The sequence below is a fragment of the Vanessa cardui genome, chromosome 19 (assembly GCF_905220365.1).
Source record: "Vanessa cardui chromosome 19, ilVanCard2.1, whole genome shotgun sequence".
Taxonomy (NCBI): domain Eukaryota; kingdom Metazoa; phylum Arthropoda; class Insecta; order Lepidoptera; family Nymphalidae; genus Vanessa; species Vanessa cardui.
In genome coordinates, this window is record NC_061141.1 from 2830313 (window position 1) to 2942853 (window position 112541).

A 112541-nucleotide genomic window follows, 5' to 3' on the forward strand; every position below is an offset into this window, starting at 1 on the left:
TGCTAGGTTCAAATTTGCAAAGCTATTTTAATCTTTAAAAATTTTCATAATGTGTTTGCAAATTTCAACCTTACGGTGTAAACTATAAAGTCGATTATTAATATTAATGTTATCAGTCCGCTCTAAAAGATTATAAGTCTTCGTACAAGTCTAAAGCATACATTGAAATATCGGAACATATTTATTTCGATCTCTATTACATACGACATACGATCTAATTTTGCATGTACAGAAAGCGAGATGCGATTTTCAATCTTATGCTTATAAATATAACATTTAAAGTTGCATAACATAACTTACATCTAACATTTAGATTCGCTGAGATGTAGTTATACCAAATTCACTATCCCTACCAGACAATTACATTTACAAAAAGACAGCCCCATACATTCCTACAAATGACTCGAAAATCTTAATTACATACCAAAAATAATAACATTTTTCCTCAGTTTCTAAAACAAATTCTCGGAGAGATTGGAACATTATAGAGAATAAACAAAAGCGAATACATATATAGCCAGTAGTGTATAGTAATTAACCAAGTGACAAAACGTCAATTATTCATAATCAAAGTGAAAGCACTTTGGACGTTTTAATAATAACGTGGTTTCACAATATCATGTATTCGCTTTTGATATCATATTTGCTTTTGTTGCTTCACTATAATGTTACGCGCGCTCCATCCTTGTTATTATTTTTATATTTCACAATAATATCCAATTAGATACACTAAGTAACGTCTCATAATAATAATTCATGTCTTTATTTTTTTTAAGCGAATCGTATTTTTTAATGAGCAATTATAATTGAAAAAAAAAAATACAATATATTATGATGTACACAATCATTAAGCTTTGATTATTTGACAGGACTAGATGTATTGTCTTTGGTGCTATTACATAAAGGCCATAGACAATAGTCCTAAATTACATACAGAGCTATGACGATTTTGTTTAATAAGATAGGTATAGGTATGATTACCGCCCATAGAAACATACATACTATAGAAACTCTCACTCACTCACACACACATACCCAATACAAATATATATATATTTCGTGAAATAATATGGCGGATGCCGGGTGGTGGGGGGCACTTAACGTTCAACCAATCAGCGTGCGAGATGTATCCGTTCCCATTGATAGATTACAATATAGCAAAATATAGTGCGTCATTCGTTAGATAACAATCTATCTCGTTAGATTGTAATCTAACGAATTTTGTACTCTTACCGTGACATAAATATATACAAAAAAAAAATTAGAATTATATAATATGTGTTCATTCCTATCAGATAAGCCGAACGATTGTGTACATCAGAATCGAAAATAAATTCATTTCATATGAAAAAGCGTTTGTGCTTAATTTAGTTTCACTTTTGCGATATCGCTAGGATTTTGCTTATGGTGCAATTTTTTTGGCAAATAATAATAACTTAATTGTTTGATATAATCACCTCTAGCTACTTAGATAGCGTCGTGCGTGCCAATCGAAAATAACTCCTATTTCTATTGAAAGAGGTTCTAATAGAAGAATAGGAGTCGCTCCTGAGCGGTTCCAGAGAGCAGTCTCCAGCCGCGCTTGATGTTCAGGTACTGGATGACAGCGCGCACGCAGATTAGGATACCTGTAAATATGATTGTATTTTTAGAAAAGGGTTGCCAGAATTAAATTAAAAAAAATGATACTAAGGATAGTTTTACATTTCATTTAAGTGCTGTTATAGACTTCAATGACTTTGTGACTTTACTCAATACTGTTAATTTCAAACTGTTGGGCTAAGGCCTCTTTTCCGTTTTGAGGAGAAGGTTTGGAGTACATTCCAGCATGCTGCTCCATAGCAGGTTGATGGATACATATTAGTCACATGCAGGTTTCTTCACGATGTTTTCCTTCACAGCCGAGCACGAGATGAATTTAAACTCAAATTAAGCATATGGACGATTAGTGGTGCTTGTCTGAGTTTGAACTAGTAATCATCAATTAAAATGCACATGTTCCAACCACTGTGTAATTAAATCTGTCTGAATTTCCTAGACAAGTAATCACAGAATCTCACCGAAAGCCATAATGAGCCACCAGAGCCAGGAGTTCTCGTGCGAGGCGAGCTCGGTGGAGTGCTTGACGATGAGCGTCCACTTGGCGAGCGACAGGCCGAAGCCGGCCAGCGCGCCGTAGCGACTCGCCACCGTGTGGCAGAAGCACATCAGCAGCAGGAAACCGATCCAGTTGAATAGGAACGCCACTGGTGACCATAACATAAAATAATGACTTTCGCTTCTCAATTTATTTTGATAATGTTTTTTTTTTATTTTGATAATGTTGTTTTTTTTTATGGTATAGGTTGGCGTACGAGCATATGGGCCACCTGATGGTAAGTGGTCACCATCGCCCATAGACATTAACGCTGTAAGAATTATTAACTATTCCTTACATCGTCAATGTGCCACCAACCTTGGGAACTAAGATGTTATGTCCCTTGTGCCTGTAGTTACACTGGCTCACTCACCCTTCAGACCGGAACACAACAATACTGAGTACTGTTGTTTGGCGGTAGAATAACTGATGAGTGGGTGGTACCTACCCAGACGGGCTTGCACAAAGCCCTACCACCAAGTACCACCATGTTATGTATGTACGCAAAAACATAAATGATTTTTCCAAAAATTGTGACGTACATTCCATTAATACTAGGAACAAGAATAAACTTGTTATGCCTAGTACCCGATTACACAGGGTTAGTAACTCTTTTTTGGGGCAATGTATACGTTTTTACAACAGGATCCCAGAAAACGTTCAACAATTATCAATTATAAAATTCAAAAGAATCGTTAAAGAGCGTTTGTGTGCTAAAGGATTTTACAGCACTAATGACTTTCTAGTTGACTTCACACCTTGGGAATGAGATGATCGCCTCCAGGTTATTTCAAGTAACAAGAATACGTTTATTACTGTAAATTGACATTATAAAAAAAAAAAACCCGCTGAGTTTCATTCGCCGGTTCTTCTCAGGTCTGAGGTATTATATTCCGAACCGGTGGTAGATTTTCGACAATCAATAAGAAAGTGTAAACACTTCTATTTTGAATAAAGGTTTTTGACTTTGACGTTGACTTTGACCACTAAAAGTCAAAGCTATTGACTAAGGACTTTTTATAACATAGTCATCCACTATGAAAGAATTTTCCAAATTTCTTTTATTAAGAGGGGAAATTAGATCGTCTAAAAATTAAAGCTTTTCATTTTGATTACTTCAAATAACTTTGGCTGAGATTTAAATATTAAAAACAATACACTACAGGCGATAAATAATTCCATCATTAAGTAAATAAAACTAATCTTAGCTTGTTGGTTAAGCTTTGTGCAAGCCCGTCTGATTAGGTACCAACCACTAATCATATATTCTACCACTGAGCACAGACACTTTGTATTTATATGTTCCGCTTTCAAGCTTGAGTAAGCCAGTATGACTACAAATACAAGAGCCATAGTAACTGGAATTCCCAAAAACTTTGAGGAGAAATGACTAAAATTTCTTCCGACGCCAATAGTGGTGACTTATTCCCATTAGATAACCTATCTACCAGTCCGCCTAGCTATTACATAAGCATCCGATTGTTAGGTCAAGGACTCCTTTTTTTGAGGAGAATATTCCAAAATTTTCATCCAAACTATTCTGTTTTCAAGACATTTTCCTTCGAGCACGGGCCGAATGAGAATCACAAATTAAGCGTATGAAATAAACTCAATTGTTTCCCCGGGGTTTGAATCCGCAGTCATCGTTTAAATACTACGTGTCCTAACTAATGACCCATATCTGGTCCCAAGTATTAAATTGCTCATTAAACATGTCATTACAAATCAACTAGTGGAACTTTCGATCGTTAATTATTAATGGACGAATGCGTTATGAGGGTCGAGGTGAGACATATGAGCATGTTCCAAATGCCATCTATATATAATATTTTAGTTTAGAAAATAGGCATACTTGCAAACAGACCATATGATGGTATAAAGCCAATGCCAATTTGAGGAGAAAAGACAAAATTTGGTATTGAAATAATGCTATATTTTGAATATCGACGGAGTTGTTATCGCTTGTTGGGAAGTAAAATTAAAGTAAAATTAAAGCATATCAGTTGTTAAATGGAATAGTGATGTAATATAAAATCGATATGTATTTATCGAGAACTGTTCGTGATAATATAGCAGAACTATTAGCAAATCACATGGAATAAGTAAATTTACGGTTAAATTATAATGTTTCATTGTATGTCCTTAGACGTGTTGTTGGGTTTCTGTTGTTAATGTGTTATGTAGCTGTATATGCATTATATACAGATAACATAACAATCATTATTTTAGAATTGCAATTAACGAGAAACACTTTTAGGACATATGTTCATAGCATTAAAATTTGTGTTGAACTAAGATTACTTATTGAAATAAAACTAGTTTTAACGGATTTAAATCGCGTAGGTATATTCAGTCTACCCGTGACCACGTACGCTGTAAAGTGCTCGAAACGTCGGGATGATAAAAATAATTAATATACGCGATTTAAATCCGTTAAAACTAGTTTTATTTCAATGTGTAATAATGGCGAAAATCTAAGACAACATTATAAGATTACTTATTTATCAACTAGGAATGTATTTCATCAGCTGAATTCCTGTTTGCCAATAACAGAGTCCTCTCTTTTACGAAGACCCATCTTGGTGCTCTATACACCACCTCGAATCGATTATAAATTATTGAGGATTGACTATATCATAATATGACGATATTAAATTGAGCCTGTAATCTTAGGCCAAACCGATTGATCTCCATCGTGTCTTCTACAGCACTTGTGACATTGGCGAAATAATCTATGCTTTCTCGACACAAATAAAAATCACAAATAATCAAAAAAGGCAGTTTAAAATGTTACTCTTTGATGATAAAACATCACGATACAAAGATCAGTAGCTATTTAATAATACAAAACTAATATTCGTTTTTCTAGAGACTAGAGTGTCTAGAAAGTTTTGTTCATAATATATAACGTATGTGTATCTGTCATGTCTGCATCTTTGCAACTTTTTGGCGCGATGCCATATAACTAGTTAAGCGTAGCACATTAAATATGATTGTGACATTTTTATTCGTTCTGTACATAAATAAAGCAAGGCAAAGCCAAGTGGGCTTTTACAAGCACTTTTGAATCGTCATTTAACAATTAAGTGAAGCTACCACCGGTTCGGAAAGTAGATTCTACCGAGAAGAACCGGCAAGAAACTCAGTACTTACTCTATTTCAACATTTAAAAAATATCATGTTAGTTACTAAAATTATTTTAATTAATATATATATATACAGCTTATTTTTTCGTTGAAAAATAACAAGTAAAAATTTTTTTTTTTCAATAGAATAGCTAAAATTGTTTTGAATTACGAAGCAAATTAGAAAATCAGTTATAATAGAGGGTAATAACTATGACATAAATAAAAATCCGGCTGTAATCTCGTTAAATAATACAAATTAAAACAATTGAACACTCGAATTTTGACTTAAATGTGTGTCGATTACAATTTTCAGTCAATTTAAATAATGTAAAATCCCAGACACAGTTGCTGTTTGATAGTAGAACTGCCCCATACACATTACACACCAGGCGCGGTCTACTAACAGTTTAGTCACAGAAAGATTGTGTCGCGACTCTTGAAATTTTTTTTTTAAAAATCAATATACGATAATCCAGCTATTGATTTATGGTGTTATTTCGTAATTATGTATATTTTCGTCATTTATATACATGCCGAACATCAAAAGTTTAATAAGGTTTTTTATACATGCTGGCAACGTCAATGTGACGTGAAAAATCACGTGAAAACCGTAAAACGACATAATAGGCCATTTGACTGGTTTTTAAAATCTATTTTATATTATTAAGTAGAAGTTAAGGAACCCAGTAAAGGTTGATTTTTTTATTTCTAGTACATATTTGCCGAAAGCCCTACTTGGACAATATGGCGCTGTAATGGGGTCGGTGACGTCACTTTCCTGTATTTTAATCTGTGGTACATATAGCAGGTTTACAAGAAAGTGACTTTATCATAAGCCCGGCCAATCAGGAGCGTTTTGTGTCACGTGACAAACGTTTGAAAAAATGCATTATTTATGGGTTTTTGAATAAATTAATTATTATTTTCAACTTTCGGTAGTAAATAACCACTTTTAAACTACCATAAAAATATACACTGATTACAATAATTCACAATTTATTTTTCGCATTGTCAAATAGCCTATTGATGGGAATATCGAAAAAATATATTACTAAAGTGAACGACAAGATTTTCGGATATCCCCACGTCCTCCACGTTACTCGTTATGTATATGTCACCGTAAAACTGTAAATACTGTTAGATAATAATCTATCTCGCGAGATTGTGTACTGTCGAAAGACTTTGAACCGTCACATACTGTTTACAATATAAAGCATTACTTTTAGGTAGATTATAATCAGTCGAAGTAAATTTCAGTTAAATTATAAAATCTCTAACCTAACCGAATTATTAAGAACTATCGAAATTGCATGTCTTTTATTTTAAGTTGTATAAACGTTCACAACCTGCAGATAGTTTTCAATCTCACGAAATAGATTGTAATCTAACGATGTTTGTAATCTTATAGTGTCATATATATAGGTAAGTAGAGATATAATTAGTTATGTGCATATGGAATGGGATACGTACCGAAAAACGACGTGAGGAACATAATGTCGGTACCGAGCAGGCTGTTCTCGGGGTCGAGCGCGTCGGCCGCGCCCTCGGGCGGCTCCACCGTCACGAACGCGGCGATCGTCGGGTGGCTCGCCGCCGGGATCTGCCCCCGCACACACCAATAACATTCACTCACCTTGCCTTTACTTGCACTTTGCTTTGCGGGTCGATTCCACAACAAATTGGTATAAAGTTATAGCTGTAGTGGAAGTTACAATCAAATTCAGCCAAGTCATCTGACAGTTGTAGCTGTGCAAGTAAGTGGCCGGGATCTGGCCGCGCACACACCGTTAACATTCATTCACCTTGCCTTTACTTGCACTTTGCTTTGCGGTCGATTCCACAACAAATTGGTATAAAGTTATAGCTGTGTGGAATGTAGTGGAATCGCCCTTCAGTTACAGCCAAGTTAAGTTAAGCCAAGTTTTAGCAATGCTCCAGTAGGTGTAAATGTAGAGTATCATATTGTATGTGGCGCTTGGTATATGTTTCAATGGGGGTAGATTGGTATATTTTTCATACTTGCTTTCTCACGATGTTTTCTTCACCAGCAAAACGTAATGCAATGAAAATTAAGCTAATGAAAATTCATAGAGCATCTATGAGCTCCGAATGCAATCAGATTAACGAAGTCTAATCAGTAAATAATTTCAGTTCTCACTAAGTATGCTAGAAATCATATACTAAATATAATAATAATCATCTGATAGTTATATAATATATGAACCAATTACCGCTTAGTTCATTTATGTAGGAAAGAAAAATGGATATACCTGGTGTAATCCCTCTCCTTCCATTTGCTTCTCACGCTGCACCTCTTCATACGTAGGCAGCTTGGAGTTAGCCGCCACGTCGTATGGTGGGGGAGCAGAGAAGTCTGCCTGCGGTGGTGGTATATCATGCATATTATCTGTAACAATATTAATATCATATTTAACTATATGAATATTATAAATGCGAAAAAAAAACTTTGTGTCTGTCTGTCGCTCATTTACGAACAAACCCCTGAACCGACTTCGGTGAAATTTTGGTATGATGTCGAGTCGAGGTGGCCCAGTGGTTAGAACGCGTGCGTCTTAACCGATGATTGCGGGTTCAAACCCAGGCAAGCACTGCTGTTTCATGTGCTTAATTAGTCTTTATAATTCATCTCGTGCTCAGCGGTGAAGGCAAACATCGTGAGGAAACCTGCATGTGACAAATTTCATAGAAATTCTGCCACATGTGGATTCCAGGTTTGGAATATGTTCCAAACCTTCTCCTCAAATGGAGAGGAGGCCTTTAGCGCAACAGTGGGAATTTACAGGCTGTTGTTATTGTTGGTATGATGTAAACTCGAACTCGAAGAATGAACATATATTGCCTAATACATGACAACTAATACACTAAAACGCGAACGAAACCGCGGGTGACTACTGGTTATCTATACATTAATGCGTAAAACAATAACTTTTGACGCATTCCTTTACCAAAATGACGCGGACGGATATGACATTCGACACAACTTTACGTAGGAGAAGTTCAAAGAAAATACTTTTTAAAAATATTCATAATAAATACATTTGAATGATAAAGAGAAAAATTACACACACTACAATATAATTAACAAATACATGATTATCTACATAATATTTAATATAAACCATTTATGGTTTATGTTTATACTGTCAATGAGATAATACAAATTATGTCAAACATGGAAATCATACGCAAATTCCTTTTTTATTTGTAGTAATGACAAGGTATCATCCCGTTAAGCCTCATTTTTCCCACATACATTTTGAATCAACGCATATTACATTTTATTAATTATTACTTATGGTCTAATTTCCAATTTGCCCATGGGCCACCACTAGTTATAAGAAATATTTATCCTAAAAGTTTTATAAACAAATTTACGATATTAAATAAGTTTATATTAAACCAAGCATTACTGATGACAAATACAGTATTTAAATACTCTTTTCCTCTAACATAACTATGTATTTAACATACTTAACTATATAAAAGTAATACATATATGTATGTATTAGTTACAAATGTAATATAAACAACACAGTTTAAAATGTTACTATATGATGTTATAATCCTACTAGTGACTACAATTTACCTATGGATTTTTGTAATCATATTAATTTTATTTCATTTGTGATTTATCAAATCTAATATGGCAGTATATGCTGCTGAAAGCAGGATCTTACAGAAACATGTTATGTCCCTTGTGGCTGTGGTTACACTGGCTCACTCACCCTTCAAACCGGAACACAACAATACTGCGTACTGTTCTTTAGCGGTAGAATATCTGATGAGTGGGTACCCTACCCAGGAGGGCTTGCACAGAGCCCTACCATCAAGTAATATAAAAAAATAAAGTCAATGATAACTCATATATAATGAGAATATAGAAGCAGATAGATGTGAAAAAAATTATAGCACTACCATTGAAACGATCATTGGTATTCCTGAAACAATTAGTTATTTAAAAATGCCTAAAAAAAGTAAAAACGATATCACCACTCCGCCATCACAGATAATAAAAAAAGTTGACGTCAATGGTTTCTTAACAAATTAATAACATTGTCATTGTTAAGAGAGACAATACAGCTGAATTTATTTTCAATTAAATTATTTTCGTTTACATCCAATCAAGCGTTAGAACAATAGCTGTGTACGCTATGACTAATCTTGCAAAATAAACGAGTTATCAATGATATGAGGATAAAAAAATATAAAACATACACATGAATCATAATTTTCTCTTTTTTTAAATTGTATTTTTTTTTCATGCCAGTATGTATAATATTTTTATTTAATGTAATTATTCTTTACTGGAAGTCATGTGTCTATGAAATAATTGTCTTATTAGAATCAGTTTACTATTTATGGATTTATTCAAGGCTTTTAATACCTTTTTAAGTAATATTAATAGGGAAAATGTAGGGTCAAGTTATAATATATACTTGTCAATAATTAACGTATGTTAGTACTATATTGAGCGTACATACAATATTGTGCGTATATTGAGCGTACATATACTTTTTTTTAATTGCATTGTGACTTACTGATATCAATAAACGGTGGAGGCATGTTATTGTCCATTGATGACGGCAATATGACCCGTAGGTGCGCCGTAGGACATAAATTATCAACTCGAGCCTGGCTCTGCAATGAAAATATAACTTTCACACATCGAGATATACGAAAGCAATTATATAAATAAACAATTAGACTCTGTCACATACCATTTTTTTAGTGTACACAAATATTTTCCCAAATGTTTGTCTTAAAATTATTTTTAAGGCTTTGGATGATCTTGGATACTAGTCACTGTACATTAGGTTAACGCACATTATTCAAGGTCTTTCTAATATGTTATCAGAGCAATCACACGAGAAATTGCAACGTACAATCCCACCTCTAACTTCGACCAACAAATAAATCATAGAAATTAGAATAGTCAATAGACAGACCGTGAACGTCAGACGATAGACAAAATTAGATTCACAGATAATAATTATGCATACGTTACTACTATATTTTTATATTTATTTAATTAAATGCATGTAAATAACAAATATGCTTTTGATATAATTGAAACTATATAATTTGTAAAAGTATTGCTAATAAATATCCATTCTCAATCAAAGATAACTATTAAAAAAAAAATATTTTTATATTTTCTATTATTAATCGCTACATATATTTTTATTTTGTAATTTATTTATAATATTTCATATAGTTAATTATAAAAAGTGAGTTGGTTTATATTTTACATGTAGCAACCCATCTATTTATATCATTGGCAATTGGCCTATGTCAAATTGTCAATTTCAGAACTCGGAAGTCGGAACACTGAAGAGAACTCGGTAGAAGAAAAATGAAATCGTTCTGTTTATTTTAGTCGAGTAAAGAGTTTATTTTTATATAAGAATAGAATATTTATATTTATTTAATACCTAACATTTCTAGCCAACATGAAAAGTGCATTAATGGTGGCTGAAAAGCCATCGTTAGCCCAAAATCTTGCCAATATTCTTAGTAATGGCAAATGCAATACCAATAAAGGTTTGTTTTCATAAATTAGTTCTGCTTGTTTTTATTTTATAAAATGAGGCTATGAATTATATCTAATTATTAATATTCTTAGGTTCAAATTCAGCCTGTGCGATACACGAATGGAATGGCACATTTAAGAATGAACCGGTCCGATTTAAAATGACGTCTGTATGTGGGCATGTAATGACTTTGGACTTCACCGGTAAATATAACAACTGGGATAAAGTTGACCCCATTGAACTGTTCAGCTGTCCAACAGAGAAGAAAGAAGCAATGCCCCGTCTCAGGATACCCGCGTTTTTAGCCCAGGAGGCAAGAGGCTGTGACTTTCTTATTTTGTGGTTAGATTGTGATAAAGAGGGTGAAAATATCTGTTTTGAAGTAAGTATATGACAAACAAAGCATGCTGAATTGTAGAATATAATTTTTGTTTCTAATATGGGTAGACAAGTAAATTTACTTGTTATTTACTATAATTATACCTATTACCTGTGCTAAGCAGTCACCGAGGCCTATAGACATTATTGTTGAACAGTTTTAGCTATTTCTTCCTTCACTAATGCAACGCTAACTTTGGTAACACACTTTTATGACCCTTGTGTCCATACTAATACAATACAAATTCCCGTGACACCTAATGCTTAGAAGTTCTTGTACTTTGCTTTCAGGTCATGTCCTGTGTCCAGCCATACATGAAGGGAGATGTCTTTTCCCCTCAAGTGACATATCGAGCGCGTTTCTCTGCTATCACAGATAAAGATATAAAGGCAGCCATGTTGAATCTCGTTAGGCCTAATGAAAATGAGTCTCGCAGTGTGGATGCACGGCAAGAACTTGATTTACGTATCGGTTGTGCATTTACACGATTTCAGACAAAGTATTTTCAAGGTAAGTAATGCAGGTGTGCTAAATATATAGGACTCCCAGACTATGTGTGTGCAATATAACTTTCAACTTAAGACTTCTTTATATATACATATTATTAAAGTTATTAATTTTGGGATAGTTACTGCGTTTTTTGTTAGTTGGAACTCAATCTGCCAGATTGAGCTTAAAAAACGTGGTAAATATCTTAAAATTAATAACTGTAATAATAAAAATAACTATGTTAATTTAAAATTCTTTCTATCTCTTTATTTATTACTGTAGTCGATAAAATTTCTGCTAAATATTGATTAAGGTTCATTGTAACTACTATATATCTAACTACTATACTATAACCCAGTGGTAGAGCAATCAATGACAGTTCAATGCTATTTAAAATCAAACTAATTGAAACCGATACCCATAGATAGTTCGATGGGTGAACAGCAAACAAGTGTCTGCATTATCCCTTACAAATAAATACTTTTTATATCTACTATCTTTTAAAAGATTTATATTGTAATCACATTCTGATACCTTTATTTATTTCTATACTTGTGATATCTCTATTAAACGTAGATTTAGGTTAATTGTGACTGCTCCTCTACTCCAATGCTAGGGCAAACTAAGACGGTTTCATGTTATTTAAAATCAAAGAGTACCCTAAATGAAACTGACTATATAGATTATTGCATCTGAACAAACAAATATCTGCTCAATATACTAGTAGAGAAATTAATTTTATTTAAGCATATTATTGTTTCTATAATAAAATTCCGCAGACATTTAAAAAAGGCATATTATTCTATACAACATTTTGTAGATGATAAAAAAGGTTGGAATTAATACCTGTTGACTTCCAGGCAGGATACATTACATATAGTACGACACAACTTAGATGTCGTATCGGCAAAATTCGTAAAAACGATCACATCCGAATTAAGTACGCTATCCCAAATTATCAATATTTATTTCTCACGCGAATATGATCTTTGCACAAACGTAATAGCTTGTAATATCATATGACATAATATATTCGTCAATTTGACGCGTCGATTTACATGCACTTGCTTTCTCGGGTTGAAATGATGTGAGAATATATAGCAATGAATAGCGTCGAATGGCGCGATACGGAGCTATTTCTATTGGTTGTGTAAATCGGCAGTAATCGGTTTTATTTTCATTCCATTGCATTTTCCGATGCTACATCTAATTTGTGTCTTACTATACATATATACTATTTAAATAATAATATAAAAATAATTGAACCAGTGGTAGCTTCACTTAATTGTTAAATGATGATTCAAAAGTGCTTGTAAAAGCTCACTTGAATAAAGTTTATTTTGATTTAGATTTATAAATGTTTTCTTGCAGGCAGATATGGTGACCTCGATGCATCCCTTATATCCTATGGTCCATGCCAAACACCGACTCTGGGGTTCTGTGTCCAACGTCATGACGAGATTCAGACCTTCAAACCGGAAACCTATTGGGTTTTACGAGTGACAGCTTCGACGAGTGAGGGCCGTGAACTACCATTGGAATGGAAACGAGTCAGGAGTTTCGAGAAAGACATTGCCAATATGTTCCTCGCTGGTATTAAGGAAATAAAAGAGGCTACGTAAGTGTGGTAAACTGTAATACTTCTATTTTTATTTATTGGTAAAATGGGTGTCTGTATATATATTTGACGAACTCCATGGTCGAGTGGTGTGTACACCGGTTTTCATGGGTACGCCACTCTGAGGTCCCGGGTTCGATTCCCGGCCAAGTTTTATATTACCATTAGTTTTCTATGTTGCCTTGGGTCTGGGTGTTTGTGGTACCGTCGTTACTTCTGATTTCCATAACACAAGTGCTTTAGCTACTTACATTGGGATCAGAGTAATGTATGTAACTACAGGCACAAGGGACATAACATCTTAGTTCCCAAGGTTGGTGGCGCATTGACGATGTAAGGAATAGTTAATATTTCTAACAGCTTCATTGTCTATGAGTTATGGTGACCACTTACCATCAGGTGGCCTATATGCTCGTCCACCAAGCTATACCATATAAAAAAAAATGTGATGTTGTCTCATATTTATTTATATTTATTAACCGACTTCAAAAAAAGGAGGAGGTTCTCAATTCGTCGGGGCCTTTTTTTTTTTAAATTATATATCTCATTGCTCTCACCAGCCCGTGAAATTTTGTTACTTAAAAAAATATAGACCTCATCAAGAATAAAAGAAACAAATTAAAGTAAAAGTTAGTGAAGATTATAATTTTAGTATATATTTTTTTAAAATAGTGTAATAAACGTGCAAGCCAAAGAGAAGGTAAAGCCTCGACCCACAGCACTCAACACCGTGGAGTTGATGAGAGTGGCCAGTGCTGGTTTGGGCATGGGGCCACACCATGCTATGCAGGTATATATAACAATACAACTATATCCCAAACGATAAGGCTTGACCAGTGGCGGATTTACCAATAGGCTAAGTAGGCTGTGGCATATGGCGGAAAATTTAGCCCATGTTTTTATCCTAGAGAAACAATAGGCTATTTGATAATTCGAAAAATGAATTGTGAATTATTGTAATCACTGTATATTATGAGTTTAAAAATGATTATTTACTAACGAAAGCTGAAAATAATATGTACTTAATTTATTCAGAAATCAATAAATAAAAATGCATTTGTTCAAACGTTTGTCACGTGACACAAAACGCTCCTGATTGGCCGGGCTTATGATGAAGTCACTTTCTTGTAAACCTTGCTTTTCTACTATATGTACCACAGATTAAAATACAGCAAAGTGACGTCACCTTTGCAGCGCCATTATTGTCGAAGTAGCGTTTTCTTGCGTTATTTAAATATGAATTTTTTTATATGATATTTTTCGGCAAATATGTACTAGAAATAAAAAATTCAACTTTTACTGGGTTCCTTAACCTCTACTAAATAATATAAAATGGATTTTAAAAACCAGTCAAATAGCCTATTATATGTAATACACATTACGTCTATAATTCGTATACTCGTCACTACATAGCGGGTTGCAAACGTTATCTAGTAAATATAATAACAGGAAAAAGCCGATGTAATGAGGTCGATAGAACACAGATCATAAAGTTGTAATTTCAGAATATATGTAATTAATGTGAGTGGGAACTAAACTAACTAATTGAATTTCAAAAATCGCAAAAAAAAGCGGCAAATTTATAATTCTGCCACTGGGCTTGACTTTAAATGTCTTGCATTGAATGAAAGGTATAATTAGCCGAATTATTGCGTCTGTGTGCGTGTGTGACGTCATCTATCCAATGATAAATCTTTGCTTAAAATACGTCTTAAATCAACTCTTGCAACCTATGTGGGAAGAGTCAGTTTGACTCCATTCTAATTAGGACAACATTGGTCACAAAAATCATACCTGCTTACTTCAAGAAACTATAATTGTTTACGAGACGTATTTCAGCATAATTTCTCCTCGTAAATTGAAAAAAAAAAAATGAAATGAAAAAAACATTTTTTATTTTTTTTGCAACATCCACAGGCTCGCAGACGCCCGTGCCTTTTTTTACATTTTATTTATACTAGACATCAGCAGATCTTCGCTGGATTTCATTATTGTCCTTGTAAAATAATATATACATAATCTATAATAAATAATATATAATAAAAAAATATGTAGCAGTATATGCGTAATTCTAATTACTACAATCCAGCGGGTCCGCGCTTGATCAGAGACAGTACCTCGGCGACTGATATCGCGTTTATGTATAGATGTCTTGTTGTGCTCGAAAAAACCATTTAATTTAGCGTTTTTCAACATAGTTGCTGAGCTCTGATGTATAACTGTAATTTAATATTGTTTGGAAATCACAAAAGAAACAGCAGAATAAATAAAATCTATGTTTACATAAACTTTTTTCCAGATAGCAGAGCGACTCTACACTCAAGGCTATATTTCATATCCCAGAACTGAAACGACGAGCTATCCAGAAAACTACGACTTAATGTAAGTTCATCAAGATAATATTTTACGAGACGAGCGGTTTCTATTCGTAAAATTGGGCTGTGCTGACCAAAATCAAAATCAAAATATACTTTATTCAAGTAGGCTTTATTAAGAAACGCTTGGCCCTTGGAGTAGTGGTGCAAAAAGCTTCATCAGAAGTATAACACCTCGCCTCATTGCCTCCACTGGTGACAGGAGGGCTGGTTCGTTTTTTGCTCAGATGATCGGAATTGCGATTCAACGGGGAAATGCTGCTAGCATTCTTGCCACCATTACACGCTGTCAAGATTTATACAGTAACTAGTTTTAGTTCATATTTGTATATGTTTAAGCATTTAATGTTGTTAATTCTTATGTTAATAAAGTACATCAAACTTTGTACTTAAATTATTAGTAGGCTTTTGAATAGTCAATTAACAACTATATTAAGTGAAGCTACCACCGGTTCGGAAAGTAGATTCTACCGAGAAGAACCGACAAGAAACTCAGTAGTTACTCTTTTTCAACATTAAAATATACAGTCATGTTAGTTAAATACAATTATATGCAAGTAATATATCCTGGCTGAAAGTCTGTATAGTCTTGTATTGAATAATATTAACCATTAGTAACTTTATCATTAGTTTTCTATGTTGTCTTGGGTCTGTGTGTTTGTGGTACCATCGTTACTTCAGATTTTCCATAACACAAGTGCTTCAGCTACTTACATTGGGTTCAGAGTAATGTATGTGATGTTGTCTCATATATTTATTTATTGTTTAACAAAGTGTCTTTTACAAATGATTTAAATTTATGACCCGTTCCTATTCTCTATAAAATATTGGTGTTTACAGGGGTACGCTACGTCAGCAACAGAACTCGTCCAAGTGGGGCGCTGAGGTTCGCGCCATCATCGCTAATGGTATCAGCAAACCCAAGAAAGGCCACGACGCAGGGGACCATCCTCCCATCACACCCATGAAACCAGCTAGTAAGCTTATATGTTTTAGTTTTGGAAGGCAGATGAGGAAATGATAATGTCTAATCCCCTCTTAATCAATCAAATCAAATAAAAATAAACTTCAAGTTTTTTACAAGCATTTTTGAATCGTCATTTTCAATTACAGTAGCGGCACGCTATGATGGCCGTTTTGACGTTTACCCGCTCATGAAGTTTCGTATTTAATAAATAATTACATCAAACGAGCAAATTGTTGTTCTTTATTGTCAATAGTGACGTGCATCAATCTACAAATATTAGGGTACCGCGAAGATAACTTTTTTTTTTTTTTTTGTAAACCTGTACGTCACACACTCACACTCGACCTCGTAGTGGGTGTTATATCTGTGTTGACAGTAATTTTTCTGTTTTATAAATTATTTATTTTATTTTATTTATATATGTTACATGAACTTATAATTAATGTGAGTGACTATAGCAGTGAGAATGAAGCAGCAGTATGGACGACTCCGATTAAATATAGCCACTAGTGTTTTTGGTTTCATTTTTGTATCAATTTATTTCTTGTATGTAATGTGTTTATAAAGTTATTCATTCTAATTCCAATTTTTGATTTAAATTAATTTCGTTCGAATATATTACTTAAACTTATTTTATATTTTTTTTATTAATTATTTTTAATCAGATACTACTTGCAAAAAAAACAAAGATATGAATATATTATATCGATAATAAATTTACATTTCACATCACTTTTTTCATGTGTCAAAACGGCTATCGTATCTTGCCGCTAGTATAAGTGAAGCTACCACCGGTTCGGAAAGTAGATTCTACTGAGAAGAACCGGCAAGAAACTCAGTAGTTACTTTAACATTTAAAAAATACAAAGTCATGTTAATTAAATACAATAATTTAAATTAATATATCCTGCTTGGAAGTCAACAGTTATTAACTGCACGCTTTTATATTATATATATTTGATTGGATTCTATTCTCAAATCAAACCAAATCGCTTAAGTACAGGTTTATAATTTGCGTGAAATTATAAACCTGTACTTAACCAATTTCTATTATTGTGACTCACTCAGACTACCTCAGGATTTGTATGTAATCCCATGTATTATTTCGTTTTTTTTGATAACCAAGTCTGATCTTATCAGTTGGAAAATTAGTATCCCAACAGTATGGTGTTGTAGAACTATTCTTAATATTAAGAAATCATATTTGTATAGTACGTCACAACTTAGATGTAGCATCGGCAAAACTCGAAATTCGAAAAGGTTTTTTTGAGTTTGTCGATGCTACATACAATTAATGAGTTTATGATCGATAGCACACCTTGGGAATGAAACGATCGCCTCCTGGCTATTTCATCTCATATTAAATTGTTTATATAATATATGAGTCAAACAAAAAATAAAATAAAACCGCTGAGTTTCTTTCGCCGGTTCTTCTCAGGTCAGGGTATTTTCTTTTCCGAACCGGTGGTAGTGTTTCAATTGACCATCAATAAGAAAGTGTAATGCTTCTTTATTGAATAAAGTTATTTGAGTTTGAGTTTGAAAACATCTAAGTTGTGTGGTGCTATACCTTGTTCAGAGTCAAGATGGCCCAGTGGTTAGAACGCGTGCATCTTAACCGATGATTGCGGGTTCAAACCCGGGCAAGCACCGCTGATTCATGTGCTTAATTTGTCTTTATAATTCATCTCGTGCTCAGCGGTGAAGGAAAACATCGTGAGGAAACCTGCGTGTGACAAATTTCATAGAAATTCTGCTACATGTGTATTCCACCAATCCGCATTGGAACAGCGTGGTGGAATATGTTCCAAACACTCTCAAAGGGAGAGGAGGCCTTTAGCCCAGCAGTGGGAATTTACAGGCTGTTGTTGTATACCCTGTTCGGTCAGGCATTTTGACAGTGTTGCTTTCTCTCTCTCTCCAGCGGAGTCTGAGCTAGAGGGCGATATGTGGCGTATCTACGACTACGTGACGCGTCACTTCATAGCGACTCTCTCGAGGGACTGCAAGTACCTCTCAACGGTGATAACATTCCAAGTGGGATCGGAAACCTTCACGTACACTGGGAACACGCTCGTGGACGCTGGTTACACGGAGATAATGCATTGGCAGGTTAGTACAATACGACAAACTCAATGAGAATGAATGAAAATGTGGATTAAAATATAACTGTAAAGCATATAGTTTAGTTGAATAAAGTAATTTGGAATTTCTACTAAGAATTTGCAAGTAGGAGTTTGGAGGCTTCCATGAACCTGTATAGTACGACACAACTCAGATGTAGCATCGGCATATTCATACAACGAATAGACATACCTCCTTATAAAGCCATTCGATGTGGTATAATACGACACAACTCAGATGTAGCATCGCCAAATTCATACAACCAATAGAAATAGCTCCTTATAAAGTCATTCGATGCTATTCGTCGCTATAGATTCTCGCGTCAGTTCAATCCGAGAAAGCGAGTGAATGTAAATCGACGTCAAATTGACGAATATATTAGGTCATATGATTTTACAAGTTATTACGTTTGTGTAAAGATCATTTTCAGTTAAAAAATAAATATTGATAATTTGGGATAGCGTACTTTATTCGGATTTGATCGGTTTTACGATTTTGCCGATGCGACATCTGAGTGGTGTCGTACTATACAGGTTCATAGAAGCCTCCAAACTCCTATGGTACTTGCAAATTATTGGTAGAAATGGTCAAAAACTAAATTTAACTGTAAGATTAAAATATTACAACTTTTAGTGACGTATATGTAACTAGTGACCCGCCCCGGCTTCGCACGGGTGCATTACTAATACTAAATATACTACAAAATTTGTTTACGACATCACATTACAAACTTCTAAAATTATCAGTGTTTCTTTACTATATTGTCCATGTATTATATACCAAAATCTTCCTCTCGAATCAGTCTATTTATTAAACCGTATCAAAATCCGTTAAGTAATTAAAATTTACGCATACATAGACGGTAAGCGACTTTGTTTTATACTATTTATTTATTTATTTATTATTAAGATACACCATCGACTTATCATAATAACTAACACAATATTATAATGCACTAAATATACAATTCAGTATGATTTGCCTTTACAGGTGTATTGTTGGCATTTGTTTGTGTACGATTACATGATGCTATTAAAGTATCATCTAAATAGTATAAAACTAAAACAAAACAAAATAAAATAAAAGCTCGGTGCAAATAAAGTTAAAAATTAAGAATTAAACTAATAACAATATTAATCCACTTAATCTAGGTGAGGTAGAGAAGTAAAGTGCAACAAATAATTATTAACTATTACTATAATCATTCTTCGTCATAAATAACATCTAAACACTTTCTAACAAATTTGGCACAATCTTATTTGGCACTATGTTTCCAGGCCTTCGGTAAAGACGAGTTCGTGCCAATCCTCGCCGTGGATGACGTCCTCCGCGCTCATGACCACCGCCTTGTGGAGTGCCAGACCTCCCCGCCGGACTACCTTACCGAGTCAGAGGTACCGTCGATACCATATTTAATGCTTAATAGTTTGATGTCATATGTTATGATCGATAGCACACCTTGGGAACGAAACGATCGCCTCCTGGCTATTTCATCTCATATTAAATTATTTATATAATATATGAGTCAAACAAAAAATAAAATAAAACCGCTGAGTTTCTTTCGCCGGTTCTTCTCAGGTCAGGGTATTTTCTTTTCCGAACCGGTGGTAGTGTTTCAATTGACTATCAATAAGAAAGTGTAATGCTTCTATATTGAATAAAGGAATTTGAGTTTGAGTTTATTGAGAAAATGAAACGATTCTAGGTGATCACTTTAATGGAGAAGCACGGTATCGGCACGGACGCGTCAATCCCGGTGCACATAAACAACATCTGTCAGCGGAATTACGTCAACGTCGGCAGCGGCCGGAGACTCGTCCCCACCAGCCTGGGAGTGGTACTGGTGCACGGATACCAGAAGGTATATATATATACTAGCTTTTGCCCGCGACTTCGTTCGCGTGGACTTCAGGTTTCGTCCCGTCTAGTCTAGTAATCGCTTAAAATCGCTTCGTAAATAGGTCATTATTTCTCGTACAAAGTAAAGGATAAAAAATGGTTATTCTGGGTTATTCCTAAGAGTTACTTTTTTGTAGACCTTTTTAAGTTGTACAATACTGTAGTACATTGTTTTGATCTATCTTGTGGGATTCAGTCAGCGTTTGCAATGTAAGCGCAAAAAATGTTTTTTTTTTTTACGACCTCACATTAAAACCTCAAAAATTGTAGCCTATGTGTTATTCTGATGTATAAGCTATATTGTGGTAAAGTTTCATTCAAATCCATTCAGTAGTTTTTACGTGAAAGAGTAACAAACATCCATACATACAAACTTTCGCCTTTATAATAGTAGTAGGATGTCGGAGACGGTCATGAATTCCTTATCGTAACGAAGCGCGGCACGAATCCCGCGAGGCGGCAGCATTGTCGTGACGTCACGACGCGACAGCACTGCCGTGACGTCACGACGCGACAGCACTGCCGTGACGTCACGACGCGACAGCACTGCCGTGACGTCACGACGCGACAGCACTGCCGTGACGTCACGACGCGACAGCACTGCCGTGACGTCACGACGCGACAGCACTGCCGTGACGTCACGACGCGACTAACTCCGCGCTACGACGGAGCCTGCCCGGTGGAGGCGCTCAGAGACGACTCACTTACGATTCCGCTCTCGTGAAGACCAGTACCTCCATCCTAGGAACTGTCATTCGCTTCGTTGCCAAGTGTGATACAGTGTGATACTGAATAAGTGTATTAAGTACTTTAACGTAGTTATTTGTGGAGATTTTAACATTGACATTTTAGTGCAATCTTCCATAAGTACTAGGTTCATAAATTTATTTCAATCTTATAATCTAAATAACATATTTTGTGAACCTACAAGAATATCAGCGACTTCCGCAACCTGCATAGATAACGTGTTTTGTAGTTGTGAGGCCGTTAATAAGAAAATCTTATCAAACCTTACATCAGATCACTTTGGCCAAATGGTGTCAATAGGTATAAAAAAAAATCAAAAGAAACGAAAAATAACTTGTAGGCCAATTACTGTAAAAGGTTTAATCAACTTCAATAATGCTTTACACTGTAGCCTTCCAAAATTGAATCTTAGCTCAAATGATCCCAACTCTTTATATAATTCTCTTTTACAAGTAATTAATAACGAATTCAATAAAATATTTCAGTTAAAAACCTTTTATCAAAACAATGAAATGCAGTTCTCAGACTGGGCCACTACCGGTATCTATATAAGTCGAAATAAATTGTATGAGCCATATGAACTTAAGAAATATAATCGTGATTGTAAATTTATCAATTTTGTTAAAAAATATTCCAAGTTATTTAAACAAGTTTGTCAAACAGCTCGTTCGTTGCATATTAAAAATAAAATCTCAAAATCTAATAATAAAATGAAAACTACTTGGGATATTATAAGTTCGGAAACAGGTAGGTTGAAGTTTGATGCAGGGCAGTTATCCCTTAGTATAAAAGGCAAAATTGTAGGCAAAGATCTAGATGTGGCCAATGAATTCGAAGAATATTTCTCTAATATTCCTCTGAATATTACTAAAGGACTTAATGCGTCTCCTAATGACGCTTTAGACCTACTCAAATGTTATATTCCCCAGAATGAGTTAGAATTTTCTTTTGAGAATATAACTCCGTACGAAATATTAAAAATATTTAAAACATTAAATCTGAAAAAAACCAGTGATCTATGGGATTTATCAGTCACAATTATTAACAATGTAATTGTTGACTTGGCTCCTTATTTAGCTATCATCTTTAATAAATGTGTACAATCTGGTATTTTTCCTGATATGTTGAAATTAAGTAAAGTAATCCCATTATTTAAGTCCGGTGATAAAAATGATCCAAACAATTAAAGACCGATCTCTATTTTGCCAGTATTAAGTAAATTTTTTGAGAAAGTCATGCTTAATCAATTGCTATTATACTTTAACTCGAATAAGCTATTGCATTCTCAACAGTTTGGTTTTACTAAGGGTCGCTGGACTGCTGATGCGGGTGTAGCATTTGTTAAGCACATTTATCATGCGTGGGAAAAGTCACAAAACGGTATTGGAGTTTTTTGTGATTTATCAAAAGCTTTCGATTGCGTTAGGCATGATATTCTCCTAGAAAAGCTTAAATATTATGGTATCAGGGGCCCTGCATTGAAATTAATTTCCTCCTACCTTAGTGAAAGAGTTTTGAAGGTTGTGGTTAATGGTGCAAAATCAAATGGCGCTGTGGCGCAAATGGGTGTACCACAGGGTTCAATTTTGGGACCTCTCTTGTTCTTAATATATATAAATGATTTACCTTATTTCGTAAAAAATACTTGCGATATTGTACTGTTTGCAGATGACACATCGCTCATTTTTAAACTTGATAGAAAAATAAACAACTATGACGTTGTAAGCAGTGCTCTGTCGCGGGTTCTTGGTTGGTTTGACATAAATAATTTAGTACTAAATGCTAAAGACTAAATGTGTTTTGTTTTCCTTGCCAAATGTCAAATCAAATCCTTCTGCAATAACTTTGAAAAATGAAAGGCTTGAGTTTGTTGATTCGACGATCTTTTTAGGGATAACCCTTGACTCCAAACTGCAGTGGGGCACCCATTTGTATGCCCTGGCAAGAAAACTAAGTAGTGCCATTTATGCAATAAAAATAATTAGAAAACTTACGGACATAAGTACTGCTAGACTAGTTTATTTTAGTAATTTTCACAGTATTATGTCATATGGAATGTTGTTATGGGGTAATGCAGCAGAGATTGAAGTTGTTTTTATTCTACAGAAAAGAGCTATCCGATCTCTTTACAATATTAGCTCCAGGACATCATTACGCGAAAAATTTAAAGAAATAGGTGTATTAACGGCTGTTTCACAATATATTTATGATAATAATAGGTTGGGGAAAAAGTTTCTTCGTATTTTATATGAAAATTCTAAAGTTTTTTTTATAGTTTATTTACATTTGACTAAAGTATGTAGGTGCCATTTTGTTCCATAACTTTTTGCCATCTTGTTGGTAGTGACATGATCCCATTGCTGTAAAAATTTTGGGGCTTCTGATCGAAAAACTGCGACAAGTGGTTTTGGCAGTCCTCTCGTGATTTTAACCTGACACTGCCTAAGGAATTCTACAGAGACCGAAACAGATGAAAATCTGAAGGTGCAAGGTCAGGACTATACGACGGATGCATTAATACCTCCCAGCCAAATTCTCGTAATTTTTTTTGAGTGGCTTAAGATGTGTGAGGTCTAGCGTTGTCATGGTGAAAAACCACACCCCTTCTGTTGATCAATTCTGGCCGCTTTCTCTCAATTTCTTGCTTCAATCTCATCAATTGTTCGCAATACAGTTCTGAATCGATGGTCCTGCCGGGCGGTAACAGCTCATAATGAATGATGCCCTTCCAATCCCACCATACACACAGCATTACCTTGTTGCGAGTTAATCCGGGTTTTGCCACAGTCTGTGAAGCTTGACCGGCCTTTGACCACGATCTTTTTCGCACGTTCTTGTCGTATGTGATCCACTTTTCATCGCCAGTTATCAGCTTCTTCAAAATTGGTTCGGTTTCATTACGTCGTAATAAAGAATCACAAATGAGTACACGGTTCATTAGGTTTCTTTCAGTGAGTTCATGAGGCACCCATATATCGAGCTTTTTTGTGTACCCAGCTTTATTCAAATGAGTCAAAACCGTTTTGTGGTCAATTGCCAGTTCTTCAGCTATATCGTAACTACTAATATGCTGATCTTGCTTCACTTTTTCAAAAATGGCATCAATTTTGTCCGTAACAGGGCGACCAGAGCGAGATGCATCTTTGATATCAAAATTTCCGGCTTGAAAACGCTTAAACCAAACTTGCGCTACTCTCACAGATACTGCATTAGGTCCATAAACATCACAATTTTTTTTCGCGGCTTGAGTTGCATTTTTACCTTTTTTATAGTAAAATTTTAAAATGTATCGAATTTCTTCTTTAGATTCACTCATTTTAACAACAACAAAAGCAAATGAAAATCACACAAATTCCGAATTTGAATTTGGAAGTGCCTTCTTTAAAATTAAAACTTTTTAATGATACCAAAACCAGCCAGATACAAATGGTATAGCCAAAGAGATTTTATTACAAGTTCATACATACTATATGCGAAAAGACTTTTTCCCCAACCTAATATAATCTTTATACAAAAGAATATTAAAAATTATTCTATCAATGCTGATGTACATACTATTAATACAAGAAATAAGAATAAACTTGTAACCCCCAGTTTCCGTTTGCATACGGTAAATAGAACGTTTTTGGGCAATGGTATACGCATATATAATAAGATACCGGAAAATATAATCAATTTACCATTTTCAAAATTTAAAAATATTATTAAGACTAAATTAATAAATAAATCATACTATTCATTAAAAGAGTACTTTTTAGAAAGAAACGCCTGGAGTTAGGCTCGGGTTCCATCATAGGACGCTAATTACTGTCAATAACAGCATTGTAAATGTGTTTATTTGAAAAGAGCAACTATGCGAGTTTCTTGCCGTTTCTTCTCGCTAGAAGCTGCTTTCCGAAACGGTGGTAGTATTTGATTATTGACGATTCAAAAACGCTTCATTGTGAAGTTTACTTGAATAAAATTGATTTGATTTGATTTGAGTAAACGTGTTCCTGTATTCGCGGTTTCCTCTCTGCTCGATCACCCTAGTAATACGCTCCTATGATGCCTCTGATGATGATCCGACATATATATAGATTAATCTTGACAAGGATTATTTTATTCAATCGACGCTAATAATTAAATATTAAATATTATAATTGGTCATAGTAACGCATAATTTTATACCCCATAATAATGAATCGTACGTCGGCCAGATCGACCCGGAGCTGGTGCTTCCGACCATGCGCTCGGCCGTGGAGGAACAGCTCAACCTGATAGCCGTGGGCCGCGCCGACTTCCACGCTGTGCTCGCGCACACGGCTGAGATATTCCGTCGCAAGTTCCATTACTTCGTGCGGTCCATCGAGGCAATGGACCAGTTATTCGAGGTCAGCTTCTCGTCGCTGAAGTCGAGCGGCAAGGCGCTTTCGCGCTGCGGCAAGTGCCGGCGTTACATGCGCCACGTGGCCGCTAAGCCGGCGCGCCTGCACTGCTCGCACTGCGACGACACGTACGCGCTGCCGCAGCACGGCTCGGTTCGCATCTACCGCGAGCTCAAGTGCCCGCTCGACGACTTCGAGCTGCTGAGCTGGTCGGCAGGCGCGCGCGGCCGCAGCTTCCCGCTCTGCCCCTACTGCTACAACCACCCGCCCTTCAGGTGCGCCCGATACCCCCCCCCCACACACACACACTCCCTCCCACACACACTCGCCCCCACATACACTCCCCCCCACATACACTCCCCCAACGCACACCCCCGCCCACACACTCCCCCCCCACACACTCCCCCCACACACTCTCCCCCCCACACACTCTCCCCCCCACACACTCTCCCCCCCTACACACTCTGCCCCACAAAAACTCCCTCACACATATTCCCCCACAAATACTCCCACCCCTCGCTCATACTTCCCACCACACACACCGTGTGTGGGGACACATTCCCCCCACACACACTCGCCCCCACACACTCCCCCCCACAAACACTGCCCCACACATATTCCCCCACCAATACTCGCCCCCCGCGCACATACTTCCCTCCACACACACTCACCCCCACACACACTCCCCCCACACACACTCCCCCACACACACTCTGCCCCGTACACACACTCTGCCCCGTACACACACTCTGCCCCGTACACACACTCTGCCCCGTACACACACTCCCCAGCACACACACCCCCCACAAACACTGCCTCTCACACACATTCTCCCCGACACACTCTCCCCCCACACACACTCACAGACACACTCCCCCCACAAACACACTCCCCGCCACACACGCTCCCCCCACACACACTCCCCATACACTTCCCACCCACACACTTCTCCCCTACACACACTCGACCCACACACACCCCTACACACGTCCCACCCACAGACTCTCCCCCCCCAGACACACTCCCCCTACACACACACTCCCCCCACAAACACACTCCCCGCCACACACACACTCCCCCACACACCACACACACTCCCCCCACACGCACTCCCCCCTCACACACACTCCCTCTCACACACATACCCGCCCACAAACACTCTCCCCACACACACTCCCCCTCACACACGCGCGCTGACGTCGCCCTCTCTGCCCGCAGGGACATGAAGAAGGGCTTCGGCTGCAACTCGTGCACGCACCCGACGTGCCCGTACGGCGTCAACTCCACCGGCGTGTCCGGTTGCGTCGAGTGCGACGGAGTTCTGGTCCTTGATCCGTCCGCCCCAAAATGGAAGCTCGCCTGTAATCGGTAAGTATTTCTGTTGATGGAACGGGACCTTAAGTTTTGATTACCTCTAAATTAAACTCTGAGTTTCTCGGCTTCAGTCCGCTACTGATTTTTTTCGACAAACTTCGCCAAGATCAGTGTGTTGACGAGTCCAAAGTGTTGAATTTTCATGAATGTTTTTTTTTTTCTGGGACTTGGATAATAAATTTAATTACTACGAAATAAATAACGGGAGGCACGGTGTCCACAGCTGCGACGTGATCATCAACATATTCGAGGATGCGTCGCGCGTGTCGGTGTGCGACAGCGCGTGCGCGTCGTGCGGCGCGCAGCTCGTGAGCGTGGAGTACCGCGCCGAGCGCACGCGCCTGCCCGCCGCGCTCACCGACATGACCGCCTGCCTCTACTGCGAGCCCAGCTTCAGCGCGCTCGTGAGTCGCACGCACACGCCCCACACACACGCACACGCCCCACACACACACACACGCGCCTGCCCGCCGCGCTCACCGACATGACCGCCTGCCTCTACTGCGAGCCCAGCTTCAGCGCGCTCGTGAGTCGCACGCACACGCCCCACACACACGCACACGCCCCACACACACGCACACGCCCCACACACACGCGCACGCGCCTGCCCGCCGCGCTCACCGACATGACCGCCTGCCTCTACTGCGAGCCCAGCTTCAGCGCGCTCGTGAGTCGCACGCACACGCCCCACACACACGCACACGCCCCACACACACGCACACGCCCCACACACACGCGCACACGCCCCACACACACGCACACGCCCCACACACACGCACACGCCCCACACACACGCACACACCCTACATACATCCACACGCTCCGCACACACGCACACCTGACACACGCCCGCACGCGCGTTCGTTAGTTCCACGCACACGGACGCACTAGCGCTATATACATGTGTGTAACCGTGTATACACATGTGTACTATATTCCGACGATGCGGTCGCAGGTGGAAAAGCACCGCGCGGTTTCGTCGCGCGGCGGCGGCGCGCGCGGACGCGGCGGGCGTGCGCGCGGCAAGCACCGCAACAAGCAACCCAAGGACAAGATGGCGCAGCTCGCCGCCTACTTCGTGTGAGCGCCCGCCCCGCCTCACCCGCCCCCGCACTTGCCTTTAGCTGCGAGGCGTTTTCGCAGATCGGCGGAAAAACTCTAATTTGTAATAAATTAAACGAACTGAAAACTTATCTCGATGTTTCATTGTATAGTACGACACAACTTAGATGTCGCATCGGCAAAATTCGTAAAACCGATCACATCCGAATTGAGTACAGTATCAGTATTTATTTCTCATGCGAATATGATCTTTGCACAAACGTAATTACCTTGTAATATCATATGACCCAATATATTCGTCAATTTGACGCGTCGATTTACATGCACTTGCTTTCTCTGACGCGTGAATCTATAGCGACGAATAGCGTCGAATGGCGCGATAGAGAGCTATTTCTATTGGTTGTGTAAATCGACAGTAATCGGTTTTTTTTTCATTCCATTGCATTTTCCGATGCTACATCTAATTTGTGTCGTACTATACATTTCGATGTACGTACATTTATTTATATTTTGTGCTATGGTTTTAACTGCGATATTTTCCTTTGCTCCACCGTTTAACACAGTTGAGTTACAAACGTCGTGGTCATTTGCTGACCGTACAGATTGTAAAGTACTCGATCGAGTCTAAATCTCTTACAAAATGCAATACGTGCTATAATATTCAGACTCCAACTATTAATATAATTGTGTTCATACGAAACTCCAATTTTGCAAAACATACAATGTGAGAACTATCACATATAAGGTTTTTTTATAAGGTTGGGTTTGTGCGACGCGTTTTACAGTTGCGGGAAGCGTTTCATCTTACGATCGTAATCGGAAGAAGCTAATACTGGAAACTCGCCCAGACATAAGACAAGTCCATGTGTGTAACAGTTTATTTTCTCCGTAACATTTTAGTTGATGAGCCGAACTGACGACACTGTTTATCTTTCTGAGCGACCAAGCTCTCTATTCGGTATTCGGTCGGTCTGAACGACGCTCGAATTGTCGACGCCAACTGTTCTGATACTCAAAAAATCCTAGAAAAAACCGGATGCTCTAAATTGCTATGTCTGCATTCATTCTGTCGCCTGGCAACATTAATTGCAGTATTGTTTATAAGAACACGTATCTCACTCGTCAAATATAGTCAACCGACTTATGTTGATACGGTCTACATGCGCTGGACGCTTTAAATATTGTCGAGTTATGAGTCATACTTCCTGTCATTTCACGGTAGTATTTTTGGGTTTCTTTTCATATAACAGCTTAATATTTAAGCTCGCATATACAGAGAAATATAACAATGCAATAAACACCTTAGCTGAAATAAAGCAAATGGTTCATTACTAAAATTGTCTTTGGTTACTAAAAATTTTCATGAAAAGCAAGTGTCAAATAGTACGTCGTGAAGTCATACAGCATTTTGTTTCAGCCTTAAGTGTATTATATTTAACATCGTATTATCATTTAATAATACTTTTTGAAAGTAATATTGTATATTACTCAGTATGACAGTATGATATTGTGTTAATATTTTCTAGTACTGTACTTTGTGAAATAAAAAATACTAATTATTATGATGTTTTATTATGGAAAAACCTAGTTAAAAATAAATGTAAAATTTATTATCTGTAGATGTCAAGGCTGGGCCAAACCACCTCAATCTCTATTTTTATTAATTAAAAAAGTAAAGTAAAGTAACAGCCTGTAAATTTCCCACTGCTGGGCTAATGGCCTCCTCTCCCATTAAGGAGAGGGGTTGAAACAAATTCCATCACGCTCTTCTGCTGGAATGCACATGTAGCAAAATTTCAATGAAATTAAACACATTCAGGTTTCCTCACGATATTTTCCTTCACCGCCGAGCACGAGATGAATTATAAACACAAATTAAGCACATATATATAGTGGTGCTTGCCTGGGTTTGAGCCTGAAATCATCGGTTAAGATACGTGTTCTTACCACTGGGCCATCTCGTCTCTTTTTTATTAATAAATAGGATAAAAATTTGTAGGATATCTTTGCTCAGATATGCATATGTTATATTACGTTTTATATTCTATGTTCACTTACAATAAATAGATTATTTTCCATTTTTTGCATACAGGTTACCAAATATCACTTAGTGTGTTTAACTAACTAATCTAAATGTCAGGAGTAATAAAGATAAATAAACAAAGTTGACCTTGAATTGACGCGATCTTATTGGTTGTGTTCTATAATAGTCTATGATATTTATTATGGATCTGTGAAAGACTCACTTCGAATGTCGTTAAATTTGATAGACGATATATAAGTCAAGATCTGTTTATTGTACGATACTGAAGAGATTACATACAATGTTGTATAAATTGTAAATCTTTAGTTTAGTTATTCCTTCTGTCGTTGATACAGGATATAGATATATTTCGTCAAATCAAATGAAATTAATTTGTTCTTTATTCAAGTAAGCTTAGTAGGACTTCAGATTAGTCAGTGAATATGTTTTAAACATGTAGCTATCGTTTCGGAAAGTAGAACCTATCCTACTTGACCTAGGCAAAGTCGATGCATTTAATTTTTAAAAAATCTTGTATTGAGTAATATGCACTGTCAAAGTTTTTTGACATCTATACATATAATAAGATTGGAGTGTCTGTTTGCAATATTAATATAACCCTTTTTTACTCAATACATATGTATTTATACACGGTACATATACAAAATAACATTTTTTTGTCGGTCTGTCTGTCTATCTGTTTGTTCCGGTTAATCTCTGGAACGACTGGACCAATTTTGACGGGATTTTCACTGACAGATAACTGATATAATAGGGAGTAACTTAGGCTACAATAATATATATTTTTTTGTTAAATTAAAACGCCTACAAGGTGGCGGGCACAGCTAGTACGTTATAAACTTTTAATAGGGCGAGTTGTGAGACTTAAAATAACATGTGAAATGGGTTTAATTAAACAAAATTATAATTTAAGTCTTCATTTTATTGTGAAGGTTGTCACCTAATATAATGTATAGGTACAATACGTTATAAGCTTACAATTTATTACTGTATAGGTATCGTTACATATTTCGTTTTTAAGTAATTCAAACAGTTTCTATGTAAAAACCTAACCGGTAACATTGGTTGGAAAAAGACATAAATTTACAATAATAATATAACATTATTTATTATCTGTGCGACGAAAGAAGCGCTTAAATTAAAAAAAAATGTCCTGCCACGTAAACTGATGTTCGATTTTTAATTCTTAATTTAAATTATAAATTAATTGTATTATTAAAAGTAAAAAAGTCTTTAATAAAAACAAATATATTCGGAATGTTGAATCAGTTTCGATATTATTTTAACCATATATCACAGACAAGCCAGTATGAAATGCTTTAGCAAACGTTTATTTAATTACATAGTCAAATATGTACAAAATATAGAAACACTTGTTGTGTGATTACTTTTAGGCAGCATATTATTTTAATTCAAATTATAGAAAAACTTCGGGCGGAAAAAATATTAACTACAATTTCGTATTGTATAATAAATACGTTATTGTATAATGGTTTTAGTTTATGTTAAAACAATATTCAAGCAATGTAGAACATTATTTCATCCAAGGAGTTTTATTTTACTAATTTATACAGTAAATTAATATAGAAGGTGTTTAAATTAAGCAATTAATCGTATTTTATCGGTTTTTGTTTATCAATTTGGTCACTTGGGAGATTATTAGGTATGATAAAAGTAGACATTATATTTAACTACGTGCATTTTTATCTTTTTTTTATTAATATATTTTTTTAATTATCTGTGAAAACTAATATCACTGACTGAAAAAATAGAATCATTTAAAAAAATACATTTTGCAAAATTAAATCGATACACTGGAACGTTATGATATGCGTCACTTTTAATAAAAATACTTTAAGCGATCAGGCGCAAGAATCATACAAAATTATTTTTTACATAATTTGCTTTGTAAGTAATGGACTTATATTATATTTGACAAGTTCAACGAGTGATATAATTTCATACGAAAAAAATGGACCTGTTTTCATTTCACGAATTGAGCTCCCAAAGGAATTTATCCGTATAGCTGATTGGTCGATGCACGTGATTCTCATTGGTCTAATAATATCTGAGAAACGTTTTTCATATCTCTAATCGCGGCATCAAACATGAATATTTTGACCCTTAGGAGTTCAATTCCTGGACTATTAGCTCTTCATCATATTGTCTTTTGACAGCTCCTGACAGTTGTGTTATGTTCAAAAATGGAAGGTTATATTTCGTTTAAAATTATATCAGCTCAAAATCGCTATCTTATATTATCCATAATAGTTCAAACATATAACGAACATATGTCATTTTATAAAGAATACAATAATGATTGTGCAATTTATATAATTTTTAGTATAATCTATGTTATCGGTATTAATCACTAGTTGCAAGTAACCCTAATGCGTTCTACTCCATACATTTAATATATCACTGCAGATTTATTGAGATTCATTTGTAAATACTTACGTCAGATCAATATTAAATGTACAGTTATATTTTATTGTACTATACTAACGTTAATTGTAATCTCACTGTTTTTGATAACATAATTAATCTCTAATAGCTTTATATACTTACATAGCGATTATTTACATTACCAAGAATTCTTAAGATCATTGTATGTGAATAATTACGACTAAAATTCGGATATTTGTAAGTTTCGGTAATATTACAGTCGAGCAAAATAGACATAGTATCCCGGCTGTATCTATTATTACCGATTAAACATTTTACGAATTTTAGTCGTAATTAGGTATATAATTTATCACGTGACCCTTATTGTTCTTCGTAAACGAGTCTAGAGATAAACCGTTAGCTGATTTGTAATAATCTTAACTATTAATTTAGCTATCTAAAAATTTATTGAAAATGAAACTATGTAATTCGTTTTTGTTACTATATCGTTCACGTTGAAAAGAATTTAAGTAAATGAATGCAAGATTTCTGTTTAGGAATTAAATAATTAAATCCAATATTAATAAAAATGTTATTAAGAAGATACGTAAATTTTTTGAGTATTTGTACTCTCAAGTATTATATAATTAGGCTGAAAATTATCTAATGCGCTAAGTTGACTAAATTCTAATCTCAATAAATGGTCCGATTTTTGGATGAAATAAACAGGTGGAGGTGTTGGATCGAAACAATATGAACCCGTACCTACATTTATAAATTGAATTACATCAACGAGGCCAGCTCTTTCGATATTTTAATACTGAAAATAATTATAAACAATACAATTGGAATGTACGATTTATACCACGTCTCAATCCAAAAAGCGAATTAAAAAGCAATTTAAAGAGATATGTCATTTAAAAATCTAAAATAATTAAAACACGTTATTGTCATAGAATAATTTACAACGTTGAATTAATCAGTGACTAGATAGATTAAAAATAACCTTGGTCTCGGACGATGGTATAAATCGTAACGATACATAACAAAGGTACAGTAAAATTACAATAAATCTGTAAGTATACGTGAATGGTAGATTATATTTAATAAGCTATGAATAGCTTATATTATATTGAGCCACTGAAGTATATATTATATTTACTATTTAAAGCTCTTAGTTTTCATTTTTATGCGAAATATATTATCGCATCGAATACCAAAGGCCCTCAAAGAGAATCATGCCGTAGTTTTGGACAATCATCTCGAGCGGGCGACGAATACAATGAATATAATAGAAATAATGTCTATCAATGTATCAAGTACCTAGAATATATTAAAATCAAAAGCTTTGCTTTTGGCATTTTACATAGAGTTACTTTATCTGATCCGTTATGAACGTGGAGTGTCCTTAACACTCTAGTAGAGTTTGAAAGGAAGGTCACTTAGATGTTATCACTGCACTTTTGTGTTCGATAAATAATGTCCTTAGCTTCTTCTACAAGACTGTAATATATGAATTGTAAATCAAACGTTACTCTTCTTATGTTTTAGGAGACTAGAAATAGCAGCGAACTCAAACGTAACTTGAAACGAGCATCGAGACAAAATGTTTTTAACCTACTAAATAGTCCACACTTGTACTTTCTCCGCGATAACACACCAACTCGCTTGATCGTAGTATGACGACACAACGTGGAGACTCTCCACATACTTTTCGATTAACTGGTCCAGTTCTCCCTTCTTGAAAACGTGGTAATACCTGTGGTATGTAACTGCTCCTCCTTCAGACGGCAAGCTGTCTGAGCCGTCGCTCAGAGAGGGCAAGAGAGGGGCGTGAGGTATGGGCCGAGATGTTGCTGCAGGAGCTGTGGCGGTATCCTCTGATGAAGATCGCGTTTCTAACAACTTCCTGTCCTTGGAACATTCACTACACGATGGCAATGAAGCTAAACTTGCGCATCCAAGTGACGCGGTGCTTCCAGTTTTATCGCGGCGACTCCAATCACTACCTGCAGATGTATCAGTTGATTCGATAGAAAATCCTGATTTCAAAGGCGCCGTGCTAGCGCTCGACCTTGATGTAATAGATTCAGGACTTATTTCCATTTTATCTAAATCACTGGAGTCTGTAGATTGTCCGACCTTTAACGAAGATCGCTTGTCGGTGCTCGTGCAGAGAGAGTCAACGCTTATCTCAGATTCTAACGAGTATCCAGTTTCTAGGGACTGACTTGTATCGTATGCACCAGACTCGATTGTTATTTCAGGGTTGCCATTACTTGACGAAATAGCACTGTCGTCGTCTGGATTTTTAGTGTCAATGTCTGGAATTTTTTCATCCGTGGTTGGGTAGATAATCGGTTTAATATTGTATTGAATATTGGTACAATTGTTTAAGTATACATCTTCGTCACTCGTTACCTTCATGGTTTTTTTGAGTTCCCGATATTTATTAATAATCGGATCGACATCTTTCGATCTCTTTTTGCTTTTTGTCTTGGTACTACATTTTGGAAATAGTTTGTTTATATCAGTTTCTTGAGTATCATGTATAGATGTTATGTATTTGACCTTTTCATCAACTATTTTACCCGGACCTTGGGATTCCGAGTTCAATTTATTATATGGTTCTTCGAGGTGTTGTAAACTATCAGAAAGTTCATCAAGTATTTTCTGTGTATTTCTGTCTTCTTCTTCGCGTTTTAACCTTAGGGATATACTTTTTTCGCTACTGCTACTACTTGGAAGATCAAAATCTTCTTCGTTGATACGTTTTGAATATTGGTCAATTTCTTGTAATAGCTTTTCGCTCAACTTTTCAGCGAATCCTGGTAAGTTATGACTTTTATCCTGTTGATCTGTTACCCAGTCTTCTTCTTTCATTAACATGTCTGATTTACAAGTTATTAATGGCTCGTTCTGTATTCTGTTAAAGCTTTCTGATTTTGAAATTGATTTTTCTGAATCTGTACTAGATATCGATAACGAATCATATGGTAATCTTGTGGGACTTCTATGGGTTTTGCTTAAATTTTCGTCTAATGAACGACCCTCGGGCCGATTAGGAGAAAGTCTGTTTAAGCTCCATGTGGAGTTGCTGGTGCTGCCTTGCTTTGGTGAACGATCTTTAGATCTTCGGCCTGGAGACAATCGCTCCAAACTAGACGAACTACCACTTGAACTTGTATGCGATTGTGATCTTGACTTATCCTCTAGTAATCTCAAATCTCCTGGAGATAGTTTATTAAGACTCCAATTACTGCTGCTACTGCTACTAGAAGTTCCTTGAACAATAGCTATGGCTTCTGCACATTCAATTGATTCTAAATTTCTTCGTTTAGATCTTGGACTTGATTTAATTACCGTTTCGCATGTCTCGTCTAGTGAATGAGCGACCTCTGCTACAGCTTCTATTAGGCTCTGGGGCGCACTTGATACAGTTGGAGATTTATCCGAAGAATTATTATCCTCACTTTTTATTACTTCCAATGTTGGTGGATCAGGAAAATCTAAAAAAAAATAACAAAATAAATTTAGTAGAGTACCCAGTCATAAAATAAATAGCAATGCTTAGTATTGTGTATCAGTTTGAAGGATGAATGAGCTTGTCAACAACATTAGCGATGTAAGTAAATGTTAAAATTTCTTATATAGTGATAATATCTGTATAAAATGAATGGCGATGAGCACACAACTGCAACTATCAGGTGGTCCATTTGTCCATCCGTTTACCTATATTATAATTAAAAAACCAAAAATTTTTATCAAATACATACCTTGAAATAAAACTAATTTTAACGGATTCGGTCACGGGTAGATCACGAACGCTGTAAAGTGCTCGAAGCGTCGGGATGATAAAAATAATTAATATACGCGATTTAAATCCGTTAAAATTAGTTTTATTTCAATGTGTAATAATCGCGAATATCTAAGACAACATTAAATACACACCTTTTTCCAAAGCTGTCTTTCGAAGTTCTTCCGGAACAACGCTGATAACGCTGTCAACGGAATCAGGTGAAGAAACACCACTTGAGTCACTGTCCATATCATCTGTGGCCGGATTAAACAACTCAAGTGACATAAGCTTGGGGTGGCTCTTAGCAATTGGTTCAGCTTTATTCGTACCACGTACTATTGGGAACGGCTGTCGTCTGCTAATGTTTACAGCTGGAATACCCTTATTTAACATTTCCTTTATTTGTCGAATTCGTTCCTTTCGTTTCCTTTCGGCAGCTTTTGAGTCAAAAGTATCATTAATAGGAGATTTTTCCGGGGTTTTGCTTTTGAATTGGGGTATTTCTGGTAGCTCTGCAACAGTTTGTAGGGTAATTTTTGGATACGGTTTGACATCTTGTAGAAGAACTCGAGGTTTTAAGTCATTTGTTTCTGCTGTTAGTTTATGAATTTCTTCAATGTCTTTATTAATTTCAGCAATTAATTCTTTTGTCACCTCAGTTGGTGTTTCTTCTTCTTCTTTTATGGGAGGAATATAATCAACCTCTTTGAATATTTCAATGGGAGCAATTGTATTTACGACATTTTGTACTTCTGGTTTGATAATATTTTCCTCTGGTTCCGGTTTTGGAGGCGAATTGGGTTGACTTTTTGATTGTGGTTTTAGGGGAACTATAGGTGCATTATTAGGAGTAGAGTAATTTTTCAAACTGTACTGAGCTACCAAAATTTTATTGTGTACTGCACCAGGCGTTTGTACTGCACTCGGTGACGCTGGTGGTCTTATTAGAGGGAAAGCTTGTTTGATTCTCGGAGACGGTAATCCTGGTGAGTTTTTCAGTCTTGGTGATGTTGGAACTGAGGACACCTTGAGCCGTGGAGACGTAGGGCCTGGTGATAATGGTGTTGGCGACAATGGGTCACCTGAGCTATCTGCTTTAGGTACATATATCACTGAAGCGAAACTGTCCTCCGAATCAACACTTGTGTCACTTTGTAGACTGCTGTCCTTGGAAGAGTCTGAGCCATCTTCTCGAGAATGTCGTCTTTCGGGATAGTTCTTCTCATTACTCGTATTATTGTCACTTGGCGTAGGAACTTCGGGCACCGGTCCATGACTCTTCCAACCTTGGAGCATTCTTACGAACACAGTTACTTTATCTATATTCGTTGTAGAGGTTTTGAACTTATTAGTAAGGCCGTTTTTTAGCGATTGAAACTTTTTCGCAGTTGTCGCTGATGTCGAAAATATCGAGTCCCGAATTGAATCGAGCGCACCAGGCCTCCGGAACAAATATTCCTCGTTTAAAGACGCTTGTTTTTGTATATTTTTTCTGAGACGCTCCTTTTCTCGTAATCTTTCAACGGACATGAGTTCTTCATTAAGTGAAGTCTGCTTGAAAACGCCAGGTTTCTTAGAATGTAGTTTTTGCGTGTGAACTTTGAAATTTGGCATTTCCTCAACCATAATTTTCATGTCTGTTGGTTTATCGAGGTCTTCTTCTGCGTCGTCTTCGTTTATCGATTTCTTTTGTTTAACGAGTCGCGGTTTTTTACGTTGTTCCGCAATTGGCTGAACTGGTTGCTCTGACGCAACTGATTCGTTTTCGTCACCACCTAAGCTTGGAAGGCTAGACCTTGATCTCACTAGTGCACGACGTTCTATATCAGCGATGTCAGTAAGGCTTCGAGACTTCATTGTCGATGATTCTGATGGTTGTGATATAAGTCTAGGTGGAAGAACTTCGTCTAACCTTCTCAATTCTATTGGTAAGTCTGCAGCTGGAGGTTCAGGGCGAGTGCATTGTCTTTGTGTCGCTCTAGGACTTATGTTCCAGGAAGGTAGAAAAGATCGACGACCTGCCAAACGCTGGAGAGCCCGTCTGACAAATGAATAGCACGTTTCATTTGGAGAAGAAAGCGATGACGATCCTGGGGAACCATCCCGACTCTTCCACGGCTCAGAGCAGCTGTAAAAATGGTCATAGTGTAAAATATATAGTAGTTTATAATGAGATACCATAGTGGATGTAACTTTTACTTACTGTTCATATTCAACTGAAAGAAATCGAGGGGCAGGAGGTGGAGGACACAGAGTCGCTGGTCGATGCCATGGTATTAAGACATCCTGTAATTAATAAAACCCATAAAGTTATACATTTTTGTTCTATAAATGATTTCCACATATTCGAAAATCTATATAAAAAGATAGATAGATAGTTGTTATGAAAACAACAACAAAAGCCTGTAAATTTCCAACTTTTGGGCTAAGACCTCCTCTCCCTTTAAGGAGAAGGTTCGGAACATATTCCACCACGCTGTTCCAATGCGGGTTGGTGGGACACATGTGGCAGAATTTCTATGAAATCTGACACATGCAGGTTTCCTCACCTATGTTTTCCTTCACCACCGAGCACGAGATGAATTATGAATACAAATTAAGCACATGAATAATCAGTGTTGCGTGCCTGGATTTGAACCAGCAATCATCGGTTAACATGCACGCGTTCTAACCTCTGGGAAATCACGGCTCTTCATGAAAGGATAAATAGATATTAAAGATTTACCTGCGAATGAAAATTTCTGCCTTCGTGCTCCATAGCCCAAACTGTCAGCAGCAATCTACCGCCTATTCTCGTTATCCGGGCTAGTTCGCGTAGCGCCATCGCACGACGTTCGACCGTCGCGAAGTGGTGAACGACTGCGATCGACAGAACTGCATCGAAGGACTCGTCGCGGAATGGTAAGCACATGTTATCACATACCACCACCTTAAACAACAATAAGGCATTATTATTATAAATAAAATTATAAAGTTTCAACTTTATAAATGTTCTTGAGATATAACAGTACTATAGATTTGTTGGATCTTGTATGTATGCATGTGTATAAATGTCCCGTAAATATCCCAATTCCCAATTCTTAGAGAAAGAGGAGCATGCATCATCAATCAAGATATTTTCCTTTATGAATTGTAAATAAAAATTTATATAGACTAAATACAAGCACGCTCACATGTATAGATATATGTTAAAATGTCTTCCTGAAGATATAACAGTACTATAGACTTGTTGGATCTTCTTGTCTAAGTGTGAAATATCCTGTAAATATCCCAATTCTCCGCTGAGACCTACTTTTTAGAGAGAGAATCATGCATCATTCAAGATGTTTTCCTTCAGGAATTGTAAATAATAATGCATATAGACTAAACACACACGCACACATGTATATATATACATATATACCTCATTGTTGTTGTGGTGAGCTTGCGTAGCTAATCGGGTGCAGCGGTCTCCCCCCACCGCGAATACGGACGGATTCACGCTGAGGTACTTCCCGTTTCCGCATCCTGTGTAATAAACAAAAAACAATTGTTATTCCAATTTTTTTTATTATTTTTTTATGCTATTTTTTAAGTTTATTATTATTTAAGTTACTAATTATACCTGATCTATCTAACTTTCTAAGTTAAACGAATAATCCTGTAAGAATTAGTACATTTGACCATTTCAAAATTTATTTTAAAGTAATATTAAAAAATATATTACTTTTAATTTTCTTAAAATTAATTTAATTTGGGTCTTTATTAATACACATATTTGTTTTCCCTTAAAAATAAATAGATGTTAACTTCACTAGTGTTACGAGAGTAACCTTAGCTTTCAATACGGTGTTATGACATTTGATTCTATATCATAATTTATATCACATTATTATTGCATATTATTAATATAGCAGGACCTATTGAATTTACTTTATTATATACAATTATTATTGTTATTAATTGCTCAATAATTTGTTACACTGTAATTAATATTATTTTATATGGCATAGCATTTAATACTGGCATGTAACACTATTTCTTATTTTAAATATGATTGAGCTGTCAATAGAAAACAATTGGACGATAGCGTGGCATTCTAACAAAAGATAGAGAGATTGGAGCATCATTGTAAAACGATAATATTATTTTGGCCGTCCCGAACTACTGAAATTACACTAGTTAATAAAAGATCTGTTGTATTATTGATCTGTGGATGATTTGGAATTTTTTAAGAGTTTAACAATGGGATCCTGACCTAGAACGACCGTAGTATCTTAGTCGGCAAATCTAAGAAGCTGAAACTAAATATACTTAATTGTGTAGGAGTAAATGCCACGTTTTATAGTTGAACAAACTTGGGATATATTTTTTAATAGAATAACATTTAATCTACTTAAAATATATAACAAAAGGTTAAGATAATATTCATTAAAAATTTGCTGTTGTTTTGTGGGCGTGGTGTATTCAATTATAAGGAACGGTGGGTGTTAATGGTATCATAAGCTCGTTGCGTTGGCGTTTTAAACTACATCAACGGGAATAAATGTTATAAGATGTAGAACATTGTGTTTAAACTAATCTTGTTATGTGTTTGTGCATATTGGGTACCCACATCTTACTGTATTTTACTGTACTGTATCACGAAAAGTTAAAAGATCAATATTATATTTAAAATTGTTTTATAAGTAAGAAATAGTTTTTTTTTTCAATTGTTGATGATTGCAAACCATTTGTTCGACTGTCATTCTTGTTAATTATGGAAACTTAAAAATTATGAAAAACTCTGAAGCTAACATTTTTCTATGACAATGCGTGGCAGTTTTAATAAGTATATTATTTTTATAAGTTAACTAAAACGCAAAGTACATGCTCTATAAATTCAATAACATAAAGTGTCTATAATAAATAAAATAGGTTTAATGAATTTAAAATAAAAAAATTAACATGAACATGTAAAAGCTATTATAAATAAATAATTAAATTTTAACTTAATTCATTTTTATTAAATTATAATCCGTATAATAAAAAAAATGTTGCACAGATTAAATATAATGTTTCATTAACGTCAAGGTCTAAAATTAAACAGCCTAGATTTTTTCACAGGATAAATAAAATTACGAAGTCGAGTGATCATAGACAAAGTGGATCATAGAGAGGCCCACGCTCCGGCATTTTCCTTAAAATATTCACCATTGAATTGCTAATTATCTGTCGATGTAACATATTTTAAAGACCTGCGTGGGTGTACTACGAGAGCCCTACGCCCCCGACGCGGTAACGAGAGCGGCCGGGTAATTTATTTCAATTTACTAACTTACTGTCGTGAGTTGCGATGTTGAACGTGATAATTTGTCTAAATCATTATCATTATCATTACATAGTATAAAACAAATTCCCATACCGCTGTTTGTCTCTATGTATGCTTAGATCTTTATAGCTAAACAAAGGATGCAGTTTTAATAGATAGACTAATTTGAGTGTAAGGTTTTTGTATGTAATACATGGACAATATATTATAGAAACACTGATAATTTAGGAAGTTTCTTAAGTGATTTCGTAAATCAACAAATTCTTTAGTATATTTAGTATCAGTATTGCACCCGTGCGAAGCCACGCGGGTCGCTGGTAATTTATATGACGAAAGACGGTGTCGTTGGGCTGGGCCGGTTAATAAGCCTACGAGGTATTCAAACCTCGGTTCGATTCAATAAAAGTTTTTGAGTTCCTAAAGAAATGGTTATCAACTTGATGCTTGGAAGTTGGCAGACAATTCCGGTGCCTAGATAATCACTTGAAACATGTTCTGTATTTAGACTTGAGGTCACTTGTTTTAAGTCAAAGTCAAATAAAAAAACCTTTATTCAATACAGAAGTTGCACTAGATTATTGATCGTCAAAAATGTACCACCGGTTCGGAATTCACACCTGATGAACCGGCGAAAAATGCGGGATATAGCGGTCAGGAGTATAAAAACCACGACCAGTATATATTAATGTAATGGCAAAAGATCGTATGTGAATATCAACTTCCCAATTTAAACTATAAAATAAAAAATCGTGTTACTGTATATTTATCTGGTGGTATGAATTCATGGTCACAGCCGTTAATCTAGTTCGTTACTTTTACTGTTTCTACAAAACTGCCGGCATTTGTAGAACCGCCTTTCTATTTCGTTACTTTTACTGCTACTACGCAACTGGTGGAACGTGTAGAGCCGGCTTGAATCTCACCGATGTCGCATACGAGGCTGCCGGGCTCGAGGTCACTGAGGAAGGATCGCACGGCGGGCGCGGGCGCGCAGGGCGCGTCGTCCTCGCCGGCCTGCTCGTAGACGTCGTGCACGTAGGCGCGCTCGAGCGCCGCCCCGCGCGCCGCGCACTCGCCCGCGCCCGCCTCCGCGCCCGCCTCCGCGCAGCCATCCGCCATCACCGCACCGCCATTGCACCACGCTAAAACATCAACGTCATCATATATTAGCTATACTTATATAGAACCTATTCATGTGTATTTAAAAAAGTAGTAAGTGTTAGAAACAACCAACTTTTGTAACTAAGACGGTACACGTCTTGTGCCTGTGCCATGTTACACTGGCACACTTATTCTTCGAACCTCAATACAATAACACCAAGTATTGCAGTTTAATCGTAATATCTTGAAATTCGACTCGTGACGTTACAAAAACGCTTATAACCACAAAGCCGATTTCTATCGATACGATATCAATTACAAAAAAAAATCGATTTTCCCGAATTTCGGTTAAGACTCAGTTGTATTATTTACTCTAACAACTCGATTTTTCAACTTTTAATTGATTGATTGAATTTTAAACATTATTTTGGAGAAAATTAACAATTGAAGTTTGCAGGAGTAAATAACTTATAACAATCAAAAGTGAGCCTAGAAGGCCCTGTGGTTAAAACGCGTACGTCTTAACCGATTATTGCGATTTCAAACCGAGGCAAGCCCCACTGAAATTTTATGTGCTTAATTTGTGTTTGAAATTCTCCTCGACTCTCCCGAGTCTTCGAAAACATCTCCTTAAAAAGGGCCCAGCAATGGGAAATTTGTTACTCTATTATTATATAAGTTAGTCATTCATCAGCAACCTCTGTATTATATTCACTAATATTTAAAGTAGATTGTACTTGTACTAAAAATAAAACAATTTACAACTAAGCCTTTTTTAAAATAACTCATAATAAAACGATACATAGTTTTACTAGTGATGTAACGTTTGTATGTAAAATTGAAATGAATATAAGTAGTTCAGTAGAGCAGTGTATGTATGTGATTACATAACTACATATATATTCAAAAATCAAGAACCATTTCTAGTGTATAAGGAAAGTTGTTAGCTAATATAGGTATATGAGAATCTAATTTCTTGGTGGTAGGGCTTTGTGCAAGCCCTTCTGGGCAGGTACCACCCACTCACTAGTTATTCTACCGCCAAATAACAGTACTCAGTATTGTTGTGGTTTGAAGGGTGAGTGTGCCAGTGTAACTACAGGCACAAGGGACATAACATCTTAGTATAATGTCTAAAATATTATATAAGCTAATATATTGGCCGTCTTAAACACAATTAAAAGTATCATACAATTAATAATAAGTCAGTGTCTCTCAAAGGACTAAGCGAGTCCCGTAATAAGGTTATATAGTAATTGAATAGATGTGCATTTATGTGCAGAGCAATATAGGTCTTATAGCAATATGTTAAGATCTATATAAGTGTAATAAGTATGTAACCATGGCAACGCATCTAGGACGATAGCAGGTCGGAACCTTCACCTCTTTCCCGGGCGTCTGGTGGAAGCGATTTGAATTTTAAACCGTGCCGTTTAAAGCGGATATTTCTCGGGGGAATTTAAACAAAATATGATAAATAAATATAGGACGTAATTATACTACGACACAACTTAGATGTAGCATCGGAAAAAATCGTAAAACCGATCACATCCGAATTAAGTACGCTATCCCAAATTATCAATATTCATATCTTATGCGAAAATGATCTTTACACAAACGCAATAACTTGTAATATCGTATAACTTAAACATATTCGTCAATTTGACACGTCGATTTACATGCACTTGCTTTCTCGGGTTGAACTGACTCGAGAATCTATAGCGACGAATAGCGTCCAATGGCGCGATAGGGAACTGTTGCTGTTGTGTAAATCGGCAGTAATCGGCTATATTGAATTACCGATGCTACATCTAAGTTGTGTCGTATATTAAATGATAATTCTTTAGTATATTCAACGTGGCAACCAAACACTTGTGAAAAATTTTCACCGCTTTCGGTCGAGTGGTACACGTGTATTAAGTCATATGATTTGTTTAAGTAAATTCAAATAAAATTTTGTATGAAAAATTTGTCTCAATATTATAACAATTTTAATAATTACACGATAACGAAAGGTGATAAGCGTCGAGGTGACCCAGTATGCAATGTGCCTTATGTAATACACCATGTACGACCATGAGTTCAAAACTGCTAACCTTCTATGTGCTTAATATATCTCTATATTAATATAATAAACGTGGAAGTAGCTCTGTCTGTATTTTAGTTTCTTTTAAATTTATTTTTGGAATTGGCGGACGAGTATGGGCCACTTGATGGTAAGTGGTCAACATCACCCATAGACAATGACGCGATGATGTAAGAAATATTAACTATTCCTTACATCGTCAATGCACCACCAAGCTTGGGAACTAAGATGCTATGTCCCTTGTGCCTGTAGTTATACTGGCTCACTCACCCTTCAAACCGGAACACAACAATACTGCGTACTGTTGTTTAGCGGTAGAATAACTGATAAGTGGGTGGTACCTAAACAGGCGGGCTTGTACAAAACCCTACTACCAAGAGTCTGTCTGTCTATCGTTATTTCACGACCAAACTGCTGAACCGAATTTGATGAAATTTGGTATGAAGCAAACCTGAACTGTAATAAAGGACATAGGCCCTTAAAACGCGAATGTGAAATCGCGTACGTCTACTAGTATCTATATATGTTTACTTTCGTCAGTACATTTATAGTATACTTATTATCATACACTATTATGCAATTTCATTGCAAAAACTAGGACACAACAGCTCTTATCAAATCAATATCGTTATCAGTGATGATCTGTTATTAGTTTTATTATTATGATAATATGGTCTATAAATAAAATCTATATAGTGTATGACAACTTAGTTATCTATCTAATATTATAAACTAGACGTGCTTTTGTTTATAAAAAAATAGTTATTGTTATAGTCTAAGATACTAATTACATTAGCAATGTGCCAGTGAAAGTAACTACAGCACAAGGGACATAGCATATTAGATCCCAAGAACGCGCATTGACGATGTTAGGAATAGTTACTTTTTCTTACAGCGTCATTGTCTATGGCTGATTGTGACCACTTAGCATCAGGTGGCCCATATGCTAGTCCGCCAACCTATTCCATAAAAAAGAAACAAAGTCCAGAGACACAAAAATGCGTGTTGCTCTTTCACGATCTAGCCACTGAAGTGTTCTTATAATTCCTGGTGGCCAACTCCCAAAACACAAACAAGTCGCAATTAACAGAGTGTCTGATATAAGAAGGTTTTAAATGATTTCTTCTTGGACATTCAATTTGCTAATAATTATGTTCATGTTGGCTGGTATCAGCTACGTGTGAAGCATAAAAATGACGACCTCCTTGGGTCTGGGTGTGGGTTGTGGTCTTGGGTCTAGGTGTTAGTGGAAAAATCAGAAGTAACCTAGGTACCGTTACTTCTGATTTTCCAAAACACAAATGCTTTAGCTATTTACAATGGGATTAGAGGTATGTACATGATGTTGTCCAATATTTATTTATTATTATTTATTTAATTCTTAGAATTGCTGTGATACAATTTGAGGAGTTAGGGATACCGCGACAGTCACAAGGGATGTAGTGGCGCATTGGTAATGATAGGAATTACTGTTTCTTATAGCAATGTCTGTGTGACTATTTACTATCTCGTGATCAATAAATCAGTCTAACTCCTTATATCGGATTCGAGATCATATTCTACGAAATAGGTAAACTTTTTTACATTAAAAAAGGTTTCATATCAAATTATAGATTAGTATCTCATCTGATGCATCTCCGCCAACCGCAGCGCGATAGCCTATTCGATATCTATTTGTGACATCTCGCTGCTATCAGTCCGATATGCCAAAAAGCACTTATTGATTTTGTACGATGAATAATCCATTAGTTTCGATGTATTTTAGGTTTTTCGTTTAACGAGTGTTTGAATAAACGTTTGTTAATTGTAACGGGTTATGTTCGACTGGTTTTTGTCGATTTTGAGTGTTGTAACATTTAAACTCACTTTGACGACCTCCGTGGTCGAGTGGTGTGTACACCGGTGTTCATGGGTACGCCACTCTGAGGTCCCGGGTTCGATTCCCGGCCGAGGCGATGTAGATTACCATTAGTTTTCTATGTTGTCTTGGGTCTGGGTGTTTGTGGTACCGTAGTTACTTCTGATTTCCATAACACAAGTGCTTCAGCTACTTAAATTGGGATCAGAGTAATGTATGTGATGTTGTCTCACTAACTCATTCAACTTTAATGATATATAGATAATAATATATGTCGCATCCGGGACAATAGTTCGGAATATAAACCATACACAAACGTCAAAATGACGTGTACAGAGCCTAGATTAGAGAAGGAAAACGTTAATAAAAGAACGTGCACTCTGTATTCGAGAATTCATTACGTTACTATCGGCTGAATAAACAACACTAGCCTAGGAACTGTGCTGTGTATATTGAAAAGTATTTGTTTCTCGCCCGGATCCCTGCTGACGCCCCACAATGAGCGACCGTGAGGATAACGAGTCTCCGATATCAGAAGTGAGATTTCAACGGGCTGAGAAACCGCTAAATCATGAAGAATTATGGCGACAACTTATTGAAAAACAGAACCAAAATATGATGGCACTAATCTCTACGCTACGACCGCATGAATCAAGTCGTCGCCTCACTCTACCGGAATTCAACCCAGATAAAGAAGAAAGTGACGCGAGATCTTGGTGTGCAACAGCGGATATTTGTTTCGAAGACAACCCACCACGTGGCGGTCAACTCATTGTTGTCATTAGCAAGGCTCTGAAAGGTACCGCATCATCATGGTTGTCACATATATCATACCCTGGGATATCGTGGCCGGAATTTAAGGACCTATTCACTGCAAGATTCATATCTACAGACACATGTGCAGGTACCCTCATTAACTTAAATAGTGAAAAATTAAAAGACAACGAGTCATTAGCTGCATGCGCGAGTCGGATTATTACCTCATTGATGAGCCGTTGGAAAGATTGCACCAAAGAACAGATCGCCGTAGCAACCGCCCTAGCGCACATTTCTCAACACGACTCACGATTACAACGTCTTGCTTTTACAACGGAAATTACTTCCCGCCAGCAACTACAAAAAGAATTGCAGGCTTTCTCGTATCAAAAGCGAAAAGCTCCTGCAGCAGAGACGTTGTCAACAACTGATAGCAAGCGAGCAAAATTTTACAAGCAGTCTACATTAAAGTGTTTTGGCTGCGGGAAATTGGGTCACCGACAGGCTGACTGTAGATCAAAGCCCAAAATCTACAAGCCAAAATCTCCTGTGAAGACTGACGTGACTTCCACTTCTCATCGTGTAGAAAAATCAACGAGCATCAGATGTTTCAAGTGTGGAGTATTGGGACATGTGGCAAGTCGCTGTACTGCAGGAGTTGGCTCCCGCGGTGGAAACACCAGCGCTAGTACGTCGGCCGAGCGTCGTGTCGACCTGTGCGTAGTAGAACCTCCTACCGGATACCTTCAACATCGCAGTGAGTCCTATGTTTTTCACTATGATTCTGGTGCTGAGTGTTCATTAATAAAGGAAAGTTTGGCTACGAAGTTTAGCGGAAAACGTAGTTGTAATATTGTTTCTTTAACTGGTATTGGCCAAAGCAGTGTAAAATCAACAGAACAAATTTTAGCTAAAGTTATTATTAATGAGCACTCATTAGAATTGTTGTTACATGTTTTACCTGATATTTATTTACGCAGTGACATAATGATTGGTCGTGAAATTTTGAATTTAGGATTTTCGATTGTGATGACGAGTACTAGCTTTAAATTGTTAAAAAAATAATGTTGTTAATAGCTGCACTATCCAAAACTCTTGGCCTGACTTTAAATGTATCGATACAGATATACCCTTTGAACATAGATCACAACTTTTAAAGATATTAAATCGTTATTCGAAATACTTTATAACCGGTATGCCTACTACACGCGTCATGACAGGTGAATTAGAGATACGGTTAAAGGATCCGAGCAAAACGGTTCAAAGACGTCCTTATAGGTTATCGGTTGAGGAACGTACCGTTATGCGAAATAAAGTTGACGAACTTTTACAGGCAAATATAATTAGGCCAAGCTGTTCGCCTTTTGCTAGCCCAGCTTTGTTAGTTAAAAAACAGGACGGGTCCGACAGGATGTGTATTGACTACCGGGAACTGAATGAAAATACCATTTCTGATAGATATCCCCTCCCCATCATTACTGATTTAATATCACGTTTACAAGGAGCCAAATTCTTTACTAAACTTGATTGTGCTAGTGGATTCCATTTAATTCCATGCCATGAGGAGTCGATAGAGCGTACGGCCTTCGTAACTCCTGATGGTCAATATGAATATCTGACTATGCCTTTTGGTTTAAAGAATGCTATAACTGTATTTCAAAGAGCTATCGTAAATGCATTAGGAAACTTGGCACGTGATTACGTCATTGTTTATGTTGATGACGTCATGATTCCGGCTGAATCGGAAGAACAGGGACTTGACAGACTTAATACCGTCCTTGAAGTTCTCACCAAGTCCGGATTTTCTTTAAATTCTAAAAAATGCTCTTTTCTTAAATCTAAAATTGAGTTCTTAGGCTATGAGGTAGAAAACGGTAATGTTAGACCAAATAAGCGAAAAATAGAATCACTCACTGCATTACCACCTCCTGAAACCGTTACACAATTAAGGCAATTCATAGGATTAGCTTCTTATTTTCGACAATTTGTTGCACAGTTTGCGTGTTTAATGGCTCCACTTTATAGATTAACATCCCTCAAAGGCAATTTCATTTGGAAACCTGAGCATGAAGAAATCAGACAAAAAGTAATTACAATATTGACTAATGAACCAATTTTAAAAATCTTTAGTCCTAGTCTCCCTGTAGAACTTCATACAGACGCAAGTTCAGAGGGGTACGGCGCTATTTTATTTCAAATTCATAACAATAAACGACATGTCATAGCTTATTTTAGCAAGCGTACATCTCCCGCGGAATCACGATATCATTCATACGAATTGGAAACACTCGCTGTCGTAAATGCTATCAAACATTTTAGACAATACTTGCATGGACGTAAATTTTTGGTAGTGACGGACTGTAATTCATTAAAGTCTTCCCAACGTAAAGTGGATTTGACGCCTAGAGTGCATAGGTGGTGGTCCTATCTTCAATGTTTTGACTTCGATGTTGAATATAGACCGGGCAAACACATGGCACATGCTGACTTTTTGTCTCGAAATCCTCTACCAGTGTCATTGAACAATAGTCGCCCTTATAGTAAAGTAGAGCACAAGCGAGTAAATATAGTCGAGCTCTCTTCAAATTGGTTAGCCGCTGAACAACAGCGAGATAACGAAATAATCAAAATTATTGACGATATGAATAACGGTAAGTTGGAAGATAGTTTAGCCAATACATATGTCCTTAGATCCGGTATTCTACACAGAAAGATACAACGTAACGGTAGGACACGGTGTCTTCCGATTGTACCACATGCATTGAAATGGTCGGTCATAAATAACATTCATGATTCCCTTATTCACCTTGGGTGGGAGAAAACGCTCGAGAAAGCATATGATCATTATTGGTTCGAGGGAATGTCGCGCTATGTAAAACGGTTTGTAGATAGTTGTGTAACATGTAAGGTAGCTAAATCTCGATCAGGTAAAATGCAATCCGAACTTCACCCCATACCTAAGGTTACGTCGCCCTGGCATACTATTCACATCGACGCCACAGGCAAACTTAGTGGGAAAAATGATGTAAAAGAGTACGCTTTTGTTGTAATTGATGCATTCACAAAATTCGTTTTATTATATCACACTGCTAATATTGACACAAAAAGCGGTAACAAATAGTGTAGCACTTTTTGGAACACCCACTCGTATCATCGCTGACCAAGGGAGGTGTTTTGCGAGCAAAGAATTTCGGGAATTTTGTGACAGTAAAAATATAAACCTTCATTTAATTGCCACCGGCTCTTCTCGTGCGAACGGGCAGGTTGAAAGAGTCATGAGCGTACTGAAGTCGATGCTAACGGCAGTAGAGATTAACTCTGAAAAATCGTGGCAGGATTCATTAGGAGACGTGCAATTGGCTATCAATTGTACTATCAATAGGGTTACTAAGTGCTCACCACTCGAGCTTATGATCGGTAGGGTAGCCAGGCCACTGTCGTTGATGACCAGCGAGGTACAAAATGACGAAATTTCCATTGATTTAGACGCACTAAGAGAAAGCGCAGCTAATAATATAGGAAAATCGGCTGAATATGATAGGGAAAGGTTTAATAGTACAAAGGCAAGGCTTAATAAATTTACAGTAGGCGAGTTTGTATTAATTGAAAACGAAGAAAGAAATCAAACCAAATTAGACCCTAAATTCAAGGGCCCATTTAAGATAATAGAAGTTTTGGATGGTGACCGCTACCTATTGAAGGCTTTGAATTCCAAACGAACCTATAAGTACGCGCATGATAGGGTTAGGAAAATGCCAGGAGCTAATGTAGACATTGATTTAAATGAAAAATGTGATTTACCGATATGTGATACTGAAAAAGTTTCAGAACCTTCAACTGACATTGCTGCAAGTACTCTAAAAGAATGAATGTTAATTTTGTGTTGCGTTTCAGTCACAGGGATGACTGTTGATTTAAGTCACAGGGATGACTGTTGTTTTGAGTCACAGAGATGACTGTTGAATAGAGTCACAGGGATGACTGTTGATTTGAGTCACAGGGATGACTGTTGATTTGAGAGTCACAGAGATGACTGTTGATTTGAGTCACAGGGATGACTATCATTGAACACTTATAGTCACAGGGTTGACTTAAGTGTACGTGTGTATGTGTCGATTTCACGGTTACAGGGAAGATTTAGTTACTGTGTACATGAATTGTACGGGGAGAACTTGCAGCAGTAGTCAATCACTTATTTCGTTTATGTAATATTTCAATGTTGTTATAGAATTTGTGTTTAGAATAAAGATTATTTGATGACACAAGACTTTTATTTCAGTTATTTTAGTAGAGTGGTCAGATATGGCCGAGCGTGAATGATACTTTGCGGTATTTGCTTTTGTTCCAGATTAACACACGAGGACGCGTGTAACTCAGGATGGCCGTGTCGCATCCGGGACAATAGTTCGGAATATAAACCATACACAAACGTCAAAATGACGTGTACAGAGCCTAGATTAGAGAAGGAAAACGTTAATAAAAGAACGTGCACTCTGTATTCGAGAATTCATTACGTTACTATCGGCTGAATAAACAACACTAGCCTAGGAACTGTGCTGTGTATATTGAAAAGTATTTGTTTCTCGCCCGGATCCCTGCTGACGCCCCACAATGAGCGACCGTGAGGATAACGAGTCTCCGATATATATATGAGTCGTTGCTAGACTAATCCTTTCCTTCACGTAAATGTTTTGAAGCTTATCACCACGCCGCGTCTATTTGCGTTACTAGATACACAATTAGTGTTATTTAATTTTATCTTTCTTGGTGGTAGGGCTTTGTGCAAGCCCGTCTGGGTAGGTACCACCCACTCATTAGCTATTATTCCGCCAAATAACCGTACTCATTATTGTTGTGTTCCGGTTTGAAGGGTGAGTGAGCCAGTGTAACTACAGGCTCAAGGGACATAACAGCTTAGTTCCCATGGTTGTTGGCACATTGACGATGTATGGAATAGTTAATATTTCTTACAGCGTAATTGTCTATGGGTGATGGTGACCACTTACCATCAGGTGGCCCATATGTTCGTCCGCCAACCTATACCATAAAAAAAATGGAATTTAAACATTCATCTTACATTAGTTTTTAAGTTAAGGATATAATTAATAGAAAAAACGAGATTTGATCCCAGAATCTCAAATCTTAATTCGTCATTACACCACCGAGTAATATGTCCCTTTGTATGCTTAAATTTTTAAAACTACGCAACGGATTTTGATGCGGTTTTTTTAATAGATAGAGTGATTCGAGAGGAAGGTTTTTGTACATAATACATAGGCAAGTATTTAGTGTTATTTAATTTTATTTTTATATATTATTCGAAAATACAATATACATTATGCATGAAATAAAGTCGAAACACATATTAAAATAAAAAAAAATGTTACTTTTTAGTATTACAGAGAATTGAAAAGTTTATTTCCCGAGCGTATTTTAAACTTTTGAATATAATTGTAGTGGTAACGATTTGTGCAATGTCTAAACTGGGGCAGCTCAGATTCCCGAGTCCATTGTACGGCCTTTATAAATATCTATAAGAATAAAACATACAAGTATTTTACGCCTCTTTCGCTGTGAAGTTTCTATAACAAAGGATCTCTTGACGTTTTCCAACAAAGAAATGTAAAATTATACGAACTTTATTACAAAAATAGGCATGTTATTGTTGGGTTATCATATTTAGACGGTGTTGTTTAGTTACAACACGGATGAGTGTATAGAAATCATGGAACGAAAATAAATGTACGAATCACAGATAATAAATAATGAATATATTAACTGTGACTTATTCTAAAATCAAAATATACCTACTTTATACAAGTAGGCTTTTAAGAGCACTTTTGAATCGTCATTTTTTTTTTATTTTTTTTTTTTATTTTTATGGTATAGTTTGGCGGACGAGCATATGGGCCACCTGATGGTAAGTGGTCACCATCGCCCATAGACAATGACGCTGTAAGAAATATTAACTTTTCCTTAAATCGTCAATGTGCCACCAACCTTGGGAACTAAGATGTTATGTCCCTTGTGCCTGTAGTTACACTGGCTCACTCACCCTTCAGACCGGAACACAACAATACTGAATACTGTTATTTGGCGGTAGAATAACTGATGAGTGGGTGGTACCTACCCAGACGGGCTTGCACAAAGCCCTACCACCAAGTAAAAGTCATTTAACAATTAAGTGAAGCTACTCGTACCACCGGTTGGAAATGTAGACTCCATCGAGAATCGGAAAGAAATTCAGTAGATACTCTTATTCAACTTTTAAAAATACACAGTCATGTTAGTTAAATACTATTATATATCCTGGACGTCATTAAGTATTAACTGGACGCTTTTTAATTCACAGTTTATTTACACTTTTGATAGTATAACAGCGCGTGATACCTTTTGCCGTTACGGCAAACCACTCGGTTACCCCCCATCAGAATTTTCACATAAGAAAATTATCATTAAGATATAACATTGAGGGAACGTACAGACAATAAGTGGTATTAGTAATGCATAGTATTGAAATAAAACTAGTTTTAACGAATTTAAATCGCGTATATTAATTATTTTTTACATCCCGACGTTTCGAGCACTTTACAGCGTTCGTGGTCACGGTACATAGATAGTAGTATACAATACATAGTATTTATATAAATATTGAAGAAAGAAAAGAACGTAACTATTATGTTTTTTTATGATAAAGATTGGCGGACAAGCTCTTGGGCCACCTGATGGTAAGTGGCCACCATCACAATCGTGTTGTAAGAAATATTAACCATTCCTCACGTCGTCAATGAGCCACCAACATTGGGCACAAAGATGTTATGTCTCTTGTGCCTGTAGTTATACCGGCTCACTCACCCACCGACGGAACACAACAATACTGAGTACTGTTGTTCGGCGGTATAATCTCTGATGAGTAGGTGGTACATATCCAGACGAGCTTGCAAAAAGCCCTACCACCAAGGGAATACCTAGTATTGATATAAAAGTTGAAGTAAAAAATTCGTAATTATTATCTATGAATTATAAATTAAAATTCGTGTAGTCCAAGAAATGATCAACCTGATTTTTGAGACTTGTACCGGAATTTAGGTTACGAATTCAGAAAGGTATTCCGGCTGTTTAAGGTCAGGCTTAGTGTTAAGATATTAATAAATGTTTTAAATAGTATAAAATCGATGAATTAATACAAGATGCACGTGGATACAAGTATAAAGGATTCCCAAATGGATATGTAATCGTCGAAATATTTGGAAAATAATAAATTAATGGACGTAAAATATAATGTTATTTAATTTCTTCTCCAGTCTTTGTATACATACATACACAAGCACGGATCTCTGTATTCCCTTACTGTCATGGTTCAATGTAAATCGCTGTGTAAATATTGTCAACTTCGTTGCTTTAGTTGAGGTCGAACTTTTTTGAGACTGGCATTGAAACCCGCTGTCATGAGTTAGCTAGTTGTATTTAAGAACGAAGCTGCAAGTACTAAAAATAAACCGACACTGTTTTCAAATCATATTGAATAAGTTTTGTTTTGTCTTTTCATGCAGAAAAGAGAAAAACCTATTTTATGACTGTGTAAACTATATAGTATATGATAATAAAAATGTACATATTTACGCTTCTCCAGCACTTATTAGCGTATACATGATAGCATTTTCAAGCAAAATTTACAACGTTGAAAAGACAAAGGGAATAAACATCCTTTCCTAGTATCTATTTCGTACAATTTTTCCATAGTTTCCGTATCCTTATGAACTTTATAGTTATGTAAAAGCCTGTAAATTTCCCACTGCTGCTAAGGCCTCCTCTCCCATTACGGAGAGAGGATTTGGAACATATGCCACCACGCTGTTCCAATGCGGGTTGGTGAAATACATATGTGGCAGAATTTCTATGTAATTAGGTACACATGCCGGTTTCCTCACCATGTTTTCCTTCACTGCCAAGCACGGGATTAATTATGGAAACAAATTAAGCATATATATGTATATGGTGGCTTGCCTGGGTTTGAACCCGAAGTCATCGGTTAAGATGTACGCGTTCTAATCACTGGGCCAGATCAGGTTTTTTATAAGTCTTATAACGCATAATATTCGTAAATAAATCACTGAAACTACGTATTATATTATAGAATTACATTTCCAAGTCAATGAATGACAACGGCTATAGTAAAGCCTTTTACAGAGTAATGAAATCGTAATGAACTAATCCGGAAACCTTAGCATCGGCTAATACAACTTATAGATTATCTATTTCAGTCGAAGATAGCGTCAAAGTCATATCAGTGCCACAAAGAACGTAGATATATGTACATAAAAAAGTATCGTGAAATACTACATGAAATGAAATACTATGTGAAATAATACGTATACAGAAAACTGTTAAAAAAAAAGATTTAAATCGACGTTTGAGAATGTTTAAATGACAAAATTTTTAATTAAAAATCGCGTGAGTATAAAAAACAAAACTAACAATATAAAACCGTATAAAATAGAAAGAGACAGATAGATTGTCTGTATCCCTCCAACATCTTTTTTTTTTTAATACGTGTTCTGCCATTTTAGTCTACTATATAAGATAAAGGAACCTCATCCCATTAATAAATAAAAATGGACAACAACAGAAAACATTCTCTATTTTTTTATTAATCTGTAACCTGCAATTAAATTAATCTTACCATAATATACTATTAGAGTTTCCGGTTAATAACCTATAATAGATCAAAATTAGATTGACGCCTAGTTCGTTTACCTGGTGGTAAAGCTTTGTCTAGCTATCAATCAAATACTTTACCACCAAACAGCAATATTCAGTACAGTTGTGTTCCAGTTTGAAGGGTGAATGAGCCAGTGTAATTACAGGCACACGTTTGCAATGAAACATAGTTAGTAATCTATATAGTAACATAGTATACGACTTTAGATACTTATATACGACTTATAATATTATAAGCCGAGATGACCACAGAATTTATATATGTTTAATTTGTATTTGAAATTCATCTTGTGATCGCTGATAAAGGAAAATGTTGAAATTCGTGCATGTAATTTCCATATAATTCTACCAACTGTGTATTCACCAACCCGCATTGGTTTAGCGTTGTGGAACGAGTTCCAAACCAAGCTCAAAGGTAGAGGAGGATTCATTCCAGTAGGGGCATGTTAATATAATAATACTTGAGTTTTTACTTTAAGTATATTTGACTTCTTATGCAATTAGATAATAATCTAACATCTGCAGAGAGGTTCAGAGAAATATAAAACAAAAATTGCAATTATTAATGCATCGGGCTGGGTCAATGACCTCTGGCCTACTTGTAGATAAACTAGATCAATCGGAAGCGAGCGATCTCACAGTAAATACGGTATATCCTCTAAAATTGAAGTATTAGGCGCGCTTAGAAGTTGATAGCGAGTAGCTGGGAATTATACTAATATTACAAATACGAAAGTTTGTGAGGATGTGTGTGTGTTTGTTACTCTTTCACGAAAAAACTACTGAACGGATTTGGATGAAATTTTACAGTAATACAGGCTATACATCAGAACACATAAGCTACAATTGCTTATGATTTTATGTAATTTGGTCATAATATAACGATACATTTTAAGTACCCGTGCGAAGTCAGTCCGGGTCGCTAGTGATACATAAATGTCTGTATGAATGTATCTATATTATATTGTATCGCTAAAGAGCACTTAGGATTGATCAATACTATTTCTGCGTTCCGGTTTCAAGGGTGAGTCAATAGTTATGGGACATAACTTTTTATTCCCCAGGATTGGCAGCGGATTGGCTTTGGTTAATATTCAGCATCAATGTCAATTTGACATGGTGACAAGTGATGTTATTAGACGGACTGGTAAAAGGACTATCTGATAGTAAGACGTCATAGACCGATATATAATGTACAAATACATACTTTACCAATACTGGTATATTTGACCAATGCGCCACCGATGTTGGGAAATAATGTTTTATGTTTGGTACTTGTAGTTGCACTGGCTTTACCGGATCACACCAATACCAAGTAATGCTGATTGGTAGAATGTCTGTAGAGTGGGTGGTACAACCAAGTATTAAAAACTAGGTATAGTACGATACAACTTAGATGTAGCTTCGAAAAATTCAACAAAACCGATTTCTGCCGATTCACACAACCAATAGAAACAGTTCCCTATCGCGCCATTCGACGCTATACGTCGCTATAGATTCTAGCGTCAATAAAACACGAGAAAGAAAGTGCAAGTCAAATTGACGAATATATTAGTTCATATCATATTACAAGTTATTAAGTTTGAGTAAAGATCATATATAGCGTATTTAATTCGGATGTAATCGGATTTACGAATTTTGCCGATGATACATCTAAGTTGTGTAGTACTATAACATCATCTGTGTAGTATATATTAAAGAAATGTTTAAATAAGTGTCGTTTTAATAGAACACAGCGATGACACTAATGACGACTGTTATTCTAAAAACGTGAAATATGAAATCGCTAATTATAAATGTTTCAAGGAGGCTACTGCGGTAAAGAAGTTACGTAAGACTTATTTAGTTTCAAATGTACGTAATTTAATAATGTTCTACGCGAAATGAATGATTTTATTAAGGTAATATAGCAAAGATTATCATTATCATTATTTAGTATAAAACAAAGTCGCTTACCGCTGTCTGTCTATATGTATGCTCAGATGATATGTTTTAATACAGTGATTTGAGAGGAAGGTTTTTGTATATAATGCTTAGATAATATATTAAAGAAAAACTGATAATTTTAAGTTCCTAATCCTATAAGATATATCAAAGTAATGTATCTGTATCGGTTTGTATTGTCTAATGACACAAAACTATGAATTTTGTATATAATATTGACATTCTGCATTTTATTTGGTATCACTATTGCACCTTTGCGACCCAAAGCGATTCACTAGTAAATTAAAAAATACTGTTTTTCCTGTTTTTTATTCCTGTTTATTTTTTAATTTTTTTTAAAGAAATTTGAAACAACAGATAGAATAATGAATGTGTCAAACGTATTAAGTCATTTTTGATTTTTTGTACAATATAATCATTAAGTGATAATATATGCAATTTTGCTGCGACTGACCTTTACCTTTTATAACTATTAGTATGAGTTTCGAGTTTATACTTGGACTAGTGGTGCAAAAAGCTTCATCAAAAATATAACACCTCGCCTCATTGCCTCCACTGTCACGGTGACAGGAGGGCTGGTTCGTTTTTTGCCCAGAGGATCGGAATTGCGATTCAACGGGGAAATGCTGCATTCTTCCGCGCGGTCAAGATTATACAATAACTGGTTTTAGTTCATATTTGTATATATTTAAACATTTATAATATTTCTAGTGTATGTTCCATCTACCCACATGTGTTACGAATACAGGTGTCACGGATCCGCCTATTCATTCACAAACAATAGTCAAGTTATCCTTCTCTACGCGTAAGCACTGCGTCGAATACTCTCTATTTGCGTTCATAAGTACTCGAATATTTTTGAGTTTATCGAATTCGCGTAAAATTTTTAAAATTGGAAACAGTGATTATTATACCTACGAAATTACTTTTGATTCATCTTGATATAAAATCTTATAAGTGCAAAGTTGAATGTAAACTCAAACTCAACCGCGGGTTCGGAAAAACATCCTGATCTGTGGCAAGAGATCAACAATCCACAAAACTGTGCATTGCCTTGTTTTAGATATAACATTCGAGTTACTTAAACTAAATATACGGTTAACGAACTTAAAATATTGCCCATCACTACAATATACATGTATGTCACCGTAACATTACAATTCGTTAGATTGCAATCTGACGAGATAGATTATAATCTGTCGAAACATTGTGAACTGTGATTGCAATTTAATGTATTATTTTTCGCTACATTGTAATCTATCGAAGTTAAACTGTTAGAGTACAATCTATCGTGCGACAAATTGACAACGGTCAAAAGCTCTTCCTGATTAGCCGATCTTATTGTAAGAGCGACCAATCATATGTCCTCTATAAAATAGTAATATTAATCTATCCCGTTAGATTGTAATCTAATGAATTTTGTAATCTTACGGTGACGTTAATATACTATCCATTACCATAACGATGATCTCTATAGTTTTAACTGTTCTTTTTTTGCTATAGTTATAAAATATTTATGTTTTCAATTATATATTATGTATATTAGCCGGAGAAAGACCACAGTGGCGTGCACTTGGAGAGTCCTATGTCCAGCAGAGGACAAAAACGGACTGATGATGTAATGTGATGATGTGTATTATTCTAGATGTTTTTGAAAATTAAAATCCATATAGTGATTTGGTAAAAATCTATTATTATTTTTATAATAAATAATATTAAGCGAGTTATGCGACTTTTCAGTCACCTTTACGCCTGTGTATATCCAATTTAAAATATTGTGCAGTATATTTGCACTGCATACTGCATACCGGTACAGTATATATTACAATGCTATTAGAAGAACAATATCAAATAATAGATTTGGATTTTAAGATAGGGATATAATATGAGACAACATCACATACATTACTCTGATCCCAATGAAAGTAGTTGAAGCACTTGTGTTATATAAAATCAGAAGTATCGACGGCACCACAAACACCCAGACCCAAGACAACATAGAAAACTAATGATAATCTACATTGACTCGGCCGGGAATCGAACCCGGGACCTCGAAGTGGCGTACCCATGAATACCGGTGTACACACCACTCGACCACGGAGGTCGTCAATAGACTGCTAATCTCCAGGTCTATCATGGATAACTTAGCGTTAACGCATTTATTGAGTAAGGTTGTAGACTATGTAATATGAAGCTATGATCCTCGGGCGTGGACTTTTATACAGGTGAAGCCACGTGGAGCTGTTAGTATAATACTTTTCAAGTTACGATCTTTATTATACTGATATGACTGAAATGACATCGAATTGAAATCGAAGTCCAGTTTATTGAAAACCACGGATTTTTTCAACGGTTCTTATTAATTGTCGGACGGTTTTAACGTTTGTTTAATTTAATTGATAATTTCATTGCTTTGCTAACTTGTTTATTTATTACATGAATTATAATTGAAGTTTTGCTATACTCCAAAATAACATCAACAAACTTCATGGTGGTAGGGCTTTGTGCAAGTACGTCTGAGTTGGTACAACCCACTCATCAGTTGTTCTACCGCCAAATAATGTACTCAGTATTGTTGTGTTCCGGTTTGAAGGGTGAGTGAGCCAGTGTAACTACAGGCACAAGGGACATAACATCTTAGTTTCCAAGGTTCGTGGCACATTGACGATTTAAGGAAGAGTTAATATTTCTTACAGCGTCATTGTCTGTGTGATGGTGACCACTTACCATCAGGTGGCCCATATGCTCGTCCGCCAACCTATACCATAAAAAAAACTGAACAATCGCTATTAGTTAAAGCAAGGGTGTATCATTAACACATCCACGGATATACGCCGCGCGGAACGAGTATGAAATAAATAGTATTAACTTTCTGTAACACGTGTGACCTTTTGGAATGTTACAACTTACACGAGGTTTCGATCTCAATGATGACAAACATATATTATACACACGGGTTTTTGTATCATGACATGACATTTATTTATGTCATGTACGAAGTGTACTCGACATAAATGTAATTGATAATACTGACTTCAAATATATTTGTTAAATAAATAAATATTGGACGCCATCACTTATGTTACAACACAGGCACCACTAACACCCCGACCCATGACAAAATAGAAAACTAATGAACTTCCACATCGACTCGGCTAGGAATCGAACCCGGGTCCTCGGTGTGGCGTACTCACCACACTACTCGAACACGGAGGTCGATGTTAAGACGTATGGTGATGATAGTGTTGTTCTTTTTATTGAGCATGGGAAAGCGGGCAGTAGAATACATGTTGATTAATGGTCAGCAATGCTCATAGACTCTGTCACAGTAAGTAATTTCAACCATTCGTTATATCACCAATACGCCAAACTAACATGGTATATCCCTCGTGCCCTATTGGCTTACTCACTATACTGGCCCATGCTACTAGCACCTATTCAGACAGCCTAGCCTTAATACAGCCCTACCGCTAAATAATTTCCTGACTATAGTATTGATGTTGCCAATTCTATATGTTGAACTAAATATATTATATTTTAATATGTTTTCCGTTTTGTTTTATGTATTAGATGACTTAGATAGCTATCTACCTGTCATTAAATAAAATATCTCGTTTTTCTCGTCGTTAATAGATGTCGCATATCTTAACTGTGTATTTGTTTTGTAACATTGTTCATATAAAAAATGCTATTATAAGTGAAACAAAAAAACTAAATTTCAACACAATTTTGTTTTCAGACATTGCCATTGTTAACAAACAAGGGCAGAGGGCTCGTGAAGTGGTCTCGTCTCTCATCTACATCTACATAAGCTTAATATAGTTGTAGATACACACAGTATTTATTGTCATGTTTATATATGAGTCGAGATGGACCAGTGGTTAGAACGCGTGCATCTTAACCGATGATTGCGGGTTCAAACCCAGGCAAGCACCGCTGATTCATGTGCCTAATTTGTCTTTATAATTCATTTCATGCTCAGCAGTGAAGGAAAACATCACGAGGAAACCTGAATGTGATAAATTTAATAGAAATTCTGCCACATGTGTATTCCACCAACCCGCATTGAAACAGCATGAATATGTTCCAAACCTTCTCCTCAAAGGGAGAGGAGGCCTTTAGCCCAGCAGTGAGATTTACAGGCTGTAGTTGTTGTTATATATGTATATTCATAGTAGCATTGATCACTTTGATAAAATCTGTGATGATCATTGTATTGTACAAGAAGTATGGATAAACTTATTACGCCAAGTTTCCGACTTTGCAATGTCAATAAATACTTCTTGGGGCAAGATATCCGTCTCTATAATAAAATTCCACCGATATTTTTAACTTTGCCGTTTTATAAATTTAAATCGTTTGTACAACATTAATTGCTAAAGAAGGCATATTATTTACAATACAAGATTATACAGACGATAAAAAAGCGTGGAATTAATACCTGTTGACTTCCAGGCAGGATATATTATTTGCATATATAATTGTAAATAACTAGCACGATAGTATTTTTAAATGTTGAAAAAGAGTAACTACTGAGTTTCTTGCCGTTTATTCTCTTAACCGTTGGTAGCTTCACTTAATATAGTTGTTAAATGACGATTCAAAAGCACTTGTAAAAGCCTACTTGATATAAAGTATATTTTGATTTGAATTGATGAACTCCTTACCGAATTTTATAACGACAGCCCTCATTAATGGAATTTAATAGTCAAGTCAGCTGATAATAACATTGTGCACTAGTTTGTAAATATGAACTAAAACTAGTTACTGTATAAATCTTGACAGCGTGTAATGGTGACAAGAATGCTAGCAGCATTTCCCCGTTGAATCGCAATTCCGATCCTCTGGGCAAAAAGCGAACCAGCGCTCCTGTCACCAGTGGAGGCAATAAGGCGAGGTGTTTTTGAGATTCTTTCTTGCCACCATTCCACGCGGTCAAGATTTATACAGTAACTAGTTTTAGTTCATATTTGTATATATATTTAAGCATTTAATGTTGTTAATTCTTATTTTAATAAATAAAAAAAAAGTTTGTAAATAGTAGCATTCTCTTATTCCACAATATCGGAGACACTTCAAGCACAGTATGAGAGTGTAAACTCTGCCAAATCGTAAACTCCATTTGGCTAATGAGATTTAAAAATAAAAAAGACAAAATTTCAACCGCGTGTTTTAGGCCAAGAAAAGCATAATCAAGAATAAAATTGGTCTAGATTTTGAATGTTACACGATAAGGCTCAAGATTATATACCTATACGACAAGAAAGCGTGGAGCTAATATTTAACATTAAATAAAATTTACTTAATTTTAATTATTGGCATTATTTGTAAGTTAATATTTACGTTGCAGCTTTATGCAGTTACTTTTATTATAATTCGCTCTGGTTCTAGACGTATGACTCCACCAAACGCCAAACGACCAGTACAACAACAAAAACAACAACAGCCTTCAAATTCCCACTGCTGAGCTAAAGGCCTCCTCTCCCTTTTAGGAGAAGGTTTGGAACATATTCCGCCACGCTGTTCCAATGAGGGTTGGTGAAAGACACATGTGACAGAATTTCTATGAAATTTGTCAAATGCAGGTTTCATCACGATGTTTTCCTTCACCGCAGAGCACGAGATGAATTATAAAGACAAATTAAGCCCATGAAACAGCGGTGCTTGCCTGGGTTTGAACCCGCAATCATCGGTTAAGATGCACGCGTTCTAACCACGGAGCCATCTCGACTCCGACCAGACGACCGGTACAGTCAGCAAGAATGAGCTGCACTAGTCTCCCACGCCATGCCGGCCGCAAGATGCCTCTTCACGTTTTGAATTGCCACTTGTTTGAAGGCACCCAGGTTATAAAAGGAGGTGAACACGTGTGATGGTAGAGATTTACATTTTTTGGCGGTGCGACAAAGAAAAGAATTGAAAAATTGGAATTGAAATCACAGCAAGGCGGTGAAGGGTGAATACGACAGTTTTTATCAGGCAAGGTGACGTAATGAATATATCTTAGATCTAGTTTCGGTGGAGCACAGAATCCAAAGGACTTCATATCCGAAGGATCCTGAAGACTCTCCGAACCAGCCTGAAAATGATTTTCAAAATAGTTTCAGTGGATAAAAAATCTTTTTTATAAATTAAATCACTTTCATATAAATTAAATAAAAATGAGATAATTACAATAAATATTATAATTATCTGTTAAAATATTATCATCATTAAGCCTTAATGGTAATTGTTCCCAGTATTGATGTTTGTAATCACTTTAATCAAAAATAAAGGTAGATAATAAATACTATACAATTTTCAATTCATATTATTTATGTCATATAAAAATGACACATAAATTGTAATACTGGTTTTTTACCAATTTCGACACTCTTGGTACATACCTTACCATTCCTAACTCCTTAATAATTATAAGGTTTTATTGTTGTGTTCTGGTTTGAAAGGTGACCCAATGTTCAAAAAGATACAAGGGATGTAACATAGGCCGATGGTCTATTGATAATGTATTGGTTAATATATTCGAGCGCCAATATATATCCTGTTACCTATATTAAAACATCAAACAAAATCTTTATCATGTCTGTGATATAATAATTCTCCTTCCCTTTTAATTAACTAAGATCTTCATTCAAACATTCGAAAAGTTTCCGAGAAGAAACCGTAAAATCGTAAACGCTACTATTGATCGCTCGAGCTGTAGACTCTCCCTGTAGCTTCCTAAACAAAGGTATCACAGTCGAAAAACGTTTAAGAATTAACTGGCCAAGCAAACAAGATAACAGCTAAGCTCCGCCTCTTGCAGTGGCAGATTCGGGGTCAACGAACTGTGTGATGCATCCAATGGCGTTACGCGCAATGCGGTGACCTCATTGGCCGTTATCTACATTTTGGATATGGAATTCTAGCAATTTTTATTCTCATTCGCCGTTTAAAAATCTTGAAGAATCTATATTACTTTATATTTGAAAATCGAATGTGTTCATACCTATTTCTTCTGTTTCGTAGTATTGCTCGATTTGGCCAAAAGATGGCGATTTTTGAGCAAACCTTCTCGATAAATTAAATCCATAAAATATTTGAGATTATATTATTATTATTACGAATTTGTTAAGCTATGTAGTTAAATAAAACATTTTCGTATACACAAATGCCTCTGTATATGTCAACCCTAGCTTTATGAAAGCAAAAAAAAAAATCATACTAAGTTCCCATGTACAACAAAAGATTAATTTAATTATTAACAAGTATTCATAAATGACATATATCGATAATCCTACGTATGTATGAAGCTCTAACCGAACGCTGCGCCAAGAAGTCGTTAATTTACAAGCCTTTCTCATACTGAATGCCAAGTTTTTTCGCGTCGTTGTCATTTAACAGTTTCTAGTGTAAATCACTTGGCGTTTCGGCCAGGCTTGGAACATGACCAGGAACAACTTCTGCTCGTACCTTACCGTATTTAGGTCGATTTTGTTTGATAGTTATTGTTGTTTATGAGCCACGTCCTTTGCATAATTTAAACTTTCCGCAATATGTATTTTTGAGTCAAGACTTTATGGAATATTATTTCAACTGGTTTTTGGTTTAAGTTGGTAATAATTATATTAATTACTAGGCGACTCGCGCTCGATTAGCACGGTTTTTTGTTAATAAAGTAAATAATATGATATAAATTTAATTTATAGTGTAGGACTTAGGAATAATGTACCAGTGAAAAAGTTTTAGAATTGGATTACTAGTTTCACAGATTACACCATAATTTTATCTCTTAATTATGTTAAGTAAGATTTTTATTGTATTAAAATAAGTACATACACAATGTAGGTAACTTGCTTAGTATAGTGTCTGTAAACAGTTGAAAATAAAATTTGAAGTAAAAGTAAGTAAAGTAACAGCCTGTAAATTTCCCACTGCTAGGCTAAGGCCTCCTCTCCTATTAAGGAGAGGGTTTGGAACATATTCCACCACACTGTTCCAATGCGGGTTGGTGGAATGCACATGTGTCAGAATTTCAATGAAATTAGACACATGCAGGGTTCCTTACGATGTTTTCCTTCACCGCCGAGCACGAGATGAATTATAAACACAAATTAAGCACATACATATATATATATATATATGTATATATAGAGGTGCTTGACCCGAAATCATCGGTTAATATGCGTTCTAACCCACGCTGGCCATCTCAGCTCGTCAAATCTGAAGTAGTTCCACCTAATCAGTTACTTATACGTGCAAGTACAGACAGACAGGCTTAATCATTTTTTGTGTCACTGTAAGAAATATAATCATTACTCACAATACCTATGGCGTATAGGTATTGTGAGTACTTATTACACTGGCTTACTCATCCTTTATACTGGAATAACTCATCGGAACATTGTGGGTTCAAATTAAATTTTGTAATACTTATTTGTTACAATTTATCATTATTCGAAGCAAGATATTTATACCTACTTATAACATTTTTTACAAATTTTTGTTTGTCTGGTTGTTCCGGCTAATCTCTGATACGTTTGGACCGATTTGACGGGACTTTCAATGGCAGAGCTAATGTATTATGGGGTAACGTAGGCTACAACAATATTCTTTTTTAAATTCATACGGGCAAGAACACGAGCTCAGCTGATGTTCCTTTTTAAATGAACGAACCATAATCCTGAATAAGAAAGTAAGTGAGAATGATAACAGTTTATTTCGAATAGGAAAATTGTATTATAGAATTCACATGTAGTCTGGCGTCATTGTATCCGTTTATATATTTACAAGATTAACATTCGTTGTCACCTCCTGAGCCGTTACGCAACCGGCGATTTGATATTTTGCAATCGACATAATATACCGTGAAGACTTATATAGAAAAATATTTATGTACAGACCTGAGATGGCCCAGTAGTTAGAACGCGTGCATCTTAACCGATGATTGCGGGTTCAAACCCAGGCAAGCACCATATATATGTGCTTAATTTGTGTTTATAATTCATTTCGTGCTCGGCGGTGAAGGAAAACATTGTAAGGAAACCTGCATGTGTTTAATTTCATCGAAATTCTGCCGCATGTGCATTCCACCAACCCGCATTGGAACGGCGTGGTGGAATATGTTCCAAACCCTCTCCATAGAAGAGGAGAGCTAACCAGCAGTGGGAAATGTGCAGGCTGTTACTTTACTTATAAACAGAGTGTTATTTTGTCTAATGAGTCACACTTTTTTTACCCAAGGATTCTATATTATATTTTCAGTTGCGTTAGTAAAGTTAACATTTGACAGTAGAATTATGTAGAGTTATTAAATTAGCTTACAATGTTTCAGACGAAGCTAATAGAAGCGTGTTAAAAAAGGTGACAATTACATAATGACGTTAGTTCGTTAAATAATTTATGCCTTGGCTGCCTCTTTGGGTTTAAGCTTATTATAAGCCCTGGGTCGAGCTCCGTATTGAGCCAGTGAAAGGTTATTGAGCACACAAATTCTAAATTTAAATTTTCAAAATTCTAAGCTTTATTTTGGGGTTCTTTGTCAGGTGATAAACATAAAAAAGTTAACACGTGAATTTCATTGCGGCTTTGTACCAAATTCTTTTCAATTGGGTTCAGTGATTTGATCGCGCAAGACAGATAGACAGACTTGCTTTCGCATTCATAAAATTAGTGATCTTATGATTTTTTCCATAATCCATTAGAGAATCTTTTTTTTTGTGCAAAGATTGTTTCGTCAATGTCGCGAGGGAAAGAATCGTAAACTGATACACATCAACTCTTTGTTTACAAAAAAACTGACACTTGAAACATTTTTGACATTTAAACGTCAAATTTGACGTTCAAATCGTTGCCAGTTAATAAAAAGAAAACTTGCTTCTGTGAACTATTTCGAAAGAGCACTGTGTATAGAAAAATAAGACATATACATACGTAGACTTTGCAGAGGCATACCTACTTCGTGAATCTTTTTCAGTAATTCCGTAAAAGCCGCGTCGGTGGTTCTCATCAAAGGGTTATTACGCAAACTTTGTGCACAGAAAATTTTATGTCTCTTAAAAAGCTTTGCTTCTCCCTGTTAGAACGTATGCACTTTGTGATTGTGATGAAAACTACTCTAGAAGACAGTGAATATTAGTATGTTTATATATGTGTTCTGAAACTGTTGTAGAGTCGTTTCTTAAAGATGGTTTTTTTTACAGTAGAAACTCTTTGGTCGCGATGTATAAAACGTTCTAAGATCGAATTTGAGTACGACGTTGATGTTACATTTGGGCGCAAGAGTGAAAGAGTTTGTAAAGCTGTAAATTTGTTGTAAGATAATAATTATGTATATCGGTGGAATCATTCATGAAAGTACCTACTTCCTATACGGCCCTGTACACAAGACAACATATTAGTTCCCAAGGTTGGTGGCGCATTGACGACGTAAGGAATAGTTAATATTTCTTACAGCGTCATTGTCTATGGGTGATGGTGACCATTTACCATCAGCTGGCCCATATGCTCGTCCGCCAACCTATACCATAAAAAAATTAACACACCAGTTCACATTAAGGAGTGCTCCGAACTTCACCAACGCCTTCTCTTTAGAAGGAGAAAGGAAACCCAACAGATGTTAAAACTACATGCGTTATATAATATTTATATTTGTGTGTTATATTTTAAAACGTATATGTATATTTTTTATTATTAATATTTAGTGTTGTTTAAAGTATTTTAAAATATAGTTTAATTTGTTTAAATTTGGTATCGAAATAGTATAAGTGCCGACAAAGGAAAACAACAGTTTTTAGTACCGAAATCATTACTAATAAAAATGTATATATAATCATCACTACACAGTATGAAATATAGTCGCTTATCACTTGTTCCTTTATAGGCTTAGATATTTAAAATTAAAATTGGATTTTGATGCGGATTTTTTAATAGATAGATTGATTTAAGAGGACGGATTTTATATATAATATATGCACAATATAATAGAAAAATACTGATAATTTTAGAGGTTTAAAAGTGCTGTCGTAAATAAACATAATTTTTGCGCTTACATTGCATTGCAAACATAGCATGGCACCAGTGCGAAGCCGGGGCAGGTCACTAGTAAATAATAATAATATGGTTTACCTATAAATATTGGCTAAATGGTAATTATAGTAAAGAGATAAATCAGTATTTAACTAAACACCCGCTAAACATTTGTAAGCGAATCCGTTAATATCTATCGAATGAACTTCAGATACAAAGTGGAGCTGAACACTTGATGAACACTTGATGAACACTTTTGTTCTTCAACAAGTTTTCAAAATACACTTCATCTGGACTTCGATTCTTTTGTTCTACTCTCATATTTGGCGACAATATAAGAGATCTATAGTGTGGGCAAATATTTGAATGGAATCCCCCAATAAACTGAGCGCTTATTACGATATTTTTAAATTGTCCGTATATACGCCTGAGACTTTGCCGAGTATATTTAATTAAAGTCACAAAGATCGATCGATAAATAATCACTCTTCAAGAGATTTTACTCCCTATTAGGAATTTCTGTAATAAAAACTGTAGAATTTCCTGCTTCGAAATTTCAACTATCTCAATACAAAATGTCATCTAAATTAGTTTAGCGTTAAAATGACATATCAGGGGTGCGAATTCAATAAAGATAAAAAGACACAGATTCCTAGACAATAGGCTAATTTAGTTTATTTCAGTAACGAAATAGATGTAATGTTTTGATAGTACCTTATGTGTTAATCGGATGTAAGAGCTATATTATTGAAAAGTTTCATTTAAATTCAGTCAGTAGTTTATCCCTAAAAGAGGCCCCCCAAATATTCTCACAAACTTTCGCATTTTTTTAATAAGAATATTACTAATAAGTAATAGAAATAAGTAAAATCATAATAATTTTTTATGCTTATAACTTTCCAGCACCATCGAGCACAATATGTGATGTGTGCTGGAAAACTTTGGGATATGCATTATGCATGTACGGGAAAAATCTTTAGTATATGTATCAACTGACGTTAGAGTAGCATCGTGTAATCTCAACCCTTTTCCTCAGAACGAAAAGGATCTTTTCTTCTTGGATTTAAGTGATCAAAACGTTCGTGTCTGCACTTCCAATTGTCTGAGTCTTGTACAACACATATATCTATACATATATATAAATTTTTACGTGTGTGTGTGTGTAACCAAACTGTTCCAAAGCGATTAGATCGATTTTGATAGGCTTTTCATGTGTATTTGAGTGAACACTGCGATCGTAAAACAAAATTCATATTTACCAAGGAAAAAGTCGAGACAGCTAATATTAATTAGTATTTTTTTAAGTTCATTAATATGAGAATTATTTACGTTCAGTTCCTAAATACGAATATGTTTTGAAAATAGTTACTGTATAAATCTTGACCGCGTGGAATGGTCGCAGGAATAAAAATAGTAATAAAATAATATTCGTAAACAGTTTACTATCTTCCTAAAACTGACTAGATACTAAATTTAGTAAATTAATTAATTTTGAAATACAATACATTTATTAATTAATTTATATATTATATCAATTATCGAACAAAGAAATAGTCAAAAGCGCATAATCAGACAAAATTGTTATTTACAATAAATCTTATATTTCATATTTCAATATGATTATTATAAGTTATAATAAAAAAAGTTGTTTTTTTGTGCATACATCCTTAGCCTTATGAACACCAAGCACTCATTATGAGAGGGGCATTATGCGCGCACCATGCCCAGAGCAAGGACCTCTGAAGCACTGTAAGGAAACTGCTTGCTCAAAGCCTTATTTATGCACGTTGTTATGTATTTATTATCTTTATATATCTATTTTTCTTTATTTAAAATAGTTAGGCAGGTAATCAAACTCAAAACCCAAACTCAAAGTTGTGTGTTCACCGGTTTTTTATGGGTACGCTACTCCGAAACCCGGGTTCGATACCTGACCGAGTCGATGTAGATTATCATTAGTTTTTTATGTTGTCATGGGTCGGGTGTCTGTGGTGCCGTCGTTACTTCTAATTTTCCATAACACAAGTGCTTTAGCTACTGGCATTGGGATCAGAGTAATGTATGTGATGTTGTTAAATTGATTTATTTGGCTGCTTGGCAGTATATCTGATCATTAGGTGGTACCTGATTAAGACGGCATTGCATAAAGGCTTACAAAATATAACTCATAGATAATCATTGCTATTTAATGCCCAAAGAAATAAACTACATTTGAAATTAGAATTGATTAATAAATGTCAAAGATTAAAATGACACGACTTCCGTTATCAAATATTCATTTGCAGAATCTCCACGTGAGATAATATCTAGTCATTGGCGTAGTTTATTTGCTTCGCTGTTCTGATGGAATCGTCTGAAACGAGTGAAGGCTCTTTGAAGCGCCGAAAAGTGTCGAGTGAATACGTTTTTCGCTCCATATAATATTTAGTGGTTTTTGTAATCTTCTATCTGAGTTATTTTAGGAAATGTTCAGAGGTAAAATTAAAACTTCAGTGGAAGTCTGTGAACATGTCTCTCGATAATTTGAAATCTATACCAATATTATGAATACATATTACTTTTTTGTTCCATTTGCTGTCGAAACGCTTGTCCCTTGGAGTAGTGGCGCAAAAAGCTTCATCAAAAGTATAACACCTCGCCTCATTTCCTCCACTGGTGACAGGAGGGCTGGTTCGTTTTAGCCCAGAGGATCGGAATTGCGATTCAACAGGGAAATGCTGCTAGCATTCTTGCCACCATTCCACGCGGTCAAGATTTATACAATAACTAGTTTTATTTCATATTTGTATATATTTAAGCATTTAATGTTATTCATTCTTGTGTTAATAAATAGAAAAAAAAATATATTATGAATATGAAAGTAACTCTGTCGTCTGTGTGACGCTCTTTCACGACCAAACCGCTGAACTGAATTTGATGAAATTGGTTACGAAGCAAAATTGAACTCCAGGAAAGGACATACGAAATTTGTTTGCCAAACACATGACAACCAACACCTTAAAAACGACGCAGACGACTACTAATACTGTTGTAGCTTCAAAGTATTTAAATACGAATTAAATTTCTTATTATTCATGTTTTTTTTTATCCCAAACCACAAAAGTTATGGGACCTAACTTTGATCATCACTTGTTTCCATTTCAATATGAGGAAACTGGTTCTGAAGTAACATTTTCTGTTCCGAGCAAGTTCGGACATAAGAAACGAATTTGCGGCAAACCTGTCGCCAACTGCTTGGCCAAGCGCCCAATAGTAATTACTTAAAGATTTATATGCACTTGATATATTACATAGAATTGGTTATTGTTAAATGTTCTACAGTATTTGCACCAATTTATTTAGCGCCAGTTCGTCAATTGTTTGGTCAAATGTAATGTCAACGTTGATTAATGCTTCTATTTATTTAACACTTTATTATATATGAGCTGAGATGGCCCAGTGGTTAGAACGCGTGCATCTTAACCGATGATTGCATGTTCAAACCCTGGCAAGCACCACTATATATGTGCTTAGTTTGTGTATATAACTCAGTGGGAAATTTACAGGCTGTTACTTTACTTTTACTTTTTTTTATTATATATACCGGAAACACTAAAATAAAAGTTCGTTTGTTTTATATATTGTTTGAGGGACATTGCGATCAGAGCAACGTATGTGATGTTGTCCAATATTTATTTGTCAAATTATATCTGATATTTGTTGATGTTAAATAAAACAAAATGTTTAACTAAGCATACAATATGTTATGATAATATCTTAATGATTTTATGTGGAACGCAGAATGCAAAAAAATATTAAAATAGCTACATCAGAATATATCTTATGATGCATATAAGATATGTATAAAAATATAAAATGCATAAAAATATAAGTGTATAGTATATTTTTAAATGAATTAAAAATATTATGTATAACATTATTTATAGTAAGAAAAGAAGGATCTCTAGTAAATTAAAAAAATAAATAACTGAGATTTATCCTATATGGGCATTAAGATATATAGTACGACACTACCTAGATGTAGCATCGGCAAAATTCGTAAAACCGATCACATCCGAATTGAGTACGCTATCACAAATTATCAATATTTATTTCTCATGTGAATATGATCTTTACACAGACGTAATAACTTGTAATATCATATGACTTAATATATTCGTCGATTTGACACGTCGATTAACCTGCAATCTGTAGCGACGAATAGCGGCGAATGGCGCGATAAGAAGCTATTTCTATTGGTCGTGTAAATCGGCAGTAATCGGTTTTATTTTCATTTTATTGCATTTTCCGATGCTACATCTTATTTGTGACGTACGGTGATAATATGTCAAATAAAATAGAAACGACCGAATATATTTTGCTCTACTTTCTTGCGCGAGTGAGTGAGATAGAAATATGTGGTGTGAAGTTGTCTATTTCAAGCGGCTTGATACTTAATTGGAGGTTTAGCGAGCGACTTCATCATGTAGATTTCATGTCGGCCTGTGAGCATTACACACATTAACAGTCTGTAAATTCTCCAGGCCTCCTCTCCCTTTTACAGAGAAGGTTTGGAGCATATTCCACTACGCTGCTCCAAGCATAATTTCGTTGAAATAAGTCACATGCAGGTAACCTCAGGATGTTTTTTTCACCACCGAGCTCGAGATGAATTATAAACACAAATTAAGCACATATATATAGTGGTGCTTGCCTTGGTTTGAAACCGTAATCGTCAGATAAGATGTACGCCTTCTAACCACTGGGCCATCTCGCCTGTTGTTGTCCAATATTTATTGTTATTATAAAAGTGTTGCTCAATTACAACAAAGATTCGCCATTCGCTATTCGATAAACTTATTAAGATTCGTTAAAATAAAACTCCAATCACTTTTAAGTAGCCGTGATTCGGGGTAATTAACTGACGTAGTTTACTTTATACGAGCTATTCGAAAGGACATTAAATCAGCATTTTATTCGCCATCTGGTTTCAATAAGAGGAAACGGCGATTTCATTGAACATTTGTCGACGACGTCACGCGGAGCCGCGCTGAGATTACAATGGAAGCAGATAATATACGGGCATCGTTTGGTAATCTATTATATTATAAATGTGAAAGTAACACTGTCTCTCTGTCGCACTTTCATGACTAAATCGCTGAAGCGAATTTGATGGAGTTTGGTATGAAGTCAACTTGAACTTCAAGAAAATACATGTCCATTATGATGACTCCGCAATTTCTATTAAAAAAAAAGTGTGCTGAAATGCGCCGAGTACGTGCTATGATGTGCCGCTTGTAAAAAAAATTAAATTACTCAAAAATATATTTTTTATGAGTAGGTCCTTTTTTGAAGTCCTGTAAGTACGGCTCCTTTACTTTATCGTTTTTAATAAAATTGTGCCGTAATGTGCTCGACATGTGCTGTTATGTGCAGATGTAAATAAATAAAAAAAAATTTACAATTTATATTTAACATAGAAAGGACATATGCTACTTTTTTGCCTAACAAATGACAAGCAACACAATAAAACGTGTGTGAAGCTGCAGGGAACTATTAGTCTTTAATAATAATTGATAATTCTGGATGTAGTTTCAAATCGAAGTTTAAGGTGGTACCAACCACTCACCTATCCACTGTCAATTGTGTTTAATTTTTAAGGTTGAGTGAGCCAGTGTAACTTCGGGCACTGAGACATCTTATTTGCCAAGATTGGCAATGGTTAATATTTGTGACAGGACTAATGTATATAGATATCTAAGCAGAGTGTTCTGTAAGTAACCCATCTACGATGGCCAACAGCTACTGTAAAGTCGAAAGAAAATGTCTATGGGTAGTGACCACTTATAATCAGTTATATGTATGTATGTAAAATTGTTAGAATTTCATTATTTTTGAGCATGATGATCTATTTAGGTTTCAAAGTACGTGTGCTTTATTTTCAATCATTAAAAGTTTCGTAGGTATATATATATTTTTAATTTTATTTCACTAGCTGTTTCTAATTTTTAAGTCGGTTTTTTATTAATTATTTATATACAATTATTTTGATCATAAAATATGTATATAGCAGGAAGAAAACGGCTTATAACTTCCGAGATAAAAAAAGTTTTATATGAGAATAATATATACTGGCATAAATATAAAAAAAGTGTTGTTATCTTCCCAAAGACGTATTTGAGATAGAAGAGTAATTGACGTCAAGTACAAGAATACTTTACTGTTTTTCAAACACGCTCTCCAAATTCGTGACAGAAGAGAGACGTAATTAATCAGGGAAATAATTATAATTACGATTACGTTTATCAAAGAAAGTCCCACAGCTGGGCAAACGTTTACGACTCTAGTTAATTAATGCATTTTTTCTACCTTTCTTTCAATAAGGCTTATTGAATACATACAGGTATTAACAAAGTAGAATACTCACTGTTGCGTTGCAATATATTTACAACAATATTATGTATATTCACAGTAACATTGATCACTTTGACAAAATCAGTGATAATCATTGTATGTGCACTAGGAGTAAGAATAATTAGCAAGAATAAGCTTATACCAAGTTTTAATATTACAAACAGACACATTTTATTATATGTATAGATTAAGATTCATGTTCGGTTTTGTATCTCAATACTTTGGTATGGAGCCCAATCAATTAGAGCTTGAAGGTTACAAGGCAGAGTTACAGCCGGTATGGTATGGAGCCCGCGATGTCGCCTGTCGCACAATGGGTAGCTGGTGTGCCAAGGCCACTTGCCTTTGTAAATAAAACTAATAAATACATTTAATTTTGACGGTAGCCATACATATTATGAAACAACCTTTTCTAAGACTCGTATGTATATTTGAACGCGATAAACTTATAAAACTACTGAATAGATTTCTATGCAGTTAAGATTTAAGACGTTTAAGTATTTAATTAAATAAATTTGTGAAAGAATTTGGGAATATATATACGTTTGATATAATATGATGAGTTAGGTGAACAGTAGGACTTTTCTGTAACACGAAATTCGAATCTTATCAGAACACGAGTTTGAAATGTCAGAATGTTTTTACTTGGTGGTAGGGCTTTGTGCAAGCCCGGCTGGATGGGTACCACCCACTCATCAGATATTCTACCGCTAAATAACAGTACTTGTTGTGTTCCGGTTTGAAGGGTGAGTGAGCCTACACTGGCTCACATTACAGGGACAAGGGACATAACATCTTAGTTGGTGGCACATTGACGATGTAAGGAATAGTTAATATTTCTTACAGCGTCATTGTCTATGGGTGATGATGACCACTTATCATCGGGTGGCCCATATTCTCGTCCGCCAACCTATACCATAAAAAATGTTTACGTTTTTCTTAATACTCTAACCAGTAAGATTTTTCTGCTCTCTAAAATTAATTATTTTTTAAATTGTAGCAATAAAATCGCAATCAGATATCCTTTATTTTCCTGCTCATCTATAGCTTGAGCAAAATAATAATAATAATAATAATAATTTATTTATTCTCTCCCACATTACACATATTACAGTTTAAACGTATCTTAATAATAAGTACAATAATGTGTGGGAGACAGGAGCCCAAACTAGGTTGCCCTGTGCTAAGGGTCTCCTGGCTCCACCTCTAGGATATCAACAATTTGTTATATAAAATTACATGTAATATGAAAAAGACCAAACATGATATAGACATTGTAAATTATGAAATAAAGACAAATAAAATAAAAAGTAATTTATGTTCGTGTCTATAAATAAAATAAGAGCATAACCGCAGCAAAATCTGCATCTGTCTAATTGCAGCTATCGTCATGTAACCATTGGGACAAAAATCGGCATACGCTATTAATATATAAAGAAGATATATAATACTAGCAGACCCAGCTACGCATTGCTGTGGCTACGTTATACGTTGGAATATATTTTATGATAATATTTAGTCAATAGCCTCTGAAACACGCCAAAATATCCATGTCAAAATATTCGGCGGTTTTAATGTGATACACGTTCGAAAAACAGAGCTGTTTTTATAGATTAAGTATCAGTTCAATTGCTTGTGTTTTCTGGCAATTTTTTTTACATATTCCAGCCGTAATGACTCGATGTTTAGAGGAATCGTCATCAATGATTCTGAGTTTAAATCCGGGCTAGCGTACTAACTTTTCATATGTTTAAAATCTATAAAGCATCTCGTGTCGTGTGAAGGAAAACACCGTGAGGTAACCATTGTATTCCATAATCCACCAGTGGGACATATACAGACCATTCCTTTACGCTATAAACCCAATTCAATAGGAACTGAAAAGAACTAAGAGTTGAAATAGAGGTTGAAATTTCGTATATAGGTTAGTAGTGAGGAACATTTTTTTGTTAGGAGATTGTCGCGCCAATAATATTACTGAGGGATTTAAGACCTCTAAAACTATGCAAAGTTCTTAATAGTTTGGTCGAGAACGAGCTTTACGAGCAGTCTGGTGAATCTAGCCCACTAAAGCTGAACCACAAATGTTCTTTACAAATGAGACTTAAATTGACGTAATATTTTAAATTAGTCTGTTATTTATATAATTTACACACGAGCACAGCCGCGGGAAACAGCTAGTATATTATATTTATTAAGATAATGGTCGTAATCGGAAAAATAACAATTTATCAAAGTGTATGCCAAATGCAAAGTGAGCCATTCACTTATTCGCGGATTTGGCACCTCTCCCAGACTGTACGTCGACGAGTGTCCGCCTTACATCACTTTGGCAGGGATAAGATTAAAAAACAAACTTATAAATATATGACAGTTAATCTTGGAATATATAAAACCATAGACACGTATATACACGAAGATAAATTCACCTATTGGATGATTTAATATATTTGATAGAGTAATAAATAATATTTATTTATGTAATGTGCATCAGAAAAAAAAACAACATTACTCAAACTAGCATTCGTTTGCAAAACACACGCATACCTACATATTTTATATGAAACATTCATAGTTATTTAATAAGTTTATTTTGGCATTATTTTATTATATATTTTTATTTGGAATTTTATATAATAATTTATTTGGAAAACATCGTAAAGAAACTTATATACCATAGAAATTCTGCCACATGTGCATTCCACCAACCCGCATTGGAACAGCGTGATGGAATATGTTCCAAACCTATTAATGGAAGAGGACGCCTTATGCCTGCAGTGGGAAATTTATAGGCTGTTACTTTACTTTACTTTAATCTTCCGACAAAGCGAATCTTATATTACACCTAAGGGTCTTCTATGACAAACTTACATATACCATTAATTATCGATTTTTTAGTCGAATAATCGAAAGTGAATAAATATTGACCTGATACGTACATTCCTAAAATATGAACTTATCTAAACAAGTTTCGATCTCGAAACGCCCTACAAAGTCATATATAATTAGCCTCGTGTAAAAACTAGCATTTCCAAGGAATGCTATTTTTGTGCAAAGACACAATAGTTTCAGTATGTAGTATCTCGTAACATAGCGATTCAAGAGGGCTCATGATAGCCTACTTGACAAAAGTATATTTAGAAGTTGTGTTTTTTATCTAGAAGTGATTTTTTTTTTCAGTGACAATCCAATACGGCTCGTGTATTATGTATTGTTTGTTGAATTGAGGAACAAGATAAGTTAAGAACGCATCGATACGACGTAGAAATATTATTATCTATACTAATATTATAAAGAGGTAAAATTTGTAAGTTTGAAAATTTGTATGTAGGGGGTAATCTCTGGAACTCATAATCCAATTCTAAAAATTTTTTAACTGGCAGAAACCTACATTATTCCTGAGAGCTATAGGTTATAAATTATTTCTATAACATGTATATTAACTGAGCTATCGCAACTTTTGTCTCTTTTCCGACTACCTAGTCGGAAAAAAGACCTCATAAGACAGAATTCCTAGCGTGCGCTGCCTAAACAGTTGCTTAAAATTAAAAACAATGTATGGCTACCTGGTTCGTCTTAATTATTTCTACAAAGTAAGTCCGGAGAACCACATCTATATTTTTTACATTTTATCTTTTAAATACTAACACGCGAGCGAAGCCGCGTTCGGCCGCTAGTGTTTATATGTATATTACGAGAAATTACACTTGTGACGTCACTAGTTTACTTCCAAATCGGTTGAAGTTTAGAAGCGTAACTTCTTAAATAATAATCTATACTAATAAAATAAATGTGAAAGTAACTTGTCTATCTGACACTCGTTAACTACCAAACCAATGAACCGATTTTGATGAAATTTGTTATGCAGCAAACTTTAACTTTAAGGAAGTACATATGCTACTTTTTTGCTTAACATATGACAACCAATCTTTAAAACGCAAGCGAAACCGCGGTCAACATCTATTGGTATATAAAAAAACATTATTATATGTCCGAAAGGCACTGCATTTTCTAATGTATGTCGTTTAAAAATATATCAATTATTATCAGCTTAAATATAGAATCATCAACTTATCTAGCTGAGATGGCGCAGTGACTAGAACGCGTGCATCTTAACCGATGATTGTGGGTTCAAACCCAGGCAAGCACCACTATATACATGCGCTTAATTTGTGTTTATAATTCATCTCGTGCTCAGCGGTGAAGGAAAATATCGTGAGGAAACCTGCATCTGTCTAATTTCATAGAAATTCTGCCACATGTGCATTCCACCAACCCGCATTGGAACAGCGTGGTGGAATATGTTCCAAACACTCTCTTTAATGGGAGAGGAGGCCTTATCTCAGCAGTGGGAAATGTATAGACTGTTACTTTACTTTACTTTACTTTTAAATATGGAATCTAGGACTTTCACATCTATCGATAACCCGTTCACTAATAGGCCATTGGGGTATTTATAATATAACATTGCAAATTATGATGCAATCATCTATTCGTAGTAGGCGCGTAGCATGTTGTCATTATGCGCAAAATAACGTAGCTATTTTGCTTGCAAAGTAATGCGCGAAGCAATTTCGTAGCAGAGCGATTTAATAAAACACGTTATAACTAGTTTTCGAATTCAATTATATACATTCAAGAGGCAAAAGAGAATTGGTTTAGTTGAGGCAAGTAGACAAGAAGTCAAGATGAGGGCTTTCATTATTTAATGAAAGCCTTTATCGAGATTGTCAGTGTTATAATTCATGAAATAAAAAAGAAATGGTTTTACATAACCTATGGAAGCGCAGGCTTCCTTTATCGAAGTTAGTGAAATAATTAATTGTTGTTATAAAATCATTATTTAAAATTTATCCTTATTAGCTTTTTATTTCATACCTAACGTATAAACATGAGGAAATGCTCAAGTTCGTAAAGAGATTTTTTTTATTTTGAATATATCGGCACACTGGCAATTGATCATCCGGAGTAGACTAACAATTGAGGCATTTGATGGTAAGCGGTCACCTTCAAAAAATATGGCACTTAAAGTAATATTTACAATCCCTTACATCGCTTTACCACCAATCCTGGGAAGGAAGATATTTCGTATTTGTAGTTTAAATGTTAAAAAAATCCTTACATCTTACAACAACAATATACTTAAAGACAGCGTTTGTTTGTTAAAGATTCAAAATAATTAGTATCAGTATAAGACGAAAACATTAGTCAATAACAACAGCCTGTGAAATTTCCTACTGGTGAGCAAAGGCCTCCTCTCCTTTTGAAGAGAAGGTTTGGAATATATTCCATCACGCTGTTCCAACACGGCTTGTATATAATGGAATACACATATGGCAGATTTTCTATGAAATTAGACAAACGCAGGTTTCCTCGCGATGTTTTCCTGCACGAGATGAATTATAAACACAAAATAAGCACATGAATATTCAGTGGTGTCTAGGTTTGAACCCGCGATCATCACTTAAGATGCACCCGTTCTAACCACTGGGCGATCTCGGCTCTAAACAAACATTGGTCAGTTCATATAACGTCATACGATATGAATACAGCAAGTGACGTTATAAGTGGCTATGGATGACGCGCGTGCTGTAATTAATGGATCTGAAGCGAACTGTTTGATATCCAACCTTTTTTGCTCGACGGAAATAGAATTAAAGGTATTATGAAACTTTATGCATCTTCATTATCAGTTATGGGCTTAATAAATCTGACCAATAGACTTGTTTTATGGTATAGGTTGGCGGACGAGCATATGGGCCACCTACTGGTAAGTGGTCACCATCACCCATAAACAATGACGCTGTAAGAAATATTAACTATTCCTTACATCGTCAATGTGCCATCAACCTTGGGTACTAAGATGTTATGTCCCTTGTGCCTGTAGTTACATTGGCTCACTCACCCTTCAAACCGGAACACAAAAATACTGAGTACTGTTACTTGGCGGTATAATAACTGATGAGTGGGTGGTACCTACCCAGACGGGCTTGCACAAAACCTTACCACCAAGTGAAAGATTGGAAAGGCTTGCGATAATATTGCACAAGTTTGTGTACAAATATAAGAGCACACTCAAGTGTATTCCTTACATAGTATAAAACAAAGCCGCTCACCACTGTATGTCCCTATGTATGCTTAGATATTGAGAATCACGCAAAAATTTAGATGCATTTTTTTAATAGATAGAGTGATTCGTGAAGTGGGTTTTGTTGAAAAATCCTCAATGTCAGCCAAGGCAAACAGTTTCCCATCGGATTATAGGAGTAGCGCTCCAGCTTCGAACGGGTACAATGCTGGTACTAAATATACGACAGAATTTGTTTATTTACGACATCACATTAGAAACGTCTAAAATTGACAGCGTTTTTTTACTATATTATATACAAAAACCTTCCTCTCGAATCACTCTATCTATTAGAAAAAACCGCATCAAAATCTGTTGCGTAATTTGAAAGATCTAAGCATACATACATATATACAGACAGCGGTAAGCGACTTTGTTTTATACTATGTAATGCTTAATATGATAATATATATTGATTATTCAACTTTTTTATGCATTGGTTACTTGGTCCATGGAGCTGAGATGGCCCAGTGGTTAGAATGCGTGCATCTTAACCGATGATATCGGGTTCAAACCCAGGCAAGCACCGCTATATATATCTCGTGCTCGGCGGTGAAGGAAAATATCGTGAGAAAATCTGCATCTGTCTAATTGCATAGAAATTCTGCCACATGTGCATTCCACCGACCCACATTGGAACAGCGTGGTGGAATATGCCAAGCCCTCTCCTTAATGAAAGAGGAGGCGTTAGCCCAGCAGTGGGAAATTTACAGGCTGTTACTTTACTTTTTACTTTTACTTAACAATGGTTATCATTCGTCATTCAATTCGTTGCTCGATTAAGGCAGAAGAAACAAAAGTGATTAAAAGTTAAAACAACACAGCATCGGTAATTATAGTTGTTTGGGAAACTAATAGGGATGCTCGTACTTCTATTGGAGGAAATACTTTCTGTTTTGTAGATCACCCTGTTCTATTATAGATAAGATGAGATGGCCCAGCGGTTAGAACTCGTGAAACTCGTGCAGATTGAGGGTTCAATCCCCGGATTTTTTTTTATTTATTTTAATAACCTTTACCAGGTTGGCGAACGAGCATATGGGCCACCTGACGGTAAGTGGTCACCATCACCCATAAACAATGACGCTGTAAGAAAAATTAACTATTCCTTACATCGTCAATGTGCGATCAACCTTGGGAACTAAGATGTTATGTCCCTTGTGCCTGTAGTTACACTGGCTCGCTCACCCTTCAAACCGGAACACAACAATATTGAGTACTGTTATTTCGCGGTAGAATAACTGATGAGCGGGTGGTACCGACCCAGATGGGTTTGCACAAACCCTACCACAAAAGAAACAAACAATATTCTCATAATACATAATGTACATACATAATGTTTATTTTGTTGGCATTTCATGTCGTGGTAAGTGGTGAAAAATAAAATCTAGATATGTCGAAGCATGCTGCGTGGTGGAGTAAGCTCCAACCCTTAAAAAGAAGACAAAATCAATGGGATATACAGACGTCATTATATGGCGAATTTATATGTATCATAACTTTTGAGTCATGTAGATTACTATAAATTAGTCAAACTCAAACTCAAACTAAAATAACTTTATTCAATATAGAAGTATTACACTTTCTTATTGATGGTCAATTGAAACAGAACCACTGGTTTGAAGTTCGGTTCCTATGGAATGTCTAGTGTATCTCGGATGTACACTTGAAATATTCGGCCATCTTAATCTGCATTCATATTATAAACGTAAAAGTAACTGTCTGTCTATCCGTCGCTCTTTCACGATCAAACCGCTGAACCAAATTTGATGAAATTTGGTATGAACAAACTTGAGCTCAAAGGAAGGACATAGACTACTGTTTTCGCCTAACACATGACAATGTATACGCTAAAAGGCAAGCGAAGTCGCGGGCAACTACTAGTATTTGTATGAATAATTGGTTGTTTTGGTATTTCACATGTATCTCTATATACTTTACACAATATATACACAGGTATATAATATATAAGATAAATTTTTATAAAGCTATTCCTAGAAAAGTTATGTTCATTAGAAAATTATTGATTACAAACATACATACCTTTATCATATTCTGAAGACGGCGTCTTGATCGATTGTCGATATTGTCATAGCCTGATGCAGGTTCGATTCTTGGGCGAATTCATTTGGGCCAGGATTACAATTTTAATTATATTGTTTTTATATTTGTTACTTCCGGTCTCGTCTTTGATTTAGATTTCACTCTAAGTCATCGTTTCAAATATTTCAGAAAGATTGAAGGTTTCCTAGAAAAAAAGATACTCAACTTAATCATTGAATGGTTTATCAGAGTCAAAATGGAAAACATGTTAAAACTTCAACAACAACAACAACAGCCTGTAAATTCCCACTGCTGGGCCAAAGGCCTCCTCTCCCCTTGAGGAGAAGGTTTGGAACATATTCCACCACGCTGTTCCAATGCGGGTTGGTGGAATACACATGTGGCAGAATTTCTATGAAATTCGTCACTTGCACGTTTCCTCACGATGTTTTCCTTCACCGCTGAGCACGAGATGAATTATAAGACAAATTAAGTACATGAATCAGCGGTGCTTGCCTGGGTTTGAACCCGCAATCATCGGTTAAGAGGCACGCGTTCTAACCGCTGGGCCATCTCGATTCTTAAAACTTCAATACACTCGCCAAAACATACACACAGAGACATACATAATCAAACCGGAAATATATACTGCCTATCCACTCTCCTCGACTACAAACAATGTACAAAATTGGTCTAATATATTAACTTCGCTAAAAACAGTACAATGATTAATTCATAAACAAATGTAAAAATATAGTATTGAAATATATTTCATAATATATCATCAACAAAATAGAACTTGTAATTTCAAAAACGTAATATGTTATTTATATTCACATGGTACCAAAATAAAATAATAATTCCTATACACGAATATTTCAAGACAATGGTGATATAGCCTTATTTTATACAAGGTTGCAATATCGATTCAGAAATAACGTCCGAGTAAGTAGCGGTGTATGAATCTTTTATAAAACGTTTAAGAGATAAATGTTCCTGTGTATATATCGAGTAGAATTAAAATTAAAATCGATTTTTTTTAAACAAAAATATATATACATTTAGCAGTTTTACATTTCATATTAGAACTAAGGGAGTAATACATTAAGTAATTCCGAGTTTATCGTCGAAAGTAACTAGCGTTATCGACGTAGCGATACATTAAATCCGATCTAAAAATAATGGTCGACAAGGAGCGGGGCAAGCTATCGAATAGACAGTCGTGCAGTTATCAAACACACATTATCCGTCTACCCACGTCATCCCATTCATCCGCTTCGATCGCACGCACACGCGCGCACCTCACGCCACCACCACTCCCGCCACCCACGCCACCACCACACCACCACCAACGGCGAGAAACTAACGGGAGAAATCAAGCATCGCCTCAGACGACCATAAAATTCGACGACGCCGCCTCTACTCGCGCATCGTCCACCATCTTAAATTTCATTCACAAAAATCGCTACAGCACAGCGGCTTTTTGTTTACCGTTTCACGCCTCCCTGACCACGTCGACTCGTCACACTTAACACTAAATACTTCTTTATTCACCGTTCGAACGTTTTACACTTGATTTTGTGGTGAAAAAGCTTTTTATATGTAGTTTTCTGCTAGCAATTCGGTATTTCGGTTGTGCGCGAGTTGTACACGTCAGCACACCGCGACGGTCTGTGTGCAACTAAAGAATGGTGGCAGGACTGCGGACAGCCGCGGGAGGCGCATGCGTGGTGCCTACCCGCCAAAATACACCTACGCGCATGTATGGACAAAACTGCTTCTCGTTCAAAACTTCCATACATTTATGTCACAACAATTTGTTATTAAACATAAAATAGTGTTTGGATTTATTAAGATGATATATAATCTGAATGTCATAACGTTGATGAAAGTGAAAAGGCCGCCATTTTGTCAGACGACGAAGCGTAAGGGGAAAATAGCATCAAACAAATCTATTGTCTATTTATATCTCGAGTTATGTCAATGTAATGGGTTCGTAGCGCGCTACGGACGGCTACGACGTAGATTCACTACATACTGTTCTCATTATGGATTTTATATAGTTGCTCTTATTTTGTTGTCTAGGTTACTTAAAGAGAATATTATCAGTAAACGTAATGAAATTGATATTTTAATTCGTAAATAAATAATAGTCTTTAATGATTAGATATATACAGAGCTAAGCTCTACTATCATATATGACCTACGTAGTAACTATTTAGGATTTTAAACTAACATGGTTATTTTTATTATTAAAGTTATTAATTTCAGTCTCGTGAACAAGACATTCGTAGACAATGTCGAAATATCGAGCTCCACCGAACAAAAATAAAAAACATGGTAAATATCCCGAAATTAATAACTTTAGTAATAACTATTATTAGGGAATGAATGTAGACTATCATAATAATTTTCAAATTAATGCTCACATACGTGTATTAAAATTTAATAAAATAAAATATAAGGCGTTCAATAAACTCCGATTATATCTTAATTTAATAATTTTAAATGCCGTTGTTCACTAAGTTTAATTTGTAGAGTTTTATAGTAAACAAGCCCTCCGTCCAAATCATCGCATATGTAGAGTAAGGCTGTACATGAATAGTCTATAGCGTAATAAATAAAGCTCATTCATTTACGCGGGTTTGCAAGTAAGGATCTCAGGCGACATTTGTTCCAATATATATAACTACCATCACCATAGTCAGCAATTTTACACAAAATATAAACGAATAATACACCAAGACTTTTCTAGTGTATGGCCCCGTGCAGTGAATTTTTTTTTATGTTATAGGTTGACGGACGAGCATATGGGCCACCTGATGGTAAGTGGTCACCATCACCCATAGACAATGACTCTGTAAGAAATATTAACTATTCCTTACATCGTCAATGTGCCACCAACCATGGGAACTAAGATGTTACGTCCCTTGTGCCTGTAGTTACACTGGCTCACTCACCCTTCAAACCGGAACACAACAATACTGAGTACTGTTATTTGGCGGTAGAATAACTGATGAGTGGGTGGTACCTACCCAGACGGGCTTGCACAAAGTTCTACCACCAAGAATCCTTTAGTATTAATTATTACGAGTTAGAATTTAGGTGTCTTTTTCTACAAACAAATTGTACTTGAACTCCAAAAATTAGCAAACCTACCCGTAGAAGGTAATATCTCATAAATATCCCATTAAAATCAAAATAAAAATTAACTTTATTCAAGTAGGCTTTTACAAGCACTTTTGATTTTACAATTAAGTGAAGCTACTATCGGTTCAGAAAGTAGATTCTACCGAGAAGAACCGGCAAGAAACTCAGTAGTCTTTTTTCAACATTTAAAAAATACAATGTCAAGTTAGTTAAATACAATTATTTAAATTAATATATCCTGCTTGGAAGTCAACAGGTATTAACTCCACGCTTTTTTATCATCTATAAAATCTTGTAGCGAATAATATGCCTTTTTTACCAGTATATTTTTTATAAATAATTTGAATTTACGAAACGGCAAACTTAATAATGTATGTATTATGAAGCTAAGTCTTACATTTTCTTTAGGGAAGTTTGAAGTTTATTTTATCACAATATTCCGATACCCTAGTAAATGTACATGCTGTATTTCACTCGTTAACTGCAATTGAAAATGATTACCTTCGCTACCGAGCACGAAATAATATATATACACAAATTAGGCGCATGAAAACTTCGATTATGATCTTAACATTAATTCTAGCAATTGGACCAATAATAATATTTATTTTTACTAGGACAACACACAATGTATACTATAATATTACATCAAAATAAAAGATACTTTTTAAATTATCTCTGCAAGCTATCTACTAAATGTTTTGCCGGCAGGAAGCCTCACCGGGCATTGTCACATTACACAATAAATATAAACGAAACAATAAACATGTATTACTTAAATATACATATATCTTTATACAAAAAAAATCAAAATTCTCTTTATTGTAGCTGAAATGGGCCAGTGGTTAGAACGCGTGCATCTTAATCGATGATTGCGTGTTCAAACCCAGGCAAGCATCACTATATATATGTGCTTAATTTGTGCTTATTCATCTCGTGCGTTTATGCATTACGCATTGGAACAGCGTGATGGAAATATGTGCCAAACCCTCTCCTTAATGGAAGAGGAGACCTTATCTCAGCAATAGGAAATTTACAGGCTGTTACTTTACTTTACGTTACTTTCTTGTACTTGGTATAACGTTTAAGAAAAATGTACAAGAGGCGGCTGTATCTCTAAAACAGTGATCTTATTCAGGCAACCTTAAGATAGAGGAAGGAAACAGATATGGAAAGTGGTATACATTGAAATAATACAATCAATACAGTTAATTAAAGGAATTAATATTAATCATACTTATATTAATAAATCAATATATTATTATCTGAATTTGATGATTAATATCTACTAATATTATAAATGTTTAAGTAACTCTGTCTCTCTCTATCGCTCTTTCACGACCAAACCGCTGAACTGAATTTGATGAAATTTACTATGAAGCAAACTTAAATTTCAAGAAAGGACATAAGCTACCTTTTTTTCTCGCTCGAAAAACGCTTTACGCGCTTCCCCCACGTGATGGAAAGTGGGTGTGTGGGACTCCCCGGTTTTATGGACGCCGAGTGCGGTCACCCAGGTCCACCGGGTTTACCCACTAAAAAACCAGCGGTACCCTCACCGTCTCTCGGCGGGCGCCACGGGATCGCTTACGCATGCTACCGTGGCGCCCTGAAAGCTATCTTTTTTGCCTGACACAAGACAACTAAATCCTAAAACAAGAGCGAAGCCATAGATAACTACTATTATTTAACATTTTTAGCGTCAGTAAGCAAGCTCGACTCATCACATATATATAAAATGTTTATAACATTCAAAGCAAATAAATACCCACTTGATTCTGCCATAAATAGAATGCTGCTATCGGGATTAAAATTATCTCAATTAGTTTTCTTATTAATAATCACACGAACGTAAATAGTCACGTCCGTTGGTTGATATTATTATTAATTAGCTGCCCACGTGGATATCTAGGATTAATCTTGCATCTATAAATACACAAAACCTTATCCTACAAACGATATACAAGATGAAAGAGTAAAATTTGGAAGGAAACTGGTGAGAGTATCTCTATTGAGACAGCACCTCCAATCTATATTATCTGTATTAATATTTGTAATTTTTTTGTAGCCAAAAGGGATGACTGAAAGACAATTGCATGTTGCAGAGATGAGAATGCTGAGAGGAATGTGTGGTGTTACGCGAATGGATAGAGTAAGGAATGAGTACATAAGAGGAAGTTTGAAAGTGACACCGATAGCCGAGAAGATATGTGGAAGGCGGCTATCGTGGTGTGGGCATGTAATGCGGAGGCATGATGAACATATTGTGAGGAAGGCCTTGAGCATGGGTGTGGATGGATGTAGAGGTAGAAGACGACCAAGAAAACGATGGATGGACTGTGTGAAAGACGATATGGTTAGAAAGAATGTTACTTGTGAGATGACGTCTGACAGAGAAGTATGGAAGGCGAAGACATGCTGCGCCGACCCCAAATAAAAATTGGGAAAAGCGCAGGAGGATGATGATGATGATGATGAACTTTGAAAGTAACTCTCTGTCGCTCTTTTACGACCAAACTGACAACCTGAACTCCAAAACACGACATAGGCTATTTTTTGACTAACATATAACAACCAACACCCTAAAATGGGAGAAAAGTCGCAGGTGAAAACTATTATATATAAATATTAACGTATAAAAATAAGTTAAAATGGATATCAAAAAACTTTATTCAAGTCTGCTTTTAATCTTTAGAACTCTTGAATTGACTACAGCATTAAATGTAAAGCAACAACCGGTTACGAATGTAGATTCTGTCGAAAAAAACCGGGAAGTAATTCATTGGTTTCAACTGTTCTCCTACGCTTGAAATACAGAATTATGACAGTTGCACACAATTATGTACGTATAATACATCCTGCTTGAAAGTTAACAATTTTAAATTTTATGAGCTATTTAATCTATATAATACCTATATAGTCTTGTAATAATTTACTAATGTATTTTTAACAAACCATTGCCAACAGTTTGGTGCCAATGGTTTAATTAGATTGCATCGGAGACATGATGGAAAAATTTAGCTCAGATCAAATTGAACTAGTTCAAAATATCGCTGCCAGATTAGACGCGCACATATTATAGGTATATTAAAGAATCATATAATACCTTCTTCCTTCGTGTGTCATCTTTAATTTTCTTCTTTTTATAACACCATTGCCTCCACTGGTGACAGGAGGGCTGGTTCGTTTTTTGCCCAGAGGATCGGAATTGCGATTTAACTGGGAAATGCTGCTAGCATTCTTGCCTCCATTCCACGCGGTCAAGATTTATACAGTAACTAGTTTTAGTCCATATTTGTATATATTTAAGGATGTAATGTTATTATTATTATTTTTTTATGACATAGGTGGCAAACGAGCAGGAGGCTCACCTGATGGAAAGTGACTACCACCGCCCATGGAAATCTGCAACACGAGAGGGCTTGCAGGTGCGTTACCGGTCTTTAAGAAAGGTTCCCATGTCGTATCGGTCCGGAATGGCTGGTTCCACAGAGTGATTGTGCGAGGCAGAAAATGTCTAAGAAATCGCGCTGTTGTGGTATTCTTATGTTAATAAAGGTTGTGTAATTGAATAGTCTCTTTTACTCATAGAATATGTGATGAATTGTTATACCAGTGTAATAAATAATTATCACTTGTTCCACTTTTTAAATTTAATTTTATCGACTTGGCTTCATACAATCTCTGTATTACCAATTCATTAGATAAGCCAAGACAAATACTTGATATTATTGTGTTCATGTTTGAAAGGGGAGTGAGCCAGTGTAACTCCAGGCACACGGGACATCTTAGTTTCGAAGGTTGGTAGAGCAATACAAAAAAAGATATATACATATAAATACATTACCTACGTACATTTAAATGTACACTTCTATTGTCGCGCTATGAAGATGAGTTTTGTATGTTATTCGTCACATTGGTCATGAAATTTGAAGTACATCAAGTGTTAAATCCGCTAATTAACACTTGATGTACTTCAAATTTCACACCTTGTTTCATTTAACATTGATTTACAATTTTTATTACTAGTTTAATATTTAAATTTCTCAGTGACTTTTATTGTGACGGTATAAAAGGGTATATTGTTTCTATAAGTATAGTATATATAGTGTAAGTGTTATAAAAATAGGTAAATATAAAACAGCCCACTTTATATAACTCCTCTGCTCGTAAACCGATATTATTTTTTGGAAAAATAAATTGAAATATGAATGCTCTACCCCTTCGCACTGTGATGGTATGTAGCCTCTTATTCATAGACAATCTTAAGCAATAATACTGTTCCTAAGATTAAGGCTTTCATTAAAATACTAACAAATAATCAAATCAAAGGTAGTTCAGCAAAAGTAGATGCACGATCATCTTACCGCGTCGGTGTCGTAATGCCCAGTTATGGAAAGTTCTGTAAAACGTGTTCATTATTAAGTATCTTCAATACAGCACCTTAACTTTCGAAGGAAGGGCGGTAAACCACAAACAACATTCCCCTCATTTGCTTCTCTATCTATCTCTTTCTCTCCCGTGTAAACAGCAAAGACATCGAATATCCTTCCGTCTTTATATCCTTAGGATTATAATCCGGATGTATAAGATGCATGTATAAGAAAAGTAAGCGCGGTATCTTAGAAATCACTAAGTTACCATCAGCTAGGATTTTGAGCAGATGTAAACCAAACAAGGCAAATAAAAACCAGTAAAGGTATTAATGAATATATGGCCTTAGGCAGGTGCTTGGTGGTTGTCAAATCCTTTCTTACTGTGATATAAATACGACAATCACATCTAAATTGGGTTAGTGCATGGAAATGATAAAGATTCATACACGCTTGTTTAGTTCAGTATTTGAACATCCAAATCTCAGACAGCAGTCACCTCTGAGTCATAATATCTGAAAGATTTAAATATAAAGGTTCATTATAAATCACTTATTTTTTGGGATATACCCATTTATTCGAAACCGACAGATCGAATTTACGTAAAGTGTCGAAAACCCTGGTAACATTAATGTGAATAAAAGTAAAAAAAAGTAACAGCCTGTTAATTTCCCACTGCTGGGATAAGGCCTCCTCTTACATTAAGGAGAGGGTTGGGAACATATTCCACCACGCTATTCCAATGCGAGTTGGTGGAATGCACATGTTTCAGAATTTCTATGATATTAGACACATGCAGGTTTCCTCACGATGTATAACCTTCACCGCTGGGCACGAGAATTAATGTGAATGCTCATCGATTATATCATTATCTCATAAACATGTTCTTTATCAATGTGGGCTGCGGAGACGCTCAGGCGCCGCTCTGACGAGACAAAAGGTCAGACAGTAATCGCTGCCTCCATTCTGTAGCAGCCAAAAGTTGATGCCAAGTGCTCTGACGTCATACGAAGGTCGCCGTGACCATCCCGCTATTTGCATTGAATGATAGGCCAGCTTCTATGAGTTTTATTGTTGTTTGTTGCCAAAAATGTTTGAAAAGATAACATTGCTGTATTACTACTGTTGTCTAACTATTGTTTCTTTATTAATGATTTGTATCGGTACTAACCTTTTTGTCTATCATATAAATCTATCTACTGATCATATATTTAAGCAGATAAACTTAGTATTGTTGATTTCATAATATCTTAGTTCACATAGCAGCGCCAATGTCCAGGGTTAGTGCCTTTGTCAAATTTAAAAATTATGTCTTACAATTGGTATGAATTATTTTACAAGAATTGAAATTAAACTTACCTTAGATACTTCTATCGAAATTAATCGAACTAAAAAATCAATGAAGTATATATACCTCTACATTAAATATTAATAATAATAAACTTAAAAACTAACTATTTTAAATAAACTGTACACTTTCTTTGACATTGTAACTAATCCTAATCAAATTAACAATAATAGCAACACTAGAATACGAAAAATCCATTTAAATTTAATATTTATAAGCCGATAACGTTCTTAAAAATATTAAATTATATTAAGTTCTAAACATTATTCTTTTCAAAGCATACAAATTGTATTACAAAGTTATCGCTATCATCATCATTTCAGCCGAAGGACGTCCACTGCTGGACATAGGCCTCCCTCAAAGATCGCCACAACGCCCGGTCTTGTGCAACCCGCAACCAGCGGCTTCCCGCGACCTTCACCAAATCGCCGGACCACCTTGTGGGGGGCCTACCCACGCTGGTTCTTCCAGTCCGTGGTCACCACTCGAGAACTCGTCGCCTCCATCAGCCGTCGGTTCTTCGAGCAATGTGCCCCGCCCACTGCCACTTGAGTGTGGCATTTCTTCGGGCTATATTGGTGACCTTACTTCTTCTGCGGATCTCCTCATTTCTAATTCGATCTCGCAGAGAAACTCCGAGCATCCCTCTCCATTGCTCTTTGGGTGACCTTAAGCCTTCCTATGAGGCCCATTATGAAGGAAAGTCACCATACATAAATTGAAATAGAAATAAAGTAGGGTGAGATGGGGCAAGTTTGACAATGAGGTATGATCGTAACGATCAAATTTCCGGCTAATTCGATCACTTTTTATACGCAGCAGTTCTATTAGCTTGCATTGCCGGGCGAAAAAAAAAACATTAAAAAGGTGTTAGTCGGAAATGTGGTTCTTACGATCTCACGCCATTGTCGATTTTGCCCCAACTTACCCTTACTTACTCACTTGTCATGTAAATACTAATATTAAACTCTGTATGTGTATGTATGTGTCGGTTAATATCAAAGTTGCCCAAATAAAAAAACTCAACTGGAGCATCGAAAGGAAGGTTTTTTTTAAAGAAAGGTAAACAATATCAAGGATTTATATTAATGCGCAAGAGTTGCGTATAATAATGGTTGCGTCTACGTCATGTTTCTGTATATTGTCTTTGATCCATTGGTTAACTAAGGATCACATTTCGAAATTCCCGGTAGCGAGACGTATTGGTCGGAGATGCGCTCCTTCTACGAAAACGTGATGTCGCAGAAGGAAGCCCCGCCTCAACAGGCGCCGCAGGGACCAGGGGACGCCCCCTGGTCCCTTGGGCACGGCTTAGCACCCCGAGAATCCCCCCTAGGTGTTGGAGGCCCGCATAGGCGGGCCGACCGTCAGGGCGCCACGGTAGCATGCGTGAGCGATCTCCTGGTGCCCGCCGAGAGACGGTGATTGTACCGCTGGTTTTTAGTGAGTATACCCGGTGGACCTGGGCGCTCTTGGCGTCCAGGAAACCGGGGAGTCCCACACACCCCTCCACTTTCCAGCACGTGGGGGAAGCGCGTAAAGCGTTTTTCATAATCACGCGAACCCTATTTCAAGCTGGCACGGCTCCACTGCGGCGCTAATAAGGTGTCAAAATTATTCTTGGCCCTTAAGAGCACAGTACAGAAGAGAGATAGAATATAAAACGATTCTTAGTCTCTGCAATCCGTAAATAATCTCGCAAAATCCGGTCGTCTAGGTATATTTTGAAAATTAAAAAAAAAAATTGTTCCAGTGGTTAATTTTGTTTGTAGATTCGGTTATTCTAAGTTCATTGGTTATTCGATTAAAAATAGCTAAGATTCGATTCGATAACTATCAGATGCATAGTCCTATTAGCCGTGTCAAATGAAAACTTTGTCTTAATTTATTTCGAGGTACAAATTGGCGCTATAGCAAGCCTATTTAATTTGTACGTATATTTGTAACTGACTAGTGACCCGACCTGGCTTCGGACGGGTACAATTTATTACCAATGAAAGGTCAAAATGTTATTGTCACAGAAAGGTTATCCGATCATTCCGTATAGAACAATTGTTTGCACAAATCTTAGAAATATTCTGGTTTAAGAAGTATTTCTTCTCGATTTATAACACAAAAACTACGATAGCTCATTTAACGCTTGATATAAATAAAATTTATAGCCCATAGCTCTCAAGAAGAATAAACTTTCTACCATGGTCGGTTTTAGGTGAACCGGGGCAACTGTACTGAGGCCTCCACGTAAGAGGGCACAACCTACAACAAAGATTCTGACGAGTTAACAAACTGCAAAACGTAATCAAATTAAAGCAATGTTTTTAATTACTGCTTTAAAAGTTACCGATCTGAGTTAATAAATTACAGTTTACTGATTGAATTTTTAATTCATATTATAATTATAAGCGTCTCCATGCCTCTTGGTCTAGGGGTCATTTCTTTGTGGCCCCAGAGCCTAGACCTTTAAATCCGACTCTGATTTCAACCAGTAAATTTCTTTCATAATTGTATAAATAGTTCTGGAGATTGCCCAATACATACAAACATACATTATTTTACTATTTAATATTAGTATAGATGAGTTAAAATTAGCATGAAAATCAATGTGATACATAAATAACATGGAAGGCTAGATATCTCCAGTACTTAATTCAATATCAGTTTCTAGGAAATATATGTACAATTAGTTGATTAATATCATTCGTCATAGGTTTTATATGACCTTTACTGGTGGTATATAAATAACCGACAGTAAATATGGTATATTAATACAAAAATATATTAAAAATACATTTCATGTAAAATTACTGTTGATGATAGTGATCTAAGGATATCTACAGATTTTAATTTGAAAATTTGTTGTTGTGTTTATAAATATCAATTATTTTTGTTTGAGTGTATTTTGTTATTCTCGTTTATTTCTGTTTAATAATAATATTCGAAATTCAAAATAGCTTTACTATTGAACATTTTATAAATAAACCTATATTGTAAATATTCCGATCCAACTATATTGACATCAGTAGGACGACGCACGAGGACGCCTACGGATTTGAATTTCGAAGCTAGGAGTGCTAGAAAGGGACAGGTAGCTTGCGCAACGCGTATATATGAAGAAGACGCATCTAGGCATCGATCGACTTACGTCACGCACGACGCGTGGGCGCGATGACGTCACGTAACATTCACCAATCGGGTAGTGGAGAAAAGGCGCCACGGTTTACTGAAAAATGGCGAAAAATACTCCCACAGAATATTTCGCGGTTACGTCAGATCCTGCTACGTAGAATCTAATGGCCTGTCGTAATAATTATTTTCCGGTTGGATGACAGAGCCACCGGCTTTTAAGGACTATGCTATTGATTTTTAAGCCAATTTATAGTATTTAAATGAAAACATAAGTACTAAAGTATTAATATATATAAATAGTAATCTAATGCAAATATATTAGACAAGTTTATTATTATTATTTAACAGATTTGAAAATCGTTAGTAGATTCTTATTTTTTAATATCCATATAAATGTTATCTGTGCAATATTTAATAAAAAAATACACTAATGTTTTTTCATGCATAGCAAATGAAATAATATGATATTAATTTATACGAACAGAATTAAAAAAAACTTTACCTGAGGCTGAGTAGAACATTTATTATAATAAAAATAATTTGGCGGAAAATGACATCTGTTATCAAAGATCTACGCAATACATATGTATTTCAAATTTTAATAACATCATTACCTTAAAGCAGTGCGAGACTATACCGCTAGATGGCGGTATATGTAAACAGTTGATATAATTTGTAAATATTTAAACTATTACATACTAGATGGCGCTGTTAACATTTTTTTGTAAACATTGTGTATTGTTCTTTGCAATATTCATCAATGCAACATCATTATTTTATGATATTAAAATTAATAGTCTGTATCCTACGCGACTTAAATCAGGAGCCGCCATATTGTGGCATCAGATAGGCAAAAACTAAAAAAACACATTTCAATGTCATCTGGCACTTTGATAGACATTTTTTCTGGAAAACCAGTATACATTTCATGCCAATGTGACGATTGCAATTCATTATTTTCCCAAAATATCAAATATTTATAGACGTGAACGTTAAATGAGCGGCAGCCGTATATACAAAATTGTTGTTTTTATCAATGTGACGTCATCAAAATGACTGATAGCGTTTTTGCGGGATTAAAAAAGATACCAAATTTAATTTAATTTTATGGCAAGAAAACGTGTTTATTTCTTCGAAATATTTTTTTTGTGGCTTTTTACTAGGAAAATCATGGTTTTGAAGCACTTTTTCAAACAGTAGAATACCCAATTATTACTTTTGGTTTCGTTGAACAAAATCAATAATATTCTTTGTTTTTTAAGAAAGAAGAGGAATCAACATCTGTACTCTGAATGTCAATTAACCTTAATGACAATTAATCATTTGTAGAAAACGTTTCCTTAAACAATAAATCCGATCGTTTCCGACTCCGGTAAGTCAATAAATCCTCCTTGAGGCAAGGTATTCGTTTTATAATAATTAATAAGCTTCCGCAGGTATTTTTATATTTGCCGATTTAAGAATATAAATCTTAAAAATAAATTAATAAATAAAGTCCATCATTAAACACAACTTAACTTGGCAGAGTTATATTGTATATAATTGTATTTAATTGGTATAATTTTGTTTTTCAAATACATATGTATAGAAGAAGAGTAGCAAGTGAATTAATAAGAGTACTAATAACAATAATAATCTACATTCAGAACCGCTGTAGCTTTACTTTTAATGGTTCTGTAAAATTACGATACAAAAAGTACTTCCAAAAACCCTATTTGAATAAATTATATTTTGATTTGATCTTGAAACCTTAAGGGCTATTATATATTAGAGGCGATAGTAAAGATATGTATGTATTTAATAAGTTTCACAAAAAAAACTCCCTTTTCTTTTCCCGTTTCGTCTCAGGTCAGGGTGTTTCCTTTTCCGAACTGGTGGTAGTGTTTAATGAGACCATCAATAAGTAAGTGTAATGCTTCTATATTGAATAAAGGAATTTGAGTTTGAGCTCCTAATACGAGCCATAGGTCACCATCACCCATAGACAATGACGCTGTAAGAAATATTAACTATTCCTTACATCGTCAATGTGCCACCAACCTTGGGAACTAAGATGTTATGTTGCTTGTGCCTGTAGTTACACTGGCTTACTCACCCTTCAAATCGGAACACGACAACACTGAGTACTGTTATTTGTTATTTATACATAGTCGTGTGCATAATAATTCTAAAGTTTATTTATGTTTAAATAAAACATCATTCTTAACCGCGAAGGAATTGAGGACCGCAGTTTGTTCAACTTTAACATTTAAATGATTTAATCGAATGATATCCAAAATATAAATTCGACATTTCAGACGTCAGTCGGCGTCAATTAATAAAATTATAGATGCTCCACAGTCCACTAGTGCTATTATACTTTTTATGGGAAATGTCTTCAAAGGTCAAAGTTTTTGCGCTTTTTATTCACTTGTATATCCGCTCCAACGGTGTTGAAGGCTACTTTTTAGTGATTCATATTTCATTGCAACTTATTTCGCTTAAAAAATATATTACAATAGGATGTAACCTAAATAATACAATACAAATACTAATATTAATATTTTTACATAGTATAACGGTGCAGCTATTGATTTCCTGGAATATATTTGTACAAAGTTACAATCTTGGTTAACTAATTTAATTTTTTTATTATATGTTGGAAAAGAGTTACCACTGTCTCTTGGGCTGGGCCTTTTTCAATAGAATCTATATGCATTCCGAACCGGTTGTAGTTGTACTTTTAATATTTCTGTAAAATGACGATTGAAAAGTGTTAGTAAAGGACCACTTGATTGAAGATTATTTTGACTTCGATATTAGTTACACAACATTTTATATTACCAACATTAGTCATGTATATTGTTCTTCAGACTACTTGTGGTTTTTAGTGTTGTCTATGGTCTAGCAGCTATTTTAAGCTGTTGCACATAGTGCCCATGTTTTTTTTTTGGCGGCAAAAGTTTGTAAGTTGGCAGTACTTTCACTCAAACCTTTGTGTACTACAATGTTGGTGGTCACTGGTTATGTTTGAACCTTTGATTATTTATATGTCTAGACATGTAGACAAGGCTGAGAAATCGTCGAAATAAATAGTGCCCTGCAGATAACCAATAAATACACGCACACGTAAAGTGAAGTTTGACGTGTGTCAAGCTTGGCTGTCACGCACACATATATAATAAAGTTGGTAAGTTGCTGGGTTTTTTGGCACAAATAAAAGCCACAAAAAAGAAGTTGCTGGGTAAATTTACCAAGTACACATTTCTTTTTCAAGTCTCCAGAATAATTATGTGTTATTCCTATTCCTAATATTTAAAAATGGAATCGAAAGAAAATTGAAAATTAAAAATCACTAGAAAAAATTAATTAACTCCAAGTATAGATCAATTTATAATATTTGAAATGAAATAAAAATAATGATTTATATTTTATATTTGGTTTGGCAATTTCTGTCTCTCTTAATTCTACAGTTGGGAACTATTAAACAAAGGGAATAAAATATTTTCTATAAAAATAATAATGATAAGAGCTATTGACAATATCCTATCATTAAAAGTTTAATTGATTCATAAATAATGATCCTCAGATCGTAATTTATTGTAGTCTCGTTATGTTAATTCGAGGTGAAAAACCGAAGTAGTTTTTTTTAGGAATCGGTTGATTTGCGGGTTCATTAATTTAATACTAGATATTACATTGTGTCATTGACCTTGTGAGTTAAGGCTAAAGGATTCAACAGTTCATTGAACATTTTTATTTGATTCGTAGTAACTATTGTTTGGGTTTTTATTCAAATTCTGAATACAAATAGTTCAATGTATAAGTATTTCATCGTTAATTGTAAATTAATATTATTAGGTGAATATTAACTAAATTGCTGAAAACCTTGAAGTTTCGAGGTATTTTTATCATACGTGTGTGTCTACTAATGAAATTGCATTCAATCGTGCTGGTGGAATAAACCTACACACTTCTTCACTACATAGTATAAAACACAGTGGCTTTCTCTGTCCCTATATTCTATTGATTGAATTTGATACGGTTTTTTAATAGATAGAATGATTCAAGAGGAAGGTTTTTGTGTATAATACATGGACTATATACATAGTAAAGAAACGTTGATAATTTTAGAAGTTTGTAATGTGATGTCGTAAATAAACAACTTCTATAGTATATTTAGTATCAGTATTGTAGTAACAGTAATAAATATAAGAATAATTTTCTGTTTACATGGTGTGGATTATTAGTATTAATAAAGAAATTCATTTACTACTATGAACGATCAGTCTCACATTTGAAATGAATTTAAAAAATATTTTTCTTAAATGCAATCGATTATTTGTATTGCACAATTAGTTTTTATTATTTATTTTGTTTATCAGTTAAATTAATTTGATTACATAGTTTGTTGGATAGTGTCTGAATAAATAACAATAAATAGCTTTTATTTTTAAAGGAATGCTTTATGAAGATAGGTCATTGGTCTTACGATATACAAATATACATCTCTATAGAATATTAATTTACATTTGCGTAAACAGCTCTATCGCCTCTACATTTCATCGGCTAATAAATACAAAAATATGTTTTAATCAGTTTTTTTTTTAATTTTAAATACTTTTATGGCTCTCAGTTCAGTGGCATCAAAGTTAATAGTATTTTGTTTTCATCAAAAGTACGATCATTATTTTTAATTTTATTTAATATCCGGTTTCATATGTATGTTGGGATTTTCTTGACTCTAAATAAGTATGTATTTTAAATATATATTATGTCGAAACCTCTATTACAACGCCATCTTTCGATTTCAATATTTATAAACTGAGCTTTAATAATAATTAATAGTATTATATGGTCGGGGCTTTGAACCCACACTGATCGCTTTTGATTCGTCACATATAACTCTATGTAGAAAATCAACGCGCGTAAAGCTGCATTAGTATTTGAGGCACAGATCTTATAATCAGAATCTGGCGAAAATCTAAAGTGATCCTATCTATGTCCAAAAGATAGCAATCCGGTCTATTTACAATCTTGGAGCTAGAGACTCTCTTCGGGATGTTTTTAACAGAGTAGGAATACTCACTGTTGCCTCGCAATATATTTACAACAATATTATGTACGTATATTCACAGTGACATTGATCACTTTTGATAAAATCAGTGATAATCATTGTATGTGCACTAGGAGTAAGGATTAGCTTATAACGCCAAGTTTCCGACTCTGCAAAGTCAATAAATTTTTCTTGGGGCAAGGTGTTTCTATAATAAAATTCCGCAGACATTTTTAACTTTACTGTTTCGTAAATTGAAATCGTTTATAAAAATACATTTGTTAAAAAGGCATATTAGTCGATACCTGATTTTATAGATGATAAAAAAGCGTGGAGTTAATACCTGTTGCCTTCCAAGCAGGATTTATTAATTGAAATAATTTTATTTAAGTAACTTGACTTTGTATTTTTCGACAAACCTTTTCTTGAAAATAGAGCTTTCCCAGGCTTTTAACAGGATGTTACATTTTCAATTTACATATATTACTTTTCTTTATTTTTTAATATAGCAACATTTCATTTTATAGTCACTTTGACATATTAATTAATGGTGTGGCGAATTAAAAGTCTTCGAAGCGTATTTCATAAATGTGACCCCTTGTAACCCTGTCAATCTAAATCTATAAAAGTCACTGGTTGACAGACGGACAACGCAAAACTTAAGCTATTATACAAAATCAAAATAAACTTTATTCAAGTGGGCTTTTACAAGCACATTTTGAATCGTAATTTTACAATTAAGTGAAGCTACCACCGGTTCGGAAAGTAGATTCTACCGAGAAGAACCGAACTCAGTAGTTACTCTTTTTCAACATTTATAAAATACAAAGTCATGTTATGTTTACATATATATATATATATTCCAATTCGTGTTGGTGGTTACACGTGTCACCTCATCTACCACTATTACGATCGCGATGCGAGCTGCGAGCCACCTATATGATCGCGATATTAGCCAGCCACGTAATTAATTATTATAAATACAAATTACGATACGATAATTAACTCAGTGGTACTCATCTCGGGTTTGATCTCAGAAGAAAAGTATGTCTTGACAGAACCATCACTTCTCTTGAAATGTTTATTTATTGCTTTGCAAATAATATAAATAGATCAAAATTAAGTTTTAGATATATGTTATTTTATGGAGATGGTCCAGTGGTTAGAACACGTGCATCTTAACCGATGATTTCGGGTTCAAACCCAGGCAAGCACCACTATATATATGTGCTTAATTTGTGTTTATAATTCATCTCGTGCTCGGCGGTGAAGGAAAACATCGTGAGGAAACCTGCAGGTATCTAATTTAATTAAATTCTACCACATGTGCATTCCACCAACCCGCGCTGGAACAGCGTAGTGGAATATGTTCCAAGCCCTCTCCTTAATGGGAGAGGAGGCCATTAGCCCAGCAGTGGGAAAATTTACAGGCTGTTACTTTACTTTTTAATTTTATGATAGAACTAAAATGATGAAATCTGATGTGTAAGTACATCCATAGTTAGGTAATACATAATCTTTAATATAATTGTATGTTTTAATTACAACTAAATTGATTAAAGATATATTTATAGCTAGCTGTGCCCGTGACCTTGTACGCGTTTGTATTTAACAAAAAACAATATTGAAGCCTAAGTTAATCGTTATTATATCAGTTGCCAGTGAAGGTTGACGGAACAAACAGACAGACAGACAAAAATTGTAAAAAAAAATATTTTGGTATATGAACCGTGTATTCATACATATGCATTGAGCAAAAAAGGGCTTTTTTAATATTTCAAACAGACATTTCAATATTATTTTGTGTATATAGATTCAGTATATAAAACAATCGAATTACATTATGTGAAATGCTCTAGTTTCATTAACTTAAGGCTTACTTAATCCGCGCACTGAAACAAACATATTGGTTCGCCAGAGATATTCTGTAAGATGTAATTCGAAACTCACCACAACACAATCGAAATATGACAAAAGGTGGTATGTAACACTTACTGTGATATTTGTAACATATAATATGGGTATCGTAGTCAATTTTTAAACGATCAAAATAAACTTAATTCAAGTAGGCTTATACAAGCACTTTTGTATCGTCATTTAACAATTAAGTGAAGCTACCGCCGGTTCGGAAAGTCGATTCTACCGAGAAGAACCGTCATGAATCTCAGTATTCTTTTTCAACATTTAAAAAATACAAAGTCAAAAATACAAAAAAATACAAAAGTTAATAAAATTATTTAAATTAATATATCCTGCTTGGAAGTCAACAGGTATTAACTCCACGCTTTTAATTATTAAAATAGCGAGTTACGTAGCGATTTTTTTAGTATACTATAATACAAATATAACAATAATAATTATATAATAATAATAAATACGACATCACATTAGAAGCTTGTAAAATTATCAGTGTTTCTTTACCATGTTATCTATCTTTTATACACAAAAACCTTTTATGTGACTCAAATTACTCTATCTATTAAAATAATGGCATCAGAATCCGTTGCGTAATTTCAAAGATCTAAGCATACATATTAACAGACAGAGTTAAGCGATTTTGTTTTATACTATGTAATGATGATGATAATGGTGATATGGATATCGACATAGCCCAACGTCGATAGATTTAGGAGTAATTCTGATTCTGGATAACTCACACTTCAAACAGGATCAAAAAATATTAAGCATCGTTTGTTTCGCAGAAATGATTCGATACGTGCTTGTATAAAGCCATCACATAACAGAATATCTCTTTTTTAAATCTATTATCATGTATTATAGCAAATCGGTAGCTGTATTCGAATTTGCGCCCAGCAACAAATTCATTGATTCGTATTAGCTACATTACGTAAATCCCCAGACTAGAAAGTATGTATCCTCACTAATCAATACGCAAGGTACTAATTACAATGTTTAGTAACCTCATGAATCAACTTTCATTAGAATCGCTGGTATTTCTTGATTACGTCTAAATTTTACAAACGTTTTACAACAACATGTGCAGACTGTAAATTTCCCACTGCTGGGTTAAGGCCTCTCACTTTGAAACAGCTATGAGCATATTACACCACGCTCCCTTGTGTTGGTGGATTTACATGGTGGTAGGGCTTTGTGCAAGCCCGTCTGGGTAGGTACCACCCACTCATCAGTTATTCTACCGCCAAATAACAGTACTCAGTATTGTTGTGTCCCGGTTTGAAGTGTGAGTGAGCCAGTGTAACTACAAAGGCACAAGGGACATAACATCTTAGTTCCCAAGGTTGGTGGCACATTGACGATGCAAGGAATAGTTAATATTTCTTACGGCGTCATTGTCATCATCATTGTCACCATAACCCATTATGGTGACCACTTACCATCAGGTGGCCCATATGCTCATCCGCCCACTTATACCATAAAAAAACGCACAATTTCATTTACCGCCGAACACGAGATGAATTATAAACAGAAATTAAGCACATGGAAATTCAGTGGTGCCTAGTCGAACCCGCAATCATCGGTTAAGATACACGTGTTCTAACCACTGGGCCATCGGCTAATGAAACTGTTTAAGAGAACTCGAATAGCACAGAATGTTATGTATTATTGGACAAACAATGGCTACCATAGTACGTACCCACGTTCCTTGCTTGTTACTCAAAAAACTAATTACGAAATCTATTGTTGAACTTTATAGTTAAGTTGTATGTTGCAATATTCATCTTAATTAAAAAGAAATAGTTAACTTTAACTATAAGACGACGGCTTACCTATGTTTGAAGGTCAATATTTACGAAAGCCAGCTGTGGGAAAGAATTGGGATGTTCATATACTTTATATTTAAACATAATAAGTACTAATGGTCACCCGCGGCTTCGCTGACGTTTTAGAAGTCTATATCCTCTCTTGGAGCTCAAGTTTGATTCACACTTTGAAGTCTATTTGCGATTCACCAAATCAGTGCTTACGCCCTGGCGCTTGCTGTACTAAAATCAAAATATACTTTATTCAAATAGACTTTTACAAGCACTTTTGAATGTATATAACAAACTATATCAAGTGAAGCTACCACTGAATCGAAATGCAGATTCCACTGAGAAGAACCAACAAGAAACGCAGTAGTTACTCTTTTTCCACATTTATGAACACAAAAAAGATAGGACTGGTCTGAAATAAAGCTTCTGAGTTTATGATGGAATGAAGGCCGATGTTTGACGTAGCATTTATAAGCACAACATTTGAGATTGATAGCCGATGTTCAACCTTAGGCTATAAGTGTATGGCTTTGTCAATTGATTATGTCATACATGACCCTGCTCTATAGCTGTAAGGCACCTTGCTAAATAGTGTACAATTATTGTATTACAAATACATACATTAACAGTCCGATTATATCTCACTGGGCTATGGGTCTCTTTTATTATTGGAGGAGGGTGTTGGGTGCTTAGAGCTTACTCAACCAAGCTATAGCTTATTGAGTTTCGAAGTGACGGAATTTTATCCAACACATATAGATCGCGATGGGCCCCTCGTTGGTCTGTGCTAATTTGGCTTGGGCTAAAGGTACTGTAACAGCCTGTAGATTTCCAACTGCCGCACTAAGTACTCCCCTCTCTTAGTGGAGTAGGTTATGAGCTTATTCCAACAAGCTGCTAGAGTTACGTTAAAATTCGATCCATTCATGCTTCTTCGCTATATTTTCCTCCACCGCCAAGCATGAGATGTATTATAAACACAAATTACCCGCTAATTTTGAATTCGCAATCATCGGTTAATATGCACGCGTTCTAACCACTGGGCCATCTCGGCGTAAGTAATGCTAGTTTTTGAGTAAATCTTGAGTTGAGCCTCGAGCGTCAGTTAATATGGTATTTTAATACCCTCGGCACCGTAACACTGGACTATAAGAGTGAACAATTGAAGAGTACCCCTATGGTAAGCACACACACATATATACTACATCAGTGTGTGTGATGTGCAAAAGCGGCTAGTTTTCGATATAACATTAAAGTTAGAGGTTTTCGATATGATAATAATAATATAATAATAACTTTATTGAAAAAACACAATGCTTACATAATAGGTTAGAACATATGGCACAATATTAATCTTCTTAAACTTAGCCTAAACGATTACAATGATTTCCATTGGTTTAGGTGCATTATGGTTTTAGCAATTTTAAAATGTTTCATTATATCTTTGGACCCCACACTATCGTATCGTGATTATATGATTAGTTATGTATTGACTACCTCCGTGGTCGAGTGGTGTGTACACCGGTTTTCATGGGTACGCCACTCCGAGGTCCCGGGTTCGATTCCCGGCCGAGTCAATGTAGATTATCATTAGTTTTCTATGTTGTCTTGGGTCTGGGTATTTGTGGTACCGTCGTTACTTCTGATTTTCCATAACACAAGTGCTTTAGCTACTTACATTGGGATCAGAGTAATGTATGTGATGTTGTCTCATATTTATATTTATATTATTTATATTTATGTATTAAATTCGGAAAAACCAAACAGACAAAGAAACGAAGTATCTTTATAACTTTTGTGTGACTTTAAGGAAGTGAATGGCGGTGCAGAGGTCTGTTCCAGTTACGCTGCCCTCTTCAAAGGTGAAGGCCAGCTTTGTAAGAAACAGTCAAAAATGACCTAACCCAAAAATTAAAATAAACTGTTTAAACAAATCTTTAAGTTTACTTTCAATAGCCATATTTCGAGCTGTAATTCAAACTCAAACTCAAATTTTTCAATACAGAAGCATTACACTTTCTTATTGATGGTCAATTGAAACAGTACCACCGGTTCGGAAAAGAAAATACCATGACCTGAGAAGAACCTTTTTTTGTCTCATGTATTATATAAACAATTTAAATGAAATGAAATAGCCAGGAGGCGATCGTTTCATTCCCAATGTGTTTGTGGTCCCAATTTTGTTCAGTGCTTCGTGTTAGTGTTATAAAATGTTATTGAGAATATTATTTGGTTGTGTTTGAGTAGGTTTCTCGATGTTTTCAATGGATCCGGTGTAGCTATGCGATATGAAATTATATATGAAGAAAACTTATTCTTCAAACTTGGACGTAGGGGCGAGTATTATATTGTATCCTTAATAAAATGGATTTATTAAATAAAGCTCTTTCGCTTGCAAGTTCGAAAACTTAGTAAAATATATCGAATAATCCTTTGAAAGACAAGTAGTCGGCGTTATTAAAGGATTAGTGGTACAATATATCATTTATGAACATAAGAATTAATAACATTAAATGCTTAAATATATACAAATATGAACTAAAACTAGTTACTGTATAAATCTTGACCGCGTGGAATGGTGGCAAGTATGCTAGCACTATTTCCCCGTTGAATCGCAATTCCGATCCTCTGGGCTAAAAACGAACCAGCCCTCCTGTCATCGGAGTCAGTGGAGGCAATGAGGTCAGGTGTTATACTTTTGATGAAAATTATTATAAATATATTATATCATTAATATGATATAATTAACTAATGTAATTGAGTGCAGTTCTTCTCTTGCGCTTATAAAAACATAAAAGTTTAAATTAACAAAAAAATAAGTTTTTATGATTATGAATTTTAGAGTTTTGCCATTTTGGTATGGTCCCGTAAGGTCAACACGAACAAAGATACGTGAACTTGTGTAATTTTGAGGGGTGTGGTCGGCCCTAATCTAGAATGTCAAATGTTTAATAAAAGTTTATATTTAGTGTCGACATCGTGGGAACTATTAAAAAAAACTTTTTATTAACGGAGATAGCTGTTCGTACTTTATTAAATACTAATTGTTGCTCACAGCTTCGTTCTCGTTGTAGGTTCGGGGTCGCATTGTATATGTTAAGCATAAATAATATGTATGTGTCTTTCCTTGAAGTTTAAACTAACTAAAAAAAACAGACGAATTGATAACCTCCTCCTTTTTGATTAAAAACCAAATTCATCAAATTCGGTTGGTTGATTTTTGGAATTGATTTGACTTTGAAAAAGGAACAGATACTATCGTATTATCCTCCTGCCCTTATCCCAATTTTATTTGGGGTCGGTGCAGCATCTCTTCTCCTTCCATACTTCTCTATCAGACGTCATCTCACAAGTAACATTCTTTCTAACCATATCGTCTTTCACACAATCCATCCATCGTTTCCTTGGTCGTCCTCTACCTCTATATCCATCCACATCCATGCTCAAGGCCTTCCTCACAATGTTCCTCATTCCTCCGGAACAGATACTTTCGTATCTATAATATTAATGTATAATAAAATGTTATACCGGATTAGCCATCACACGTTCCAAAAGGAATTATGAGCCAAATGTTTTTCAGTTACTTTTACAAAAGTCTCATGACACATATACACTAGTGCAATGATAAGCATCTGAAATTATTAGTGTTTCTATAAAATATACAAAAATCTTTTTGAATCACTCTATCTATTAAAAAAAACGGGGGATATGTTGTCTTAAAAAAGGAATACGAAATAAAAATGCTTAAAAAATAGCAAAAGACTGAGTCGACCTAATATTATTAAATTTTTTTGAATATAATATATTGTAATATGTGGGCATATAGGATTATGTTATACCTATATATGTTTTTTTTATAACCGACAAGAAACTCAATTCTATATTATATACAACTATAAATAATCATATTATACACTTAAAATAATCTTTTTTATCAGCAACAACGATAACTGTTTGTAGATTATTCATTTTAATGATCATTTTTTTGATATATAGAAAACGAATATGCAGATATTCTAAATTCATATTTATAATAAAATTATAAAAAATAAATTTGAATAGTAAAACTTGTATAAATAAAAAAAAAACAACGATAAAAAGATCTCCCCGGCGGGGAATCGAACCCCGGTCTCCCGCGTGACAGGCGGGGATACTTACCACTATACTACCGAGGATTGCGACATCATGTTTGAAATAGTCCATTAGATTTTGTATTACAATAACACTATACAATAATTAATATTCTTGAATAATTATCAACGATTTATAGATCTTTAATTTATAAACAGTAATATGATATTACATATATTATTTACATTGTTAGTTATGTTATATTGATATATTATTATTATTTACTTTTACTTATATTTAGAACTATATATTCACTAATAATGCCAAAATAATATAAGTATTTATTTTGACCTTCAAAAATAAATTTTCTATTTGTAAGTTAATATTCATAAAATAAAAATGGTGTTGTCTTGTACGTGTGGTGTTAATTAAATATCGATTTAATTTAATTTCTTATAATACGTTATCATAATTTTATTAATTTATTTTATGAAATTCACAAAAGTAGGAATAATTTATCAACTATGGTCTTCGACTTACTATAATGATATAAATAAAACCAGGATAATATACATAATTAGATTAGTAATTTCACAACACAGATCATCTGCCTCCGTGGCGCAATCGGCTAGCGCGTTCGGCTGTTAACCGAAAGGTTGGTGGTTCGAGCCCACCCGGGGGCGATATCTTTTTGACATAATTTTTTCTTTTCTACTTTATTATTACTTTTAATTTATATGTAACTAAAAAAAATAAAATGAACTAAACTTTTTTTATCGCTTCACTTTAAAATCTAATAAAGATTATTTAATTATGTCATATATTTAGTTTATCAACAAAAATAATTAATATTTCTCTTAAATAAAATATTATTATACAAACCAAAAAAAAAATACATTACTGCGTATAATATGTTTTAAAATTTCAACGCCTTATACTAACCTTCGATAGCTCAGTTGGTAGAGCGGTGGACTGTAGAGTAATATTGTTGTAATCCATAGGTCGCTGGTTCAAATCCGGCTCGAAGGATACTTTTTGTTTTTAAAATATTATTTTCAGTATTTTAATTTTATTCTTCATTATATGTAATATGAAGCATTTAATAAGATCTATATATAGATATATATATTTAACTTTAAGTCAGTTCAGTTGCATGAGAAAATAAAACGTTACCTATTAAAATAAATATTTCACTGGTGTATGTCATTCGATCAAAATTAAAATAAATGAATGAATTTGAATGGAAGGAAAGGACCCAGTTACATATTTTTTAATGTTTTCATTTATATATTCCTTTGTACTGCGTATTTTATTTCGCGCTTAAAGTTCTAAATTCAGAAACACTAACAGTAAATTTATTCTTATATTTATAAAAATTAAATGATATTAAAGAAATATTTATTTTAAATTGTTTCAATTTTGTTTATTAACAAATTTATTTATTTAAAAATAGACATTCATAAGTTCGAGGTTTAAATTTGTTATAAAACGGTAGTTTAATGTTCACAGCACCAAGAACAAGCAAAGGATAACATAATACAGCCCAACGTCAAAAAATACATTCAAAAATCAATCACTGCGTTATAAAACTCAATCAATTTTAACGTATTTCGAGGTTCCATGTCTTATGAGTGAATGACAAGCTTATGATGTAAAGACCCTGCCTTGAAATAGCACGCAAAACTTCCCGTTTATTTAACGGATTTTTGAAATTTCGAAACTTATGAAAGGTTTTGCTTTATGACGTTTTCGAACGTTTTTACATGATTTTTTTTTATCTTGTAACACTTGCTTAATATGAAATGAAAATAGAGACGACGATGTGAGCTATTTCGTTAATATTCTTTTCCTATATGAAAAATTAATTATAAAATTATCAAAGACGGAAAATCCGGTGATTTCAAAGGGCCAAGATTTTAGAGATCACAAAAAAAAGCAAATGAATACAGACCATATAACAATTTTATGACCTACTTAATTCATCAAATCAATCTGGACCAATGATATGACGCTATTCAGTGTCAAAATATATCTATCTTTCACTGTCATTGGTGTAGGTTATATGCAAAATAGCGTAACATTAATAATATATAAAAATTGTTCTCGTTAACTTATCAGATATATAAACACTATATACTGGGTGTAGTCAACTGCCTTGAATTTAATATACGCTTTCCTTTCTAAACGCAAATGCCTTGTGGGAAATAATCCGGCTCATTGGAAACACGCAAAACAGATTCGTTTACCTACATTTATAGTGTCTCGTAATTTGGTGCTTATTTCTTAATTACTAAATGGGAAATTGTATCAGAATATATGATATATGACATGAGGAACCGAGATGGCCCAGTGCTGAGAACGCAAAATTCGTAAAACCGATCACATCCGAATTAACTATGCTATCCCATATTATCGATATTTATTTCTTATGCAGAGCTGACATGGCCCAGCGGTTAGAAGGCGTGCATCTTAAACGATGATTTCGGTTTCAAACCCAAGCAAGCACCACTATGTATATGTGCTTAATTTGTGTTTAAAATTCATCTCGTGTCTAATTTCATCGAAATTCTGCCACATGTGCATTCCACCAACCCGCATTAGAACAGTGTAGTGGAATATGTTCCAAACCCAATCCTTAATGGGAAGGCCTTAGCCCAGCAGTGGGAAATTTACAGGCTGTTACTTTACTTTTACTGAAGGAAGTTGGAGATCCTACACGAACGGAAAGAGGTCAGGTTTACCTCAGGACGTAGTGAAGAGCGCTTCTGCTCGCAGCAAAATCTTAATCATCATCATCCTCCTGCCCTTTTCCCAATTTTATTTGGGGTCGGCGCAGCATGTCTTCTCCTTCCATACTTCTCTGTCAGACGTCATCTCACAAGTAACATTCTTTCTAATCATATCGTCTTTCATACAGTCTATCCATCGTTTTCTTGGTCGTCCTCTACCTCTATATCCATCCACATTCATGCTCAAGCCCTTCCTCACAATATATCCCTCATTCCTCAACAAAACCTTAATATTCGAGATATTAAGGGTTTGCGTGACGTGACTAGTCGGGGTTCAAATCGAATTCCTTAATTCAATACAGAAGCATTATAGTTACTATTGGATTATCAAATTAAACGATACCAGTTTGGAAGTTAAATTTAACTAACATGACTTTGTATTTTTTAAATGTTAAAAAAGAGTAACTACTGAATTTGTTGCCGGTTCTTCTCGGTAGAATCTACTTTCCGAACCGGCGGTAGCTTCACTTAATTGTAAAATGACGATTCAAAGGTGCTTGTAAAAGCCTACTTGAATAAAGTTTATTTTAATTTGATTTGAAGAAAAGATACCCTGACCCGAGTACCGACGTAATAAAATCAGCGCCTTTTGGTGAATCAGTGATTATTTACATATTCAATATCAATAGGAATTAGGTGGAAGCGATTGTTTCATTTCCAAGGTGTTTTATCCACCAACAACAGACTTATATAGACTACCAATTTTTTTTTTAAATATGGCAACAAAAGCATTTTGAACGTGTTCTAGGATCCTGTTCTAAAATTATGTACCAGCAAGGCGGTATTATTAACTTTTAAATTTGACATTTGCTCGTCTCACTTCTGACATTAGTTTAAAAAAAGAATAAATTATTCACAACTATGTATACTGAGAACCGTTAGAAGAATGTTATAAAATAAAATTAATGCCGGCGATGTATCGGTTATACTTTAAGCAATAAATTTAAATACATCGGGTTATTCACATCTGTTGATATTTTTGTATTGCATATTTTAACATATGATTTACTATTATTAATAAGTCTCAAATATTTATGGTGATAACTATAAGATTAGGTATCGTGAGTGTCAATAATTAAAGATATGTATATTTTCAAATAGAAACAAAAATTATATATTGTCATAATATGTTTATGTATTTAT

The 112541-nt window shown here is 35.2% G+C and overlaps 4 protein-coding genes and 3 non-coding genes across 7 annotated transcripts; 4 read left to right on the top strand and 3 right to left on the bottom strand.

Moving 5' to 3' along the window:
* Nucleotides 1-1265: 1265 nt before the first annotated feature.
* Nucleotides 1266-10060, bottom strand: LOC124537959 (NEDD4 family-interacting protein 1). Its single transcript, XM_047114954.1, has 6 exons — nucleotides 10005-10060; nucleotides 9825-9924; nucleotides 7536-7672; nucleotides 6736-6865; nucleotides 2061-2246; nucleotides 1266-1628 (listed from the first exon to the last, which is right to left on the bottom strand). The coding sequence occupies exons 1-6, from the start codon at nucleotides 10005-10007 to the stop codon at nucleotides 1525-1527; spliced, it is 660 nt and encodes a 219-aa protein (XP_046970910.1). The 5' UTR covers nucleotides 10008-10060; the 3' UTR covers nucleotides 1266-1524.
* Nucleotides 10061-10599: 539 nt separating this feature from the next.
* Nucleotides 10600-28262, top strand: LOC124537917 (DNA topoisomerase 3-beta-1). The gene is made up of 14 exons (XM_047114874.1): nucleotides 10600-10827; nucleotides 10910-11199; nucleotides 11487-11706; nucleotides 13057-13303; nucleotides 13976-14093; nucleotides 15603-15685; nucleotides 16519-16655; nucleotides 18570-18757; nucleotides 20047-20163; nucleotides 20475-20630; nucleotides 25615-26057; nucleotides 27001-27150; nucleotides 27380-27560; nucleotides 28112-28262. The coding sequence occupies exons 1-14, from the start codon at nucleotides 10737-10739 to the stop codon at nucleotides 28238-28240; spliced, it is 2550 nt and encodes an 849-aa protein (XP_046970830.1). The 5' UTR covers nucleotides 10600-10736; the 3' UTR covers nucleotides 28241-28262.
* A 4182-nt stretch (nucleotides 28263-32444) lies between these two features.
* LOC124537980 lies at nucleotides 32445-85434 on the bottom strand. The gene is made up of 8 exons (XM_047114979.1): nucleotides 85264-85434; nucleotides 83773-83977; nucleotides 42660-42878; nucleotides 39850-39953; nucleotides 39172-39375; nucleotides 38650-38732; nucleotides 36599-38574; nucleotides 32445-36156 (listed from the first exon to the last, which is right to left on the bottom strand). Exons 3-8 carry the CDS (start codon nucleotides 42853-42855, stop codon nucleotides 34268-34270), a joined length of 4452 nt encoding a protein of 1483 aa, XP_046970935.1. The 5' UTR covers nucleotides 42856-42878; nucleotides 83773-83977; nucleotides 85264-85434; the 3' UTR covers nucleotides 32445-34267.
* Nucleotides 47068-52180, top strand: LOC124537979. The gene is made up of 2 exons (XM_047114978.1): nucleotides 47068-48294; nucleotides 51886-52180. The coding sequence occupies exons 1-2, from the start codon at nucleotides 47280-47282 to the stop codon at nucleotides 51888-51890; spliced, it is 1020 nt and encodes a 339-aa protein (XP_046970934.1). The 5' UTR covers nucleotides 47068-47279; the 3' UTR covers nucleotides 51891-52180.
* Nucleotides 85435-108641: 23207 nt separating the features above from the next.
* Nucleotides 108642-108713, bottom strand: Trnad-guc. The gene has a single exon. It is a non-coding gene; the product is annotated as a tRNA-Asp (tRNA).
* A 505-nt stretch (nucleotides 108714-109218) lies between these two features.
* Trnan-guu lies at nucleotides 109219-109292 on the top strand. Its single transcript has one exon. It is a non-coding gene; the product is annotated as a tRNA-Asn (tRNA).
* A 258-nt stretch (nucleotides 109293-109550) lies between these two features.
* On the top strand, nucleotides 109551-109638 carry Trnay-gua. The gene is given in 2 exon segments: nucleotides 109551-109587; nucleotides 109603-109638. It is a non-coding gene; the product is annotated as a tRNA-Tyr (tRNA).
* Nucleotides 109639-112541: the final 2903 nt, after the last annotated feature.

Excerpts from the sequence above, each read along its gene's own strand:
- LOC124537959 (XM_047114954.1), bottom strand. Across the intron at positions 2,247-6,735 it reads GTTCCTCACGTCGTTTTTCG|TGGCGTTCCTATTCAACTGG; the intron begins GTACGTATCCCA and ends TATGGTCACCAG. Across the intron at positions 1,629-2,060 it reads GTGGCTCATTATGGCTTTCG|GTATCCTAATCTGCGTGCGC; the intron begins GTGAGATTCTGT and ends TCATATTTACAG.
- LOC124537917 (XM_047114874.1), top strand. The coding sequence starts at position 10,737 with ATGAAAAGTGCATTAATGGTGGCTGAAAAGCCATCGTTAGCCCAAAAT. Across the intron at positions 14,094-15,602 it reads GGCCACACCATGCTATGCAG|ATAGCAGAGCGACTCTACAC; the intron begins GTATATATAACA and ends ACTTTTTTCCAG. Across the intron at positions 27,561-28,111 it reads AGCCCAGCTTCAGCGCGCTC|GTGGAAAAGCACCGCGCGGT; the intron begins GTGAGTCGCACG and ends ATGCGGTCGCAG.
- LOC124537980 (XM_047114979.1), bottom strand. The coding sequence starts at position 42,855 with ATGGCGGATGGCTGCGCGGAGGCGGGCGCGGAGGCGGGCGCGGGCGAG. Across the intron at positions 38,733-39,171 it reads GCAGAAATTTTCATTCGCAG|GATGTCTTAATACCATGGCA; the intron begins GTAAATCTTTAA and ends TATTAATTACAG. Across the intron at positions 38,575-38,649 it reads CTTTCAGTTGAATATGAACA|CTGCTCTGAGCCGTGGAAGA; the intron begins GTAAGTAAAAGT and ends CCATTTTTACAG.
- LOC124537979 (XM_047114978.1), top strand. The coding sequence starts at position 47,280 with ATGAGCGACCGTGAGGATAACGAGTCTCCGATATCAGAAGTGAGATTT.